Source organism: Psittacula echo (assembly GCF_963264785.1).
Source record: "Psittacula echo genome assembly, chromosome: 3".
In the NCBI taxonomy this organism is placed as follows: Eukaryota; Metazoa; Chordata; class Aves; order Psittaciformes; family Psittacidae; genus Psittacula; species Psittacula echo.
In genome coordinates, this window is record NC_137736.1 from 109,618,887 (window position 1) to 109,762,539 (window position 143,653).

At 40.8% G+C, this 143,653-nt stretch overlaps 3 protein-coding genes across 4 annotated transcripts; 2 read left to right on the forward strand and 1 right to left on the reverse strand.

Annotated features, from left to right (window-relative positions):
• Positions 1 to 21,149: 21,149 nt before the first annotated feature.
• Positions 21,150 to 93,131, forward strand: XPO4 (exportin 4; the record flags this gene model as incomplete). Of its 2 annotated transcripts, XM_080614337.1 has the most annotated exons (23): positions 21,150 to 21,285; positions 41,499 to 41,604; positions 45,052 to 45,193; positions 45,463 to 45,601; positions 58,390 to 58,506; positions 59,291 to 59,457; positions 68,311 to 68,416; positions 70,823 to 70,980; positions 71,253 to 71,427; positions 75,981 to 76,157; positions 77,980 to 78,122; positions 78,234 to 78,379; positions 79,698 to 79,875; positions 81,548 to 81,707; positions 83,382 to 83,551; positions 84,499 to 84,673; positions 86,240 to 86,533; positions 87,410 to 87,590; positions 89,065 to 89,183; positions 90,183 to 90,313; positions 91,094 to 91,211; positions 92,406 to 92,498; positions 92,934 to 93,131. In XM_080614337.1, exons 1-23 carry the CDS (start codon positions 21,208 to 21,210, stop codon positions 93,129 to 93,131), a joined length of 3,471 nt encoding a protein of 1,156 aa, XP_080470463.1. In that variant the 5' UTR covers positions 21,150 to 21,207. The 2 variants fall into 2 exon arrangements, with proteins under 2 accessions (XP_080470463.1, XP_080470464.1); XM_080614338.1 differs by lacking the exons at positions 90,183 to 90,313; positions 91,094 to 91,211; positions 92,406 to 92,498.
• An 11,249-nt stretch (positions 93,132 to 104,380) lies between these two features.
• On the forward strand, positions 104,381 to 111,680 carry EEF1AKMT1 (EEF1A lysine methyltransferase 1; the record flags this gene model as incomplete). Its single annotated transcript, XM_080612647.1, has 5 exons — positions 104,381 to 104,434; positions 108,028 to 108,192; positions 109,092 to 109,174; positions 109,817 to 110,097; positions 111,553 to 111,680. The coding sequence occupies exons 2-5, from the start codon at positions 108,031 to 108,033 to the stop codon at positions 111,678 to 111,680; spliced, it is 654 nt and encodes a 217-aa protein (XP_080468773.1). The 5' UTR covers positions 104,381 to 104,434; positions 108,028 to 108,030.
• A 7,615-nt stretch (positions 111,681 to 119,295) lies between these two features.
• Positions 119,296 to 129,003, reverse strand: IL17D (interleukin 17D; the record flags this gene model as incomplete). The annotated part of the gene is made up of 3 exons (XM_080613563.1): positions 119,296 to 119,611; positions 128,571 to 128,860; positions 128,950 to 129,003. The coding sequence occupies 3 exons, from the start codon at positions 129,001 to 129,003 to the stop codon at positions 119,296 to 119,298; spliced, it is 660 nt and encodes a 219-aa protein (XP_080469689.1).
• Between the last annotated feature and the right edge of the window lie 14,650 nt (positions 129,004 to 143,653).

Sequence of the window (143,653 nt, forward strand, 5' to 3'; positions counted from 1 at the left end):
AGAGGCTGTCTGCTGTGTGACGGTGATTGCAGTGCCTCTGTGTCTACAGTGCTTTACTCCTGTGTTTGCTCTCTATTAATTTGAGCTGCAAAATTGTAATTGCTCAGTGTGGAGATTGCTTGGAGGGATTTTTAACAGCTGGGTCGGGAATCAGCTGATTTAGTAAGTGGTTTTGCCAAAGCAAATTGCTTCCAGCACATTCCTACTTTGGTTCCTGAGCTACCTCTGCTATAAAACACCTTGAAGTGACCTTATGCTGCCCGGTCTGAGTTCAGCACAGGAGGTTGGACCTGTGGGGCCCCTTCCAACCCAGAGGAGTCTGTGGCTCTGGACCTGCTGGAGGCTCCCCTGGCCAGAGGGTGGAAGTCCCAGCAGCATTAAAAAGGACTAATAAATAAGATGGAAAACGGTTTATCTGGAAGACAAAATCCCCTCTTCCAGCAGCTGAGAACCAGCAGGGAAAATGAAGCACAGCTGTACCCAGTGAGAAGAAGAGAACAGTGATGATTAGTGAGCTTAGGAGCAACTTTGTGGTTCCCTGCTAAGGAATAGCCATGGTGTAGGACAGACCAGCCAACCCCAGTGACAGCAGCTGGAACTCCAGGGACAGGGAAGAAACTTTCCACAACAGACTGCACATACCTGGTTTTGTCTGCTCTTTTCTAATACATTTAAATTCACTTTGCAGCTAAATGACTGATTTAAATTAAATTATTAACATCCTCATTCTTACATAAAAGCTTCCGCATCCCTTTATTATCAATTTAAATGTTACTTTGCATTTTCTGAGTATCAATACTCATAATCAAGCTTGACTTCCTTTTGAGAAGTATCAATAAAATAACAGCTCCTACTGTCAGGCTGTGGCACTGTTCCCAGTTATTGAGCTACTTGAAACACCATTTGTCATTGCTAAAAGCCATTTTTTAGTATAACATGAAATAAGCCATAGGAATTTAACTGCTGCCCTCTTTTGGGTAGGATAATTACTGCTCATTTCTACCACCAACAGGTATCGAATTCTCTCGGCATTGGGAGCACTATGGTGGAATGCTTTAGTACACAACATAATATCCTTGAATACCCCAAATTCCACTTGCTGTTTGTACCCTCCTTTACAATTAACAGTGGCTGGCCTATGAAGGGCTTCTGCAGTCAGTGAAGGTTTCTGTGTCTCCCCTTTCTTCTTCTACATTTCCTGTGGGCACCGAACAACTCCATGATGCAGGACACTATGGATCACAAATTCATACTGTCGGCATGAGTTTTAATTGCTTGCAGAATACCAGGGAGAATAGTGTAGGTTTCCTCAGTCTCAGATGGCTTTCCCTTGCACTGGGAAGCCCAGAGTTAATATTAACGTGAACATACTGTGCTTCTATTAAGACTCTTTCCCCTAGTGTCTGTATTTCTTTTTAAAGCAGCTAACAGCAGCTAAGTGGTCACAAGGGGGATACCAGAGTCTGTCAGAGAAGATATTGATTATGTCCCAAGACAAAAACAGTAGAAGTGTAGAGGCAGAGAAGGATGTTTAAAGCCCAGGGAAAAGATATTAAAGAACACCTATGCTTTTGCAAATCACCTTCTATGTTATTTTTAAATCCTGGCATATGAGTCAAACGTGAAACATTTCCCTTGGAGTCCCTGCACGTAGCAGCTATAGCTGATCAGCCCTGCGAGAAGAAGCAAGAGGTGGCCAGTATGGAATCAGTGGAGATTTTTTTGGGACAACACTTGTCTCTGTGTGGCACACGTTCCTTCCTCTTCCACCCTTGCTGTGGTTGGACAAGAAGTGAAATGAGGGGAGATGCAGGTTCGGAAAATGTGTTGTTATGTGATCCCTCCAGTCTGCCTTTGCACTCTTATCACTCTGATTAAGCAGAGGAGATGCAAAGGCTTACCACCAGGATTACTTTCCCTTCCCCATCAAGGCTCTCCCTAACAGACTCTCGAGCAGAGGATAAAGATGGATGTCTCAGTCATATCTTTGAACAAAGCTGAAACACAGTTCCTAAAAGGTGCTCGCATGTATCTGATTTCTCAGTTGCCTCTTGCCTCATTTAGCTCTGGCAGCTCTCAGGTTGCTGCACAGCTGCCACAAAAGCTGCCTTTAAGTCTAAATCCTCTGGGATCCCCAAATTCATGGGACAAAGATGCTCAAACACCAGACCTTGCCCCACTCCTTACAAGCTGCTGAGGGTTCTTCTTCAAGCTGATGCCAGTCTGCCACAAAATGAGATTCTCAGCCTAATCAAGGGAGTGTTTCTCCGACCACCAGAGCCCATTTTGTTAGACACATTCTGGGGCTCTCTAAGGCAAAGGGTGGCTAATTGGGTGTTCCTCATTAGGGTACTGGAGTGGGATGCAGAGTGAAGTTTCTGCTTCAGAATATGATTTTTCATTTTCTTACTTCCATATCTGAAGGCAGATGCTACTGTAAATAAACTGTAATAAACTGTACAAATTTGTGTGGGGTATTTTTTTGCAGGAGGTTGCTTGTTTTGAATTTCTTTGGGGGGGAGGGTTGGATAGGTGTATATATTTATCTTTTAAAGGAGTATCTTATTAACTGGAAATAGACTTGGTCCCTCTCTAGCTTAATATTGCTATGGTATGACAGCCAGTGATCTGATGAGATGGCCTGTCACAAGAGGGGTAAGAGAAACTTCTGGTTCCAGGAGAGGCTAAGGTCCAACATGAGCCCCCTCCCAGCCACGAGGGCCACTGACTACACTCAAGGAAGAGCAGTTTCTATTTGTTCTCAAGAAAGCTGGGCTTTTGGGTGCTTCTGTTCATGGGCAGTAGATACCCATGGGCAGTAGCAATCCATTTGTTCATATGGCCAGAGGTACCAAACAGTGGATGTAAATGTTGGGTATTTTCCTCTATATCTGACTTGGCTGCCTCAGGTGGCTCCTTAAACAACAGACTGTATTTATTTAAGCTTCTAATAAGATACGCAGCTCAGCCTAAGAAATATTTATGGGACCTGGTGATGTAATTTAAGTCTATAGAAAATAAATGACACCACAAGTGCAGGCACTGATGCTCCTTTTATTGATCTACTCCCAGCAATTTTTAAGGCTTAGGTCTGGATATCCTCAGCAACCGCTGACACTAATGAGAGCTGAGAGCACCCTACGATCTTCCCACATTAAGTACTAACCTTAAAAACTGCTAAACATTCCCACTCAAGCAGCCAAGGAGAGGAAAAATGCTCTGGAAATCCAACTTAATCTCTCAGGACAAGCATCCTGTGTGGGCATCATCCCTGACGCTGGACCATCTCCTCAAAGTGCCTCAGCCACTGCCTTTGAAGGACCTGCTGATACAGTACTATAATCTCATCCTAAATCTGATCACTTTAGACATTGTCCAGTCTTCACATAACTACAACCAAGTTAACTGTGTAAAGAATTATCACCTCATAAATTGAGCAGAGAGGACTCTGCATTTAGTCACTTTGGTTCCCAAGGGTAATTACTTCTCACAAGCTTGATGTGTTGGAAAAGCATTTTGTAGAGTAAAACTTATTTATAATAATCCTGGACACTGTAAGAAGCAGAAGGCAGCCGTCAGCGCTTCCACACACCACCATGATGCACTGGAGCCGTGGTTGATAAGGGCCATCTTGTGGTAAGATGCTCATATAGCCACTTTAAAGCAGTCCGTAAGAAGATGCTTTTAAGTTAAAAAGAATAATTTAAGCCTTCCCCGACCTTTCTGTGTTATTGATCATACTTTAGGAACCCCAAAATGAAGATGACTGTGTGGTAAGTGTTTCTGGTAAACACAGACTTGGCAAAGGCCTGCAAATATGGCTGAGTAACAGCCAGGCCCAGCAACAGGCTGAGCTAAACTGCAAAGAAACATGGATTTTATCTTTTTCATGTAGATTTTAAAAACTTCTCAGACTTTAAATCTAATTGCCTGGCAGCTTTAAAAATGGCATCCGAGAATACTTTAAACAATAAGTACCCTAGTTATGACAACTCCACAGAAATGATAAACCAAGATTATAATGAACCGCTAAATACCTGCTACCGCAGCTGGGGTCATCATCTTCACGCTGGAGCAGTGTATTGCAGGCTGTTGTATGGTCAGTCAAGGAAGTGAAAACAGTGGTGTCAGACCTGAATAACCTCTGAAGCTGTGATGGAGATGCTCTGTTGCTCTGCATGTTGGCCAAAGCGGAAGGACACAGGCGGTTTGGCTTCCTTCAAAGCAGAGCCAAGATAACTGCCACCTCAATAGGTGCTTCAAACAAAGTCACACCGTGTTGTAAACATCAGTAAACTCATTGTCTTCTGGAATATTTCAAATATTAAAGAACAGCAAGAAGATTATTTTTGCTTTTATTTCTTGATTTTTGCTAATAAAGCCTTGAAACTGAACTAAGTTTTGTATTACTCATTTCTTGTTCTCACTGTAGCCTGGATCATTACTTACAGCTTAATTTATTTTTATGTCTAAGAAGTGGCACTTACCTGTTTTTTTAATACTTGGTTTTCAGAAAATCATGAATTCAGAGTTGACTATAAGGTGATCCTCTGCCTCAAGTAACTGGCAAAACAACAGCAACATATTTGAAGAATAGTTCCACTACAAAAAAAGAAGGAAAAAGACACCAGGAAAGGGCATCCAATCTTCATGCCAGATAAACCGGATGCACTACTCTGTGGACTACTATTGCTTGGGTCAGCCCTACCCTGCTATTTCCCAGTTTGGACCCCAGTTTAAGTGTGATTATCTGCCTCCAGCAATGACAGCTGCTGAAGGGGTCCCTCTGGTGCTCTTCGTGCTCCATCCTGCTTCTCCCTGCTTGCTCTTGCCATTTCACAGCATCATGCAGTGCAGCTGCCATCTCTCTGAACGCTCTCTGCAACAGTGGTGGCCAGTCCTGTTTCATGAGCAGTATCATCACTATCGTCACTTCTCTACTGGGATTAGAGAAACTAGTACTAGTACATTCCCTCTAAATAAAGATGGATTTAGTTGCAGAAGTGGCTGAAAAAATGAAATTGCCTGTTCTCAAGCAAAAGTTAATGCAATTGCAATCATTATTCCAAGATGTGAACCACACTGAAAAAAGATGACTGATACATATAGCTATGTTGGAGCTGGTAGGTTGGCCTCCAGAGCATTTCCTGCCAATTTGGTAATAACCATTTCCTGGCTAATAAACACAGTTTCAGAGTTTATTTGCCTTAATCACCTTGGCCTTCCGCTTCAGAGTTCATCCAGGCCAAAACAATGCTATTGCATCACTTTTCAGACTCATCCTGATGTCAGAACTACAGCCACCAAAGGAACAGGACTGAGGACACAGCACTACTAGACCTCAGCAAAGGGAGCTACTGCCAGTGGCATTGTTTGAACTGTTGAAATGTTCCTGTGTTGGATCCTACAGATCTGCTATTGCCTGTTGTGTTTCTTCCCAATTTTCAGCATATTAGCACATTTTACTTGGATTAGTCTTGATGGGTTTTTCCTAAAAGCAGCTGCTGGCAAGAACTTATACCTATGGTAGCAAATAAAACAAGTTCTGTACTAACAGCTTTGAAGAATGGCAAGAATCGAACCAGCAGCAATGGCATGAAGCAAACATGGTCATAAATTGACTTGTGTCACACAGTCCCAGCATCTCAACAGAAAACCTCCTTCAGTATTTTGTTCAGTGCATAAGCCCTTTGAATGCCAATAGAAACAAAAGAATTCAAACAAATCAAACCAAACAACCTCAGTATAATACTTTCTTGTTACACACGTGGCATTTCTCCCTCCTTCATCCATACCTAAAGCCACGTTTGGATGATATCATTTTCTCTCTCTAACACAAGGTAAAAGACAACTTTCAGTCAATATCACTGCACAGAAAATGGTGCTCCCAAGCCTTAGAAATGCCTGGCTTCACTGCATTTTACTATGCTGCCCAGAAAACTTGACCCCATCTGGCCTCTTGAGCAATTGGAGTCTGATGGAAACTATCGTCTGATTAAATCATCAATAATACTACCTAACAGAAGTGTTTCTCTCAGTTGTTCTAGTCATTTAGGAAAGACTGCTCACTCTGATGCTCACTTTTAGATGACACATTGTGTAGAGTAACTGAAAAATGTACTGGCAGATGCTACAGCTAAGAATAATGTGAAGCAGTCAAGTGGTTTGCACAGGGAAAACTGCTTATGAAGACAAGTAAACCAACAAACACTCTGGTTAAGTTAAATTCCTAATTAGGAATATTTTCCTGATGGCAAATTATCAATAAATTATAAATTTGGTTTTTAAATTAAAGATTTCAAAACAAATGTCAGAGCACTTACAAATGATGCGTAGAGACTGATTATAAATTAGGATTGCTGCCTCCATGTCTCCAAAGCGAGACCCTGACCTGCTATTTTTGATTGTATAGGACAATTAGTCTCAATATTTAAATTTGACAAATTTGACATTGGTTGTTTGCTCACCATTTTGTTTAATTTGCTTTAAACTTCTATTTTTTTCATATATTAAATTCATACAGTCAATTCAAAACCAAGCATGCTTCCAAGGCTAATGCCCCCCAAATCCCCAAACCAAACCATATCCAGACTCTGAAGAGTGATTCCACCAATCCCATGGTATTTGGGAAGCAAATTTTTTAAACATGTAACATACAAAAGATACAAAATCCGTGGTAAGATTGTTATTTTTCTTTTCTCAACTGGTATAATCTGGGGGAGGCAGACTAGGCTACTAATTAGGCTGCTGGGCTACCAAAACTGTAATGTGACATTCAGCAACAGTGATACCTGAACACAGGCAAGGTTCTTGCTCATGCCTCAGCACATTGACTTTTCAGTCCCATGTCAACCTCTTCCCAGGACAGATGCTAGTGTCATCACAAGACTTTCTGGATCAGGGAATTATTCTCACTGAAAAATAAACCAGGAGAAATGCTAAATTATGTTTTTCCAGTTAGGAAAGCTGCCCAGCATGGGTCACTGCTCAGCTTGTGCCCCAACAGCACAGGAAGCAGCGGAGAGGAATCAACAACAGGATCAGAACGCTGCTTGTTGGATTTGTGTAGATGAGGATTACACAGCTAATGGCAAGCCTGCTAAAGCTGAGCTTGGCAGTGCTGCTGCTCCTGCCTCCCCTGTGATGCCCCTCTGTTGTGATAGTGCAATTGGTTAGCGAACAGAGCAGAGAGTTTAAGCCAAAAAATAACCCCGCAAACCAGTGGCTGCTAATTTTAGCTGGATTGATTTTCTGAACCATTTCAGTGCATGGTGCCATGGACAGTCATGCTGGCATGGTGAAGCAGCATAAGGAAATGGGGGGGCTGGAAGGATAGGGTCGGGATGGATGGGGTGGGGACTGCCTGCAGTGTCCCTATTGCTGGAAAGCATCAGTGTAGCTGTAATGAGACTGTCACTGCGGGAAAATAAATGAGTACAGTCTGGCCTGCACGGGTCATCATTCTCCATGTTACTGCTTTTCTTTTGGAACGGATTGATTTCAGTTCATCAGGTTTCACCTCTGATGCTACCCTGTCCACAGGCTTCCATGGGAATTACACCTGGAAAAGGTCCTGAGGTTTCACACAGGAGACCAGCAGCTCACCACAAAAAAATATCATTTCACAAATTCAACATTACAGTTTTCTTTATTTGCAAAATGTTTGCAAGCAAACCATGATTTTAACAGGTATCATTTTGGAAGCTGTGTTCATAGCAAATTTCAGCCGTTTACTACAAATATTCCTTTGAGAAGATAATACTCAAGGCTGCTTATCTAAGAGATGTGATCTCTTAAATCATAATTTAGTATTTCAATTTATGTCTAACCAAATTATTGTGTATTTCCTTTTCTGGTCAATAAAAATGTAATCACAAAATAAAACTGCTCTGTGATTAAATAAATCAAAGCCTTTATCTCAAGAAATGAATGCAACTTACTTTATCTGAGTTTATCTGAATAATCACATGGATGTAACTTCACTGACAACATTATACATAACAAAATCATTGTTGAAATACTTTTTAACATGCATTCTATTAATACTCTGCTAACTGGGAAAGAAGATGGGGAAGTCACAACATGAGAAAGTTGTGATGGCCTCAAGGAGGTAAAGCACATTTTTACAGTGCACTGGCTCATAAACTCTTCATATCCGTACTGCTCGAAGTACTCATCTTTAACCCCAGCCATTATGGGAACATATCTCCTAAATCAGCTGTAGCACTAAAGGCTTGAGGGGCTGTCCATGATTTTGCCTGCTTTGTAAAATAACCCAAGGTTCGATCCTGAAAAGCACAGCTCTATAAACCTTCTAAATGTATCTGACAAATGTATTGAGATGATATTGAAAGAAAGAAGGCAAAAATGCCTAGAAATTCATGGGATGCTATGCTAATGTCTAACTAGCATGCTTTCTGCACAAGACAATCACATTCCAGCAATCTCACAGCATTACTTTAAAACTGTCATAAAACGATGGAAAAGGGAGAGGTATTTTCCATTTTTTTTAGTCTTTCAGGGCACTGTTTAAGAAATCAAGTGGCCCTGTGTTGTGGTTTAAGCCCAGGCCATAAATCAGAACCACGCAGTCCACTACCCCCCCCACCTTTCTTCCCTCCGCTTCTGGAGGGACAGGGAGGAGAATCAAAAGAATGCAACTCCCACGGGTTGAGATAAGAACAGTTTAATAACTAAGGTATAACACAAATCACTACTGCTACCACTAATAGTAATAATGATAAAGGAAATAACAAGGAAGAGAATACAACCGCTCACCAACCGGTACCTCGCCCCCACCCCACAGTGATCCAGCCCTTCCGGGCCCTCTCCATTCTACATCCTGGGCATGACGTGCTATGGTATGGAATACCTCTTTGGCTAGTTTGGGTCAGGTGTCCTGTCCCTGCTTCCTCCCGGCTTCTCCTCCTCCCTGGCAGAGCATGAGACTCACAAAGTCCTTGGTCAGTCTAAACATCAGTGTTATCAGCTTTGTTCCCAGGCCAAAAGTCAAAAACACAGTGCTGCAACAGCTACTAAGCAGGAGAAAAACTGACTGCTACTGCTGAACCCAGGACACCCTGAAATAAGAATCAAATAATATAAAGGAACCGGCTAAAAATAAAAATTAAAAAAAAAAAAAAGAGAGATTTATGCTGTAACTGATAAAAATTAGGAACAGGTGCTTCAAGGTTGTGTATTAACTCCATTATCATTTAAGATATTACCATCTGGAAGAGGAAATACTAGATAAAAAATCTGCAGATTATACATGTAAGTTAATTATAAAAGAACTCCCCACAGGCACAGGCGATGGTACTTAAGAGAGATTTAGTAAGAACGTATAAATGGACAACATGATAGCAAATGAAAATTTAATAGTGACAAATACAATATAACAAACACTGGGGATGAAAATGTAAACCACCTGTACACCTTCAAAGGCTCTAAATTAATTTGATCAACTCAAGAAAAGTACCTGCGCATGAATCTAGTCAACTTCTACCTGGACTTGTGCAAAGCGTTCGACACTGTCCCACATGACATCCTTGTCTCTAAATGGAGAGACATCAACTGGATAGGTGGACCACTCAGTGGATAAAGAACTGGCTGGATGGCCGCACACAAAGAGTTGTGGTCAATGGCTCAATGTCCGGCTGGAGACCAGTGACGAGTGGTGTTCCTCAGGGATCGGTGTTGGGACCGGTCTTGTTCAACATCTTTGTCAGTGACATGGACAGTGGGATTGAGTGTGCCCTCAGCAAGTTTGCCGATGACACCAAGCTGTGTGGTTCGGTTGATACGCTGGAGGGAAGGGATGCCATCCAGAGGGACCTCGACACGCTCGTGATGTGGGCTGATGCCAACCTTATGGAGTTTAACCATGCCAAGTGCAAGGTCCTACACATGGATCGGAGCAATCCCAGGCACAGCTACAGGTTGGGCAGTGAAAAGATTCAGAGCAGCCCTGCAGAGAAGGACTTGGGGGTGTTGGTTGATGAAAAAATGAACATGAGCCGGCTTCAGTGTGCGCTGCAGAAAGCCAACTGTATCCTGGGCTGCATCAAAAGGAGCGTGACCAGGTCGTCAAAGGAGGTGATCCTGCCCCTCTACTCTGCTCTCGTGAGACCTCACTTGGAGTATTGTGTGCAGTTCTGGTGTCCTCAACATAAAAAGGACATGGAACTGTTGGAACAAGTCCGGAGGAGGGCCACGAGGATGATCAGGGGACTGGAGCACCTCCTATATGAAGACAGGCTGAGAAGAGGCAGCTGTGTGGAGACCTCATAGCAGCCTTCCAGTATCTGAAGGGGGCCTACAAGGATACTGGAGAGGGACTCTTCATTAGGGACCGTAGTGACAGGACAAGGGGTAACGGGTTCAAACTTGAACAGGGGAAGTTTAGATTGGATCTAAGGAAGAAATTCTTTACTGAGAGGGTGGTGAGGCACTGGAATGGGTTGCCCAGGGAGGTTGTGAATGCTCCATCCCTGGCAGTGTTCAAGGCCAAGCTGGATGAGGCCTTGGGTGACATGGTTTAGCGTGAGGTGTAGCTGCCCAAGGCAGGGGAGCTGGAACTAGGTGATCTTAAGATCCTTTCCAACCCTAACTATTGTATGATTCTATGATTCTTGACTATCTCTGGTAAACATGCAGCATAGTCATGAAAGCATGTAAAATGACACTATGGTCAGGGTATATGTAATAACATTAAACAAATTTGTGGAGTATCTCTATGTGTCAATTTTTGCCCAGTTTCATGTCCTCTCTCAAATTTTTCATTTTTGATGGAGATGAAAGGAGTCAAGTGAGAGGTGGCACTTTTGAGGGAGTGCAAAGGGGTCTACATGTTACACTGATAATAGGGAACATATGTGCACACAGAGTGTGATGTAACACAACTCTAAGACAGTTTCTAAGGACAAAAATTTAAGAAACACAAAAATGATTAACTATCTGTTAGAATAGCAAAAGTTCACAATGCTGCTGCATATTTCTGTACCCGAAAGTTAACACAAAAATGTCTTCTCTCTTTGGAAAGGATAGTTTATTCCAGGTCTATCTTCAGCCATTAGAGATGTGGATGACAGGCACTGAGGACAAATGTATCTGTATCTGCCAGCTGTTCGTCTACTTCCACCTTCTACTTCATTCTTTTCACCTCTAAATATAAGGTATAATATTAGACCTATATAAGGTCTAATCCAGACTGGGGATGCTTATGTATCTATACTTTTATTTTGTAGAACCAAAAAGCTAGAGACAAACCATTATTTTATTCCAGATTAAATTTTCTGGTATTCAAAATCAGGTGTTCCATTGTCACATAGAAAATTATCTGTGTAGATATAACCTTAAATAGAGATACCTAAGGTTATTAGAATGGAAATTATTGAAGAGAAAACCAGAATGGATTGCACTGGAGAGAAAATGGGAGCAGAGGATCTTCACTGAAAGCTTCTAGAGCCATAAAGATCAATCCATTAATAACTTTCCTCCCATTTTCTTGTCAATGGCAACTGTGATCTTGCAATATTTGCCCCTGGAACACCACAGAGAAACTGAGAGATTTGTCCATCAGCCTCCCAGAACCAGAACACCAAATCTAGGGGGACCAAAGGAAAAAGGTTGGAAGATTTTTGCCCTAGTTCCCCCATGCTGACATACCAGAGATAAAGTGGCAGCAAAAGGATTTGTTGACCAGTTTCTTCAGCTAAAGTCACAGGGTTGGCCACCAACGTACCCACTTACTACCATGTCAGACCTTACACCGTAGAAAGCAAAGGAGGGTCAGGGATCTCAGCTGCTGACGGAGAGTCTGCCTCAGGGTCTTAGATAACTCCTGCTAGGAAGGCCCGGGTAAATAAACAGGAGTTAGGCACACACATGGGATGGGGACATAATCTAAAATTTGAATACGACTGCTTGAGACCTCTAAGGCCCTCCTGCAAGATGGAGAAAAATAACATTCCTGTTCTGAATTTATTAGAAAGGTTAGGAACTTCTTTGTAGTTGTTCGTATGAACTGCCCTGTGCAGAGCTGATTCTAGCACTATGACAATCTGCAGTGAAGTCCCCGAGGGCTGATGATGAAAAATAGAGATGGTATTTCTGCCACATAGACTGCGTTGCAAAGGGGCATGTCAAGTGGTAGAAAACCTATAAATAGACCCATTGTAATACTTTTACAAATGGCTTGAGAACAAAAAGTAGAGCATGCTAATGAAATCTGCAAATAGTATTCAGGCACATCCAGCAAAAGATTATTAACAATACTGTAAAAGGAAAAACTAAATTACTTTTATTCATGGAATAATAGAAATGGCATGAAGCTTTTTACTGTAAGACTTCTGGGATTAATACCCTAAAACTCCTGCTGTAATGTATGTATGTATACCAGGTGATTATGGGATGACTATGCCACTAAAATGATGCAAATGTGAAACTAGTGGAATCAATTTTACAACCTTGGTCTATGCATTTCCAACACAGCTACAGAAAAAACAAAGCCCTTGTAAAATGTAGTCTGGAATACCACCATTCTGGTGGTCATTTTTTGAGATAAGTAACTCATGTCAGAACAGGAAAAGCACTATTTACGGAAAGAACTTATTTATGGGAAGAAACCTCTTCTAATTCTATATGAACTCACAAAATGAAGAATAAGGGCAACAGAACTTTCTAAATATACCTAGAATAAACATGTAGAAGTAAGAAAATCTAATTGGGATAAAGAACAATATCTATCCCTGTGCCAGCAAACCAGCAGCAAATACAATGAAAAGTAAGTAAGATGGAAGTCAGAGATATTTACAACTTTCAGAAGTCAAACTGCAGAATAGCTGTGCAATGAGATGTGAGGACAAGAAACTTAACTCACCTCAGACAGTGTTAGCTTATGTCTGCACATGACTCTGCAATGTGAGCGGCTTAAACTTAGAACTGTAAGGCACTTCTGGTTTATCGTGTTGTTCTCATAGATGACATACAACCTTTTTTCCTGGTTGACTTCATTAGGCTGTCCTAGATCTGGTCACACCAACTATCCAGATGGATAATACTAATCTCTGACAAGGCTGAAAAGTGTTTGGACTATCTGGTATAATTGGAGCTGCTAAAGGATCTTTCTAATATGTCAACACACCAAGAAAATTAATACTTTTTTTTTTTTTTAATGAAACAGTTAAATTCCCCTCAGACTGGCAAGAGGAGGCCATTTCCAACAGTGCAGTGTCGCAGTGCAGGAGCCAGTAGGGAGGTGCAAAATCGAGGCAAGACTTTCCCTGGTTCAAAACCACAGTGACAGTGGTTATCTACCCTGGAAAAAAGGCAGGTCAGAGTGATGCCCACAGTTTGTACTAACCCATCACCCAGACATCTCCTAAGGCACATTGCTATGTTTCATCCATATAACTCAAGGAAGGGAAGAAATAAATCCTTTGAAACTTCTAGTTTATTCTGGAAATGCTGAAGATGAAAAATCTTGTCACCGTTAGTATAAGCTTGGATAAGCACTGTACTCTGTCATTTGGTTTTCAGGGAGCTTTTATAACCTATAGAATCATGCTGAAGCAGCAGTTTGGTTCTACGCAATGACCATACTGTCTGTGTATCCTCAGCTATCAGAGAATCAGCAACTCACAGAGCAGCTCCTTTCTACTACTTGCTGCTTCTGTGTATGGAACAGAAATACAAAGAAACTAAGCAATGAGTCCTGTCACATATTTCTGCTGTGACTTCAGAAGTTAACCATTTTTAGATAGCCAATGTCTTACTAAATACTGGACCTTTCTCGTTGCATTTAATTTTTTTACATGTAACACACCTATGGCAATTGTACAGAGGACAGGTCAGCTGAGTTATTAGCTTGCTTTCCCCTGCCTGCCTTCAAAATAGGAAATGGATAGATGATGAGCTAATTTGCAAGTACTCCATGGTATTTATGCAGCCAGGAGAAAAACTTTTGGCCAAAAGTTCTCAGCCTATGTCAGAGCTGCTTAAGTGAAAACCTCCAAGGCAGTATAGCAGCATTTCCAAATACTGCAAGTAGAACAATCTCATGCATGCGTGTGTTTTAAGCTGCAAAGGTTTCCTTGGCACCTTCTTCTGTGAGCTAGCACAAATGTTTCACCTGCTGGCTTCTCCAAAACCCCACTCTTTTATGCCTATGTAACACACAGGGAGAGTCAAGCCTCCAGATTAGGCTCATGCCTTCCTAGCACTAGGATGGTAAGTCTTACCTCATGGTCTTGCTGAGGACTTCCACTTAGGTCCTCAGTTTTTATGCAGGACTAGTGAGAACTTGGTTGTGACTTAAGTAACTGAGAGGAAGGAAAAGCTACCTCCTAATCAAATGGCCTTGGGAATAAACTATTAGAAGTAGGAAGCCCTTTGCAGGCATCTTTAGAGCAGGGTCAGAACAGAACTATCTCAGAGGAGAGACTAAAGCATCAGGACTGTAGCCTGCGCTCAGCAAAAGAATGGCTTAATCTTAAGTGAATGACACCTAGATGAAACACGTAAGTGACTAGAGACAGTAGCCTAAAATACACTGGTGCTGCATTGATCCCAGTTGGGTTGGTAAATTTGCCTTCACAGCAGTCTTGAGATGAAAGAGGCAGTAAGCTGGCAATCTGAGTTGGCCTTTTGTGTGCTTGAACATAGATATCTGCTGCATGAGGATTTTTAAGTGTTTGATACAGACAAGATGAAACAGGCTAGCTTAAGCTATCATCCTACCATGGAGTGTACCAGTAAAGTGTTCCCAAACACCCCAGAAGACCCTGGTAGAGGTAGCACAGAGGGTATGTGAAGGAAAGCATACATGTTTTCCTAATACTTAGTATAAGTTATTGCTGATAAACTTCCAAGTGTGAATCATAAGCAACATGTTCTGGTAAACCAGTCATAAATCCTAAAGATAACTCTGAAGGTCAAAATAGCTAAACTTAGTGACTGTTATATTCAGCCTCCCCTTTCTTGGGACATTGAAGTGCTAACCAACACGGTGGTTGCTAGACAAGCAGAGCCAGGAAGAAATGGAACATAAGCAGATACCAAAACAAGTACAGCAGGTTTCCTGTAAAACAATTCACTCGTTTTAAACAATGCTTAAGGTCTTACTATTACAGCTTCAAATACAAAGGAATAAGTGTCACAAGATGCCAAAAGTCTAGATCTAGTAACACAATTCACCAAGCCTACATTCTTTTTTCCTTCTACTGACATTTTGTCTCCCGGGGACAATCCCAATGCAATGTCTTGCTTGTGAAAAGCCAGGTTGAGAGCGAGAGGTGTGTGCCTCAATTCTTGGGCAGAATATTAGTTTAATAAATACTGAGTGTGACTCAGTCATCTGCCCGCCTGACATCCTCCTGAATTCCCCTTCTGCAGGCTGCTGCTGTGGCAACTCAACCGCTGCACTGGGTGTGCCGTGGCTGCTCCGGGCCACTGTCACTGTTCACTGCTCTGTGTCACAGGTACTGCATACACACAACTACACATGCACTGATTCTCTATAACCTCATTCTTAGCCCCTGTATCTCTGTGTAGCATTACTTCATATGGTTTGTACCTTCCTTTCAGTAACACTCAATCTTACAGTATGCAGATTGTTCACTTTAATACCTAACATTTTACCTCTTCCCAGTTAACCTCACTTACAACACAATTCCTAGCTGAACTCCATTCTTAATGAAACTGAGAACTTGAATTACTCCAATGACTAATCTAGATTTGCAGCATTGCATATTGTTGCTTTGCAAGAAATAAACTGAAGAGCCAATGTCTAATTAAGAGCATGAACAACCTGAAGGAACTCAAATTGTGCCAAATAAGTGTATTTTTTATTACACTACTCCAATGAAGCTCTTATTGTCTTTACTTGCAGCTGTAGTCCTTCAGTGCTGCTACATAGATGCCCCAGAAATCAAGTCAAGACCCATAAAATAGGACACACTTCAAAAATACGAAGCCCTGTTAAGCCCCTCACCAGAGCAATTCAAGAATGGCCAGGCAGACAGGTACTTTCCCAGAGTTCCTAGAATCTGCTTAACCATTTTCATACATCTTGTACTTCCTCAACAGGAAAGGTAAGGCTCCTACTTTCCTCCTACTGCTTCTCCCTCAGCTTCTCTGATTTAGAGTTAGATCTTAATTTATTTACTAAAAAGACTTTGAGAAATAACAGGAAGAGTACCATTCTCTGCATGCTGAAGGAAAGCAGGAGTAAGGGAGAAATGGATGGTGATCACAGAGACTTCAGCCAGAAGCAAAAGCTGTGAGGGGCCAGGCCATGCTCTGGAGGCTGAGACATGCAGTCCAGTCACACGTGAGAGCTGTGAGGGAAAGGACTGTTCTGAGATGCTCTGTGAACATTAAGATGAATTATCATTGAGAAGGGAAATTGCAGGCTACATTTGCTTTATCAAATCAAGTACGTACAAGCCTTCTTGGTTTATCAGTTTAAATGTGGCCAAACACAAACTGATTCTCAGGAATGGGAAGAGACACTTTCCAATCAAAATTTTGCTCTTTCTCAAACTTTAAGCCCATTTTAAAACAAAAAGTGGCTTTCTGCAAAAGCCTCAATTCAATCTTTCAACTTTATTTTTCTCTAGCTTTGTTCTCAGAAGCAACTACCATTTTAGCACAAGTATAAGTATTCTCTAAGCTTGTCACGGCTACCTTGCACAGAAAACTATATTCCCAAAATGTTAAACTTTGCCCAACTTGAGGCAAGGCAACGGGAAACTGGGTTTATAATAGGAAGTACTGACCAACAGTACTGAGCAGTGCTACCAGACTTGCTTACAATAATTTTGGTGGAAGGGTTTCCTCAAGAGGGAAACAATGACTTACGAGCCTATGTAAATTGACTGAGACCATTTGTATGGAAATCTAGCCAGGGTGTCTGAAGGAATTTAGCAGAATTGTTTTAAGTGACCCTGTCAAGTAGTTCATGCTGGTAGGAAATCTCCTGTGTCACTGGAGATGAGCATCACAAACTACCACAACTTGAGCAGCTAGTACTGGAGCCACTACTCTGAACAGACTTCTACGCACTGGTAAAAAGACAGTAATTAATCAGAAAGCATTGCAGGAATTTATTTCCAATTTATTTGCAGAATTTATTGCAGGCTTGTTGCAGAAATCCAGCCAGTGAAGATAGACGTTAGGAAAAAGGTGCTTGGAAAAGGAAGCAAACTGAGTGTCTTGGCCAGAGAAATGAGATTGACTGAAATAATAAGTGCAGGCTATGTGGGAAGAGATCTCTTGAAACCATTTGGGAAACAGTCTTAAGAGCACTAAGAAATTAAGAAAAAGAAATAAATCAAGCTTCATGTCCTGATGGGAGAGAATGGTTTCAAAAGATTCTATCTAACCAATGCTGAAATATAAATTCCTCTCAAGATCACCACTTGCAAGTTCCCGATTGTCATCATGCTTTCATACTATTGATCCAGTTGCCTACTGACTTTGATTTCCTTATCTTGTCTAACTTACTTAGTACTCAGTCACTTCTATTTACTTACCTTAGACTTTGTCAGATGCTCCTGACTACAACAGATATAGTGTAACTGTGTGTGTGCACAGGACCAATTAACACATATTTCAAACAAAATAAAAAAAAAAACACCAAAACCCTAATTCATGACTAATTTACCACCAGGTCATTTTCCTTAACATTTTAATTTTCAGCTATTTTCCTTAACATTTTAATCTTTAGCCAAAATTAGCACTAGCTGGCTGTTTTCAGCTGTGGAAGAAAGCAAGCTAGAGAAAGACTGCTAGAGCAGGAAGCATAGGCTCCACTACCTACAACACTCTTTCTGGCAGCAAAAGCTTTGAACTATTTTAAGAGTATTAACACCACAAAAGAGGGAAGCGCTAAGCAAGAATGTGATACATCTTTTTTAGCCAACAGCAAAAATAGCTTCAGCATTCACCCTGACAAGATAAATGAACAATCAGCTTTTCTAAGGCTAGCCAAAAGAACATTAAAATTGTATATATAGCTGAGAGGAAATGTGACTACTTGAACATGTTCATTTTTACTGCAGATTACTCAGTCCTTCCACTGGAAATGAGGGCAAGATGCACCTGATGATGATACGGTAAAATGCAAGATTTTGTCCACACATAGTGGACAAAAATTTTTTTTTTTGTGAAAAAAAAGTGGATTTAATGAACGTGTTACTTCAGCAGTATGCTCAGACAGACAACTTCAGGGGGAGAAGGGAAAGATACAGATTGATCAAACCACTATGCCTATTCAGAGAACTGAGGGATAGATCCTAAGGCATCATACCTTACCAGAGATGGAACAACCACCATGGCAGTACAGGCCGAGAACTGACTGAGAAGGAAAACTGGAGGTGTTGGTGGACTGTGTGATGGACAACAAAAGTAGGGCCATTCCATGAGGGCTGATAAGCTGGGAACAAAGCCTGACCACAGAACAGGCAGGGCAGTGCCCTCACCAGCCAGGGTGCAGTACCATAGGATTTGGGCAGGACTGGATTTGTGATAGGTCTTCTTGAGAGGCCAAGACAAGGTGAGACAATGAGTGAGGTCCAGGGTCCAGCCAGAAAGTCCAGCCAGGAACAGCAGAAGACAGAATCAAAGACAAGGTCCACATGGGAGAAAGGGCTGGAGACAAGGCTATATGTTACATAGATCCATCCAGGAAGGCCAACTGATAACCCAAGACAATAGGAGACTGCACTTGGCATAGGTAAACCTACAGTTCTGCACATACAAAGTCCCAGATCAGGGTGTCAGGGCAATTAAGGCCCAGTCATGCACTTTATTTGGCCTTGACAGATACCAAGCTAAACACAAGTGAGAAGAATGCCACAGCAGTGAGCAAGGCTACCTTTATAAAGACATACTAGGTTGTTTTTACAGGCATGAAGCCAGCAGATTGGAAGAATTATTAGTCACCTTTACTCGGTACTTGTTAGTTCACATCTGTAAAACCACATCACGCTTTGGGCTTCCCAGTGTGAGAAAGGCATTGACAAATTGCAGTGAGTGCAAACAAGATGGTGAGGGGGTGGAAAGGCTGAGGAAACTGCGTCCAGTCAGAAGGCTTGAAGGGAGAACCCAGGAGCTTCCTTCCAGTACCTGAAGGTACTTCTTCTCCAACAAGAAAATGGAGCAAAACTCTACTAATGTGCATGGCAGCAGGATGAGGGGCAATATTCACATGGGGAGGTTCTGATTTAGGGTCAAGAAACGTCACCATGACAACAATCAAGTACTGGCACAGGTTGTCCAGATAAGCTGTGCACTCTTCATTCTCGGAGGTTTTTGAGACCCTGCTGGACTAACCTTTAAACAACTTGGTCAGAAGATTGGTCTAGAGACATCTTGAGTCCCCCCAACCTGAGCACTATTTTATTTTTATTGCTCACATGGCTCACCTGAGAGTGCTGCTGAACACGAGTCCACAGAAGAATGAAGGACCTCTGAGAATATGGAAGAAGTTGTTGAAGAATTTCATTCTGAATGCAAGCTACACGTATAGAAATCTTCCACTGAAGTAGTCCTTTACAGAACACAGAATTCTTTAAATCAGCTTTTTTCATACTCTTCAGGTTTCTTTGACATTACCTCTTTGTACACAAATTTCTAAGTCTTTAGCTCTTGTCTTACTGTTCTTGAAAGCAAGACTCATTGTACTGTTTGCCCAATAAACACTTCAGAATTTGTGTGTTGTCACACTTTCACTACCTTTGAACCCCTCCATCTCTGACTGTTGGTTCAACTTTCTTCATACTCAGCTCTCCTTTCAACACAGCCCTGCTGATCTCCCCACATTCTTCAGCTGTGAATTGAATGTTACCCTGAACTACATTTAATGTTTTAGCATGAATTACATTACTTCCTAGGTAAGCCTTGCTGTTATTCCATTTCCTTGATCCTGTCCTCTGCCTTTGGCTATTACATTGTATCAGCTGCATTGAAACATTGCACATTTACACTCAACTTACCTGAACAGTCTGTGAATGTTGAAGGCTTGAATCAGACTGCTCAGTTAGCTGGTATGTCCCACACTTTGCATAAGGTCAGTACTAGAGATCAGTTAATATCACCTCAAGGTTGACATTGGCAGGATGAGAAACCTCATTGGAAAGACCTACTGCTAGCAGAGTGGTGTAGCGGATCTGATGCTGCTCAGTGGCCCGTGCTGTACGAGGCTAACTGTGGAGATCCAGCCTGATGTACACGCTGAACGCTCCTTGGCATTTGCAGATCTTCTGATTTAGTTTCATCTGAAGGTATCAAGGCTCCAAGCCTGCCCCAGTGCAAACTGAAGTGGAAACCATCAGATTTTATTAAAAGCCAAACTCCTAAACCAAACTGAAACACAGGCAAAAGCACAGAGCGCATTTGCTCCTACAGGTGTACAACAGTGTTTTCTCCAGCACATTTTTCAGAGGCGATGCTGTCTTGTAACTCACATCCACTAACGTGACGTGACCCCAAGATGGAGTTATGTGGAGAAAAATGCATTTCAGATCAGTTTTAAGCCTTGGCAATTCCATTTGTAAAGACACTGGCCAACTTCTCACTCCCCACCACTTTCTAAACTGTATTTAAAGACTAATCCCGCTCACCCTACAGAAAACTCCCCAACACCTCTAAGCGACTGGCTCGCGCGATCTCGCTAACACCCGAATTCACCGGCCCACCCCCAGAAACATGACCGAACCGGGCGGTATCCGAACAAGGTTCCCGCCCCCGTCCCGCCCTGCCCTCCGCCGCTGCCGCCTCAGCCCTGGCAGAGCCCGGCCGGGGGCAGCTCGCAGCGCCTCTGCTTACACGTGGGGCGCGCACAGCCGCGGGCCCCGGCAGGTGCGGTAGCCTCGAATCGGCGGTGGGCGGTGCCGGGCCCCGCCCCGGGGCTCCTCAGGTCTCGCCGCGTGCCCCGGGCCCGCCCCGGAGGCGGGGCTGGAGGGCGCGCGGTGGGGAGGAGGAGGAGGAGGAGGAGGAAGAAGAAGAAGAAGAAGGCGGCCGGTGGCGCGCAGGGTAGGGGTTGTCTTCGGCAGCGACGCGGCCCCCGGCTGGCGGCCGGCAGACACGCTGCGGCGCCGCTTCGCTTCCCCGCCCGGGCCGAGCCGGGCTGGGCCGCGCCTGGGATTGGCTGCGCTGCCGCCTCGTCCCAGAATGCAGCGCATGGCGCGTCATTGAAGAGAGACCATGATGGCGGCGGCCGCGGCGGCTGGGGGGGCCCCCGAGGTGATCGCCCAGCTGGAGAACGCGGCCAAAGTGCTCATGGTGAGGCGGGGCGCGCCGCGCCTGGACAGTCCGCGCCGCTCCCCGCTCCCTTTCCCGTCTCCGATCACGCCGGCCGTGGAGCCTCCCGCCGCCCTCGCCCCTCAGGCGCGGGGCTCAGGCGCGGACCGCCGGGGCGCGGTGCCTTCGCTGCCCCATCCGCGCCTTTTCCCGCTTCCCGGCCGGAATCCCCTCCGCTGTGCCTGCTTGTCCTTGTCGCTCCGCAGCTGGGGCCGGCCCCCGCCGCGCACGCCGTGCCGGTCCTCCATGTGCCGCCCGCGCTGCCCCTGTCTCGGGCAGGCTGCCGGCTTCCCGTCCCGGCGGGGTGTCTTGTCCCCTCACGCCCCGAACCCCCGCACCGCCATTGTCCGCCGCGGAGACCTTTACCGAAGTTGCCGGCGGGCAACTGTCTCCCGGCACGAGAGCTGGGCCTCGGGGCGCTTCCCGCGGCGGAGGCAGGGCGGAGGGGGGTGCTGCCCGCTGTGCGGTCCCGGCCCGGCGCGGGCAGTGAGGCAACAGCGGCAGCGCGGAGGCCACCTCTTCCGTGCCGCCCAGCGCGGGCCCAGCGCCGCTCCCTTCCAGAGTTTTCCTTTCAGCGGAGTAGCGCGGGGCGGCCAGAGCTCACGGTGCTGCCGCCTCGAAGCGGATAGTGGGACTGGGTGTCCTGGTCTGTTTATTAGCAGTTAACTGTCTGTGCCACTGTGAATGTGTTGTGTGCCGCTTGCCATGACTGCGTGGAAAAGAAAGCCCGTGCGGCAAAGAGCAGAAACGAGATGGAGCTGAATGCATGTAGTGACCATTGGTGTTAAAACATCCTAGTCACACATCCTTGTAAAAGTTGTTTGCATGAAAAGCTGTATATTGGGCTATGTCGTTTACAGGTTAGTCGTTTACAGATTTAGATCTTATAAAAATGTTCAGCTGAAAACCTTCCCCACAAAGTTTATCTTACCAAACTGTGATTCCAACAGAAATAAGGTTTGCAGGTTGTTGGCATCAAAAGAATTCAGAAGAACAGGGCAAACAGTAGGAAAGTTTGCCTGGTATCCGTAATTGATCAATGGCAAGATCCTGGATGATTGTGTTTGATGTCTGGCTGAAGCAGCCTCACTGAAGTGACAAGCGATTAGCTCTGCTCATGAGTGTTCTTGTCAAAATATGTGCTTGTTGCTCGTTGTGAAATCAAAGCCAGAAAACCACTGACTGTGTTTCCAAATGGGAAAGTAAAGTTGGATAGCTTAGCAACGAGCACTAACCCTTTTAGAAAAAAGCTTCTCAAAAGTATATGAACAGTGATACGTTTTAAGCTGTGAGCTGCCTTTGGGTCATGCATGCCTTGGCAAAACATAACTGTGCACATTATTGCACCTTCTTGTAATGTCTGTGTATCTCAGTTTTAAAAATAACGCAGTTGCTGAAATTACCAGCAGTGTTTGACTGTGTAGGGGAAATCTGTAATGAGTAGTATTATGAGGCACAACACGTGTGTGGAAGGAAGCTGGCGGTTAGGTAGTTTTTGCTATCAAACTGGTAGCACGTGAGGTGGCATCTCCAAAGTTTTGTAGCTGTGCTAGAAAAGTTAACATTACTTGTGTTGGCATCCTCTCCCTAGCATATCCTTGCTAGCATAGAGAGGGAAAAGCAACTTAATATGGAGTTAAATAAGAGTGCTAATACAATGAAAAGATGTGAGCCTCTTATGATAACATTTGTGCTTCTGTTGAAGAGTAGGTGCTAAACTTGCTGGTAAAAATACGTCTTGGTTCTGCAGGCATGTGGTTGTTGGGATCCTTGCTGAATTCCTAGCTTCCTCTCTCCCTCCAGTCTCTGACAGAATGAAAACTGACTTGCAGCAATCATTAGCTTTTTCTTGTTCTTTTCCGTTTTCCACAGATGCTCTTGGAAATTTCATAGGCAATACTGAACTGACAAGAATTAGTTAGATGGCTCTTCTGGAGAAAACAGATATTTAGTAAAGGTATCACTGAGGCTAAAGATCCATAATCAGGCTTTGAACTGGGCTGGCTGTAGAAGAGTTGTGAGAACTGTTTAAGGTTATTGCTCTGTGCTCCTTCTCAAAAATCATCAAGTCTTTGGAGTGGTGGAGGAGAGGAGGAGTGCAGCTAACCGGGTGCTTTACAAAGGCAGATGTGAGACCACAGAGACTGAAAGGATTGTGTGCACTGCTCCTGTTCTTCCTCGCTAGCAGCTGTGGAAGAACCTGAACAGTGATGATCTTAATTTACACTGTTTGGTAAAATCTGGTGAAAGGTCTGCTTTGGGCTGAGGGCAGGAAGTAGCTGTGTGAGGCAGTTTGGAGGTGTGAACTGATGAAGCGATCTGGTGGGATCACTTGGAAAGGTATTTATGTGAAAATCTGAGTACTTGGGAGAGGGTTGTGCAAGTAATGGAGATCCTGGGTAGAGCCTGGCACTTTGCAGTGGAGGCATACCTGAAGTGATGGCTGAGGGCAGAGCTGTGAGTGGTCTAACGATAGGTGGCAGCAGGTTTCAACTGGGCAAGGAGTTGTGCAGGGATTCAGGGAGGTTTTCTCGTGGCAGATCTGTGGCAGCTGAGACAATAGCAATTCTTGCAAAATACAGATGGCTGGGGAGGCATCAAAGGTGATGCAGTGTGTCTGAGGATGGAGCAGGGAGTGGTGGTGGTTTATGTGATACTTGTCTTGATTTCAAACTGAAATACTGAGCCTTGAGGAGACTAATGGACTAGAGGAATTCAGACATGCTAATAAAAAAACCTGAATGTGTTCTTTTAGGGTAAGTATAGGTTACTGTGAGCTCTCTGTATCTTTTGTAAGTGTTTTTTTGGTTTTGTTTTGTTTTTTTTCCTGTTGCTTTGGATTAGTTAAATTTTCCTTTGGAAAGCTGCTTTTTATATGTCAGATAAGAGATAAGCTAGCTCTGATCTCATAAATTGCTGATTTTTATGGACTCTACAAACTCTGGTGGTCAGTGTATGAAAACTAGAGTCGGTCTGTTGTCTCATCAAGTGCAGCTGTATACAAATGCTTTTCCTTTGTTACCAGTAACACCTTTTAACAAGTTTTTTGTTAAAAGGTTCAAAACATTCAAAAAGCTTAGATTGGGAAATCATTGAAATTTGCTGTAAGTTGAATTGTTATAAAAGGTGAAACTTGAGTTGTCATTAGCTGTCAAATACAACTTTGAATGCTGGTCCTGTGACAGTTTTCTCTGGTGTGTGTAAGAGCATTTCCTATATGAAAGAAGTATGTGCTTTTTGGGTGCTTAATTCCTCTCCAGCAAAGCTAAATGTGTTTACTTCAAGTAAGGTCCCCATGGTACATTGTAACTTAAGTCATAAAATGGTGTATGGCATTTCAGTGCCACAGGCTGATGTACACCTTTGATCTCTGTGGCTTTGGCTTGGTGAAGACCAAGCATCTGTATGAGTCAAATGAATTTACTGCTCCTCCATTTCCAACTGGCATGGCATCCCCCAATCAAATGTATAGGGTTTCTATGTATTATGTTCTCTGTAGCTGAGGTGCTAATTAATGCTGAATGTAATTAGTTAAGCACTGTCTTAATAGCTGTCTTCATGCATCACAGAAGACATAGGTTGCATTATTAAGGAAAGAAATGTAAATGACATCCCATAGGTGAGAAGATGAAGTAGGAAGCATGAGTAAGACTGTTCAGTTAATGATTAGAGTGTATTAGACCAGGTTGAAATTTTATAGCAGATGATATGCTGTAACACCTAAATGTAAATTCACAGGTTATAGCTTATTGTCCTCACCCCTCCAAAAAGGGGTACTCTGTTCCTACCTACAGCTTCACTTTCTCCCTTGTGCTGAACTTATTAATGTTGCTGAGATGACATAGGAATTAAAGAAGCGAATGGATTTCTATCAGGTTAGCAAGACAAATTGGCTATCTGTGGAGCCATTTAGGTTGCAGGGCTAGCCCAGGAGGGGGGACCTGAAATAAGATTGTTGGACATGTACAGGGCTGGTCTGCTACTGTTAGTAGTGGTGAGCTGTAAGGTTGGCTCAAGTGTATCATATACCTTCACTGTCCAATCTACTTGTACAGTTTTCTTAGACGTGTACAGTGAAAAAGCAAGAAGTTACAAGTTTCAGAAAGGGAAATTCCAGCTGGAGTGAAGGCAAAAAAGAAACAAACAACACCTCAGTAAGTGTGGTTGGTAAACGCAGTGGTGCAGGCTGCCTGGAGAGGCTGTGGGATCTCCCAGCTTTGGAGGTGTTTAACACTTGACTGAACAAGGCCCTGAAGAGCCTGATCTAACTTTGAAACAAGTTCTCTTTTGGGTGGTGGCAGGGTTGAACGAAGCAAGGTCCAGAGGGCTCTGTCATCCTAAACTATTCTATGTGGTATGGCTGGGTATATTAACAGGTTCAAGAATATTTGAGCCAATTTTTTTTTTTTTATTTTATTTTTTTATTTATTTTTTTATTTTTTTTTTTTTATTTTGTAAGCTGTGGTCTGTTTTGGGAGTGGTGGTGAGTTCTCTGGGTACTACTTAGTTTGTGACTTATTCTGCTCTTCTGGGGGAGGTTTCAGTGTAGTCTGACAATGGTCATACAAACCTCTCAGATGTTGAAATAAGCTTATAGAATAAGAGCATAAGGGAGCACGTTAGTATCCCTAACTTCCAAGACCAAATTGTTTATGTCATCTACCCCAACAATTTGTATGGTTGGCTTTTTTTTACCTGTCTTTCTTGGACTTCAGGGTCATGACAATCCTCCTTCCATGAGGAAGTTCAGTTTCTCATTGCCACCTGTCTTGTAGGACAGTTTTTTCAGCCTGTGAAGCATGACTAATAGTAAGGGTGAAAGGGAGAGATGGACTAGCTCTGGTTTGTTATGGCCGGTTACCTGTTGGAAGAAATCAGACAAATAAATCATTCCAAAGCTGAGATTTGTTGAAGTCCTCCACGTCATTACCCTGCAAAACAAGCTGTGTGCTATGTTACAGCTTTGGATTAGACCAGACATCTGCCCACCTGAGTTCTGTTTCCAGTGATGGTCTCTAACTGCTGATTTGGAGAAAGGGCATGAAAAATAATCCTTTCACTAGTGTGCACTTTGCCTTACTTGAATTAGCAATTTCAGGAGCTCAAGGTAGCGTCATTGTGTTTAATAATTGTTGATCCACTTTTCTTCCATGAATTTGTCCAGTTGTTTCTGGAATGCATTTATATTTTTTGTTTTCTTAGTATTTATATTATACTTGTCTGATAGTAATGAGTTTCACAGGTGATTTTGGAAAAAAACCCCACATTATTTTCTTTGAGAGAAGCCTGCTGTTTGATAATTTAATTCCTTCTTGAATTATAAGAAATGCCTGATCATTGTTCTAATTTTTCTTCTATGATACTGCATCATTCAGTCATCTGTTAGTTAAACTGAAGACTCTTGTCATTTTTTTGTGTGGGAGATTCCCCACATACCTAATCATTTCTGTACTCCTCTGTAGCTTTTCATGATACCATTTTTGAAATGGGCTGGCCAGAACTGCATTCTTTTGTGATGTGGGTACTTGAGGATTTTAGATGGTTGTAAAGTTTTGGTGTTCTGTATTTTTTTCCTAATAGCACTTAATACTGTGATTTTCTTTTATTCAGAGCAGCAAGGTGATATTTTCAGAGGACTATGCCCAAGTTATCCAGATCACTTTCTGGAGTGGTATCAAGTAATTTACAGTCCATCATGTGTATGTACAGTTTTTCCTCCTTTTCCTTAAGAACTGGTATGGTTGGTGCTTTTTACAAGCACACAGTTCAGATTACAGCTTGAGAGATAAGTATGTGCAGTGTGCAGTATGCTAATGAAACTTTTATTTGGGAGCTGAGAACAAGTGTGCATGGAGCATACCCAAACTAAGGGTGAGGAGCTGGAATAGGAATATGAGGATTGATAGAGATTCTGGTATCTTTGGAAAGTAAACATAGCATCTGATTAAATGGGATTCTTCATGCTTAGAGCTTGTTTCCTGTGGCTGTTTTGTAGAGGGAATATTCATCTTTTTGAATCAGGATGATGTTTCACATTCATCTGACATATCACTGTTTCATTGGCATATTTGTATATTTTGTTCTGAGTTGTCAATGGAAATACTGTGTGTCTTGCTGCTAGATTTGTCTGCTGGGGAGCTTCATTAGTCTGTAACTCCATCTGGATTATTCTTCTGGCAGTACCTACTGCTATCTTCCCTTTAACCTGCTTCCTAAGAGTCTTATAGTTGTTATGCTAATCTATGTTCATTAGTTAATGAACAGCTTTCCCTATGGAGAGGTAGAATAAATCCTCCTGATTATTAAGTTGAGCTGATGCTGTCACAAGCAGCTAAGTAAAATACTCCTTTTCATCATTTTCTGGCATTGTTTTGGTAATAAAAAGTATGTTTGGATTAGGTATATAAAAGATCTCCACTTCTGTGTCCTGGTTTGCTGTAGGGATGGAATTCTGGGTTTTGATGACCATGTTCAATTTTTCCAGAGGAAAATGGTATTTTTTGTACCTATCTTCTTTTCTGCTTTTCTCAGCTTCCCTAGAACAAACCAAAGCGGAACTGATGCCGGTGTTGGGGCAATGACCTGATAGATAGAATGGGGTAACATTTGGAGCAATTTTGATGCATAGTGGGGTGTATGGGTTGCATAAAAACACATACATGCTGGGAGAGGTGTCGTACAAAGGAGGGTGCCAGATCTGAGCTGTAGGAGATATTGACATGAATCTTCAGTTCTTCATCTAGTTAAAGTCTGCCAAAACATCTTGTTGAATAGGGACTAGTTGTTCAAATAGTGATTCTAAGAAATAGAGGAAAACTGGCAGGAGCATGCATTTTAAATGGTCCCTCTTCTTCTCCCTCCCTGCCTCCCAAAAAGAAAAACACCAAACTTTCCGACTTTTAAGATTTAATGATTAGTGGCAGCTGTATAGTGCTGCCTTTGGCTCTGCCAAGACATAGAGTAGTAGTACACCAACCTGAGTAGCTGCATAGTGAGCTGGATTTAGAAGTGGATGCAGGGAGAAAAAGTTTTTTAATTCAGGTGGTTTTCACTGTGTTACATTAGAAACAATTTTGCTACCTTGACTGAGATGAAAAGGCTTGACTATGCTCCTAAAAGAAACTTTGGTCAAATTATGCTGTTAAATACCTTAAGAAGTAGGAGATAGAAGACTTTGTCCTCAGATCGAAATTGTGCTTGGATTTTTTTTTTTTTTTTTCTTAAATACACTTGAAGTAATTTGGATTAATATGGAAGCAAGTGGATGAACATTTTATTGCTTTTGTTACTCTAGAAGTCAGGTAAGCTTGTTTAGTGATACCTACCAGATTGAAAATTTACAGAACTATAAAAGTGAATGTGAAGAAAGGCTAAAGATTTATCATGGTTTGTGCTGAAATTATGAATGTCAGTATTTACCATCATGTAGTAGAGCTGTGTTATGTGCAAGCTGTGGAAATGGTGGAGGCACAGCTGTTGTAGTGTTGAAAATACACCTTACGCCATTGTCTCCTAAACGCTTTCTTGAAGTAATTTGTGGCTGTGAAATGAAAGTGCTGAAAGGTATTTTGCTGTGGAATTTTGCTGTGTATGACAGGTGTTCCTGGGATTTCAAAAGGCTTGGCCAAAGTGAAGCATACCTGGATTCCCAGGCTTGCAAGTGTGACATGGCTATAGGCTAAGTTTTCACAGAAGCCTAAGCCAGCCTAATAGTGAGTGGCTGAGGAAAAACATTACTTGTCTTTTTACTGGATTGATTATTTGCTAGTTTAGTGAGCTGGACTAGCTAATGGAAGGACCTGCCAGCTGCCAAAGCTAGCATGAGGTAATAATGTGTGTCTAGGAGTGGAGAGGAATTAACATGGTTGGAAGGAGAGGAAGAAACTATCCGTCACTGCATTGCCTCTTGAAGAGCCACAGTCTTGTAGCTCTGGAGAGGCAGCCCCTGGTCACTAATATCAACTTAGTCATAGGATCTATGTCAACTTAGGCTTAGGGTCCTGTTGTAACAAAGGAAAAGAATATCAGCATCCTTCATAAATGAGTTTTGAAATCTATTAATGGGAAGAGCTGCAGAAAAGTTAACATGATAGTTGTCTATTTGTGTACTTAAGTGAAGTATTCTGTCTTCCTGGTAAGAGAGGATAGTAATGCTTAGAGTGCTGATGTTTTGAGGGTGTTGCTGTAGAATGATGTTAAGGCTGTATTGGAGTGAAGGAGGGCAGAGGCAGTTTGTAGAATTCAGAAACAAGGTTTACAGCTTCATTAATACTAGAGTCTGAAAATCCAGTAGCTGGGCATACTGCAGAGGCTGGTGCATTGACCTGTGCCACAGGGCATCCATGGCTCTGGATGTAGTCATGTTTGTAGAGAGATCAATGGTGCAGTTGGATGACAATCAGAGTTGAATTATACCATCCTTTATTATTATAAAACAATATTCCAACTATTGTTGTGGCATTAGTGATGATGTGCAAACAGTATCAAAGCTAACAAACAGCAGAAACAATTGTACAAACACAAACCACACTGGCTCAATTAAGCACTTGTTGATGGGTTACTGCACAACTGCCACTTTTCTGTCACATGGCAGCACAAAAGAAGTCATACCTTCATATCATAGCTTGGGCTTGTGTCAGTGGTCTTGGCATCACGTGAGCCCATAAGTCAGTTCCTCAGTTGTCTTGCCATGACTTTACTCAGACATTGTTGGCACTGGCAGACCCTGCCTGCTGTGGGTTTCACCTTACAACTCTGTTGAGTTTCCTCTTAAGTTACACCCCTCATCTTAAAGCTACATTTTGCACATTTGTGACTGGTAGATTTCATGGGGACTCCTCCACAGCATCTCTCTGTATAGATGTGTATAGGGACTGGAGATGCCCAAATGGGAGACTGGGTCTGTATCTCAGTTGCAACAGGACTGCAGCCCTGACAGGGAGATAGGGAGAGACGTATGTTCACCTTTGCAGCTGCAGATGCTGGTTTGATATGAGGTGCCTTAAAGCTGAATTTGTGTGTTGTTAAAGCAGTGGCTGAAAAGCATTACTTTAAACTTCACTGATCTTACGTGCAAGCAGAGCATTGGGTGTTTTCTGCACTGATCATAATTATGTTTTGTTGTTTTTTGTTTGGTTGGTTTTTTGGGTTTTTTTTAATTAAGGTCTTAACTGTTCATGTTTAGTTTAGCTTTATCATCTCTTCAGTCACTGACTTCTACTGTTTGCTCTGCTAATAATGCTGCTATTTGACTTTTTTTTCAACTATTATTTTTGGATAGCTTCCCGTATGGGTACACCTTGCATTGTTATTGAGGAAATGTGCAAATAGGTTTACAAAACACATACACTCCTCCCTAGTGAAGAAAACATTAATAGTGCTCTCCTTATCCGTCAACAACAACAGCAAAAGCCCAACCCAAAAACCAAATATGCTTTGCCCTGAGACAATTAGGGAGGTTTAGCTGCAAAGCCTTTACTTTGTGAGGTTGTTTAAAGTGGGATGAAGAACAGATGTTGGGTAGCTTCAGGATAATGAATTGTTTAGTGGGGAATATATAAATATTAAATTATAATATCACAAGAAATGGCAATATTGTTTCTGGAGCTGTTCTCCTGTTCATGTTACAATAACATTCCCTCTAACAATGCTGAGAATAAAATATATAATGGTGACCACATTTTGTCACAGTCATTTTTCAGTAAGTATGTGGAGCCCTGTGACTGTTCAGAACTTAAGACTTCATTAATTTACGCAGATTTCTCAGACTGAACTCAGGCACTTAACTTTAAGGGAGTCTCAAAATTATCACTTCTAAATGCAACCCCAAAATGTGTGTATGTGGAATAAAAAAATCTTCGTTAAAAAAAAAATGCTTCTTGGAAGAGGATTTCTCAAAATACGTATTGTGTGTCTGCTCCTCTGTGTATTGGAGGGTGAACGCAGAGATATGTGACTTCTTTGGTAACCTGGTTCAGGCTGTATCTGCAAGAACAGAACAAAGTAGTGAAACAAGGTGCAAGTAAATGACATCCTGCCTTCTCAAATATGTACAATTCTAGATACATTTTTTCCATGTTCCAGTAATGGGTAAAATGCATCCTGGTTTTCATTGTCTAAACTTACAGAAGTGTAAGACTATTTAACTTTACACTGAATTTTCTTGAAACCAATTCAAAACCTTTTCTCAACCCAGAAATTATGAAGAAAGCATTAAGTTTTAAAAAGAAAACCAGATTTTGATTGTAGTGTATGTAAGTTCTGAGATAATTGTGTGTGCTGGTTTTGCGATTACTTCATATGGGTCTTTGTGAGTTTGGTCCAGCACTGACAAGTTTGACTTGAGATACACAGAATTCCGTATTTTTTCCAAATTCTGTTGGAACAGTCCTTTGTAGGATGGATGGAGTCTGGGCAGATCCTGTTCACCTAATGCTTCCAGAAGAGCATTTTCAGTGGCATGAGTCAATGTCCTGTTAGTTTAGTTGAATTTGTGGATTTTCGTGTTGAGCAATAGGCACTGTAGTCACAAAAGAGAAAGTCCTAAATGAATTGTGTGAGGAGACTGACAACAGTCAGAGCTGATAGTGGGTGAAGAGCTTACATAGGTACGTAGACCAGCTATGGACATCTGTTTGTCAGTGTCATATTACAGCTACCTGAGGGCTATACCTTCATCATCCTCTATTCTTTTTTCTTGCTTCTCTATGATCCTGCTTTCTTTCCACTTTATCTTTCTCCCTTTTGCTTTTCAAGTTCTACCCGCTTTTCTTCAAGTAGCAGATCTTGGGTGCCTGTTTTGATGCGGAGAAGCAGACATGACCAGTGGAGGCAATTCCTTTGCAGGCTGGTTGCCATGAATCATGTATCTGTATGTGTACATACACATGTGTAGTGAACACAAAATGTATCGTACGTATAAATGAGTGGTACTGTCAGTGTGTCGTGGTTTAAACCCAGCCACACAGCTCGTTCACGTGCTCCCCCCTCTTTCTTCCCTCCCCCCCCCCCCCGCTCCTAGAGGGATGGGGAGGAGAATTGAAAGAATGTAACTTCCACGGGTTGAGATAAGAACAGTCCAGTAACTAAGGTATAACACAAGTCACTACTGCTGCCACCAATAATAATAATGATAAGAGAAACAACAAGGGAAGAGAATACAATACCACCTGCAGACTGATAATATCCAGCCCGACTGAGCAGCGAACTAGCCCTTCTGGGTAACTCCCAGTTACTTCCCGAGCATGACGTGCTATGGTATGGAATACCTCTTTGGCTAGTTTTGGTCAGGTGTCCTGTCTCTGCTTCCTCCTGGCTTCCCCTCCTCCCTGGCAGAGCATGGGACTCAGAAAGTCCTTGGTCAGACTAAACATTTGAGCAATAACTAAAAACATCAGTGTTATCAGCGCTGTTCCTTGGCCGAGAGTCAAAAACACAGCACTGCTGTAGTTACTAAGAAGAAAAATGACTGCTACTGCTGAACCCAGGACACAGTGGAGAAGCCATACCAGTCTATATTCAAGGGTTAAATTGTTAGTGGAGAAGTAAAATCTTGATAGTTTTTGTTGTTTATCTTGGAAGTCTTACCTCAGAAAATGTATTGATGGTAATGATTTACTCTGGCTCCCTAGTCAATTAATGTGTGTGTAGATATATATATATAGAGAGAGAGATATATATACACCCACATATATGTATAGTATCTTATATGAGACCATTTCAGAACTGAGAGTAGATCTTACCTCAGACCACAATTTATCTCCTGGTTTACTTGCAAAAGACTAAATAAAGTACTTCAGCTCCAAAATACAAAGCAAAATCTGATTAAAAAAAAAAAAGTCGTCTTTTTTTTTTTTTTCCCTCCGCTTAAGTCTCTGCGTGAAAGCAATATGTGAGTGAGTAGATGTGTAGGAGGCATTTGTTCCAAATATATACTGAAAAATACTGGGCACCTGGGGGTTTAAATAATTCAAATCGCAATTACTCTTGTGAAAGATATTTTTTTAAGAGAAGTTTTTGTTCAGGAAGACTTAAATCTTCACCATGTTGTCTCTACTGCAGGTCTGGTCAGATGCCATCTACTGCATCTTTCTTACGGATCTTTAGGCATGCTCTTTGAGTATCTTTTAAGTTGGAAAATGAGTTACTGTTCTAGCTTAAATGATTATTTGAAAAACAAGTACAATGGAAGTAATGGGCACATAGTTGAAGTTGTTTATTACACTAGCTAGGTTTTCTGTAGTAACTTAGCTATTACTCAAGCTGAGTAGGCTCTGGCAGTCATGTAATGACAGATCTGAATTGGATTGCAGAAGCTTCTATCGATACCAGTTGTCTAAACTGCCTTCTGGCCTGGTGCCCAAGGCAGGAACATCTGATCCACTCGTAAAGCAGTTGCTGAATGCTGCAGAGCTGAGCATCTTCATGTAGCCTGAATTGTCGGCTGGTGGCATCTGCTTCATGAGTGGATCCTTTCATAGTTAGGTATCAGCATCTGCTAGAGAAGTAGAGTGAATAGCTGAGAACAAAAGTGTGGCTAATCATTCAGTTGTCTGTGTCTGACCTCTGTATTTGATCTCTTTGATTAGCTATTTTAATAAGGCAAGTGACTGTGCTGTGATACACTGTAGGAAAAAAACTTACTTAAACACTTGAAAAGTGTTACTGCTAAAACTGCAGTGGAGGCCTGTGACTTCCACAGAAGTCAGGGAGATGTGGTCTTTGGGCATGCTGCTTGATGTGACTTTGGTAGAGTTAAAGTAGGGATCTCCTTATTCCGAGAATCTGATTCTTTTGTGTAACTTGCCTATATAGCAGAATTTGCTGCGGAGTAATTCTCTTAAGGTATTTTTTGTTATTTAAGATACAGAAATCTGTTTTTAGGGCTTCTGCATCTTAGAAGAGCACAGTAAGTTAAAATTTCTTAACTTTTGATTATTCAAGTATGTTGCAGCTGAAACAATTGCTTATGTGGGTAGAGTAATATATTTTGCTGTCCTAAATGTAGTATGTGCACTAGTTAAAAATTATTGCTTGTCCTTGTGTTTGATAACATTTTTTTTCCTCTTTCTCTGATTTTTTTTTTTTTTTTTTCCCCCATACTCCTCAGCTACCTTATCACCATCACATGGTGCTCCTCTGCACATGCTTCTCAAGTTCGCTCATGATCTTTCTTCTCTGCATATGCCTCACCGTTTCTTGGCTTCCCTGCCTGCTGGGACATGTTGGCAAACCATCTGGGCTTCCTTTATTCCTTGCTTCTCTGAGCATGTTTTGCCTGATGGTGGCTGTCAGCAAGGTCCAGGCCCAATGGTACCATTGCCATCTGTGGTGGCTTGTGTTCATCCTTATATATTGATAGAGATTCAGTTTCTTATTCTTGTCTCTGTTAGGCTTCCAGGCTCTCTGCAGTCTAGACACCATTCTGACGAACAACTGATGTGGGTTAATTGTTTTTTCATAAGCTGGTAACAGCCCACAGACCAGAGTTCTAGAATAGTTTTATTTTACCTCTTGATTGCAGGGAAGGCAAGACTCCCCTATGTATTTGATGAGGCTTGGTTTGGAGAGTTTGTGGTGGATTTTGAGTCACACTTCAGTAGAAATCTCTAGTTTTTGTTTCTACCCTTGTCAAGTTTGTAATGTACTTTACTTGTAGACATAAACATTGCCTTTGGCAAGAAAGTTCCTTCTTGGCTTTAGTAGTAGCAGGTACAAACAATTCGATCTTCTTTTTTTTTAAACCCAAGAAAATTCTCTTAGCAGGCATGTTTGTCTTTCCATAATCCTACTGGTGTTTGGACTGTAATGTTCATAGGGGACTTTTTTTGTAGGTGGGAATAGTGTGGGTGTCAGCTGAAAACACTCCGGTGCAGACTCCAGCAAAGTCTGGAGGAGTGCATAACTATTCTTTGTGACTTGCTAATAGGCAGATTTTCCCCAGTATAATTGTAGGAAGATGCTGAATTCAGTTTGTTCAGTGCTGTCTTGCCATAGCAAAAGTCTATGAAAAATCGGACTTTGCCTCTAGCAAACGTCTCTGCAAGCAAATGGGAACGCCATTAATCCCATCCTTCATTATGTTTATACACCATCATGGGGAGGATTTTTCTTAATAAAAGTAGATGCAGAGATAACAGTGTAAACTAGTTGACTAAATCTTACTTAAATAAAAAAACCTAATCCATCATTGATTTTAATAATAATGTCACTTGAATGTTAGAAGTTGTTAATTTTAAGATACTGTCACTGTCCACAAGTGACCAATAAGTAGTATTTTCTGGCATCTAAAACCATTAAGAAAATATTGTCACTTCTAGTATATAATAAAAGAATGTTGTATTTTATATGACTGTGATCATCAACATGAAACTGCCTGAACAGAATCACCTGGGGGAGGGATTTGATACTTCTGATTATTTTTTAAAGCAAAACCTGTTTTTAGAAGTCAGGGGAAGGAGCAAAAAAAGCAGACACCACTTCAAATATAGATGTGGTGGTAGTTCTTCGGCTTGTTATTGGCATATACATGGTGACTTCATCTCTAGTCTTATGAGGAGAGCATCTGATTATTTGCAACCCATTTGCTACCTTTCTTATGGCTCTGTTATCTTTATTGCTTGGCACTCTCCATCGTGACAACTCGTAATTACATATATATTTTTTAAAGGTATGTTACTGAGGTAAGAAATGCTTGTACTAAGCATGTTGTTCTGAATACGTATGTGTAACTTCAGATTTGCTAAATGCATCTAATTACTGCTTCTATTTAAGACAAAACCGAGCCCTCAAGCCCCTTATTTTTACCCCTTATTTTTTCATATGTACATTCACCAGGTGCCTCCTAGCTCTGTGTGTGTTTTTCGAATGACATTTGGTCCAACCCTTTCTCATATCTACTTCTTTTCTGAGTGTCACTATGAATTTATATTTAAAATTATTTGTAATATCTGTTTGTGTTAATCAGTTTCTGCCTGAGTAACATATGCCAAATTTTTAGCCTTTTTAATCATTTCCAGTTGTTTTGTCCTTTCTTGTAGCATCAGTGAATAATTGATGGTGTACCATCAAGGGAGGAGCAGAGAAAAAGACAATGAAAGTTAGAAATGAGGAAACTGTGTTATATCAGAAAGAAACAAAGATGGTTTATTTTGGAGAGGAAGTATCACCATTTATATAAGTGGCAGTATATAAACTTATGGAATTAAATGGTGCTGCTGTTTCAGGTGCTTTTCTTTATCTTCCCATAGTACAAAAGGATGGTTGCAGGCACAAAAAGATTCTGCATTTTTCAGATCAGTGGATTACCACTTATACTAAGATTGCCAGAGGTAAACAGTTGCTACAATGTTGGTGCACCTCCTGTTTTGTTAGTAGGGAGGGGGGAAGATGGAGCTTCATCTGTGATATGGTTACTTGTAACATCCTCATAATGGTGAGAAAGGGGAGAAGGAAGTTTTAAGAGCGTGTGCTGACCTCGAACTCATTGGGAGAGGCTTATTTCTGATGGAAAGCTGAGTCCACTTCTTTTTATCATGTTCCAAACTGGAAAGAAAAGGTATTTGTATGGAAGTTTTGTGGGTGTTTTTTTAGAAAGTATCTGATCAAATAGTCAGGGAAGGCAAAACCTGACTTAGGAACTGTTGTGTAAAACTAATTCTGTCCTTCCAAAATAATACACATTGCTGTTATGCCCATGTAAGCTGAGACAGGTTATCTCCTGACAGTGGACTGATTTATTTGTTGGTGGTTTTTTAGGTGCAAAAAGTGTATACAGAATATGTATATGCGTGGCAGGGGAACAAGATGATCTTTAAGGTCCCTTCCAACCCAAACCATTCTATGCTTCTATGCTGTGCTTTCCTTTAAAGCCTTATATTAGCAGTATTTTACTTCCAGTGTACCAGATAACCTCTGCTGGAATGCAGTGAAGGCAGTGGACTGTAAGCTATAAGCTCCCTCTGGTGGCTATATAGTTTAAAGCTTACCTGCTGCACTTGTCTGTCCTGGACAGTTTTGAGGGTCTAAGTGCATAATGTATTGTTGTGCACAATTAAAATAAAATAAGTAAAATAAAAATTATTGTAATTTTTAAAATTAATACAGGAATATGATGTGTCGTGTGTTTCCAGGGTGCCAGAGGTCTCCTGTAATCAAACTTCAGAGAAGTAGAAAAGTTAGAGGTCTCTTTTCTAGTTATTGTAAGCATAAGGGGATATTTCCTGTAAAATTTTACTTAGAATCATAGAATAGTTAGGGTTGGAAAGGACCTTGAGATCATCTAGTTCCAACCCCCCTGCCATGGGCAGGGACACCTCACACTAAACCATGTCACCCAAGGCCTCATCCAACCTGGCTTTGAACACTGCCAAGGATGGAGCACTCACAACCTCCCTGGGCAACCCATTCCAGTGCCTCACCACCCTCTCAGTAAAGAATTTCTTCCTTAGATCCAATCTAAACTTCCCCTGTTTAAGTTTGAACCCGTTACCCCTTGTCCTGTCACTACAGTCCCTGATGAATAGTCCCTCCCCAGCATCCTTGTAGGCCCCCTTCAGATACTGGAAGGCTGCTATGAGATCTCCACGCAGCCTTCTCTTCTCCAGGCTGAACAGCCCCAACTTTCTCAGCCTGTCTCCATACGGGAGGTGCTCCAGTCCCCTGATCATCCTCGTGGCCCTCCTCCGGACTTGTTCCAACAGTTCCATGTCCTTTTTATGTTGAGGACACCAGAACTGCACACAATACTCCAAGTGAGGTCTCACGAGAGCAGAGTAGAGGGGCAGGATCACCTCCTTTGACCTGCTGGTCACGCTGCTTTTGATGCAGCCCAGGATATGGTTGGCTTTCTGGGCTGCGGGCGCGCACTGCTGGCTCATGTTCAGTTTCTCATCAACCAACACCCCCAAGTCCTTCTCTGCAGGGCTGCTCTGAATCTCTTCTCTGCCCCACCTGTAGCCGTGCCTGGGATTGCTCCAACCCAGGTGTAGGACCTTGCACTTGGCATGGTTCTTCTTTTAATGGTGCCATGATTTGCTGTTGATGTCCCTGAAAGTACCCTTAAGTATTACAGAACACTGAAAATAGATACGATCTCTATATGACAAACTGAAATATTCTTTGTTAATGCAAAATTAGTTCAAGATGAGGTAGCCATGATTTGCTGCTCTTGCTCTAGGAGTGTGAATATAAATGACCCCAGACTTCCAAAATGTTTTGCTTTGTCACACCCAAAGGATTCCTTCTAATGTGGCTCTAATTAGTGAGGCTTTATGAGACTGCAGAGCTGTGAGCTGCAAGGTCAGTGCTGCTGAAAGAGCAGCATCACTCCACTCCTTTTCTCACTGTCGTTGCACTGGCTCTAGCACTTGTCTGACTTCTTGAAGATTAAAGTAACAAAAGAGTGTTCATTGTTCATTCCCCTTGTCATCTCTTTCCCCCACACCCCTCCATTTTTTTATTTTTTTTTTTTTGTGTGAGATGGTTGTTAGATGGGATAATGCAAGGAGGCGACAGGACCATGCAGGTGAGAGCAGGAAGAGAGTGGGATCTCTCCTTTTGATAACAGAGAGTTACTAAAATAACTCAAGAAATTTGCTTCTTAGTTCTCATGAAACTTCATTGACTAAAGCTGTGTGTGCCTAGAGACTTCAGAGTATTCTCCTGTTATTGCGCTGCAGGTCAGGCTGTAGATTAAATGCACTTTAAATGGTAATTGGCTCTGAGTAAAGCAGCATATCACCAGCTGCTATGTTCTATGTAATGCTAGCACAGCCTTCTGTGCTGGCATCTGGTGAGCCAGGCTGGCGAACTGATCCAGAAGAAAATAACCTGCCTTCGGTGGGATGCTTTTCAGTGATCACTTCCCCAGTCTTGTTCTCCGCATTTGCAACAATGCTTGCCCATACAATGGGGGAAAAGTGGGGACTGCTTTTTTGTTTGGTCTGGTTTATTTATGATAGCGCTGACTGAAGTGCATGTGAAGGTGTTGCTGTGTAGGTCATTCCTGCATTTTTGATAACCTGCTCATACTACTCTCCTGGCATTCAGTACAGCTGCTGGCTCTGTTGCAGTGAATGTAGCTAGAGTCCACACAGAAGTACTGTCCTTCAGACTGCAGAAAGCAAGGAGAGGTTGCGAACAGTTCCTGCTGATGGCTGGCTGCATGCAGAAGAACTGAGTTTTTATCTTGAAAGTGTCGCATGCCCAGATTTGGTGAGGCTGCTTCTTCACAAGTTTACATTTGCTTAAAAAGTTATTAAAGTTTGGATTTCTGCATTGGGTTGGAGTTCACTGAACCTCAGTGTCCTGGAAGGATTCAGGTGCTGCCATGCAACTTACTTCTGTCTCAGTTGTTCAGCAGTGCATAATACCCCAAATATCTAAAAGCTTTTCTGTGCATGCATCTGCCTGCAACCTGCTGACTTAGCCCTTGAGACACTGCTCCCAGCACGCAAAGACAGGCATGAGCTGAAAGCACGCTGCTGTCTGTGTGTGTGCACAACCTAACACAAACTGCTGCCTGCCCACAAGGGTGTCCGGGCAAACACTGTGATGTTGCACACAGAGCTGGTAAGAGCTGTCCTGGGGAGTTCTGCCCCCAAACTAAGTGTAGAGCAGAGCAGATTTGTGAAGGAACAGAGCATGTATTCTGGGTCTCTTTGCAGGCACTTTCCTGTGCTACTTATTTTGGTCCCCTCACAGGCATTCATCATATCTACACAGGAAAAGTTCAGAGTGTCAGAAGTTTGCTGTGCAAGGAGGAGCACAGCTGTTCAGTGGGACCTTCTTGATCCAGGAATCAGCAGCCTGCTTTCCCTTGCTTAATTTACTCAGATTATTGACTTTTAATCTGTGGTGTTATCTGCTTATATTTAAATCTTCTGTTGTCTTGTGTTTTGTCACGGATGAGAGAATTAAATCAGATTTGATATGTTTTATTTACAAAACTCTTGATCTTTTTGCTGAGGTCTTTGTGCTTTTATTCCCAAAGCAGTGGGTATAAATCAAACCAGGACTGGAATTTCGAGTTTGGAGTTCAGCTGAAGTTCAGTAACCTATGCTCTCACCTTGGTCTGGTTCTGCAGCTTGTATGCAACGAGTCTATGTTTGCATGTTTCTTTCTCAAAGGCACACCAGTTCGGCTTATGCTGCCTTGTGGTATCAATCCATTGTAAGAATATTTTGTGCTGTGTGCTTTCTCAGATAAATCCCAAATAGCAGGAATCAGAGGATATTAGCAGCAAAAGTGGAGAGCATTGTGGTGTTGTGAGCAGCTGATGTTTTCTGCAGGGTTTTTACCTAGGGCAGCAGAGGAAATGTTGGGGTTGCCCAATGAAACGAGGCTGTAGTGCAGGCAGTTAGCTCTCTTTGGGCTCTGTAGGCAGTATCGCACCTCACAGTGATCCACGTTGCTGCATAGTTTCATGCTTTACCTGTGATTCATTTTCAGGTAGAAACCACCATGGAGCTGGATTTCAGCAGTAGTGGAGCAGCAGGTGTTAACTGAGCAGCCAAGGTGCTCATAATGCAAGGGGATGGGTATATAAAAGGGTGGGCATAAGCACCTGGGGAGCCACCGTAGCCTGGGCTGACCTGCCTTCAGCCAGATTCCTCGCTGTCTTTAGGATGTCAACTTTAATCTTAAACACTAGAGGGCAGCATGTTACAGCCAATACTTTTATTTTAGAACATACTCATAGTCATTTACTGTCATTTACGTAGTCAAGACTTATATTTTTTTTAATCCCTTGAATTTACTCTACAGTTCAGTATTTTAAAACAGATGTAGAACAGCAGAAAAAATAGTGCTTTATTTCCACAACCGTGGGAGCGTGTAGCAGCATTTAGTGGTGTGCAAAGAGATTTTTGGTTTGAGTAGAAAAAGATTTGGATTGAATTTAGGTCTTCTATCTGTCTCCAGAAGTGTTATTAGGAGCACAATACTTAGAATTATTCACTTTCTGCCTTATGTCTCAGTATTGACACTTATGTGCATGATATAAGTACACAGTGGTAATAAGAGGCTATGACCGAGAGAGAGCAGGTGGTTTTACAAAGAGATACTAGGTTTTGATGTTCAACAAGGCAGATATTTTTAAGTTCATGACATTGCTCATACATTTACAATTGGGATCGGGTTTTAGTGCTTAAATAACTTTTTTTTTTTTTTTTTTTTTAACCTTTTTTTCTCGCAGGCACCACCTTCCATGGTCAATAATGAGCAACGCCAGCATGCTGAGCACATATTCTTATCATTTAGAAAATCAAAATCACCTTTTGCTGTTTGCAAACACATTTTGGGTAAGTTTTCATCATGAAGTTGAGCATGTGCCTGTTTTTGTAACTGGAATTTTGCTGCTATTCTGTGGCTGGAATATGAGCATCAGTTTTGATTTTGATAAGGGGTACTTTTGACAGAGAGTGAAGCCTGTTGCTGCCCTCTCTGGTTTTGTTTCTGGCAGCTTTAAAGCTATAAGGTGTGTAGCTAAGTTCCTAAACTGATTTCATAAATTCAGGTTTCCTCTGTGACTTGATTATTGTAATACTGTCTCAACTGTGAAACTTACCGGACTGCTTGTAGTGTGATTGCTTGGCTTGAAGCTTCCTGTTGAATCAACCAACAATGCAATTTTACACACCAGATTTTGCACTGGTGCTGAAATTTTCCATGGTGGCAATTTACTTGAGGTGAACGTTTTAGTAAGTTGCTGTTAACAGTCAGCTGCTGTGTTTAGAAACAAAAAAGAAAAGCTTAGGAAAGTTTGTCACCTGGTAGAAGCAATAGAGTGTTGGTTTGAAGTTCTGTGGAATTATACCTGTGGAGAAGGGAGAGAGATAGGTAGGTATCATCTTTTACCAGAAATTTCTTGGGGTTTAATGGAGATGCTGTAATTGTGGCTGTGTTACAAGACTTAAATAAATGTTTTTATAGGTACTATAGAGACTTACTAGAGTTCGGCAGCTAAATAATCTGGAAACTGCAGGAGAAGTAAGCATCCAAGATTCTTAATCAGTACCACTACATATGAGTGTTGGGGGGGAAAGCAAAGGAGAAGTTTCAGTAAAAGCTGGCAAGAAAAACCTGGAAGTTTGTGGAAAAGAAGACACACCAAAAAGACAAAATGCAACTTTTTTTTTTTCCCTAAAAAATTCACCAGAATGATCACAGAAATGTTAGAATTATGTTTAAAGTATAATTATTTTCATACTTAATTCACTCTACTTTTTTTTTTTTTTTAATGGTTATTTCTAAATTTACTGGATTAGAGACATACAGTTCATGAATATTAGGATGTCAGTATTTCAGGCCTACTACTGTGTTGTTAGATTACACTGTGATATATAGAGCAGCGTATGCTTCCTTTCATACACCCATTCCCCAACTAAATTTTTTTCTACAAATTAGTTTCTTCTGGTTTTAATATATTATAGCACTACTTCATCTGATGTTGAAGTCTGGAATCACACTTTTTGCTTTATGGGTCAGCAAAATCAATGCTTTTTATTTCCACATTAATTTTTGGCAATTTTTAGGTGGGCAAAAGAGCATTCTGAGTAACTTTGTTTGCAGACCATTTCCATCTGTCCTAAGTGACATGTCACTAATCAGAAATAATGAAAGTTCATTAAATCACCACATCATTGTCTCAAAAGAGGGAATTCGGTGTAGCATTAATAATGAATGCTACATTGTAGACAGTTTTATTTCTGAAATGTGGCTGGTTGGAGGAATCCTGTTTATAACACCTTTTGGATGTCTAGAAATATTACATCCTTAAACTGTTCGTATGCTACCACCATTGAGAAAACAGTATGCTTTTACATGGGACAAGATTTTCCTGGCAGTGCAGGCAGTTGTGACACTGAGGCCTGGAACTCAGAGACTGTTCCCTAAACTCTGTGCTTCTTGAGTGTCTATACAGTCTGGACAAAAAGAACAGCTAGTTAAGACTTGAGAGTTGAGAAGGGAGAGGCAGGGATTATGAAATTAGGAACCAGGGAAGGGAAACAAGCTGCTCATGCTGAAGAATGAAAGAGTTGAAGTGTGTTGATGGACTGTGTGCAGGTAAGGATGGGCAGGAGCCAGATGGCTTTATAAAGAAATAGAGAAAGGAGAAAAAAAAAAAAAAAAAAAAAGTCAAGACAAGACTTAGAATGTAGGTAGAGGGAGATAACAAGGATGTTGATGGTGTTTGTGGAGAGAAGAGTGTATGAGCAATACAGGGAGAGCAGTGGTGAGGATGAGCATAAGGAAAAGGGGAACAGCCACAACCATGCAGTTTCTTTAAAAACCTGGAGTTGAACCCAGGAAGCATGAGGCTCTACATTCTTTTGTTGTAAGTTTGTAGCTGTTAAATGTACTGGCAAAACTTGTTCTGACTTTCTTTAGTAACTTCATGTAGAGGATAATGGCACTCTGACTAATTATAAGCTTATACTGGGTACTGGAGGCCTGCACTGTTAATGGTTGCAGTTGGTAATGATTGGTTCTTGAAGGAGAAATTTCATCCTCTTCTTTTTTAATAGCATTCTCCTTTTGTGTCAGCTTTGTCTAGTCTGAAAAGCCAGAAGTTAACAAATGCCAGAATTAAAATTCCTATGCAGGAATAATTTGGCTCAGTTTGTATGCGTTGGACGTACGCATTAATCTTAATTAAGTGGTTACTTAGTTTTCCAGATTAAGCTGAGTAGATTTAAAAGTGGTTTATTTTGATTTAAGGATGTTTACCTGTGTTGGGTTTAGATTTGGAGCCTGATCAAGTTACTTAAAAACATTTTAGCAAATTTGCTGTTATTTTGGATATAGAACTTTTATATAAAGGAAATGTGTATTACAAACCTATGTGTATATAATTGGGGAAAGAAAGTTTGTTTTGTAGTCATTCAAAGCCCATCATCTCATGACTGTAGTTTTCTGAAACAAGCCCAGTTTTAGCCCTGGCACAATGCCCATAATAGCTCAAACTCCACTTCTTGTTCAGGAATTTTGTTTCACCATTTCATATTTTATGCTTTTGGCATCTGGTGGGTGCATCCTTTCTGAATATTCTTTTTAAGTTTTTCCTACAGAGTGTTACCTTCTTACATAACATCTTTTTCTATTTTCTGTAGTGCATCTATATACAAATTAATCAGATATTCAGATAAGAAGGGCTAATGATTCCTACAGTGTGGTTGGGAGTTATATTTTCATTGCCTTAAGATAAATATGGGAGCTTGAGCATGATGTAGTAAACCTTAAATGCACCAGTAGTCTGTAAAACTTTTGCTGTGATCATAAAACACAAATGTTTTCTTTGGGTGTAAGTATTTCTCATTATCATCAGTAAAATACATGTAATTTTAAGCACTGCTGGTTCCAAAGGCAAGCATGCAAATGATAGAGGTGTCTTCCATTCTGGCATGAATGTCAAATTAATCCTATTTTAATGTGTCAGGACTAAATCCATCATAATTTTTATTTTGTTCCACAGTTGGTTTAGCATTCTTATTCCTGATCTCCTTGACCTAGTCTCCTTGTGCAGCCAACTTTTCTTCCCGAGTCACTGATTCATAATGTTGGACCATTTGATAATTGGGTTGGTTATTTTCTCCCCTTTTGAGTTGTAAATTATTTGTTCGCTTAGCAACGGAAGTCTATTTAATAATAAAGAACAGTAAATGCCATTAATTTTTTGCTGGAAATACATACCAGATAAATACATGTATGTCTTCTGATACCCAAGTTGCCTTTGTTTTTCTCCACAGAAACTAGTAAAGTGGACTATGTCCTTTTTCAAGCAGCTACAGCAATAATGGAAGCAGTTGTAAGAGAATGGATTCTCTTAGAAAAAACTAGCATTGAGTCACTGCGAACATTCCTTCTAACGTACGTCTTACAAAGGCCTAAGTAAGTATAGAAAATATACCTCTGAACGTATAGGATTTGCATAAAGTCTGGGTTTTCCCAAGGTAGTCTTTGGTTTCCCAGGGAAGTGGTGGAAGACCATTTCAACAATAATTTATCTTCCATTCTTAACACTTGGTTGACTTCTGTAGGGATTTCAGCTTTCACTTACCAATTCAGACAAAATGTTTGAAAAAGAACTGTGTTAAAAATGTTATTGAGCACTTAAATTCAGAATTATTTGCAAATATATTTTTGTAATGTGTTTATAGCCTTCAAAAGTATGTTCGGGAGCAGATTCTATTAGCAGTGGCGGTGATAGTGAAACGGGGATCATTAGACAAATCAATCGACTGCAAAGGCATTTTCCATGAAGTCAGCCAATTAATCAGCAGTGGGAACCCCACTGTGGTAAGTATTTTGATGGTTTGTGGGGGGTTTTTTGTTGTTTTTGGGGTTGTGTTTTTTTTTGTTTGGGGTTTTTGTTTTGGTTTTTTTTTTTTTTTTTTCAAAATTTAAGCAGTCTGTATCAGCACCATAAGTTATATACTTAGTGATGGTAAAGTCTTGTATGCTTCTCTTACCTAAAAATTAAAATTAGTAATGAAGTTTATAGCTATTCAAGCAATCATTTACTAAGTTGGAGATTTTTGAATAAGAATGTTTTTGGACTAGGAGTAGCATGTGTAGCTTTTTGGTACACAATTACACCATTATTTTCTTAGGGAATAGGTTTCTTTGAGTAGCTGCTTTAAGTGCCACTGGATTTTTGTGGTTTCTCTGGGTTTCTTTAATGAATCAGACAGTGTGATCTAGAATGGATTTTCAATTAGCTAACAGCTTTTCACACACTGTTCCCTTTCCTTCTATGTAGTACTGCACCCTCCTGTAGCTCAGCTGTTGAAACAGGCGATGAGCAAGAGGCATGGGCCTCTGCTGTTCTCTGGGTGACGGGTAGGTGGAGGGAAAGGGGCGTGAGGAACTAAAATGCGGAATGGAAATACAAAACTTACTCTTGATTTAATGTCATACTTCTAGGGCTAAGTGTTAACTTCCATACTGAGCTCAAAGTGGAAACAAGGTGTCCAATATCTATCTATGCATTTAGTGAAATTCCGTTTGCTATGCCAGGAGATAAGTTTAGAATAGGTCATAATAGAGGCATGTAACTAGAGATTAAAGAGAGGTGATTTTTCTCCTACCAAACGAAAATTGAAGTGTGTGTAGATTCCATGCTGAAACTTTAACTGAAGCTTTTCTCAAACAAAAAAAATAGAGGGAACCAGCCCATCACACTGTTGAGCGTTCAGAGCAGCAGTTGTACAAGATGTGACTGGCAAATGTTTAACTCTGAAAATTCCATCAAAGTGTACCAGCAGTAATGCAGCTCATGTCATGGTCCTAAAAATAGTGTGTCACCTCTTGAGCACAAGTGATACCCCTCTGTGGTATGGAAATTGCAGTTACACTTGTAAACTTTAATTTCACAGTTATTTAGCTTAAGGTGAACATTTTAGCCTTTTGGTTGTGTGTAACTCAGATAGAAATGGGTATCTGTTTAGAACAATGCTGAGTTCATGCTTTTTTTTCCAGGAAATACAGCCTTGTTGTTAAAATGCAGTTTACAGCTAAGGTTTTCAATTTTTATGCATTCCAGTTTATATGATCTTTCCGTGAAGATACAAAAGTGAAGTAGATACAAACATGGATGTTGACAGAGAAGTCCTCTTTGAACTAACTCTTGCATAGCCCAACTTCAACAGTTGTATTCTGTCCATGCAGTAATACACAGACACACTACACTGAACAGCATACATCAAACTAAGACTGCCTGTTGTATCATCCCAGCCTTACTGCAGAACAAGGCACGTTGCAGAGGAGCTCTGGCTGGGCGAAGGGGTAGTATTTCACTCTCCAAGTTCCGCTCACTGCTACCATACAGAGACCAAGTTAGACGCAGTTTTTCATTTCCTTTTTTCCACCTCCTTTCTTCTCAAGTATTAATTTCTCCATAGTTTTTTCAAAGTATTTGTGCTCAGGCTTGAAGAATGGTATTGAAAATGTCTTGAGTATGTAAAGATGTTTTCTACTCTGGTACGCCAACATTTCTCAGTAGCAAAAAACGACGTGTTGCTGCTGAAACATCTTTTCTGTAAGGCACAGAATATGTTTGTTAGTCTTTGGCAGACAGATTATAAACACATACTCCCATGTATGTATGAGGTTTTAAATTAGAAAATAGTTATTATTAATAAAAATTTTCTTGTAATCTTCTCAGACTTTAATGTAAGAGAAACTGGTACTTGCACAGCTTCATGTGACACAGGTCTTGGTGTATGCAATAATAAGTAGTAATAAAATTGTGTGCTAGCAAGGTATCTGCCACAACTGAGCACTGAGGGGTTCAGGGCATGCCTTTTATATAAATATATAACAACTTTGAAAGGTTGTGTAAAATAAGTAGTACAATGAAATATCCACTTACCTTTTCAGATATGGGTGAGTGTGTTTTGTATTCGTGTCCCTGTAATGTACAGCCATGCCCATCAGGCTAGATGGAACCGTGGTGTTGTGACTGCTTTGCTGCTGTGTGAAGTCTCAGCTAAGGGTGCTTGAGGGTATGGTATGAAGCTAAGGGAGTGGTACTGCTTTCAAGATCCAAGATGCACCACCAGGACAGTGCCATGTACATGTCACAGGTGTTTCTGCACTTCACTGGAGACGTGTTTGCATTAGTTATTTATAGAAACAGGCCTCCATCCAAGTCAGGGAGGAGGCTAGGGTATGGGTGTTGGGAGAGATCAGCAGATGTTTTCTAGCCCTCTGTGCCTTTCTGACTCCTTCCAGTTTCTTAACATGTCTTCCCTGTGATGTGCGCTCTTCCCTCCAGCCTTGTACACCCAAATTTCAGAAGTCTGTCATACCTGTGACCCCTGATTCTCTGTCAAGTCTCTTGGTTGCTTTCTGTATCCTTCCCAGGCTTCTGCTTCATGTTCCCTCTGACCTACTGCCCTACCCATTTATGTCCTCCTACCTGAGGACTTAGCAGCTGCGAAGTAACATATGGAGTCAGCAGCAGATCACTTCATATTTAAAAATATTTAAAACTCTCAGACATGGCTCTTACGTGTTGATAATGACTTTCTACAGGAGTTTATAATTGAGAGAAAGTCATTTTTTAAAAAGCAAAGTAGTCTCTCACCTGCTTCCCACTTGCTTTCTGCTCTCTGCTGTCTCTGAAGCTTTCTGGCTCTTATAAGAATAAAATAGGTACTTAATCTTTTCCATTCCCTGCAACCCTCCACCCAGTTCCTGTCAGACATCTGTATTAGTTTTGTGTGTGTTAGCCACTCCTGCTCCATGAAATCTTCATGACTTTGTCATGGTCAAGTCAGGAAGGCTGGTGTAATGACACCAGAGAATGTAGGTGGTACTTTTGCATGTGTCCTTTTGCAGATTTGATGTGCTTAATACCTTAACTTCTCAAGTATTAGTTTAGAATACCTTTAGAAATGGATGTACTTTGAGGGTGGAACTTGAAGGTATGTTGAATAATGCTGTGGCAAACTGACATGGGAGCAAGACTGATGGATAAACTATTGAGAATGAAAAAAAAAAACAACACCACAAGATTGGGGGAGGAGGGGAAACAAACCCAAAAAAAAAAAAAGAACACAAAGGAGATTGGAAGGAAGAGGAGGAGAGGAACAGTGATGAAAAGAAAGGAGGATGATGAAAAAGATGGCTTCAGTATCAAACAGTCTCTTAATAGTGAAACACAGTGTACATATTAAGGAAATAACAGGGCGCTAAGGAGAGGTAATACTACAGGAATGAGAAGGGTGTTGACGTCATCTACCTGGATTTGTGCAAAGCCTTTGACACTGTCCCACATGACATCCTTGTCTCTAAATTGGAGAGACATCAGTTTGATGGGTGTGCCACTCGGTGGATAAAGAACTGGCTGGATGGCCGCATGTAAAGAGTTGTGGTCAATGGCTTGATGTCCAGCTGGAGACCAGTAACGAATGGTGTCCGTCAGGGATTGGTGTTGGGACCGGTCTTGTTCAACATCTTTGTCAGTGACATGTACAGTGGGATTGAGTGCGCCCTCAGCAAGTTTGCCGATGACACCAAGCTGTGTGGTTCAGTTGATACGCTGGAGGGAAGGGATGCCATCCAGAGGGACCTTGACACGCTTGTGAGGTGGGCTGATGCCAACCTTATGAAGTTTAACCATGCCAAGTGCAAGGTCCTACACCTGGGTTGGAGCAATCCCAGGCACGGCTACAGGTGGGGCAGTGAAAAGATTCAGAGCAGCCCTGCAGAGAAGGACTTGGGGGTGTTGGTTGATGAGAAACTGAACATGAGCCAGGAGTGTGTGCTCACAGCCCAAAAAGCCAACTGTATCCTGGACCGCATCAAGAGGAGCGTGACCAGCAGGTCAAAGGAGGTGATCCTGCCCCTCTACTCTGCTCTCGTGAGACCTCACTTGGAGTATTGTGTGCAGTTCTGGTGTCCTCAACATAAAAAGGACATGGAACTGTTGGAACAAGTCCGGAGGAGGGCCACGAGGATGATCAGGGGACTGGAGCACCTCCCGTATGAAGACAGGCTGAGAAAGTTGGGGCTGTTCAGCCTGGAGAAGAGAAGGCTGCGTGGAGACCTCAGAGCAGCCTTCCAGTATCTGAAGGGGGCCTACAAGGATGCTGGGGATGGACTCTTCATCAGGGACTGTAGTGACAGGACAAGGGGTAACGGGTTCAAACTTAAAACAGGGGAAGTTTAGATTGGATCTAAGGAAGAAATTCTTTACTGAGAGGGTGGTGAGGCACTGGAATGGGTTGCCCAGGGAGGTTGTGAATGCTCCATCCTTGGCGGTGTTCAAGGCCTGGTTGGATGAGGCCTTGGGTGACATGGTTTAGTGTGAGGTGTCCCTGCCCATGGCGGGGGGGTTGGAACTAGATGATCTTAAGGTCCTTTCTAACCCTAACTATTCTATGATTCTATTCTATGTGTGCTTAGAGCCAGGGTTTGAACCTGGAGTGTTGGATCTTGCTGCCACTTCTCTGCCATATGGAGCTTTATGGATATCATGGACCAAACCCTTGTCTGAGAAGGGAAAGCAAAGTCGACAGTCTGGCTGTCTGGTCATTTGTAAATGAGTTCAGGTGGTAATCCTCTGGGAGGACAAGGATTAGCTTTGTAGTTCCTGGTTTTGTTTTCCCTGGCTCCTACTGTAACAGCAGTACAAGCCATCCGGCTGCTCATGAAGGAGAGTCTGATCTCCTTCCAATAGCATTTTTAGGATCTCTTTAAATATCCTCATCTTTGGGGACAGAGCTTCTGGCAGTAGACACAGTATCATAGGCAAATCTTAAAATGCCAAATACATATTTTCTATCGCCAATTTGAAAATTTTGGAGAACTTTGTAGGCCAAGTTCTTCTCAACTATAAATGTCTTTAATTTCTCGGTATTTTCTTTTTCATTAGAATATTTTGCATTTGCACAGCTGATTTAATTTGTCCATCATCCTTGCCAGAAGAACAAGAATTCTGACCACTAAAGTGATTGATATCCATGAGGAGGAACTGGAACAACCATCAAATGTATTTTGTTTGAAACTGGGCTAGGATACGGGTCACACCTCTATTTCTTCTGGAATATGGGTAGGCAAATAAAGAGGGGTGCAGTTGTAGTCCTGACACAGGACTGGGAAGCAACAGAAGCTGTGTTTTCTAAGATCTACAATGCATATAGTAAAATGTAGTCTAGTATAAAGCTCCATAGCTGAAGCCTAAATTTTTCTGTAAATGCAGGACTTGTCAGGAATTACTGGAGTTGCTCTGAGATCCTAGAAGTTCTGTCTCTCTTTAAATCTGTAGATCTGTTGTTCTATTTCCCAGTGTTCATGATTGGGCTAGAGTGGAGATTCTTATGCATCAGGTTACCTGAAACTGCTGAGGAATGTGCTGTGGGTGGATTTTACTCTAACAGTAGGAAATGTTAATAAGCAGAACTCTAGGCATTGATCTTCATTTAAATGTCATTAATAATAGCTGCATAGATAACTACTTACAGTTATTTAGCATTTATTGTTATTTTTATTCTTTAAGAGGAATTTTACTTCTGTATCTCTGTTTAGCCCTTGCCATCTCATATGGTAGGGTAGGATTTGGAGAGGCTGTCATGACTTTCACATTTTGACAAAACCATGTATTATTTTTCTCCCTATACCCTCAGCTGTGTCTTCTGGTCTAATAAAAATATTACCTGGTCCTATGACCCTTACTGCCTTTGAGACATGTTGAGTATAAAATCCGTCTGGTAAACCAGGATACTTAAGCTGTTTCCTTCATGCTGACAAGTACTCTATAAAGGCCTAAGTTAGTGTGTTAAAGATTGGTTTGGGAATTTTTGGGATCTAGAAACTACTCCAAATATGAGGTAAAACTCGCTAATAGAAGTGTAAAAGGACTTTAAAACATAAGTAATTTTTAGTAGTTTTATTAACCAGGGTGCCTTTTAAAGTTTTCTGATCTCTCTTCTGAAAGACAGCCTACCTTACTGGAGATGTAGTACAATGAAATTACAACTTAATATTCGTAACTGATAGCTCCCAGTATTAGCCCTAACAGTAGAGCACAGTTTCAAAGACCAGCTTGGGAAGTGAGGAGACATGATCCAGAGGTGAGATGTGTGACCCCTGTTTTATGTGTGACATCCAGGACCCTTCATTTCCTCAGTTCTGCCATCTTGTGCACATGTGGATATGTTGAGGCCCTCACCTGTACACCGCAGAGACTCACAGGGAAGGAAGAAATAATGCCTTTTAGATGTGTTGCACCTTTCTTTTATTACTGTGGTGACACTGAAATAAACAGTCTTGAGGAAAAAGCCTCTTCAACAAGTTTATTGACCTTTGCTCCATCTTTAGCACTTTTTCATCTCAGGGGTACTGCCCTTCTGAATATATATGTTCAGTAATAAACTGGATATCTGTGGGATTCTACTTAAAAACAGCCTTCTCCCTTCTAATCTCCCTTTTTTCTTCTAATTTTTTTTTCCTTCTTTAAGCAAATCTGCTGTGCAGCACAGCCACATAACAACTCATTTGGCATATATGGCACGTACAGGTGGGCAAGAAGGATTAGGAATGAGTAGTGGGAAAAGTGGAGGGAGAGAGAACACCTGCTACCAAAGAGCATTTGTCAGAATGATGAATATTTAAAGATGGACAATACTGATGATGAGCTGCATGGCTAGTCTTACTATTACTTATTTTTAATTTAATTGGAAGTCTTGGATTGCAACTGTTGTAGGAGTGCAGATTCAGCTGGTACATATCAGATAAGAACCTGGAGGATGTTACCCCTAGGTAAATGGTTTTCAGACCTTCACTTCCCCCCCCCCCCCCCCCCCGATTTCTGGTTCACACCTCACCTGTCCCCAGAGAAACAAAGAAAAGCATGTTTTACACCCTATGCTCCAGCAAGCTCTACCTGGACCTCTTTCTGTTATTAGTAGAGGCTGCTACTTCCCTTCTGTCTTTGGCCAAAGCCTGCATGCTTCACATGGCACAAGATCATCTTCCTGTGGCCCCCAGGGAGTCACTGAGGAATTGATTAATTTTTTTATTTATTTTTTTATTTTTTTTCCTGTCTCAGCTCAACCTTGGGGGTTTCCCTGTCTTGGTTTGCCTGGTTCCTCCCAAGGAAGGGAAGCAGGGTCTCACCCGTTGTGCTGTTGTAGGCTTGATATGTTAACCTGGTGCCGATCATCTGTCTTTGCGCTGTGGCAGAGGGAGAATGGGAAGAAAGGGGTGCACTGTCTAGCCAGTCCCTTAACTGCTGACAGCACAAAAGTGCAGCTGTGGGTCCTATTCCTATCATCCTGTCCCTGCTCTATAGCTTTTTTTCCATCAGTTGGCTCTTTTGGGAAGGATCAAACAGATAAAATCCAGTGGGTTCTTCCTGGTCCTTGCTTATATTTCTTCAGAATATGTTCAGGTTTTCTTTGGTTGGAAACTACTGCTTCAGCTCCTGGGTTTCTCTTTGTACATAATGGTATTTCTTTTGGCCCTGTGGCCATCCTGTTAACCTTTCCATTTGGAGCTGCTGCTTACATTCTGGGGATTTAGATACTCTGAAAATGTTAGCAAATACAGCTGTGCTTATTCAAGGAAGTTAGGGAAGAAGTATATTACTGCCTTTATAAAGGAAGCCTTGCTTTAGACAATTTATTTTGTAAATTTGCTTTTGATACATTCTCATTACAGAGTTTCATCACTCAAGAGCAGCACAGCAAAGTCTGCCTCTGGTAGATTTACTGTTTGATTCTTCCTGCTCTTGTGCAACTTAAAATTAGCTTATTTAGGAATAGCATTAAATACTTCTTGTGGCTTCCCTTTTGTTTCAGTTATAGAGTTTACATTATATGAGTCGAGATTAAAAAGTCCTCTAAATGCATATTCTAATGTAACACAGTAGATGTTATGATTTGCTCTGTTCAGGTGAGACTTATTCTTTTAAATATACTTTCTCATTTTTCTGTAGATAGAAAAGACACTTGAAGAAGGTGGGAGTGTGTTGCATGATAATTTAGGCTTTGTAGTAAAATGAATGATTTAATCAAACCTAGCTGTATCTCTGCTCTGACTTCCAGAACAGAGGAAACATTTTCAGTGCCATAGTTCGTTCTGCTTTGTCTGTTGGCTTTTCTGCCTCAGAGCTGGTGTACCACATGTCCGTTTTTTCCTAAGCTGTATTTGAACTCTTCTTCCTTTCAGATGCTTGTAACCTAACTACCCACAAATGAAACTGTTCACTTATTCCATGGGCAGTCCAGGCACAAGTGTGAAATCCCTTCAAACATTATGGCTTTAACTTTTGTTATAGGGTACATTCCATTTGGAGGAATAAGCTACATTTAGTTGCATCTGAATTTTATTAATGATATATAAATGTTTTTTACTGTTAAAATGGTGCATGGTCTTTCTGTAGTGTCTCTGTTTTACTAAAGTAATTCAAAAAGAAAACCACTAAAACGATGTTACTACTGGGTGTCTGATTGCCAAGTTAATCTCTTATCACAAGTCCCATTGATCTTCTGTTTGAGCAGCTGAGAGTCTATTTTATGTATAGCGATCTTTCATAAAGTTTATTCCTGGTAATAAAGCTAACTGGGGTGAGTGCCAAGCTATTCTCAGAGGCAGCCTGCTCTCAACAAGAGAAGTATTTTATTTTGTTAGATGGGGTTATTGTTTGGGTATGTACTTGTGGCAGAACTAGCGAAATTGCTAGCGAGTGAGTCAAACTAGGTTCAGAGGTGTACTCTTACTGGTATGGAGTTAATGGCATTACTGGGCAATAGACATTCAGATCTGACTTTTAATATGATGCCCAGAGTCATGTGCATTTTCTACTTATTACTGTATGGTATTACTAAATTGGATTCTTAATCTCTTCTATGATGTGGCAAAAACCTTAAAAAAAAAAAAAAAAAAAAAAAAAAAACTCCAACAACTCAAAACCCCAAAAAACTCACACTCTAGAACTTTACATGTGTTAAGTGCATTTAATTTTTTATGTGTAAGGAAGTAGTTTTATTTCACGTACCACAACTGTATTGGTTTATCTGAAATTATGTTGTGTTTCAGATTTTGGAAGTCTTTCCAATAGCCATAGTGTTGAGGTACTTAGTGTCTTCATACCATACAAACATGTGCATTAAAAAAATGAATTTCAAAATATTAGTAGTTAAACTTCAATAAAGTTACTTTTCATAATGTAAAATTTTACTTTTAGCTAAGTTTACTTTAGCTTTATACCAGAGTTTCTGAAGTATTACTGTGTATTTGGAAGAGTTCAGTAGGTCTTATGACAGTTTGAAGAAGCAGTGGTGGTTTTGTATGCAGCTCTCTTCAGATGCTTGACATTGCAGTGGCAGGTTACAGGTCTTGATGTGTTCCTCTGCTCTTGTCTGTAAGCTCAACTCCTGGGGGTTGGCACCTACCTTCTAGGAAAAAAAATCTCAAGCAATCTCCTCTCAGCCTGTTGTTGCAGTAAATTTTAAGTTACTGGCCAGTATCTAATCTTTGATCTTCTCTTGCTCTGGTGACCTGGATATACAGGGGTACTTAAAATTCCATGTGGATTCAAGGGGTAAGCGCAGATGCAGCTAGTGTCAGAAGTGGATGTGCCTGCAATGAGCACAGCACCCTTGGGATGGTGAGGGAATGAGTCAGGATTTGCACCCCAGGTACTAAAATATCAAGGTGAAAGAGTTGGTGGGATGCTGGGAATCCAGTGGGAGAAAGAGAGCAGCGGGATGCAGTGTGCCCTGGTGTTCACTGTGAGCTAGGCTGCTGGAGGGAGTAATAAATTTAGTAATTTTATGTTTCTCCTTTCATGCTCAAAGAAGGTACTGATGTCAGAACTACATGAAATATCTCCTATTGAAATCAGGGGAACAGGTCACTGCTCAAGCTGCTTTATCAGGCTCTTGGATTCAATCAGCCTAGCTGTATCTATTGCTCTTTACATCTTTGAAGAGATTTCCTTACCATCAATCATAAAATTTAACCTTCTCTTTAAATTTCTCCTTGAAATCAGGAGAGAAGCACACAAACAAAACCTGGAATGCACTTCACTGTCCAAACAGAAAGGGATAAATTATTATATGCCACACAAACACACTGGAGAAATTGGAAAGAGAAAAGCATCTATTATTTCAGCTAATGTTAACTATTTGTAATCACAGTGGGAATAAACCTTTTTTTTCCCCTATTGCTCCTTACATGTCACTTGAACTTACGATTTATTTTCCAATGACTGGCAGCCAACTGCAAGTGATGGGTGGTCTGCATCAGTGCTCTGCTTGTTCTTCATGGTGGTTTGGTGCAAAGATCTCAGCATGTTAAATCAGAAGCAGCTTAGCTTTAGCCAGCCTGTTTTACTATTGTAGTCATTAATACCACATGGTAATTATGGTATGTCATAGAGCATCAAACTGTACAGATTTGTAATTGTAACTAATGATGTCTGTAAATCATGCCTTCTCTGAGCTGAAAAGTATCAGTGTGTCAGTAATTCAAGCATCAAATAAAAGCCTGCATTTAAAAGTATTTAGACAGTCTTGTGGGATTTCTGCATCTCCTGGCACATAATGAAACTGGGCAGTGTTCTCTGGCAACTTTGCATGATTCCTTCAAAAACATGTATTCTTATCTGAAGCACTGTTCTAGAGTCAAACATGGGGAGACTGGGGGAGAAGTGGAGGGAGAAGTTTTGGTTTGGAGTTTTTTTAATCCAGATTAATTCTTTTCATATGGAGCTTTTAATGTTGGATTAAAAACTCAGCATCAGACTACACTAATTTTTTATATTGTATCAAATGGATTTTCTCTAAATAAAAAGTATTTATTGTATAAATAGCTTACACAAAAATTTGGAAATAAAATACTGAAATATTTGAGCTAATGAGAAATCTTTCTAAGTCCAGTATAGAACTGACAAAATTGCACTATTTGCTTGAATAAAGTGTGATGCTGTTTTTCACTGGCAAAATGTTGCTTTTATCATGTGATATGTGACTGTAGATGAGAAATAGTCACTTGAAATAAACAGTTATTTCTTTACAATGAGAAAGCATGGATTTAGCAACTGAGGAGCAATATGCTAGTCCACTGCTCAGCTTTATTATACAGTAGAAGAGAAAACCATGTATTATCATGAAGCCACTATATTCAATCTGTCTGGGACTTATTTAGCAAGTAAGAATGTTAATTTAGTGTATACTGGCTAAGATAACTAGTTGTCTGGGGGGTCAAGGTACTGACTTCAGAGGCATTTCTGAACAAAGATGTTGCAGTTGGTGGGTGGATGGCACTGGTCTCAGCTGTTGTATGAGCTTGCATAAATAGTATCATCTCCACTTTAATCTTTCGGGTGTTCAGAGGTAGTGTGCATATTTCTGTTTAACCCCTGGACACTTGCTGGCATGCATGACCCTTTAACAATTCCTATCCCTCTGTCCATCCCTGGCACCTTGGCTCCAAACAGTCTGGGAAGATGGCCAGTAATTTTGAAGATTTTTGTTAAGAACATCTCTTTAACAAGGTATATTTTCATATCATCAGTATATACTTGCTGTAGTGCTTATTACAGTAGTGTATAGCACACTTCAAAAGTACTACTTGCATCTTCACTGTACAGTATTTACTCCCCTTTGTGTGTCATGATCAGTTAAAAAGAATATATTCAAACTGGTGATGATAGTTACTGGACTTTGGCGTAAGGAAAAAAAGCTTTTTTTAATTTCAAAAAGCGGCAACAAAGGCTGGAGCAGTGTGTTTCCTAAAGGAAAGTTAGCTTTTAAGTTGTATTTTAGGATAAGCATTTGATTTACCTTACCATAAATTTTGAGAATGAAAAAGATACTTAAATCTTCAGTATTCATGGATCTGTCTCTCTAAAATTAATGTGCCTTTTTCTCAGCAATTTTTATATTGCTTCAGAGATGTCATTTTAGCAAAGTAGCTTCACAAGCCTCAGAAATAACCTTTAAATGTTGTGCTTTGGAGGAAGGTATCCGTAAGCTTTCATGCATCAGAGCTTTCTGCATATTCCTCTCCTTTTTCTTTGTGGGGGAGAGGGAAAAGTTGTAGTCAATGGTGTATTGTAGGTGTTATTTTTGCCTAGCTTTTGTCACTTTTGGTGGTATACTTTTAATCATTATTAAAAACCAACATGGTAAGCAAATGCAAAGAAGGGCTAAACCAAACTTCAGAGTGGCCTGAAGTATTTGATAGAAATAAGTGGAAACTGAATCTTCCCTGAAACCTGTAAAGCCATGTGCACAGGGAAAGAAAGTGAACAGCAAGGCTGGGAAATGGATTGCAATAAGTTTGTTTCCATTTTTTTCAGTGATGATCTCACAGGTGCTAGCTTTTGTGTTGCTCAGGTACTGTAATTTCTTTTGTAAAGATGGAGCCTTGTCGATTCCAGAGGTGGTTCACCCAAGGATCTATACTTCTGAAAGTTCGACTTACTCTAGTTTGTGTTAAAAGAAACTGAAGTACTAGTTGTAGAAAAATGCTGAGTAAAAAATTCAAAGACAGTGTAGGTGGTATTACGTTATTGGACATACTTTAATTTTGTTACTCCCCCCTTTTTTTTTTTTTTTTTTTTCTTATAGCAAACTTTGGCCTGTTCCATTTTAACGGCGTTGTTGAGTGAATTCTCAAGTTCAAGTAAAACCAGCAACATTGGACTAAGCATGGAGTTCCATGGTAACTGTAAACGTATATTTCAGGTAAACTAGTTCTGTATAATATATGCTACCTGTCTTTCTAAAATTTAACAATTTGAAGCAGAAGTATTTTCTTGTGCCAGGTGCATTCAGGTACAGTACGTGCCTAACAGCATTTAATAGACAAATATATTATCAATGCAGGTGTTGGCTACTGCAGGAAAGTTGATAATGTATTTTTAAAAAAACTTGTATCAGAAAGGTGCAATCCCTTTTTTCCCATTTTATTAATAGTAGAGCTACAGATCTTTATGTGGTTAGACTCTTTAATTCCTTGGCTACCAATTGCAAACAAAACGAATACTCTCTGGAACAATGATAGTCTTAAATATAGCTTTGGTTTAAAGCCAAGGAGAGCTATGTATTTAAAAATATTATTGCAGATGGTGTAGTCTGGTTGTCTCAGATGTATTGTTTGGCCAGGCAGAAATGTTTTTGTGAAGGCATTGCTTTAAACTGACTGTGGAACAATTTACCAACTCTTTTTCATGCCAAAGACCAACCCTCTCCCCCACCAGCTGTTAAAGCATATTGTTAAGTTTTTGTTTTAATGACCAGCATTTATGAGAAGGTTTTTATTTCTTATTCTTTACAAACACTATCTGGTAATTTTGGCAAAAGTATGTGTATGGGGGGGGTCTGACTTACAACTTCAGAATTTTTTCTGTGTTTTAATGAATAGGGTGAAAACAGAAAATTCTTTTCTTTTTAGTAACGTATTTCTTTTTAATCAACATCTGAATTAATGACTGACTCTATTAATATATTGTGTTTGTCCTGACTATAGGAGGACGATCTGCGGCAGATCTTCATGCTCACAGTAGAGGTACTTCAGGAATTCAGCAGACGGGAAAACCTCAATGCTCAGATGTCTTCAGTGTTTCAGCGCTATCTTGCACTAGCCAATCAGGTCTTAAGCTGGAACTTCCTTCCTCCAAATTATATCCTTTTAATGTCAGGCCCTTTATTAGAGATGACTTAAGTCACTTCTACTGGCTGATAGGTAAAGTCTTTGTGATGAGAGAAAAATGTAAAACTTACAAGCCTTTTATTTAGTCCTTGATTTATGTTTTCTTTCATTAGTGCTCTTGGTAATCCCCATGCTTGCTAGTAAATGCTTATATACAGAAGCTGCTGTTGCTCTTCATTAAAGTTGTAAAGTATTTTATATAAAAGGCAAAACCAGTTTGGCAGAGCAGCCAGCAGTTATGGGTTGATGTCTTATCAACAGGGGAGAGGAAAAGTGTAATATGGTACTTCAGTGCATAGCCAAATGGTGAAGAAGTCCAAGGTCTGTCGAATTTTTATGTGGAGATCTGATCTGTCCTACTTCTCTCTCAGAAGAGGAAGGGGCAGGTAAATGCCTCATTATCTGGGAATGTGCATGCTCTACTGACTCCCCGTAGAAGAGTATGGTCATATAGTAAAACATGTAGTAGGTTCACTTCAAAATGAGGAAAAAGTATTTGCTAGCTAAGAGGAGAAAATGCATCTTATTTTTACGTAGGTGCAATTGCTTCCATTTTGACACCTTTGTGATGTGTGCTGATTGTGAAAGTAGAGAGAAAGGTGGAGATGGAAAGCAGGGGATGAAATGGGAATCAGAAAGAGTCTTAATGAGGAGGAGAATTAAAAAGATACAAAAACGTTCAGCCCCCAAAATGGGCTAGAAAAATATTGTAGAAATAGTCACATTCTGTAACAGAGGGTTAAGACAGCACTTGCAGTAAAACATTGCAGTGCCTCTTTTAATAACTAGGCCATCTTTAAGACACTCAGCAAAATTCCCAAGAGCTAAATTTTTCATCTGGTTTATAAACTTTTTTTCTTAAAACCTTTTGAAATTGCTAGTAACTTACACGTACTGCAGGAATCTTAATGTTGCTTTCAAATTTATGGGAAAGGATTTGTTTATTTTCCTGGTTGGATGGTTAGAAGATGATATCTGAGTGTTACTGTTGTCTTTGCCTCTGTTCATTATGCAGCAGGCAGGAAAAATGAAATTTATTTGAAACTGGATGTTCCTTGGCTCACATCTGTAAAGCCGGATATCATTTGTATTGCCTTTATGGAAAGTGTCATGGGTTAAAAGTAAATATCCCACTCCTATCAATCTTTGAAGTGCATGTGCCTACAAGACTGAGAATGGAGTCAAATTATTGGATCTTACAAAAGTTTTTGGAAGATTATTTGGGATTTGTAAGAATTCAGATAATACGTGAACACTTTCTTTGTTTCCCTAAGCTGTAATCTTAAATAGAAGGAAAATGCTCTTGTGTTGCACAGTGGTGGTTCTCTGTGAATTTGTCTTGCTCTGTGCAAACCTCTGATGTAGTCCTAAATACTGATCTTGTTACAGTTTGAAAGTGAAGGCTGTAGTTCTTCATGAGCGCTTTATCCTAGGCTAAGGGTAAGTGGTGGAGCTAGATGTATACAAGCAAGATGTGGAGCCTTGGGAGTTCCAGTTTTCATTTATACCTCTATATAACACAAAGTGGTTTAGTCTATGGGTGCTAGTAAATAAGTGTTAATTGAAATAGCTGAGCAAGCCATACTGCTGCTGAAGTTTAACAGTGTTTTCTGCTACTTAGTCTACTTTAGGTACTACAGCTGTTAGAGAAATTCTGGCAACTTCTAGAGATCAGATGGACCTTTAGTCTGAGCCACAGTTGCTCTTACATGGCTCCATTTCAGACCTTTTCATAACTTCTGCTCCACTTGATACCATCTTTATGTTTTCTACCACTAGACATTTAATTTTGCTGTAAGAATTACAGCACTAGCTTGGGTCTCCCTTCTCTGTATAGCAACCTGTTTTCAGAGAAGTTGGAATGGCTTTAATCAGCCTTGAAAAATGCGTGTCTTAGCTGATGAAGATTGAAGAACTGCTGGGGTTTACAGCACCATGTTGATTGCATTGTGGCATAAATCTCTCTTCCTTCAGAAGACTGATTTAAAAGTAAGTGATGACATGGTTTAGTGCGAGGTGTCCCTGCTCATGGCAGGGAGGTTAAAACTAGATGATCTTACAGTCCTTTCCAGTCCTGACTGTTCTATGATTCTTTGATAGCTTGTGGGTAGTGAAACTTAACTTTGATGCAGTTTCTAAGTAGATAACACATTTCATAAGAACATAAGAACTGCTGTGTTGATTGATCAGTTAGTATCCTCTTGGTATTCTTTCCAGACCTTTACAGTACATTTGCTGAAGCAGTGGGCATAAATTTAGTACCCCAAGCATGAATTAAAATGATCTATTGCATCCACAGATTATTTCTTTCTTCCTTTAGCTGGTATTTCCTCTGTCAAGATAATATTCATTCCCATATTCGCTGCAGCATATCAATAACCTGCAGTATTTGTATATAATTTTAGCAAGATTCTTGCATCTCCAAAAAAAAGAAGTAGCATAAATGTGCATTAACTCTACAGTGACCATCACCAAGAGGCACATTATTTAAATCACCAAGTTGTGAGATTTGCATCAAAACATACCACTTCTCAAGAGTTCTTGTGCTGTTACAATGTAACAGCATTGTTAAAGTCTTGGACAATGCTGCCACCAGTCATAATAGAAGAGTTGTAGTAAATGTGTATTGTCTATCGCTGGCATGAAAGATGCCTTCTGGAACAGTCACTTCAGTGGAGCAACAGAAGAGATGCTGGGACCTACCTGCTTTGAAGTTGGAATTCAGTATTTTTCAAGTGTCTTGGGTTATAGTGCCTGCAATGGGAAGGGCAGGGTGTGATGAGCTAGGAGACCTTTTTTCAGCCATGTGCAGTTTCTCCCATTTCATTTTTCTAACACACAGGGTTTTTTTATCTGATACCTCAAGCTGTTAGTTCACCTGGTGTTTGCAGATGCTTTGGAGGTTTTTGGCAGTACTGTTGGAAGTGACAATAACATAGGAGTCCTATACTGCACTACAAACACATGGTAGTTTGTTGTGGCATGTTGGCTTCTGTAGGGTTTCTTTTTTCAAGGCTGTTACAGCGCTGTGAAATGTTGTTTACTTGGGTTGAACTACTACTAACTCCATCTTTTCTTAAATCAATGTTTTGACTAAGCAAGGAAGTGCAAGTGATCACTACTGAGAGGTACAGCTCTCGGCTTCACAAGAGTGCTCTCAAGGATCCTGCTTCTCGTACACTGCAAATGTCTGAAGTCTCCAGTTAAGGAGCTGAATGTTGCTGGGCTTTAATGCATCTTGGCATGGATGTACATGTCATGTGGAGTCAGGATGTAATTATAATTTGTATTCTTTTACCTCCAGAGATGTTTCTCATTTCTCCTTGACTTGGGGATTTATCTGTTCTTGGCAGCCATATTCTAATGGACTTTGGATAAATGTCCTCAGATGCAAAAGTTCTTAAACAGAACATAAGGTTTTTGTCCGGCTGTCTTCCATCTACAGAAGGAGGTCTATTCCTGTCATTAGGAGCTGTCATAGAATTACTTATCCTTTATTCATTAACATATGGATTATAGTACATGAATGAAAAGGAACTTGAGCTTCTTCTTGTTTTGGATTTGATGCCTCTACTGGCTTGGCAACAAGCTGTCAAGTGTTCAAGCAAATGTAAGAATAGGGTATTAGACATAAAATACAGGTTACATAAAGCCAATGGGATGCACTCCACTAACATTCATCATTGCTGTTCCATTGAAATTAATGGTGAGATGGCAATTGCATAAACTGACTGAAACTTGTCTGATCTGAACACTTTTTTAAGTATGTGTGTTCTTTGGCCACACAGTTAAAGGAACAAAGCTCTTCATATCTCTCTTTTGAAAGTGTCTCAAGAATGAGACACCTTTCTGGGAGATTCTGTGAACCATATAGCTCTGCAGACTTTCAAGATTTGAACTTGGTCCAACCCAGATTGGTAGCGTCTGTTATGCATAATGGAAGTGCATAAAAACCACATAGAATGCCTCAATAAAACTCAAAGCTTGTTTTGAGGAATGATTCAAGTTGGCATTGCCTTTGAAAAAGCATCCTGCCTTGATACCTCCAGTGAGCATGATACTGAGCAGGGAACCACCTGGCTGAAAACTTGTTTTAGCAGATTGGGGGTCCCCAGTTTGATTTGTTGCATGGCTGCAGAAATGATTGAACCTGTACCAAGGAGTGACAACACAGATTTCCCTCAGCAGCAAGGCTGCTTTCCTTAGGTCTTGTGTTTGTTAGCAGCCTGGGATTATTCTGAATTTACTTTAGCAGTGTGTCCCTATCTGGAACATGAAAGGTTGGGGTAACATCCTGGCTGTTGTTTGGGATATAAAGAAAAATTCAGTGTAACTATATAGTTGTATTTAAGAAAGTGCGAAAGAGAGCTGCATTTATCAGACTTACCACTTAGGTAAGTAGTAGGTCCTACCAACTCTTAGGTAGGACCTGACTTTGAAATCCCTGAAGCTTAGAAATTATTTCTGGAGTACTCTGTGTATTCTTGACAATCATTTCTAGCAACTTTTTAAGGCAAAGTTGGGCAACACCAAGATAGACACATCCCCTGAATTTGATCATATTGGCACTAAACATATTTGTATTTATATTGGATTTTTAAACATCTGGGTTTACCTGAATGAATTCTGAAATAAGTTGGCAATGTGAGAGCATCTTTAAAGCATTAATATCAGAAGAGGAAAACAGGCCATTAATGACCCTCTTTACGAAGGGAAACTGTTTATATATACGTAAACATAGAATAGTTAGGGTTGGAATGGACCTTAAGATTATCTAGTTCCAACCCCCTGCCATGGACAGGAACACCACACACTAAACCATGTCACCCAATACTCCATCCACGCTGGCACTGGACACTGTCAGGGATGGAGCATTCACAACTTCCTTGGGCAACCCATTCCAGTGCCTCACCACCCTCACAGTAAAGAACTTCTTCCTTATATATAACCTGTGTTTTGCTCTTCTGTTCTCTTGCCCCAGTGGTTTTAAGTTTCCAGTTTTGCAGTGATTTGTCATCAGCTTCCTAAATGGCAGTGAGTATATAGTGGAAAGGTGACTCTTGAGCTGTGTCTGCATGGCAGTCACTTTGCATATGTGCTTTAAGTGTAAGTTGGGCTTAAAGTGATTATCCTGCACACTACCAGCTGTATAACCATAGCAGTAAAATGTAGCAGGAGTTGCAGAATCCACTTGGGTGGGCAACATGAGACTTGGTACTAGCATGGCTGTACTGCGTGTGGCTTCGGAATTGATCAGTTTTAAAATTAGGCTGGGTCTTCCAGCACTTCCTACACCTGTTGCTGCAATCTGAGTCCAGTGTCTCCAACACAAAGTAGCTGTTTCATTCTCATGACAGTTAAGAATAATTGTGTTTAATAATTACATATTTAAGCGTACGTTTCTTATCCTGAATCCTGAATATATTTGCTGGGAGCATTAAGCTATATGAAGATTCATTTCTCCATAGGGGGCAGCAAGCCTCTGCATCAGTTTAGGCAGTTGCTCCCAGACTTACCCCATGTGTTCAGCTGACTGGCTAGCAAGCCAGAGGAGGTCTTAAAAAGCCGAAGAAAATAAGTGTGTTAACATTATAACACTGGATGGCAGATTTCCAGGCAGTTACCTTTCTAATGCAGTTTTTGATTTGTAAAATGTAAGTCTGACTGACACAAAGCTCTCCAGAATATGTTCCAAACAGCAAAGGTGAAGTGATTAAATGAGTATTAAGAAAGATATTCAGGCCTTGCCTCTCCAGGAGTTTTCCCTCCATTTCTGAGTATTTCTTTGTAACTATACACACTTATGAATAAGGGTCTGGCAAAGGAAATCTCAGCTTTGCTTTTTTGAGTTCTTAATTTACAGCTTTGTGGAAGGACAAGCCTTGATGCTTCTAGGAATAAAGACTGGGATCTGTTCTCAGATACTGGAATTTGTGGGAAGTTCTGAAGTGAAATGTTATAATCCCTCGTGGCTGCCTTAGGATAAAAAATATTTTGATACTCATTTTCAGCTGGCAGCCCCTGTCTTTAACAGAGGCAAAGAGTGTGAGGAAAACTGTAATTTTGTTTATATTTGATTTTCTTTTTAAAATTTATTTTTCCAAGAAGCACATAAAACTTCCTTTTTTTTCCAAAATTACAAATTTAGAACTTTAAAGAGATTGCTCTTATTCCTCTAACTCAAGAAACAAAGCCAAGCATAGAACTAATGTCTATGTACATAAATTTAGGTAAGAAGAAAATAAAGTCCATCTTAAACATTATGGTTTTCTCCTGTTCTTCTCTAGGCACTAATTGGTGAGCATATCAGCCTTATACACACAGGCATCTAATTATATTTTTATGCTTTTCAGTAGAGCTTGATACATGTTATTCAATAATCTGTTCTGATTCAAGCAGAAGTTTCTTTGTAAGAATCAGTGTCCTCAGACTTGTAAACTGGGTGAAACATTGCTGTGCTTCCAGTAGTTGTTACCTACCTTGGGTTTTTATGTCACTCAAAGTGAACTGTTACTCATTTTTCAGTAGAACTGGGAACGTTACAAATGATATTTGTTACCACAAGTGGTTTACAGTTGTTTTTCGTTAAAAAAAGAATAATAAAAATAAAACCAACAAAAACCAAAAAACCCTTCAGGATGTCACGCTGATTTATGCTAAGTCTGTGTTATAGCTTGAGTGGTTATAAAAAAGTGTTGTGCTAGTTTTGTGCTTTTTGTCTTATTATATGTATTGAGGGGTAGATTAATTTTTGGAGACTGAATTTGGCCCGTGTACACCCATGTGCTACATAATTTAGTGCCATTTTTTTTTTCAGGTTTGGCGTAACTGGACTGCTGTTGATAAGGCTGAACTATAGCACAGAATAAGTTGATGTGTTTCACAGAAGCAAGCATCTCCACAGCTAACTTCGCTAACGTTTGCATACATCCAGTACAGAATGGAAAATGGGTGTAAGATCTTCATGATAGCTGCAGGCATAATTTGTATTATTCAGTGAACAGATATTTTGCCCACAAACCTGCTATTGTCAGATGTGTCATCAGTCCATTAGCATGAGAAATGGTACTAAAAATAACGGGATAGGGCTGCTAAATACTGAGGCTTGTTAAAATAGTGACAGCAAAGGAGCCCTTCTTTCATTCCACGTGAAAATTGTTATATAGCTGGTCTCTGCAGACTTAACCTAGTGAAGAGCAAATTGATTTCCAGAGATTGGTAATTTATCTAATATCATATTCTAATATTGATGTATTACTAAGCCAATCATTTATTGGAGAGTTACAGCAAAGGACACTCTTGTCAATAAAAAATTTAAAATACTGTATTTTCTAAAATGTTCCAAATGAAAAAGGATGTTTGCATGTGAGGATTTCATCCCTTCATTTTTTTAATCTGGGAGAACTGAGGCATTTCTATCACTTAAATTGCATTTGTATTTCAGGTGGAAGTAAAATAGGCAATTCTGTGATTGGTATAGTTCAATACACACTGATAACTTTGAAAATGGTGAAATGTTTTGCACTAATATGAAAATCCCTGATTGTTCTTACGTGTTAAAACATGCTGGCAACAGTTCTGGACATGTACCACCAGTGAAAGTCCACTTGGTACTGTGCCATGGAAAAAGTCACGCTTTTGGACTGTGATTCTGCACACTGTTGCTAGGAATTTTGGGTTTTGGCAGAACTCAGAAGGCAAGTGTAAATAAACTAAAATTGTGCATTTTGCCTTGTGCAACAATTCGTATTAAGCTAGATGTTTGCTTTATATAAAAAAAACATCAAAAGTTAAGAGGTCTGCTTTCTAGAATGATACCATTGCAAAATTTATTTTCTTCTAGACATATAAATAATTCTTGATACACAATTTTTTATAATTGCTTTTGACTTAGACTGCAAAAGTTAATGTGTTTCATTACCAATAAGTAAATTGCATGCAGCTGAGCATGCTGTTACTTATTCTGATGGTTGTGTTAGAAAGAGATCAGAGAGGATAACAAAGGGTTTAAAAAAGACAAATACAGGCATAAGTTGCTGAGTTAAAGCAGTTTTACTACTGCTCAGATCGGGGATGTTAAGGAATCACTTTCAAAAATTTTTGATAAACATGTTTTGCATGATCAGACTGAAAGAATGAATATAACTTGTTTGTTTAAATGTTTTTGCTGATTTGCATTTGCAGAATTTTGTAAATTAAGTTATGCCAGAACGCATGGTAAGAACTGAAACGAGTGCAGGAGAATTGTGGCTTCACGGTGTGCATGCTTTTTATGCATGTCTCTTACAAACGTGCTTAGTATGACAATCCTTGTGGTGTCTTAAGCTTTTGTTCTTCACAGTGTGATTAAAAAATGTAGAATACTGCAGGGCTAACCTATCTGCATTCTGTGATGCATATTTGGCTATTTAGAAAAATGGGATATAGATTTCAATGAGCTATAATTAGCTTTCATAAGGCCTTTTTAAAAGCTGCCAGGAAAATTTTTTAGAAAATTATTTCCTATTTTGCATAAATTTTAACACCTGTTAATTGCGGTTGCTTTTTTCCCTTCTCGCTGTGTCACATTAGACACCCTGGTTATCAAAGTGATCGTATCACCATGGTATGTCTCATAATTATGATCAAACTGTTATCTAACATTCCTGGAGCATTCTTTTTTTCAATACTTAATACCTTTTATTCCTTGGCCTCATGCATGAATTATGCTGTGTATGTGAAGAGGCTTAAAGTTTGTTTCCATTACATTCTTTCTGAATGGATCCTGTTGTATCTAGGATTTTTTTAAAGCCAAGTAGGAATGTTATTGTTGACCTTGACACCAGATAACTGGGCAGACATTATATAGCTATGTTTGAATCCTCACAAAATGTGATGCTAAAGCCAACAGAATCCTGGCGCGAGACCCTCCTGGACAGCAGAGTTATGGAGCTTTTCTTTACAGTAAGTTTCTTTCTTCAACTTTCATAGTCCAGACCACAGGGAAAGCAGCTCCTTCCTGTTCTAAAACGGTTTTGTTGGACTCTTCCTTTTGCAACAGGTAGGACTGATTCTGTTAACTTCAGCTTGCTTATGAAAGCAAACAGAAGTGTTGTATTTTTCTTAGGTTACAGAATATGTATTTTGCCTATAAATTGCCTTAAACTGATGATCATTAACAAAAGTAAAAGGTGTATAGTGATCTAAACTTTTACACATTTGATACTTCTTTACATGTACTCATCAAATAAGAAGCATGATGAGCAGTAATAGAGTATCTTTCCGATACAGTATAATGGCTCTCAAAAAGATCAAATGAATGTGTGTTTGCTGATCTTAAAGCACTTGCTCAGTGAAACAGCTGAAAATAAGTAATGTATTTGCAATTTTCTATCCAGTTTCAGCATAGAGTTCTGTGTCTCTTTCCTGAACACAAAGTAACTCAAAAAAAGTTAAGATAAATTAAGTTAGGAAGGATGGGGAAGAGTTGGGAAAGGGGAAATGTAATACTCAGTTTCTGTAATTTAAAAAAAAAAACACATATGAAACCGGATAAAATTAGTAGTGTGTTCTTTCTACAACTGTTGGAAGAAGTTAGTAGTCGCTGCTGAGCTACGGGTTACTGCAGAAGCAACATGTATATAATTTGCTTATAAATTTATTTTCTGTGATATTGTATCTTGTTACATTTCTTAGAATCTCAGAATTGAGCATTCTCAGGCTATTTTAATTTTTGCAAAGCAGAGAAATAATGTGCTCAAAACTTGGATAAAGTTGGTTTTAGGCAAGGTCAATGTAACTCTCCAGCGCTCCTTGAAAGTTATCTGATATGTGTTTGGATACTTGTCCTTGCTTTATGGGATTTTTTAATAAGTTATATAGTTTTGGGGTTTGATTGCAAGTTTATCTGTTCCAGCAGTTTTGAAAAGGTGAAAAAATCATTGGCAGAACTCTTAGCAGCTACACTCAATCTGAACAGCTGTCTAGACTATCCAGACAGTTGCTACTGTCAGCTGTGAACCTCCACATGCAAATAACTTTTTGGGTTACATATTAACCCTTCCTTGTTTAATAGTATGAATTTGTCAGAGTTGGGTATCTCTTTCTTGGATTGGTTTACAATTACTTACTCATGCTAAGAATAACGCTTTGAGCAACATGCAGAATTGTTTTAATACATTTCCATTTTATGTGATAGTAACCAAAACTCGCCTGTATTTGATTATTTTTGAACAAATGCTAGGCAGGGCAGTATGCCGTCAGTTTTGGTTTTAGATTCCTGATTTGCAATGGTTGAGGCTTGTAGTATTAGTTTGCTATTTGAAATAATGTAAGTGAATGGTAGTAATTTATACGCATGTATCTGATCTGAGAAATTTTAATAACCTTGCAAAAGTTGGCAGGACTGCCGTGTTAGAGAGAACCTTCACGTCTAATCTCAGCCTAGTGTGGGATGTATATTAGGAGGGGTATTTCTGTTGCGGGGTTTGTTTCTCCTGCACCTTGATCTTTCAGAGATTAATTATGCAGCTAATCCAGCTAGTTATGAGTTGGGTGAAGTTGCAACTGTAATTCCACAGAGAAATGGTTAGGTGTTTTAACTGTTCTTTTATGTATAATAGTGCTGAAATAATTTAACTAACTTTGCTTCTGGGAGGAAAAGCTACCGTATGTTTATTTAGTCAGTATATCTTATGTGAAAAAATGGGAGGCATGAGCTAAAGAAAATACTTTAAATCCGTAACTGACAATTAAAATAAGTACATGAGAATATGATTACTGAAAAGTTAAGATTTGAATCTAGAGTCACCAGCAGAAGTAATGACATAACAGTTTGCAGATACACAGGAAGATTATTGTTGGCCTTGTATAATGTAAGGGTGTTGCCAAGGAAGTGATGCATTCATTTTTGTCTGTCTTCAGTGTTTACCTCTGCTAAAGAAGCATCTATATAATCTTGATTGAACTTGTTGACTAACTTTAGCAAGACTCTGTAGCCTAGGCATAGTTAGCATAATAGAGATGACTGTCATTCTTGCTGTTTTTAGAAGGAGCAGTATGTCTGACTGGCTGGCATCTGTTTCTCTCTTTAAGACGTAACATTCAGTAGACAGTTCAATTTTCAACATGTAGGTGAGACTTAACTAAATGTTAGTTTCGGTGAGTTAATTCAAGGCTAGGATTTTGTGAGCCAAATCATGATTTTGATGTTTGCTATGGTTTAGAGAGCTGTAGAAACCCTTGCATTTCAGACTGAATGGAAGTTCTAGTAAGCTTTTTTTGGTGTGTGCTCTTTTGGATTGAGAGCCATGTGACTGTTGTAAGAACACCCTATTTTTGTGTATTATTAACTATCTCACTTCCTGAAAGGTACATCGAAAAATCAGAGAAGATACAGATATGGCCCAAGATTCATTACAGTGTCTGGCACAGCTGGCATCTTTGCATGGGCCAGTCTTTCCTGATGAAGGTTCACAAGTTGATTACCTGGCACACTTCATTGAGGGATTACTGAATACTATCAATGGGTATGTATGCCTCCTCTCTAAATTTAGATGGCATCTTTTAATCTTTAGTTTGGATTGTAGCAAATCTGCGTGGAGAACTGGTATGGCTTGCTTATTTCTGGATGTAATTTGTGCGTACTGTTGGATTACTGAAATAAAGAGAAGGCAGTTTAAAGCAGGTGGTGCTTAAGTACATGAAATAGATTTGTTGATTGAAAATATACCACCAAAATCAATTAACTTCTAGAATTTTTCTTAGTGGCAAAAAAACTAACTGCTATTTCTATCCTTAGAATTGAAATAGAAGACTCTGAAGCAGTGGGAATTTCCAGTATTATCAGCAACCTGATAACTGTATTTCCTCGCAATATTTTAACTGCCATTCCAAATGAGCTTTTCTCTTCGTTTGTTAACTGCCTTGCACACCTCACCTGTTCTTTTGGAAGAAGTGCTGCCTTGGAAGAAGTGGTAAGTATCTACTCTCAAATAGCAGGTAGTCTTTTTTTTTTTTTGTTGTTGTTCCTATTTGTGATAAGCATAAGTAACATGAGAATTTGGCTGTTTTATTAATAATTGTTGTGAATTCAGTGGTTTTGTTCTAGATATTTCTGAAATCACATCTGAGGATTTTCTTTTTGTTTTAAACAACATAATTACACACTCTGCATCATCCAGACTTTGATTTAAAGCACTTGTTTCATTTTTCATCTTAGAAAGAATGGATTCAGTTAAAAATATTGCCGACTTGCTCTTGTAGGACTTTTCTGAGAACTGTTGTAGATAATGAGTTAGTCTTGAAAGCTTAAAATGACTACGTGAACATATGGAGAGACTAAAACTTAACTGCTGTCAAGAGTTCTGAGTCAGGAACTTCTGTTTTGAGTTAATGTAGCTGTTAAGGTGTTGATAACCTTGTACTTTTAAGCTGTTCGAATCATCTCTTCATTGCTGACACAGTTCAAATAGGAATTCTGTGAACAAATCTAGCACAGAAATTCAGAGGACTTGTTCTGCTTACTTCTTTCAAACTTCAGTTGTAACATTTAAGAGCAGTTGGGATAGTCTGAGTCTTCTAAAAATTGAGCGTAAAGATAAAAACTTCTATAGAGACCTAGTTTAAGGGAAAAAACCCGTAAGAATTAAGGCAAACAGTCTTGCACTTGAACTATTTTTATGTTCAGTAGCTATCGATTTAAAGTGTGCTTATTAAGTTATTTGCCAATATGTCCCTCATTATCATTTAAAAAGTGAATTTTTCCATTTTTGCTGTATTGACTGGGCTTAATTACCTGCATTTGAAAAGAATTATGAAAGTACTTAGTTATAAAGTTGGTGGATGTGTTTCTTTACCAGAGATCACAGGTATGTTAATCAGCATTTCTTGCAGAGCATTAGATCGTTTCTTTGCTGCAAGGTTAAAATGTATTACATGTGACCCAGCACTCACTGAAACTTCCAAGTGTGTTCATGTCTTAGTCAAAAAATTGGTGATTAAATTTAGAATCTATAATACAGCTAATTTCCACACCTTATTGGTCAAAACTTGCTCTGCTTTTGAGACTTTCTAGCATAACACTGAATATATGATTTGGTGCTTACTAGCACATTTAAGAATGCTCCTGAAACCTTTATAGAAAAGATGCAGCAAAACCATAGACACTCATCATTTAAATGAATGTTTTTTCCTCTGATCTGTTATTTGAGAGCTAGAATATGCGACCATGTTTAATGAAAACAGTGCTTAACATAAGGCCATTCAAAACACTTCATCTCTTCGCAAAAGCTTATGGTAGCTTGTACCACTGTCTGGTACTAAGTTTGCTTTGGAAATGGCTGGCTATTTATCCGAATAAACTGTGGCTGCCTACACTTGCATAATCCTGTAATTTTTCTGAAGAAAGTCTTTTCAGTGTTAAAATGTTCTCAGATTCAGCAACATCAGAGCGAATGCAAGATTTTTTAAGAGAGAATTTTCTCAGTGTCCTAGATTTTTGAATCGTTCTTTGCGAATAGAAACATTTACACTTCAGCCCTTCCATTCTGTCATAGCTGTTACAGACATCTCAACTTCATGCTGTTTCTCTGATTTCTAGGAAGATACAGAATTCTGTTGGTCCTTAAAAAAAAAAATAACTCTTGTATCTTAGCAGTGTGTCAGCAATAAGACATGCTACAGAGGCATAATGATACTCCGTGCTGTGCCTGTAGATGTACTACTTTGCATCCCTGAAAACAACCTTTTGGCTTAGGAATGCCTCAACCATGGTTAATGTGTTCCTGAGCTTCTTGTTTAGACTGCCTGTAGTGAGAGACCTTCTGTGAGCTCATGTCCTGTCTGTTAATTAAGAACTTCTGGTAGATAAAATACCGTGTATGTTGGGCTCACTAGAGTCCTCATAATATTCCTGGAACTTTTCAGAAATCTGATGTGCAGCAGAATGCAGGCAGGTGTACTTCCTAAGCTTTGCTGGTTGGAAAAGCTGTTTTCTCCATATTTCTGCCACTTCATATACGAGCAGAATACCTCCTGTGAGCATTGCAGAAACCCAGTCAGGCACAAGGAGTCTACTTAGCTTAAGACCTGCTATGAAAATTTAAGAGGTCCTGAACTGTAATATGCAAACCAAAGCAGCTGATACTGATTTTCAACCAAGGGGGAAAACCCCACAATCCAAACAGAATATCAAATGCTGTTTTACATTAACCTGCCTGTTGCGGCTGGAGAGGTTGGTTGAATGAAGTTGAAACACTTGCCTGAAAAGCTATGCTGGTGGAGGGCATTAAGCTTCAGCAATGCTGGGAGTTTAAACACCTTGTTTAACAGTGCTTATGCAGATGTAGAAATCAAATAGTCTCCATTTGAATTAGTGAAGAGTATGAACAGGATGTTGGATTTAAAGTCAAATAGAAATAAAATTATATCAAAGGCCTTTTTTCCCCAAAATGAATCTTAATGCACTGCTCCTGTTTCGTGATATTTTTTTTTTTTTAGTATCGTGATGGGAGAGATCACTCTGAATTTAGTCCTCTCTGCTGTGCTTCCAACTCTTTTCAGCTTGTTGCTGCTTGGCAGATTTTAGAAGTTTCAAGGGTCATCAGACTGCAAAGGAAGAAGTAGCCATGTTTCCCATACCACAGAAATTAAACATTGTTGCTTTGACTTTACTGATTTTTTTTTTTTTTTTTTTTTTTTTTTATCTTGCCTCTCCTGAAGGTCTGAGTGCTGAACTGGGCTCTGCAATTGCTTCTGTTGGATCCATCAGAATGATTTAGCTCACCAGTCTACAGCATGTCATTTAATTTGCCTGTATGACATCTTTGGTAGCCTAGCTGTAGCTCATCTGAAATAAGGGTTGGGAATTTTCGGTAGTTTCTTTGTGATCAGATTTGTTCAATAAGGATAAACTCTTGTCTACTATTTTGGCATGTATTTATGGAGGCACTTTTTAATCCTAGCTTCCTTATGAGAATACCATAAAGTGTTAAAAACTTTTTTTTCCATGGTATTAACTTGTGTGTAAATTGGATAGATTTGAGTTCTTTTGTTGTGTATAAAAAGACATGTCTGTCTATTGATTTATGCTCTGGATTATTATACATTATTAAAACTTATATCTAAGTTATATATGTAAATATATTATACACATGTCAAAATACTTCAGGATTGAATGACAGTCTTTGAATTCGTGTGTCTTTTAGGCAAGTTTTAGAAAGATACAGTGTCCATCCTAAATTCGTGGCTTATGTTACTGTTGAATGTGATTTTTGGCTCCCTCCTTGTCATCTTCAGCTTTTGTTTTCATACCTGTATCAGTGTATCCCATATTTTCCTTCTGTAAATATGACCACTTTGCAGTTATAAAATGATGCTGTGAAACTTTCTTGAAATGCTTCCAACGTGATATCAGTTTTCCAGCCAGTGTTTTCCTTGCCTGTTCATCCAGCCATGTCTGTAAGTCTGAAATTTTCTGAAAGTCAGAAATTCTTCTGTTTGGAGCATGATTAAGGCTTTAATATTTTATTAAGCCATCATTTTACTGAGCTCTTCTATCTCAGAGTAACTTTTGTGAGTGATCCTGTTGTTTAAAACTTGAGAATACTTCTTAGAGGATAGGAATGTCCTGCTTTAGCAGCATGTTTATCTGTACAGTCACACAGGTTATTTGAAGTTGGATGTATAGTTCCAAGTTCAATTTTTGCATCAAATCAAAAAGTTAACAGGTACATTAAAAATACTTTTAAAAAAGAAATGGCCTTTTTGCTATTTGGGTTCTTTAGTTTGCCTGTAACCTGGGACTTTGTTTTTCAGATACATTATTTCTTTTTGCAGCTTGTGTACTACATAGAAACATATAGGAATAACTAAAAACATGACGCGGTAAGCAATTGGAGTAAATTGAGTAAGCAGTTGGAGGTGCAGGCTTACTCTGTGGAATTCTGCTTTCTTTTTTGTTTGTTCATAGAATGGAAAGTTGTGTATCATCATCAAAACTGGTTACCTGTAGTAAGGTTTCTTGAACACATGCAATGTTGCAACGATTTCCTCAGGAACAGAGAATTACCATCTTTTATCTTTATTTCAGAAATAGTGGAATACATACAAATCTATATGCTGCACATGATTCATATTTGTCTAGTTAAAAAGAAATGGCTCAATTCTTTGTTTCTAGTAAGAGCTGAGCTGCTTGGCATCTTTGGGGTAAAAGCTTGGTAGCTTCTGTGTTTAGGTAATCATGCATTAGTCGGTTAATTTAATACTGTTTTGATTTTGAACATCACATGAAGAGAAATGGCTAAACACTTTGTGTTTTTAAAGCCTAGCAAGCATGAAAGCTGCACTGACCTTTTTGATGTGTTGCTTCTGTTCATTCTGTTTTCTTGGCTATCTTTAGATGGATTTTGTGACTGCTTTTTTAAATTGTTTCAACATTAGAAGAACATTCCTTAAATAATAATGAATATAACTATATTCCTCTGGTGTTGTTCAGGACTAAGATTTTTGTTTCTTTTATCTCTTACAGCTTGACAAAGATGACATGGTGTATATGGAAGCATATGATAAGTTGCTGGAATCTTGGCTTACTTTGGTACAAGATGACAAACATTTCCATAAAGGTTTCTTTACCCAGCATGCTGTTCAGGTCTTTAATTCCTACATTCAGTGCCACCTAGCTGCTCCTGAGGGTACAAGGAATTTGGTAAGCTCCCATACTGGTAGGTTTTGATGATGATATATAGTAACTTGGCCATGTCTTTTGGTGTGTACTATATTATGTAGCTGAAGGGAGCTAGTGTAGAATTAGTATTTGTGACTTTGAAAATTAAAATTTGCTGAATTTGTACCTTAATGGCTGTTTTCCAGTCTGTTTCTCTCATTCTGAAGAGGATATAAAGGAATATAAAGTTGTAAATAATTATAAAAAATAAATAGAAAAAAGTAAACCTGTTACTCAAATGAACTTGCGTCTTACTGTTATTTCCACAGATAAAATGACTAAACTCTTAACTGTCCTTCTCTCGACTAGGATTCTAGAGAAGGACCTATAAAAAATCCTGTATGAAATTGTAAGCCTTTTATATGGTTGTTACCTTGCTTTATTATACTTTAAAATATAATTTTGAAGTGTAATTGACATGCATAAATATCTGAAAAAAATGTAGAAAGACCATGTTCAAACTAGAAGAAACTCACAATATTATGTGGTTCTTTTGGATAAAATTAATTCCTAAATTCTAGAGAAAGCACCATATAAAACTTAATTCTGCACTCCCAATATGTAACAGATGGTAATAACAGTGCCAAACCAAGGAGAAATATTTCACAACAGAACTTTGAACTCATATCAGGCGGTCTTGACATAACTTGTATACACAGGTTAATTCATGTCATTTTATGAGATAAGTCATTTATCCCATGGGTAACCTTTTAAAAGCCACAGCTGGCATTTTAGAATGCTTCTTGTTCAATATCAAAGCAGTAACAGGAACTTTCAGTCTCTGCTTTGAGACCAGAGGCTCACCCTTCAGTAAACAGCTGCAACTTTGAAGTTGCCAGAAGAGAATGATTTGCTGGGTTACATGAAGAAAAGATGGGTTTAAAGCACTTTGGATTTAAAATCCACTGTGTGTGGATTCAGTTTTCCAGAGCCTTCATGGAAACAAAACAGACTGATAGCTTTCACTGTCATGTATTTTATTTTGTTGTGTAAATTTTATAATTCTCTAAGAGCTGTTTTTAAAACTATTTTTAACATCAATACTTAGTTTCTACATATCATGGTTCATCTCTTCAAGGATTAAGGTCTGATTATTATTTAATTGGTTTTTATAATGTAGATGAGATAAGCTTTGAGAAATCAAACAGTGCAACTTCTGCATCAGCAACAAATTAGATGATGATGATGATTATTATTAGTCTTCTGCTTTCCTGAAGTTACAGCATTTACTTTATAAAGCTCCCCACCCCCGAACAATGGGTTATGGAAAAACTTTAATGAAAGCGATTATTTTCATTTCATCATGAAAAATACTGCCTATTATGTTACTGATGTAAGATCTCAGACAATTGAGAACATCTTTGACTTGTAACAGTGGATGGTCCACAGATCTGATTTATAAACAACTCTTGTGTAAAGAAGCTGGTTTTGTTAATGTTCACCTTGGGCTTTTCCTATTAATAACAAGTATCAGTTTTCATAACTCTTATTCTTGACTGTTTTCACAGATAATGTTTTTACTTGAGAGCACTATTGGGAATGGTAGCAAATATGCAATTAACTGAATAGGGTATTTTGCTAGTGAGTTTGTGAAATGTTGATTTTAAAACAATATGAAGCTGCGTTTAGTCCTTTGTTTAACTATTCTGTGTCTAATTTAGTATGAGTCTGTTCATCCATGCAAAACATGGATGCAAAAACATGGAAAGAAAATGCAAAAATAATGTATAATATTGTGGCAGTGATAAAATTTAACAAGTATAATGCTAACTGGTTGCTTCTGATTTTGTTGAAATAACCAAAGACAGCCAATGGCGTGGCCTCTCGGGAAGAAGAAGAAATAAGTGAGCTGCAGGAAGATGACAGAGACCAGTTCTGTGACCAGTTGGCCAGCGTAGGCATGCTTGGGAGAATTGCTGCAGAACACTGTATACCTCTTCTTACAAGGTACAAATAAAATAATAATGAATGCAAGTCAATAAAGCCATCACATCTGAAAAGGCTGACTTTGCCAAAATAGTTTAAAACCAGTGAAATTATGTTGTTATTTATCCACAGTTTATTAGAAGACCGAGTGACAAGGCTCCATGGTCAGTTGCAGAGGCATCAGCAGCAGTTACTTGCCTCACCAGCATCAGGCTCAGTTGATAATAAAGTGCTTGATGACCTGTATGAGGATATTCACTGGCTTATTTTAGTCACAGGTTAGTGAATAGCTTTAAATAGTACTTATTCTGATACTCTTATTGCAGCTGGAACACCTCAGGACAAAAGAATTCCCTGTATATCAACTACTAATTGACTATAAATTTTATCCCTAATAATGCCTTCATCTTACATATACTACTCACAAAGTCTTTGTTTTACTTTCATCTGTCTTGAGTAATCTGAACATTATCTTTAGAAGTTTGATGAAATCTTTACATGAGGTAATGTCCTTTGGAAGTTCCCACAACTAACTTTCTTATAGATTGTTTTTTTTGTTTCTTTTTTTAACGTGTCACCCTGTTTAAAAAATCAGTTCATGATATCAGTTGTATTGTCTGAGGGCACATGACTTTATAAGGGAATCAACATGAGATCAGGATAATGGTATTACTCAGTGGTGACGAAGAACTAAGTTCTGGAATCTCTCAGTGCTGATGATCCGTGTCCTGGTATTTTTTTCTTTCATGGAACTTGAATTTAGAACCTGTTTGGTTTTGATTTTTAAATGGAATTATCTTGCATCTGTTTGCAGAACATAGTAACAACTAAGATAGTGTCTGTACTTCGTTAGGAAAAATGTGTACTTGACGAAATTTTATGGGATCTTTTTGGACATCTGTGTTAGTCACTCTCAGATGTGTTGACATGTTGACATGAATGTGTTTTACAATTTTGTATAACTGTGGAACAGAGCTCACAGATGGTTATGAGATCAGACACTGAAAACTACAAATAAAGCTGGAATTAGTATTAATTGTATGGACACCAGAGTGTTGAAATCCCATGATTCACCTGGTCTGTAGTTGCTATGCTGAGATGACTTTGTTAAAGCACATGTGCTTGCTGTCTGATAGTCTCTGACAGGTTTGGAATGTTAATGGAACAGAAGTCCAAATGAGATGGACTCAGTAGGGAAAGCTCTAAATCAAGGCTTTTTTGTCACATAATAGAGGAAAAAAGTGACAACAAAATGGGATTTTTCTTTGTTTCCCCCCCTCAATAGTTGAATTAACTGAAGTTCTTTGATGTGAATCAAAGCCTTTTCTCTTTTAAGCTGCCTTTTTTTTTTTTGTAGGGTTTTGTTTGGTTTTTTTTTTGTTTAGTTGTCTTGGTTTCTTGTCACTTTAAGGTCCTCTCTACTGAATGGCTTTAAGGATTGTAAAGTTACACATACATAAACAGCGTTAGTCAGGGTTTGTACAAACATTTGATTCTGGTGTGATGTCTGCAGTTAAGCCAATAGATTCTCTAATAAAAAGCCATCAGTTAACCTAAGGTAGAAAGTTGTGATCACTCTTTCTTTTTTAATGTAAGGCTACCTCTTGGCTAATGATACTCAGGGAGAGACTCCGCTAATACCTCCAGAAGTAATGGAATATTCCATTAAACATTCAGCTGAGGTTGACATCAACACAACACTTCAGATTCTGGGATCTCCAGGAGAAAAAGCCTCTTCCATCCCAGGGTACAACAGAACTGATTCTGTAATTAGGTAAGGATACTTCTCATGCTATTAAAAGTATGTTAAATGCTTTTTCAGAGCAAAAAAAAAAATTAGAATGTGAATGGACTTTTGTAAATTTGAAAAGTAAAAAAGCAATATGTAAACACTGACCGTTGGAAAAGAAATGTCTCTTTAGTATTAAAGACAAGTATTAAAGACATTTATTAAGGCAATGCTGTAAAAGAGATTAAGAAGACAGAAAAGAAGTGTTTTTTTGGGGGGAAGGGGGTAAAAAAAAAGGCAAGGGTAAAGAGAGATGATATTCAAGTCAAGGTGAGCCAAGGGAGGATTGAGGAGAAAAATGAGAATAAGGCATCAAAACAGATAAAACTGAGTCAAGATGTGTGAAGGCTGAAATTGACTAGATTGACCTAATAGTCTTAACAGAGAACATGAGCCAAAGTCTTGGAAATAAACATAAATGTTTTTTCTATCTACTGAAACTCCATCTTTGATCTGTTCATTACAGAAAATCCTTGAAATTACTTCAATTACCATAAAGCTGGTAGATCAAAATCTTTAGATAATACACTCTGGAATTCATTCAGCACATATACAACTTAAGCAAATGCTTTACAGAGCACCAGTAAGCTTGTCTTCTTTGAAGATGAGTTACTGCCCAAGTTTGGCAGTAGCAGCAAAATTGGTACTCAGTGAGGGAGGAATTGTTGTCACATACACAGCCTATAAAAGGAACAGGACAGGGTATTTCTGGGGTTTTTTTGCCAGGAAGCTGATGCCCACAAAGGATTCCTCAATTTGAATCCTCACACTTCAGAAAATTACAAGATTACCCAAGATTATCAGTTATCTACTTAACATTCTTCTGGAAGAGGCTAGAAAAAAATGGATCTTCATTAGCAATGGTGTGCTAATGGTTAGAAGTTTGAATGCTGCTCATAGATACTATTGGAAGCTTCAGGAAGTGGCCATCAAATAGAATTTCTTGATGCAGAGTCTCAGCGGTGATGGGAATAAAATCAGATCTAAATATGGAGAGATTTGAGGCTTCTTGGCAATAGCTCTGAAACATCTTCAAGAAATAGACTACTATCAACTCCTAAATTCCTCGTGCACTATCACATTCTTACCAAATTTAATTTATATACTAAAAAAGTTACTATTTAATGTAGTTTTATGGACTGATTGTATTCTGATTGTGGCCTATTTTGGACTGTTTCTCTATGGCAATGAAAGAGAGAGAAACAACTGGATATTTCTGTATTTGTTCTTTAGTATACATCACACTGCAAAAACTGCACAATTAGGATCCACTTGTTCACTAAGCTTGATGGTGCAAGGGAATCAGTTCTTCAGAGAAGCTTTTCAAGCACTCTGAGTAGTAGTCCATTGGTCTTTGTTCCCTCAATGTCAGAATGCTTTTGAGGATTCTTTGTTGCAGTAATTTTGATGTCAAAGATAATCACTATATTTTTTTTAAATGTATATTCTGACTGTTTAGATGATGTTTGGCAGTCTATCCTATATCTCTCTCCTTGCATTTAAACAAACAATAAATTCAGGTGCTTTTTACTTCATTAGAGTTGAACTGCTTCGTGTTACCCTGTTCCTTCTGTCATATTTTATGAAAAATGAAAGTTTTCTCCTTGCTTCTCCGAAAACCACTCTTGGCATCCTCAATTGTATTTTAAATCTGCAGGTTGTTATCTGCTATTTTAAGGGTGTCAGAAGTAGAATCTAGAGCAATAAGGGCAAATCTCACGCACCTCCTGAGCCCTCAGATGGGCAAAGACATTGTATGGTTCCTCAAGCGTTGGGCAAAGACTTACCTCCTAGTAGATGAAAAGCTGTATGATCAGGTAAGAACATGACTTTTATGCATTAATTGGTGAGTATTAGCAATAATATCATCCTGTGAATGCAGATGTTAGTGTACCTATTTTAAATGTGCAACGATAAAGCATTTTTAATGTTAAACGGGTTGTGGTTTAGCTTGGAATTTGTTTGAAACTTGAGGTTTTCTTCAGTTTTTTAATTAGAAATAAAAGTTGTTAGGGTACCCTTCTTGCACATTGCAAATGTAATTTTTTTTTTTTTTCTTGCCCTGTTGTTAGGGGTTTTTTTGGTTTTTTGTAGCCACTGCCATAGCAGAAGAGCATAGTGTGTTCTTGGGCTGCATAGTGGGTCAAACTCACTGACTATAGCCATTTTGTAAACTATCTTTACTATCCATCAGATCTTGTAGTTTATTTCTAATACAGTGGTTGCCTTTGATGGATGATTTAGTGAGTAACCTAGTCATGATTCTGAATTAGATACTTAACACCATCACAAGGTAGTAAGGTCATATTACGTTAGCTAATGTCATGTTACTTTCCTCTCCCCATTCTCATATTCTCATTGTATATATCATTATTTCAGTGGTGCATTCTTGTAAAGAGCAACTTCTTATCATATTTGGACAACACTAATCATGATTAGACCTTGATCCTGATTTTGCTTATCAAACTAACTGTAATCCAGCTGGCTGAAGGAGGCCACTTATCCTGAGGAGGTCCTGTTGGCTCTAACTTTCAAGAAAGAAGCCACCTCCTCCTCTTCCTTTTATTTCCACTATTGAAGCAACTAAGAATACTAATGCTTCAGGAAGCCCCTCCTTAATAAAAATATGTATGCCATAGGCTTGTAAACATTTGGAATCATATTATTCAGCTTGTACTTACAGCAGAGCCAAGAATTTGTGGAAGTACCAGCAGGGGAAGAAGTGGAAAGCATGTGTGAAGGAGATCCATAAGAAACAATGTAAAGAAACAAAATAGACTAACTAGGAAATGCACACATTTAGTTTGTGTTGATGTGTGAAAGTAATTGAAACCTGTTTAAACGTTATGCTCAGTCATGTATATATATCATGAGTTTTAAAGTTAGAAATGTGTGCTGACAGGAAACTCCTGCACAATTGTTGCAAAAGCCTTGGATTTCACTCATGAGATTTTTTTTTTAAGGACATCAAGGAATCACATTTTAGTGTGCCAGGACCAGAATGTGACATCTTTCCTGAAAGTTGTATAAACTGAAGGAACAATCTGCAGAAAGCAGATGCAGAAAAATTGCAATGCAAATAAGCTTTTACAAGATGTAATATAGATCAACAGCTAAGGTTATTTCTAATAATTTTTATCACTGTAGAAATTTCATTGTAAATTCATGGAAACACTTTTGGGAGATGATTTTAGGATCTTCTAATTTTTAAAGCTTTTGAACGTTCATTGGCTTTCAAAGCTAGACATACTCTAAGCAGATTTGGTAATGAAGATAGAATTTTTCTTTAAGTTTCGTGCTTAAAATTGCAAGATAAATTTGGCAAAGATGTTTCTGTTATAGGTATTCTTTGCCTTTGTCTATGTAACATTTGTGTATATTAAAAGTAGGGAAGAAGTGACAGCCTGAAAAGAATTTGCTGACAATGATTACCGTACACTTTGGGGTTCTGGCTTCTGTAAAACTCACTGATTTTAATGCTTTTCTTATAGATAAGTCTGCCATTTAGTACAGCATTTGGTGCTGATACAGAGGGTTCCCAGTGGATTGTGGGTTACCTTTTAGAAAAAGTGATCAGTAACCTGGCAGTGTGGAGTTCAGAGCAGGACCTTGCAAATGATACTGTACAACTACTAGTAACATTAGTGGAAAGGAGAGAGCGGTAAGTTGCTATACTCTGGAAGTCAAAAAAATTTCTTTTGCTTCCTTTCAATTTTTTTGGCCAAAGTAATGCAGGATAGGGCATATTTATGTCTCTGTAAGTCAAATTACTTTAGTAACATAGTAGGAATAAAAAAAAATAAATAAAAATTGTCTGACAAAGTGAAGAGTGCGACCTGTATTTGACAAAACATCACCTAGTTTTTATTATTGTTTAGAAGTGCACTCTCCTTCCGTTACCTTTGTGCCTCACTCTTAAACAATGAGAAGGGAAAACTCTCCTGGTCTCCACTCTTATTGCAAGGATTTTTTGCGTTTGGTTTTGTTGAACAAGTTCCTCCAGGTCAAGAATTCAGGTACTGGCTAAGCCAGTATAAAATATTTTGTAAACATACTAGACTAAAAAAAAAAATAATGCAGGATTTGGTGGATTCAGACAAATTTCAAAGTTTTCTTTGGTATAACAAATTGTGAAGCAGGAAATTCTTGAATGTTTTACTTTTGTGAATTGACATGCAGGTGTACATACAGTCATGTATTCATAGTGTGCTGAAAGAGTGATCTGAAGTTTGAGTATTTAAATGCTTTAGGACTACTTTAAAAAAGTTAAAACCCACTGGAGCTAGTTCTGGAATAAACTCCTTATTTTATTATGACATAATGAGACTAAGCTTTTAATCCACACAGTATGTCCATTAACTTTGTGTATGTGTAAAGCGCTTCCTTGCTTTTCTGCCATGTGAATTGAGCTGTTTTCAGAGTATGTACTTCAGAAATCTTAGGGGTGAGGCATTAGTAAGATGAAAATTGAAAGGTGATCTAGCCTTAGAATAAAGGAATTTAAAACAACCCCTAAATATTCTGACAACTGCTAAGCAACCTGATGTGCTCTGTTCATATAATTTTGTGAAGTCTTTTTTTAAATTAAACTCTTTTTCCCTCTTTTAGGGCAAACTTAGTTATTCAGTGTGAAAACTGGTGGAATTTAGCTAAACAATTTGCAAGGCGAAGCCCTCCTCTTCACTATTTGTCCAGCTCTGTGCAGAGAACACTAATGAAAGCTTTAGTTTTAGGAGGTTTTGCTCATATGGATACGGAAACAAAGCAACAATACTGGACAGAGGTAAGCTATTTTGATGCTTCTGTTACCTCCATTTTAGCAAGTAGTACAAACAAGTTAGTTTAGTGAATTTTATGGTGACACAAAATCAACTTGTATAGAAGCTTTTCAGGAGCATTGCACCCCAACAAGAAGGAAATGGGGCAAGAAGGCCAGGAGACCTCCATGGATGGATAAGGAGCTGCTGAGAAAACTTATAGTGGGGAAAAAAAAGAAGCTGATAGAAGGTGGAAGCGAGGACAGGCGGCCTGGGAAGAACACAGGGACATTGTGCGGGAAGCTAGGGATCAGGTCAGGAAAGCTAAGGCCAGGTTAGAATTGAGTCTGGCCAGTGATGTCAGAGGTAACAGGAAAGGCTTCTATATGTGTAGGATAAGGCTGCGTGGAGACCTCATAGCAGCCTTCCAGTATCTGAAGGGGGGCTGCAAGGATGCTGGAGAGAGGCTCTTCATCAGGAACCATAGCAACAGGACATGGGATAATGGGTTTAAACTTAAACAGGGGAAGTTCAGCTTAGATATAAGGAAGAAGTTCTTTACTGTGAGAGTTGTGAGGCACTGGAGCAGTTTGCCCACAGAAGTGGTTAAATGCTCCACCCAGTGTTCAGGGCCAGGTTGGACAGGGCCTTGGGTGACCTGTTCTAGTGTGAGGCATCTGTGCCCATGGCAGGAACTAGATGATTTTAAGGTCCTTTCTGACCCAAACCAGTCTATGATTTGGTGATTCTAAACTTTAATTTTGAACATCTCATAATTAAAATTTTAAAAATTATTCTTTCTGAAGGCCAATAGTTATATGGCATCCATGAGCTGCCAAAAAATTTATCTAAAACATTACAACCTAAACAGAAACAGCTAATAATTACCTGGAGGTTTATGAAGCAGCCAGTATAGCAGTATGCTAGAAGGAAACTATTTTAGGTTATGAATTTCCATTGGATCTGTGTCATTTCTTGCTTATATTTTAATTTGGTGGTGTTATGAATTAGTCACTTAATGACAGTAAGAAGCTAATGCAGAACATAATGAAGAGCCTTGACCAGCTTTTTGTGCCCTCACTCCATTTATGACATTTTACTACTAGAAAGGTTGGTGTTAGAAAGTACCTGAAATGCGATCAGAAAGCACTACATGAGTTTGTAAAGCATTGACCTTCTGAGAGTAACTTGCTTTCATTAGGTAATTGTGAACATGAATCTTAATGCTTTAGTTGATAAACTGTAGCAGTGTTTTCCCCCAGTACTGAATTTAGAAGACAATCAAATACTGTGAGCCAGAGAAAGACCTTGTCATTTGTTTAAACAGTACAAAATAATATAAAATATTTATGGAGGTGTTCCATTTGAAACCAGCCTGCAGGTGATGATGGATAATGAGAATTACTAATCACTAGCACTTCAGCTTACATTAATGTGACAGATAGTAACATAATTGAGTCTTTGGAAACTGGAATTGATTGATTCTTGTACTGCCATGCTGAAAGCAACCCGTGAGTTTGCTAAATCACTTAATCCTCACATCTCACATAATAGTATGCTTATCTTAATGTGACTTTTCTAAAAAATTTCAGGTTCTTCAGCCGCTTCAGCAGAGATTCTTGAATGTAATAAACCAAGAAAACTTCCAACAGATATGTCAGGAGGAAGAAGTGAAACAGGAGATCACTGCTACATTGGAAGCACTCTGTGGCATTGCTGAGGCTACCCAGATTGATAATGTAGCAATTCTCTTCAATTTCCTAATGGACTTCCTTAATAACTGCATTGGATTAATGGAAGTATACAAAAACACACCAGAGACTGTTAATCTCATAATAGAAGTCTTTGTTGAAGTTGCACATAAACAAATTTGCTATCTTGGAGAGGTAAATACAACCAAGAGAGGCAGAGTGAGACTGTGTGTGCACGCGTGCACATGCATGCATGTGCACATGAATGTGTGTATACACTGCTGTCCCTTAAACAAAGTAGTGTAGGGATTTTTAGATTCTATAAAGAGATACTGTATGGCCACATGTTGGAGGCATTCCTTTGTTTTAAAATCATACACATGCAAAGATTAAAAGCAGGACATCTAGACTGTTCTTATACCAGTAAACTTTTAAGCATGCTTCTTCACCCCTAGTCCAGTTCTATGCATGGGTGGCAGAAGAGTGCAGACCATGTTGAGTACGTCTTTTAACCATATCAACTTTCCCTGAAGGCTAGTCTAGAGGAATTGCAGCGCTGTTTCATGTGACAGATGCATACCATAAAGGCACTGCCTTGGTCCTAAACTAGGCATTAAGAGATACCACAAAGTTAATAGGTAACATGAATCACTGCAGTGCGCTTGCATCTTTGCACATCACCTAATCTTGCTTTTGCATCTAGAAGAGTTCCTGCCTGTTCTGAAGTGGGTATGCACATTGCATTATGATTCCAAACTTCAGTAGCTGAAATGAATCCCCAAGGGATTTTGTTAGTAATGTAGTTTGTGAGTTTAGTAAGATGTCTCAGCCTGTCCCCAGCCACTCTTGTCTTTTTGTTAAGACTAAAGAATTGATAAAAGTGATGTTCTGCCGTTTCAAGCACCAGCACATCAATAAATGGCTGTAAGCATTCTTACTGTTTAAGATGGCTGTTTCTGCCATGATTTTGTGTGCAATTAAAACAGTGGTTGTATAACTGAAATGAAAACCTTGAGTATCATCAAGTGTTATGTGATGGAAGTTTTCTTATTATCTAACATTGGTTTTTAGGCCAAAGCCATGAACTTGTATGAGGCCTGCCTAACTCTGCTCCAGGTATATTCCAAGAATAATCTAGGTCGACAACGGATAGATGTTACAGCAGAAGAAGACCAGTACCAGGATCTCCTTCTTATTATGGAGCTTCTCACTAATCTTCTATCAAAAGAATTTATAGATTTCAGTGATACAGGTATGAAGGGATTGGTAACTGCTGAACCATAATGTGTTTTAAACTGTAGAACCATTGTGAAGCATGTATTCAATCCTGGTAAAGTGAAAGCTGAACTTTAGCTTTGGTTAGATCAGGATATGGAAATTACTATTTAATGTGCCAGTAGCAAAGGAAGGACTTTTCACAGTATTCTAGCATCTGAAATTATTACTGCTGTCATAAATAAGGCATGTATGAAACAGCTTGAAATCTGAATGTAGCAAGTCTGAACATGTAGTAGCAGCAGTTTTATAACAAAAAACCCCATAGAGAAGTCAGAAGGGGACTGCAGGAGAGCAGATAGATTGTTGTCTTAGTACAGGATCCAACTTTTGTGAGATGCTGAGCTCATTAAAATTCCATAACATTTGAGGGTTTTCTGTATTCCTCATTCACAAAACATGCTTTATGGTATGTGGGTGTAGTTAAGGATTGTTTTTTGAATCCTAGCCTGTTACTTTCTTCCATATATTTGCCACTTAAAATTGCAGTATTCCTGAATGCCATCTCCTAGTTCTAGCTTAGTTCTGCTGAAACCCTTTTGAATAAGCTTAAATACGTTTTCATTATTCAGATCTTGCCATGTCCTATACAGTTTGCTTCATAACAAACAGAATTTGCCTAGGTTCTTTTGATGTTATTCGGTGCTTTTTCTTGAAAGAAGAGTGTCTTATACTCCAAAACTTAGTGCATCTGTCTAGGTTTTTTTTCTCATACAGGCACAACACAAATACAGAACCAGATTTAGACTTTGTCCCTTGCATGGACAACTCAATGCCACGTAAAATATTCTCTTTGAGGTCAGACATTGGATGTTAATTGCATGATAAACACTTTAAAATACTTCCCATGAAACTAAGGAATGTGAATACTGCCTAAACGTAATGCCCAGAGATTAAATGTATTGAAAGTTGCCTGCATCCTGTTGCTGGCTCAGTGAAGGAATTATGAAAGTAAGGACACTGGTAGTTGATGGGAAATGTAGGTCTTGCCTGTAATGGCAGAAACTCAGCAACATATGAACTACAGAATTTTCTGCATTTTTTTTCCTTGTGTTTATAAAATATATACACATACACACATATGTAAATGAAAATGTAGTAGTATTTTGCTCACTATCTGTTTATGTGTGCAGGCATGAAGCAGCTATCACTAGAAACAAATGCAGTGTTCTGTAATGGAAGGAACCCTCAGAGTATCTGAAGCGTTCTGGTTTAGCATGCCATCTGGTACATGTGATAATGAAATGCTTAATCCTAATGAATATAAATATAGAGTGATGTGGCAGCCTCCACTCACTAAGTTTCTATTTTAATACAGTGCCTCATGGGTTTTTTTGGGGGAGAGGGGAATAGTCCTATTTTTAAAAATGTCTATATAATAAAGAAATGGGATTCTTCCTTCTATTGTTCAATTCTCTTTTTGTATAAAACATTTTTCATCTTTTCTACAGATGAAGTATTTAGAGGACATGAACCTGGGCAAGGTGCAAACAGATCTGTATCAGCAGCAGATGTTGTCTTATATGGGGTTAATCTAGTTCTGCCTCTAATGTCCCAGGATCTGCTGAAGGTAAGTATATTTTTCACACATAGCTGCTAGAATATAAAAGCTTTATAGTTACGAATTCCCAGAATTCCTTCCTGTATGCATTCCACCTCTGTAAGTTGAGTTTTCTGGGTATTTTAAAATGTAAATAACTGTTCCATAGTTCTAGGTACCATTTGAAAAGAAATATTGTAAGCTGAGAAAAAGTGTATTTAAAGGGCCTAAGCAAAACGTTATTCTTCTAAAAGTGAGTCCATGCAGGCCAGCAGTTAGCCAAACCTAAAATGTGGCTTGTGGAATCTGTTTTCTGATAGTGTCAGAATCATAAAATCATAGAATAGTTAGGGTTGGAAGCAGAAACAGTCATATTAGTTTCAAAAAAAAAATAATCTGGGAACAAGTAGTAACTTTTAATTGTTTTCACAGTGCAGGTGATTTCATATCATAGACAGCAGCAGCTTGTCAGTAAAACGTGAAACAATGGAATGGCAGTGTTTCACTGGGTTGCACTGTGTTCATGTTCTACTTAGAATCTGGGGAGCACTTCTGAATTGTATCTCAGTTGTCCCCTCTTAACATGCTTTCTCATCTGGTAGCATTTGCTGAGTGTGAGAGCTGCATCCATTTTACCTGAAACTGAGCCGAAGGATGTACCCAAGGAGCCCCTGTATTGTGCTCCAAATGCTCATGAGGTTTTTATCCCACAGGTCTTACACCTGCTTTTGACTGAAGTAAAACTGCATGAATTTGTTTAGAACATATACCAAATCTCCACCATCAACTGTTAAGTTACAGCAGTCTTTTTTTATTGTATTTGCTTTACTTTTTTTTTTTTACTTATTGTATTTGCTTTATTTATTTGTATTACAGTGTTTGCTAATAAAGTTGTAGCCTTTCTAATATTTCTGAAGATGTCTACTAAAATTGTCTTCTTCATATCAGTTCTGTCTCTGTACAGATGGAAATTATGTCAGAATATAGTTATGTGGTTGACTCTAAAATTGCCATGTTTTTTTGTAACAGTTTCCATCCCTGTGTAATCAATATTACAAATTAATCACTTTCATCTGTGAGATATTCCCTGAGAAAATTCCACAACTCCCAGAGGACCTCTTTAAGAGCCTAATGTACTCACTGGAGTTAGGGATGTCATCGTATCCTTTATAGAGCTTGGGAGTGTTTAAAAATCTGAGTTGCTTTTATAATAACCTGTTGAAATCAGGGGATGGGGGGGTGTGTGTTCCTTGCATTTTTCGCTTTTCTGTCAACATCTGTATCTACAATTACATATCAGTAATTGACTCTTAGTCTCCCGTGATTGAGAGTTTTGCTGAATGTCTGTTGAGATTCTAGTATTAGCTGAATTGCCTCACTTGTGATGCTTGAATGCAGCCTTTAAGTGGTTTAGCATGTAAGCTTTTTCTGGCAGCCATTCCTCCTCCATTACTTCATTTCAGAGTGTGTAACTTCCTAAGCCTTCAGCTGGTATCTCAAAGCCATTCCTGAATTAGTTTCTCAGCTGGTAATACAAAACATTGCTGCTGTTCTACTGGGCTGGCTCCAGAGCATTTCCTGTCAGGGTGCCAATGAGCTCTCCCTCTCATAATGGGAGTACCATTTTCACTAATCTGTGGCACGTGTCAGAAACAGATGAGCTTGACCATAAGGGACTCTTTCTGAAAATGTTATGTCAGAGGGGGTTATGTTACCTTAGTGCATGCAGCTAATGAAAGAAGGCAACAAAGCTGGAATTTTTTGCTGGTTTTCTTCTTTTTTTTTTTTTTTTTTTATTATTATTATTAACAGCTTTATAGTAAAATAAAATCTTGGAACATACAAGCAGTTAAAATATTTTCTAGTGACGCAACTGGGAGTTTTAACCACAGTTTAATTTCCCACAAATCTGACGTTGATTCTTTAACACTCACTATCAGAATGAGTTCAGAGGTTTGCCAGCTCTGCCTGGAGGCTGTAACACCGTTAGCAGAACAGTGTGCAAAAGCACAAGAAACAGATACAACCCTTTTTCTAGCAACAAGGCACTTTCTTAAGGTAAGGCATCCGTTTTGTGTTACTTTGGGGGATTTTTGCATATAGGTAGCGTCAAGAGGCCAAACCATGATCATATCTGACTGGGTTAATCAGGATCACACAGCAAGAAATGTGTTACCTAGAAAACTGGCAGTTTGAGAAGAAAGAGAGCATGAAGGAGTGGAGACATTGGATGGAAGTACAAAGAAGGATGGAGGGAGGAAATTACTTAACTGTCAATCAACAAAAGACCTGAGTGTCTCAGAATGCAATTCACATTCATCCATGCTCTGCGCATGAGCTATAGAATGAACCTGATTGACAATTTTAGCAGTTAGGTTTACTGTGAAAGCTGTGAAATAGAATGCTTCCAGAGCTGTGTGAACTGGAGGCTGGGTAGAATGCTAAAACAAAAGGCAGAAAAAAAGACGATAGTTGGGAACTAGAAAGAAAATGTTGTCATTTATTCAATGTAGGCAATGAATTAAGCATTTTCTTAATCCAGTCTCATATTTAGTATTTTCCTTTTAGGACATCCACTCTATCTCATCAAATTTTGGAGTGACCTGGTAACAACCAGGTTCCTGCTAACTGGGAAGAAAGTTACTGTGAAATTTGTGTGCTTGTCTTCTGATTTTGTAAAGACTTCAGTTTTCCTTAAGACATCTTTTCTTACCAAACAGACATTGATTGCTTGTTACTAGCATACATCAGACAAGCTGAGAGAATGAGGAACACCTTGCATCACCTTATTGGTCTTTCTATTAACATGGCTTTCTCCCTTTTCTCTAAATTTCCACTTCAAATTATCATACTGTTCTTATTAATCTGTTCTGTGTTTGGCTTTCTGTGAGCAGTAGGAGTCTCCAGAACTTGAGGAGGAAGTATGCTGGTTTATTCTGAAAGAGCAAAGGCTTTTTTCATTATTTCTCTGGCATATCTGCAGCTTTTGGAATAAAATACAAGAGATGCCATTTCTCTCTGAACAACACATAAATCAACAACAGGTTTCACTGCTTTGAGATATGAATTTGTGCTGTTAAGCCAAGACTCAACTTCTAAAGGAACTTGGCTTTCTAATTACAAAACAACCAACCTTAGGTGCTTGTAAATACATGTTCATTATTAAAGTGAAGATGATGTTCAGCAGCAAATGTTGGTAAAATAGAAAATAAAGTTTACACTTCTGTAACTACTTCGGTTTTGTGATTTCAGATGGTCTTCGATATGCTGGTACTTCAGAAGCACAATACAGAAATGACAACGGCAGCAGGTGAAGCATTCTACACATTAGTGTGTTTGCATCAGGTATGACATTTAGCCACTTACAACCTGAAAAGCAGTCATTTGTTAAAGGAGGGTAGTTAGTTACTGTGCATCTGTGAAATCATAGAATCCTTTGAGTTTTAAGGGTCTCTCAGGAGGTCTGTAATCCAACCTCTTGCTCAAAGTGGGCTCAATACTGAATTTGGATCTGGTTACTCAGAACTTTTTTCAACTGTGTTTTAAAAAGCTCTGAAGGCTTCCTTAGCTTTTAAAAATGCCTGGTCTGACTTAAGGACTTGATCTCATTTAGAGGTAGGTGAAAGCTGTGAGGCCACACTTGCTTCTGGCACACTAGTCAGTGAAAATAGGCAACAGGTATTGGTTGTCTTCTGTCACAGCCCTGGTTCTGGATTTCTGTCCTGTTATATATATTGTATCCTTTTTTTTAAGTTAATAAGATTATTGTTTATTTAACAGACTGAATATTCAGAGCTAGTTGAAACGTTGCTGTCAACTCAACAAGATCCAGTAATTTACCAGCGGTTAGCAGATGCCTTCAACAAGCTTACTGCAAGCAGCACTCCTCCTACACTGGACCGTAAGCAGAAGATGGCCTTCTTAAAGAGTTTAGAAGAATTTATGGCAAATGTTGGTGGACTTCTCTGTGTAAAATAAACAACAAAACTCTATGCCTAATGTAGACCCTTTCTGCAAAATGCACTGAGAAATGCTGAATGCTGACTAAATCTTGTACCTGTCTCTGGGTTCTTTGCAGCCATCTCAGATTCTAGAGAGCCTGGAAGTTTGAACATAACACAGTGGAACAGGAGAGGTCGACTTTTGAATCAGCTTCTGCTATTATGTGTTAGCTGCAATCTGTCATACTTGTGTGTGGGAGAGAATGAATAGAAAATTTGAATTTAATTTGTTTTCCATATATGTGCGAACAGATATGGGCACAATGAAAAATAAATACAGTGCCTTCCCCTCACCCCCACTGGTTTAATATATGAGTGGCTGGATAAACATACAGATTTCTACTCAAAATCATGTTAGAGTGTGATGCAGATACATACAAAGCTCTAAACAGTTTAGCTGATTTTAAGCTTTATTTTTCCTCTCTTTGAGTTTGTGTTCCAATGGGGAAGAAAAACCAAATGGTGTTTTAACATCTGTTTAGTTAATGTTTTTCTACATCACCCTGACATTGCATGTTTAATGCAATGCAGGTTTTTACATTATGTTCTGCTGCCTAAAGTTCAAAAAAAAGGTGTATATTTTTGTTCCCCTAAAATGAACTTTAGGAACTGTAGCCATTTCATTGCCTTAATTTAAAAGAAAAAACACTCATATACTTTAGATAAGAAATTTAAGGCAAGATTTGACTCTTCAGAGGTGGTTTAGGATGTTGGCACTAAGCTGCTGTGTACCTATTGCAGCCCTTCATGTTGATGTGTCATTTTGGAGTGAGTGTCTAATGCAAGGTTCATGTGCGGTTTTACTTTCAGTATCTGTTTCGATTCATACCCGGGTTGCACACAGCTGCAATGTATTTCTACACTGAACTGTTTGCTTAAGCAATAACAACTCAAAAGGTGTAAATTACTGGCAAACTTTTTGAAGTTGGGGCATTAGCTAAAGCAATTATGCTAGAAAGGGGCGAGTCAAACCCTTCTACTCAAGGGTCATATTTGTTTGACTTGAGTCAAGAAAGATTCGATTGGGATGTGTAGTGCTGTGGGGGATTTTGGGGTTTACTGAATCTAGCTTCACTTATGCAGAGCCTTCCCAGCTGCTTGGCTCTTTCTAAATTTTTTATATCAGCACTTTAGCTATTAAGACAACAGAATATAGTGCCCTGAGTATAGTGGACCAACAGGGGAGAGCAGCACACAAATACAAAAGCAAGGCCTGCTTTGTCTCCAGTCATGAGCCAGAGGAAACTGAAGCAAACACAAATTGTTTCCTTCGTGTCTAGTAAAATTGATTTTTGTGGGAGGACATGGCCCTTTTGTTTAGACCTTGGCTAGATTATGCTGTTGAGTATTTCCCATGTGTTTTTAAAATTTATATAAAATGTACAGTATACACCTTTATTTGGCTATGTATAGCATCATGTTTGCAATTCTGTGCCATTCTTCAGCTATTCATCTCAGAATTAGTCACGATAGACATAAATTTGTAATACTGTGCTGTAAGCAATCTAAGGCTTTTTTTTTTTTTTTTTCTTTTTTTTTAAGTCAAATCCATACCTGTCTCAAGCATGGATCCGCAAGGCCAAAAATGCCATCTCCTCATTCTACTTTTCTCTTTAGATTCATGTGAAAACTGGGCTAGGACAGGCCTACACATTGAAAAGTGACCATAAAACTTGGTAGATAACGTACTTTCCCTGCTAGTATTTTATTTCGAAGATGATTTGTGTAGTGTTTTAGAATAGGGGCATGGCTCTCAATTTTTATTTCAAGGTCTAATGCTTTTCTTTAAAAGATTTCTTGGCTGTGCACTTGCACAGAAGGTGATGATCCTGGCAGATCCTTCTGGTTTTAAACTGTTCTGGTGACTGATATTTTTTAAAATCTGGTTCTGCTATGTTTTGAAACTGCTTCTGGAGCTTCTCTGAGTTTGTACATTGTATAGGGCAGCAGTTCTGAAACCTTGTTTTTTTTCAAGTGAAGAGCATTAAAGCCTGGGAACGTAAGTGGCAGCAGTTGCTGCTAGTTTGTCATGATTTGCCCCATGTCAAATATCTAGACCAAAGTCTTCAAAGATATCAGAGTAAATACCTTCAGATTTTTTTTAATCTGACTGAATAACTGATAAACTCAACTATTATCTTATTCTTTTATATCTAGTTCTGTCATTATCAATTTTGTAATCCTAAAGCTGGCTCACTAGTTAAAAAATATTTATTAACTTTAAAAATTTTAAATCCTCTTGCATATTGTGATTGGTGAATGAGAGCATAAGTTGAGTTAGCACCCAGGACAAAGGAATGTGCATGCCCATTACTTTTCTTATTAGGCCCATTATCACAATGGGTGAGAGCAGAGCCGTGGGGCATCTTTTTGACTGTTGAGACTTGCTAAAGTACGTATACTGAATTTCAAAAACTAGTTTTGAAGGTTGCTTAAAACTTTCCTTTGCCCTTCATTTTAAATTACTATTACACGTTAAAGGGAAACTATCCTAGTAAGGGTTGTTTTTGTAATTTTCCTGCTTGATGTTATGTTCGGTAATATTCCTCCTTTCTTGTTTCTTAATATTTCTGTTCTCCTATATTCAACAAGGATCTTCCCATGCCATTTTGTTTCTTCTAGAGCAAATGCTAAGATGTCTCTGCTTAATGACATCCATGAAATTGTTGCAGAAGGCTCTGGGAATATATTTTATTAGTTAATATTTCTGCTGGAGAGGTGGCTGCTGGACTGTGGGATTTCTATATCCCTTACAATAAAAAAAGAAAAAAAAGATTACTTCTACATGCCCAGTTGTAGATGGAGATGCAAAAGCTCATATAGGAAATACTTATAGGCCGCTTTTAGTGAACACTGTGATGTGGCTCCATGGAAGTGTTCTGTAATTTTTACAGCATCACTGCATTGGTTTTTCCATTCACTGTACAAAGTGAACAATGGTTCCAAAAATTCACTAGGGTTTTGAAGGAGAAAGGGAAAAAGGCAGCTCAAAGTGAATTATAAATGCTGCACGACACAGCTGTAACACATTGTTACAAATTGTAACAATTGTAACATATTTGTTTAGGTTTGGTTTGGTTTGGTTGGGGTTTTTTTGCTAAAACACATTATTGCTCCAGTATTTCCATTCTGAGAAATCAAGTAGCTTCTTTCCCATTTTGCCAGCTCCTTCCCCATTGTAATAGCTAGATCTGATGCTGGTATAACACTTTTCTGTTGTTCAACCTAGTAATGTTTGCTGTTGGCAAGCATGAATCATTGGGTTGGGTCATGAAATTCAAGACCTTCTTGAAAGCACAGATACACATGGACAGGATGAAGTTGGCTACTACACAAAACTTCCACTTTCATGTGCATTTATGCCTTAAGTATCTTCACTGAATACCGCTGGAATCTGCTAACTATTGCCCAGAGGTTTGTGTTTCACTGTTTAGTGATAAAGGGCTCACCGTTTTCCTCAGGAATGAGAAACTTGTTTTCTCAGCATGTCCAAATCCAAGTAGTTGAAAGAGAGGGGATTGAATCAGAGTCATCTCTGTGATAGCGTGCAGCACTCACTGAAGCCCCAGTGTTTACTTGGGTAAATCCCTTTATATCTAAGCCATGTAGTTCTAGAAAATAAGCTTGCTCAAAGCAGTCGTCCATTTAAAATCTAATTCTTTAAAAGGTAAAGCAAATTCTAATTTGTGATCTGTAAAAAATACAACTAGCAGCATTTTTCTTGTAAAACACTTCAAGTAATTTCAGTTTTGGTTAAATATGTACGAAGGGGTGTTTTTTATGGAAGTAGCTTGATGAATATAAGCGCAGGAGTAGGAGCCAGGCTCCTCTAATTTTGTATCAGTTTTTCTACTGGATCCTCTGTGGCCATTTTGGCAAGTTGCTAGAACTGTCATTGTTACAATAGCGATAATACCTACCTACCTCACAGGGATGTTGTGAGGATTATCTTATGCCTATAAAATGCATTGAGGATCTGAGATACTATGTAAATATTAAATATTTTAATTTTAGTTTTGTGAGGTGTAAGATTTACTGTAATGAAACGAGAAGGTTTTCATACCAGTAGAGGCAGCAGTGGTGCAGTATTGCCCAGGACTGGTCTACTGCAGTACAGTAATGCTTGCTGTAAACTGTAGTTATTTCAATTACAGCTGATTGAAACAGTGGCTTCTTAAATAAGATTCCCCACCAGTGTGCCTCAGTTCTGGTCTACATAGTTAAGAGAACAGTTGTTAGTTGTTCAGGCTTTGGTGCCTCTACTTGTGACAAGTGCCACTTGTGGTGGTAGGTTTTTTGTTTAGTTTGGTTTGGGTTTTTACACTTTTCTGCAAGGAACCATTCATTTTTCCCATATTAGTTCCAGTCACTCAGTATAACCAAAGCCTAATGATAACAATTAAATTGTAAAGAGCCAGCTCTGTCTCCCCTGTCAGTTTGCTTTTAATATGAGTAGATAGTGCCCTCTTTGCAGTAAATGAGATTAATTCTTTCTAGCAGTAAACAGGAAGCAAATCATGAAGTGTGATTTGCTTTAGAGCCTTAAGCTCTTGGCTGTCTTACAAAATTCTTTTTTTCAAGTATGAGATTTCTTGGTGCCCTAGCAATGGAGAAATAAGATTTCCCTGGCTTTCCCTTTTCCTCAGTGAATTAAAGTAAACTTTGCTTTTCCATTTCTTCCCTTTCCTGCTTTTACTGTCCTTTTAAGCCATTCTTATAAAAGACTTGGAAGACTTCCAACCTCAAGGGAAAGATACTACTTGTTATTTTTCAATCTGCTACAGCTTGATACTTGAAATTGATAAAGTCCTTCCTAATAGCATTCCCAGGCACATGTCAGTCTCCCATTGAACCATTCTAGAGTTAATAATTGGGAAAAAAATATTATCCTCTTTTATTTGTTCCCATTGGGCAAAATAAGGAGCCTTTGTGCAGTGAACATGCAGTTTTAAGGCAATAAATGCTAGTACTGCTGTTGGTCATGTGTGTAAATATTTTAAATGTATAATTCAGTACTATGTTGAGTTTATGTATTAAAAATGCAGGGATTGAAGTGCTAGTTGATTTCAAGTATTGTTCTACCTGTACAGTTGGAGATACGAAGTTGCATAGAAATATTTCACTATTTGTTGCAATAAGACTTTGGCAATGGCTATGTGATCAAGCCTTAACACAACTGAATTTTCCATTTTGAAATGAACACTTTGTGTATTTTTAAGATCCATAAGCAGGAGGAGGATAAAACTGTTTTCCACTAAAGACTTCTTTTATTTTGTTTTGGCCGTGTGTGATTTGTGTGTACTTGTTTAATATTTTTCTAAAATCTCACCTGTCTTTTATCCCTGGAATAGCATTTGTTATACCTCCTTACAGGAGAAACAGAAGTAGGAATGTTATGAAACCTCAGGCACACTTTTTGGCTACTGCAAAAGCGCAGTAATTCAGTTAAAATTTATGGAGTAACTTTAATTTACATGGACACCCAAGGCATGAATTTGTCCATCAACAGAAAAAAAAAGGTGATTAGGTGTGTGAGAGGAATTGTCTCTCACTGGACAATTTACCAGAAGTGGCTTTGAATATATAATGAAATTAATCTTTTCACCCATCCTCCAAAAAAAGTTAATGGTGACTTTTCAGGTCACTGTTATTGGTAGTATTTGTCTACCCCAAAGCAATACTGATTTCTGAGTCTTGAATTTTTCTTTGTGTAGATTTAATTTGAACAGTTTCTGATGATATCTGGCACAGAAAAGTTCTTCAAGCTTGTAATGTGTTCTAATGTAACTGCCATCTGACAGTCTGTTACTTCATGTATAGCAGCAGTTCCTAATGTGCTATAATACAGCTACAGTTGGATAAAGAACACGTATTTTCTGTTGCTCCCCTCTTACTTTCATGCACTCACATTTTTCTTAAAAAAAAAAAAAAAAAAAGGAATGCTTCAAAAATCCTGAAAGTAAAACTACGCAACAGCGATGGTGGTGACAGCTTGCTCTACATCTTGGCTGTATGTATCACTAGAATTTTATTGGTTTCAAAAGTAAAATTGTTGCAGTTATGTATTTATATTGGCCTGCTTTAGTTCAGTGAACATTTTGGCAAAGGACAGAAATATTTAAGGTAATTTTGAAGAAAGCCCTGAAGCAGCTGGTAAGATTAACAGCAGCAGCGTATCCAAAAGCCTTTCGTGTAGAAAATGGAAATACTGCTTTACCTTAATTACGAGGTCTGGAATAAACTTGAATGATTTGGGTACAAAGCCTTTATTCACACTTGTTTGTGTAAGTGTGCTCAAGAACCATCCATTTTGCCTATATGAAACTCAAATTTGCTTCAGCCATGAGTGGTGGAGTTGGTGGTGGGTTTTTTCCTTCACTGATTTGCCATGTATTGTAAGCAGAAAGGTAGGAAAGCTCAACATTCCAAGTGGAATTTGTCTGGCAGGTCAACCAGAGAGGAAGTTGGAAGAGGAGGGAAGAAGAGAAAAAAGTTTGCAACCTTATATGGAGAAAAAAAAAAAAGAAATCAGACTAATCTGTAAGAAGAAAAGTCCATAATACAAGTGTTATCCCGTAACTTAGTAATCCGTATCGTCCTGACAAGGATTAGTAACAGCCCACCATTTTATCAAGGCATTTTTTGGGGAAAAGAGAAAGCACTATTTTGAAATTGTGTGAAATGCGATACTATCTGTGTGAGTTTTGTTAGTTAAATAAGAAAATCTTTATTTTGGGAAACATTGCAGACAAATCTATGTCTCCAAAGAGAACACTGAAGTTACCCACTCTAACTGCTATAGATAAAACTCATTACTAGTTTTTCTCCCACCTATATTTGAATCTTATGGAAACTCTTTTCACCTTAACATCAGATAGATGTTGATCAGATTTGATTTTTCTGACAAACTTCCCTCTGCAAGTTAGAGTAAGGCAAAGCTTTGGGTGTGATGTACTTCCTTCTTTCTTCCCCCCTCTATGTCTGGCCTGCTGTTTGTGGTGGCAAAGATGTGTATGCTTGATTTGCTTAAACTTACTGTTTTGGGTGATGCAGTTTAGGTTTGTGGCATATTCAGACTGCTTCCAATCTGTTTGGTGTTTACTGAATGAAAGTCGTTGCTAGACTCCAACAGAATTTTGATGTGAAATCTTTATCCAGAACTTGGTTTAATAGGTTGTCAGGACATTTGCTTTAATTTTAGACCTGCACCGACACTTCTAATGGAATTTTGTCCATTCAAATGATTGTTGTAACTCAGAAAAAACAACCCCAAAGCCAGAACCCCACCACCACACTGTGGAGTCTTTAGGAAGATCACTGATGTCTTCACACAAGATCAACACTGCTTGGGGGAAGGCTTACATTCTTCTGCCACTGTAAGGAAAGACTGTTCTTCTGAAGTACTTTTTGCCTGCCTTTAGGCTGTTAATGCACTTTCATGATTTCTTAACAAACTACTGTTAAAAATGTACTGTAACATGGATTTTGATAAACGCACATGTATTTAAACAATTCACTCAGCCTCAGGAAAGCTGGAAAAATCGGATACCTGTTTTGTATCTTGGTTAAAATGTTTGTTACCTACATCCCTTAAGATGGCCAGATGATGTCTAGATCCTGTGAGTGTAACTATTTAAGATACCAGTACAGTCTAAAAGAAGGACAGTGTAATTTTACTCTAGGGACTGAGAAAATGGTGTCCTTCTCTTATTTTTCTTAGAAGTATATATTGTCTGGAATTTCAAAAGAAAAAAAAAAAAAAATCAACCCCAAACAGTAATAAACCCCATTTACTGTTCAGGGGAAAAAAAAAAAAAAAGTGTTTTCTTTCTTAACACTAGCTTATTTCTATTTTCTTCTTTCTCCTTAAAAAGCGTATGTGAAATAAGTGCAGAGGTATGTGTAGGAACAACTGTAAAATCTGCTGCTGTACATAATGTTTGCTACTTGACTGCATTTTCTGTTCCACTTTAATTTTACTGGTTTTGCTAAATATATTTTATATATTTTCCTTCCTGTTTCTTGTGATGGCAGAGTGATTACCTCTTTGGGGGGGTGGGGGAGCAAAAACAACTATGAGTAGGCTCTGGCCAGAAAATTCCATAAACTTTAGATGTCAGCATGTATCTTGCAGCATTTTTTGATAGAACAGCATAAATCAGGGGCAATAGGGCATAGTAAAATCAGTGGGGATATTAAAATGTATGAAGGTGTAAGATACTGATGATTCTGTTTCAGGGTTGCTATTTTTTAATGTTTTTAAAACGTCACCACCACTAGGTGGTATTAAGTGACTAGTGGTCACTTAAGTAGAGTGTTTTTCAGTCTGAAGACTGCAGCCCTCTGTGATCCCTAAATTATTTCCAAGGGATCCACAAGACCTGGCAAAATAGAAGTCACTGTGATCATGTCTCACTGTCATGTTTCTAAGAAGATGCTCATCTGCAATAGAGAGAGTTGGAAGTCCATAATCCATTGGAGGATGCAAATGTACAACTGTATTTGAATTCAGAGACTGCAAGATGTAAGAAGCTGACTGATAGTCTGTTCTGCTGTGTGAGCCAATGTCTAAGGAAGCTGTGATGCACATGGCCCACAGAGCTACCCCACAGGGTTCTAATACACTTTTTATCCTGCATCTGTAGGACAACAGCTCGGTATTGAAAGAAGAAAGTGCAGTAAGCCTCTCCTACCAACATGAGGTAAGAACAACTTGCAAGTTGTTCTGCAAGTAGAATATTTCTACTAATATTATTTTCCATCTTCAGAAGTAGGGTTATGTTGACAATAATTAGTAGTAATCCTTGGATGGTTGTAGAGCATTGCATGCTTGGCTGTCTTCCCAATGAGCATGCCGTTGGTTTGCAGCCCTAAAAGTGTCAAGACTAAGAATTTTTTTTATACTTAATAGCAACAGAAGAGATTATTAAATTCCAATTGTAGAATCTATTTTCATATTAGCTAAAATGTATTGTACTTCATATGGCTATGGCTTGTGCAACAGCAGGAGAACTGAAAAGTATAGACTTTCGTTAGGAAAGAAAAAATACAATAGACTGTAAAATAAAAACCCCTAAAACATAAAGGCCTTATAAGTAACAAATTGCTCTTGCTTTCCAGGGTAGAACTGTGCTTTTTACAACTCTGTGTCCATGCTCTGTTCCTGATCTGGTTTGGTTGAACAGAGAGTACTAACAAATGTATTGGTAAAGTGCTAGGGGTCTGTGTCGTCAGGTTCATCTTGGAGACACTGGTGTCACTGCTGTGTGACATGGGTCTGTCAGTCAAAGGATAGAGGAGACAGCTTAACCAGAAATACCTTTCTGGGTTAAAAAAAAAAAAAAAAAAAAAAAAAAAGAGAAAAAAATAAAAAATGGAAACTAATTATTAATAATAAATTTCCTGCAGGGTGCACTTTGCACTTTGCAGGTCTTCCTGTACCTGTGGTTCGTTTCTCCTCACATTCCAAAGAAACTGCAGTGCAAGATATAACCTGTTTTCCTTCCTACAGGGTCACTTGAGCTCCTCTTGATCTTTCCTTCTAGAACCGTCTTGTGACATGGATTCAGGCGAGGTCTGGAACTGTCTGTATGCTGCCAAGTAGTATCCGGTGTCATAACCTCAGCAATGTTGGCCAAGCCCCCGTGCAGCCATGTGCCCTTACATGATCTCTGTAACCCTCTTGTGAGGAGGAATCGCGCATCACAGGACAGGCTGTTACTCTGGGAAGTTTGGACTTGGAGTATGTGTCTGCCCAGTCTCCTTCATCCTTGCATTGTCAGCCCTGTGCAGAACATTTTTCACGTAAAATGCTTTACAAAAGGCATGAAACAGACTGAAATGTCACTTCTTTGTAGAATCTAAACCAGATTTCTTACTGCACTCACTAAAATGCAGGAGTCAGATAACGGTTACTTTGCAGCCACACAGGGAAGAGGGGTTGGTTGGTTTAAATTGCAGCAGTGGTGGTAACATGAATGGATAGGGGTGTGCTCCACATAAGACAATCAACTTTTGGCAAGACGGTTTGAAGACAAAGGGGGCTGAATGCCTGATTCAGACTACTTGGAAGTCTTTTAAAACCAGAAGGAAATGCCCATAGTTCTCTACTGTCATGCAAACCCCTGTTCCTAAAGGGGAGAGAGGTAAAATGTATGGGGATCTGAAAGAAAAAGGGGCCTATCCCCACATCCTGCAGTAGCAAGAAAATTTGATTCTCTGCTGCCTACAGAAGCTGTGCTGCAAAAATGTGTTATCAGAATTTAGTGTTTCTGCCTTCCAAGGAAATAGTTCTGTTCTCTGACTGTAGACTCCTAGTGCTGAGCCTAGGACTTTGCAAGTGTTGCAACAGATAAAGATTGAACAGGTTGTAAGTAAAATAGCAGTTTCTTGTTCAACTTGCTGCTGAAGGAACTGGAAAACATGAGGGGAGTCTGGTGTTGGGTTAATTATAAATAACCCGATGGGCAGCCTTTGATGAGTTGGTTTATAAGAGAGTCACCAAACCATGAAAAGATGTTATGAAAATGCTTTTTACCAGGGTTTATAAAGGAGGAATGAAAAAAACAGTGAGGAAGTTCTTGAGGTTTTGGAGCAACAGATAATACAAAATGCCAGACAAGCATGTTGTGTCTGCACAGTACGAGAAACTCAGATCAGTTGTACACCCAAAGGGAAATATCAGTAAGAACAGGGTGGTACTGAAATCAGAGCTCATGGCTTTTGAACACTGGGCATCTAACAGGAGATATATCCGTGATTTCTAAGTCTAACATAGCTGGCGATCAATGGACGCCTGACTGGAGGTATACCCTACCCACGGTTTCTGTATCTGCTGAAGTACCAGCTCCACACCTCGGGGCTCGACCCGGCCGAAGGAGCGCGGCGGCTGCTCTCTGCGGAGACGGCCGGCTTTTACGAAGCTCGTATTTACGCTGGAAGCCCTTCTGCGGGTCGCTTTACGACACCCGAACAACCGCAGTGGCGAAAGGCACAGCGAAACGACGGGTTCCAGCCGGCAACACGCTCTGGCGGCTAAGCCCGGGCAGGCGGGCACCCGCCGCAGGCCGCAAGGTGCCGGTGAGGCTGAAGCGGTGGGGGCAGGCGGGCGCGGCTCCATCTCCGCCCAGGCTCCCTATTACTAGCGACCAGGCACGCCCCAGGTTAGGAACGCGCCTGCCCGGCCCCGCCTGCGGCAAAGGCGGGGCCACCGCCGGAACCCCCGGCCCCGCCCCATGCCACCAGCAGGAGGCGCGCGTGCGCGGAGGGGACTGGCGTCTGGTGAGTGGGGAGAGGCGGTATCGGTGTCAGGAGTGCTGCCGTTCCTCAGGGTCCCGTGTCAGTCCGCCCGGCTGTCCTCCCTGTCAGAGCGGGCGGGTGGTGTCTGTGCCCGGGCAACCCGGCTGCGGCGGGATTGCTGAGGCGGGGGGCGGGAGCGGACCCCCAGCAGCGTTGGGCCTCATGCCGACCGGCTGCGCTCCGCTCCTTTCCAGCCGCGCTGGGATGGGGGGCCGCCCGGGGGGCGTTGGGGACGCCTGGCCCGGAGCGGAGCCTGCATAGCAGGAGCGCGCGAGGGGTAGGTGCCGGCAGTGGGTGTTCAAAGCACTTAAACACAAGAGGGAGCAGGAAGAAGGGGCCTTTTTCATAAGCTGACAGCGTTCCCTCATTCATATGCCGGAGGGTAACAGCGGTGGAGTCCAGCTTACTCTCCTTCTCTGACCGTGCTTATTAAAAAGGAGAGTTGGGCTAGAACACATCGTGCTCCTCTTCTCCTTCAAGTAACCACTGGCCTCCAGACCTTGTTTTTTTTATTCCAATGCAATTCTATGCATTCATTAATCGTCGGAAAGTCTCTCATCTATAAAGGCTTCTGTGTCACTTTGAAGCACTATGAAATCTCATCACTGACAGGGATCGTTGTAGCTCAGCAACACCTTGACCTACAGGTGTCTGTGAAATGACACAGAGTGGTGTGGAGAGAGTGTCTACGATCTCAACCTTTTGTTTTCTGATACACAAAGTATTTGCATGAAGTTAGTAGCCATTTTCACAGCAACAAGAGGTAATTATTCATAAACCTGACATTCTAGGTTTAAAAACGTCATGTGAATTTAAGGGATACTGGACAAGTGTTTCTAAGAGAACTGCATTCACAGAATCACTTCAGGTGCAGAAACAGCTCCCATAGTGGAAAATGGTTAAAGTCTGGTAGAGGATAGAGGGGGGAGATATCACATATATTCGCCTTATTCCTTCTGGGACAGCAGCTTTTGGCTGCCTTCAGGGTAGGTATGGTATTAAAATAATTAAAATAATTCAGGGTAGGAAGCAGTATCGACACTTCAGGGTAGAAGAATGACCAACATCAGCCCTTTCTCTGAACTAGTACAGCTTTCTTCTTGAACCATTTGCCACAGAAAGTTCTCCATACTTAATCCTGAAATGAAGCTGTTCTCAGATCTGTGGTAGGTAAGCTGGTCCTGGTCCACCAATCCTGCCTCATCCCTCTTTCCCTACTCCACAAAATCATGAGTGCATAAGAAAACAGCTTCAGGTTAGTGTCCAGGTTTGTCACTTCTGCTTTTCTGACGTCCCCTGGCTTGGCTATCGTGCTCAGAGGCCATTCTGGTTTATGGCATCTGGGCCTCAGAACTTGAATTTGTTTAGCTTTTCCCAGTTGACTGCTGGGGAACAAGCTGCTGATGCTGCCTATACTTAAGGATGACCTCTTGGATGTTTGAGAAGTTTTGATGTGCGCTGGAAGACTCTACAAAAGAGATGTAGGTGTCTAAATTACTCTAGACTAATATATTTCATACACTTTGTCCTGTCAGTCATTCCTGTGAAAGTGCATTTGGCAATACTCCTAGTATCTTGTCAGACAATCAACTCTTCTTAGGATTTAAAGATCTGAAAAACTGTTTCCAGTAGGAAAGATCCTTTCTCTGTCTATGCTTTTACTATGGTTAGGACAGACTCCCCCAGCACCTCTGTGTGGGTTAGTTTGGTCACCCCTCCAATCGTCTGGAGATGAGGGATTTGGATCCCTCTAAGCATTCAGGAGCTGAAGCTTGAGCAGAGCACAGTACCTCCCTTGTTTTAAGGTTGACTAGCAAGTCATAGAATGGTTTGGTTTGGAAGAGACCTTAAAGCTCATCCAGTTCCAACCCCACTGCTATAGGCAGGGACACTTTCCACTTGACCAGGTTGCTCGAAACTCTATCCAACTTGGCCTTGAACACTGCTGGGGATGGGGCAGCCACAGCTTGTCTGGGCAACCTGTTCCAGTGTCTCACCACTGTGAAGAATTTCTTCCTTATATCCAATCTAAATCTACCCTCTTTCAGTTTAAAGGCATTACCTTTGTCCTATTTGTGCATGTCCTTGCAGAAGTCCTTCTGCAGCTTCGTGGTGGGCCCCTTTAGGTACTAAGGTCTCCCTGGAGCCTTCTCTGGTCTGAACAAGCCCAACTCCCTAAGCGTGTCTTCATGGAAGATAAATGATACTCTGGAAAAGCCAAGAGCTTTACTCTTAGCACATGTAGGTGTGTACTGTGTCAGTGGATCAGCACAGTAATTAGTGAATTCTGGTGGGTTATCTCACAGGTTAATGGTACCATTTTTCCAACAAGTAGGGAGCAGCAGTGTTTCAGGAAAAGTCTTGAAAGCTGTGCTAAGGTGAGCAGCATGGTGGGAAGGGAGGAGGTTGTGGATTCTGGGGTTCTTGTTATACAGGAGATGAGAGAAGAAAAACTGTGAGCAGCTGTACTTGAAATCATAGTTGGCTTCTGAAGTTGCACACAGTTCAGATGGCATGTGATTCTCCCGGTGACTTCTGCACAAAGGCAGGTGTCTGCCTGCTTCCAGGCTCTGTTAAAGTCATTGCTCATGGACTCACTAGTTCTTAGATCAGAAGCAGAGAAAATGGGTTTCTTGAGAGAAGCATTTTTTCCAGTTTTCTCCAGTAGTTTTCCTATGCAAATTTCCTGTTTTCATCACCTTCGCTCCACGAGGTCACACTGTCTCTTCTGGGAAGGACCCACAGCTTTCCCCCTGGATGCTGCTTAGCAGTCCGGGTGAGCAGGGTGAGGTGACCCTATGTGGTGTAACCCAGCGCAAGAGGTCTCTGTGCTGTACTTCTGTGTGTGCACTGTACTGGGGCTGTACTTTCGTGGTAGTAAATACTGTGTCTTTTTGATACAAGTTATCTCCATGTTCTCATACACAAAATACACAAGTTTGGTCAAATAGCATTGTCTAAGGAAAACATCTTGAGTTTCTTGCCTGCTTTTGCTTGTAAGAAGGTTTGTGGCATTCAGACAGATCTTTTTATGGCGTGGAAGTTAAAGCCAGTTTTGAGTCAGTTTTGAGTCAGAATTGTGTGACTTTTGAAAGTGGAAAGGAATGACCAGCATCTACCATTATTTATGGGAGGGAAGGGAACAGTTTCTATAGGATTTGCCAAATCCACTGAAGCTTTTTGCCCCTAATTCTTTTTTTTTTTTTTTTTTTTTTTTTAATTTTTATTTTTTTTTCCCCCTGATACAGAAAAGGGGTCCAGATTCAGGAAATTAAGAACTGTAATGACAATTTCCTTCCAAGAATACAAGCCAAATCTGTGTTGTATAGAAGGGGAACAATATTGCTGCTGTTCCTGAATTCTCTCTGGAGACGTGTTATTTCTAATCATCCTCTCACTTGTTTAAGATCTCATAAGTAGAGAGAATATGTTTTCTCTTGTCCGGAGGTTTTCTTAGGTAGCTGTTAGGCTGAGTCTGTATTGTCAGTGAAGGTGGTTGTAGCTGAGGAGACTGTGCCATTATTAAAAGCATTCACCATTGAAAAGGGTTGATTTAATTAAATATTTTTCTCTAGTTGATGCCTAGAAAAATGGATGATGATGGTGATGACATTCCCCAGCTTTCATCCCATACATTGGCCGCCCTCCAGGAGTTCTATTTGGAACAGCAGCAGAGAGAGGACATGAAGACCTCCCAAGGGTTTAATCAATATTCCATTGGCTCAATAGAAGAAGACTGGGTAAGAAACTATAAACTTCAGTGCATGAAGGAGTAGCCTTTACTGAGCTTTTTATGGCTGGATAATGAAATGAAATTTAAAAGGGAAACACTCAAAGATGTTTTTAGAGTAGCAAAATCAAACTGTTCATGGACAGCAACACTCTAGGGACATTTGCTAAAGCAAAATGTTAAATCTGGATATATTTGTCTGTCCTACATGGGGTGGGGGCAGGGAAAGGGGTACAGCATGGAGAGGGAATAAAGCCACTAACAGAAACATCTATTGCTTCTGGAAATTTTAACTCCAGCCTGGTATGTGAGGGTAGAAAAGATTCTTCTCAGAGTCTGAGACAAGCACCGAGTATCAAGATCGAGTGATCTTTCCTTTCACATTGTATTGCATTCTGTGGTTTATGGCTTTGCTTTTGTGGGTGGTTGCTTTGCTGCTTTTATTTTTTCTTCTGCCAGACTGATTTTTGATTTGCCTCTGTTTTCTTTTTTTTTTTTACTCTTTGTTTTTCTGATCTCTTCTGATTCAGTACTTTTACCCTTTATTTCCTTCTATACTGTCACTTTTCAAGTTCCTTTTTCCTCATCCACTAAAAATTTAAGAACACATAAATACTGCGCATCTGCAAAGTGGGTTTGAACTAACCCAGTGATCTTGCATTACTTGGTTTTCCTGATACCGCAGTAAATGCTTTGGAAACACACTGTGTAAGCTACCTGTTGCGTGTCCCTGGATTACAGAGGTAAAAAGACTGTCAGGAAAATACTCACTTTTCCAGCTTAACAATTGGTGAACTGAGAACTTGTTGTGGATTTTGTTTTTCTTCAAATACAACTCACCACACCTAACAGTACATAGCACAGTCCAAAGATTTGATGTTATTTGTAATTGTTTGTTCTCTTTCTCAGCAACTGAGCCAGTTTTGGTACAGTGATGAAACTGCATCACGCCTGGCTGATGAAGCAGTTGTGGCAGCTGGGAAAGGTGGCAGGTAGGTTTCAATAATTACATCAGAGATTCAACATGTCTTTTCTGTAAATACTTTGTTTCCACTCTGTAGGCAGAGCATGCAGTGTAATTCATTACTCATTGTACTTTATCTTTGTTCAGTTGAGATATTGTGCAAATGCTTTGCTATTATTTGTGTAAATAATAGTTCATCCTGATCTTACCTTTTAGCATTTCGTCGAATGTTGTAGGCTTTTCCTTGTACAAGTTTACTGTGAATCTTTTCTTTTTTGAGAGAGCTCCAGAGCATATCAATGATTAGTAATTCTTTCCCTGTTTTCATACAATGTTTCTGCAGAACAGATGGAGAAACTTGGTTTTTTTCGTATTTCTGTAAGGAGCTGGGTTTAAGTTTTCAAGTATATTTCCTTGCTGTTCTGAAACAAGATTTTCTCTGTAGTTAAACTTAAGTGGTGCAGTATGGAGGCTGAATAAATGGCTTTAACGCTTAAAACTACTATTAAAGTAATTATTTGTTAGAAAGGAGGATGAATAGCTTACATGCTGGGACTAATATTTAAAATGTTTTCCCAAAGCAGCCCTGAGGACTGCTGTAGGGTGTTTTGGTTTTTTTGCTGTTGTTTGCCTTTTAAATGAATATTCTCAGTTGTTGTCTCTTTTTCAGGATAGCATGTGTTAGTGCACCCAGTGTATACCAGAAACTGAAAGAACAGGATGGTAAAGATTTTTCAGTCTGTATACTGGAGTATGACAGAAGGTTTTCTGTATATGGAGAAGAATTTATCTTCTATGATTACAACCACCCTTTGAACTTACCTGAAAATCTCCTGCCTCACAGTTTTGACATTGTTATAGCAGATCCACCCTATCTGTCTGAGGAATGTCTTCAAAAAACTGCAGAGACCATCAAATATTTAACAAAAGGAAAGATTCTGCTTTGCACAGGTATAGTTAATAAAAATATTAGGTCACCATTAAGCATCTTTTCCTCTCTCTCAAAAGATGAAACTTTCTTAAGTGAGAAAAATACTAACTCAGTAATATTAATTTATCATTACTTCAAAGAGGAATATGTATCCTAAGCTTTTCATTGGAATACTTTAGTGCAACCTTTATTTTGAACTGCAGGTATGTGTTTTTTAAGAGTTGAAGTCAGTACTTTCTTCATACAGCATTTTGAGTTTTACTAAATCTTTGAAGAATTGTAAGATCATCTTCTAGATTTCCAGAAGTATTTTTTTCTTGTAAAAGGCCACTCTCTATAATCTGGGTATGACAAAGATAGGTGCAACTTACTGTTAATGTCTTACTGAATAACCTTAAGAATATGTGAGTTTTTAAACATGTCAGTAGCTACAGGACTTCAGCTGCCACAAAGTACTTAGCATCTAAGGTAAGCTGAGTAGAAAGAATGGCAAATAGGTTGGAATGGCCTTTGCTGAGTCAAGTGGGATGATTTTAGCAAAGTCTTGAAAAGAAAAGCAAAGTAAACTTGCCCCCACTCCACATTACCTGTCCATACTGGTAAACACAGGAGTTGTAATGTGAATGAATGTGTGAGGGAGATTCTGCCACTGTGATTCAAGCAAGGAGATTCTGGGCACTGAAATACAGCAGGAGGAATTAAAAACCAGTGATAAGAGCAGTGAAACTAGGTAATTTACCAGCTGTACTTGCAGGGCCTTCTTTATGGAGGTGCATTTGCTGTATCTGCTTTACTCATGGTGTTTAAGCTTAAACTGTTATCTTACTACAAGACATCTGAAGACATCCAGGAAACTTTTGCAAAAAAAAAAAAAAGAAGTACAAAACCCATCTATAAATATAATGTGAGGGAAGACAACCAAGCAGCTGAAATGAAGAAGCATGTGGCCATGGAAAACCTTCTTTGCTTAATTGCACATGGCAGTCACGCACAAGGACGGTTCTCATGATTTTTTCCCTAAAATGGGTAGGTGGTCCTTAAATTTACAGAGTTTGAGAAATGCTGCTCGAGGAAGTGATTTCTCAGTGTGTAGCTGTAAATACCGCACTGCGTTTATTTAAGTGGAAGAGTATATGTAATCTGTTTGCCTTTCCCATGGCTCCCTACCATGTAATTTGTTTGGCATGTAGCAAGAAGATGGAGTTCATTTCTGTTTTCTATACAGAGCTTACCCTCTACCTACTTTCATGAAACTTCATTTACATTCACTTCCTTGGGGCATCTTCCATTCTTTCAGATTTATTCTCATTTCCAGATAGATTCAGTTGTTAAAGAGGGCTGACAGTAGAGCTGCTTTAAGCTTTGCTTCCTTAAAAAAAGCAGGTTTGCTTTATATGCATTTGGGAGGAGCTATTAAAAAACCCAGACATTCTGTTACTGTTTTTCTCATCAAATGCTAATTATTTTTGCTGCAGGTGCCATCATGGAGGAACAGGCAGCAAAGAATCTTGGTGTGAAGATTTGCAAGTTTATTCCAAAACATGCACGAAATTTAGCCAATGAATTTCGGTGTTACGTGAACTATGCTTCTGGGCTGGATTGAGCCTCCTGAGAAGATCTACAGATTTTTCAGTCATGCTCCTTTCTATTTTTTAGCAGTGACTCCGTATTTCTCAATGCTGAAATACTCAGCTCCAAGTACTGTTTTCTGGGCCAGCTTTAATCATGATAGCCTCTCTCTTTTAAGTGTGTTTTGTATCTTACTTTTTTGGTAAATGGGGACCAAACAGCACAGGTGCTAGACAATGGAATCTTCTCTGTTAGAGATTCATTCAAACTGTCAGGTTTTACCATTCAAGGATTCTTCAGTGACCCCTGCAAAGTGATTTTAGCCGATTGGTGTATAACAACACACAGGTGCTTGCCTCACAGACACCAGAGTCATCACTGCATCAGAACTGATGACTTCCTAGCTAGTGGATGGTTGAAAGAGCATGATCAGTGGTCTCCTTTCAATCTTGAGAGATGCTCCCTGAGTAAAAGGTTCGAGAGATGTTTGTTCTGAATGTGTCATATGTTTTCAGATTCATTACCCAGCAGGCTGATGTTTTTATAAAGGATAACTGGAAGAGAAAATAGGTCTCCTTCTGGAGAGGCCTCTCCAGTTGCTTTTAATAATCATCAGAACTACCTAGCAGTTGCCAAGTAAGATAAGAATTACTCTCTCACTATCGTTGCCAGACTGGCTTTTTAAAATCTTGTGGTTATTATTTCACCTTGCTTTGTCACAAACCTAGACTTTCTTTCTGTGAAAAGATCTATTTTGTCATCACCACCACACAAACTCGTGTATGTATGCATGCTGTACTAAGTCGTTACACATCTCCTTGCAGAAGTACAGTGCATTTATTTTGTGGTGTTTATGTGTTAGTGCAACAGAAAGTCTTTTAAACTTTAAAAACCCACACACAACTGAGCTGTTCTATTGACTAGTTAAGCTTATCTCCTGAGGTGGTATAAACCGAATGTCTCCTTGAAAAAAGCACAGTAAGGATTTCCCCATTAGAGAGAGCTTTACTGGCATCAAGAATCCTATACATTAGTCAGGCCAAATCAACTGGAATATGAACTAATTGCTAAATAAAAATGCAACACATGAGCCAGTCCTTGCATTAGTACTTCTGGCTGTGTGTTCCTCGGTTCTTCCTTTGAGTTACTGTTGGTTATGAGATACTTCTGTGGTAATGTGACCCATATACACTAGTCCCTTAAATCTTGAATCATAATCTGATTAAATACAGTGCCTGCTTTTTAGTGGATTTCAATATCAAGCTAAGATAATTTACAAGTATGCCAAGTTTGTAGTTACAAGAACAGGCCTTTTTTTCCAATTGCTCAGTTTTATCTTTGCCTCCTGTTCCACAGACAGCTGCAGAGCAGTAGAACAGGAGCATCTTGGGAATTGCTGAATTGTATAAGGCCACTGAGGTATAACAGTGTATTGATAAACTCACACTCTTTCTAATAAAGAAATGTTAAATTTTATATTGCCCAAGGTTTGGGCTGTATTTCAGTCAATTTTGGTCAAAATAGATCTTACTTTGGGAAAACCCTGCTTTGGGATAGGAGAGATTTTTGGTAACTGGGAATTTTTAAAGCCAGTTTTGGCTATCCTATTGACTACACTTCTAATGTATTTTTGGGTGAAAGCTGGTTCATAAATTCCAAGGCTCTCAACAGTTTTATCAGCTATAAATATACTATATAAAACTTAAGTACTTGTATATCATAGGTATCTATTGGGATTATGTAAAAGACTACAAAAATGCCGCATCTACAAAATAAATCACCTAAAATGAAGTATTAAGAAATTTATTTTGTGGTGGGGATAAACCTAATTAAGCTTGTGAGACAAGACTTTTAAGAAAGCAGAAGTATATACTCATGTTTCTGTGCTTTTCTGCTGTTTGACTGTAGATTTTCCTGTCTGATGGAGTAAATAAATGAGCAGGAATAACATAGATGGGATATAATCCTCTGTTAGTGCTCAGAGAATCATGCTTTCTGAGCTGGAGACAACACTGTTTCATAAATACTAATCCAATCCACCACTGCTCTTCCCTGTTTTCTATGAGATGTTTACTTCCTAAGGCTTTTCCCCTCCTCACATTTTATACCTGATGCTTCCTGCCCTCTTTCCCCCATACAGTGTTCCTGAGTTTCATGATACCAGTTTTTCTCTTTCATGTGCCTTCATTTCTATCAGACTAGTGATAGGTATTGTTAAAATGGGAAAGGTGCTGTAGAGGAACAGCTCTCAGGGAGAATGGAGACCAGGCTGTCCTGACAGTCTCTGAGAGCCCATATCTGATAGAGTTTAGCTTTTCAAACCAGCAGCCATCCTTGCTGCTGAGCCAAATAAAGCCAGAACATCCCCCCAAATGACTGTCCACAGGTGATGTACAGCTGGGTTTAGGTGTTTTCCAGGAGGCTACACCATTACTTTTTACTTAGGCAGCTTCAAAATAAAGCAAACCAGAATGTTAAATGCATAGCTATTGGCACAAATCTGTCCTTCACAGTCATAAACTGTTTTATGTTTATTACCTGAATGTCTTACACACCAAGCAGATGGAGACAATGAACGAACTCCTGAAACTATATTTTTAACTATATGTAGGGACTTCAAGTGGGACAGGTATGACTGCCAGAAGGGATGATATTCTTCCTCTGCCACACACCTAAATTAGAATGTGCTGTTCAAATACAAGCTTCACCGATGTTGCTGCTTTAATTAATTCAATTGCTTCATTTTGGTAAATGTGCATTGGGCCCTGTATCAGAATTACAAGACAGCTTTGCTAACTGCATCAGAGACCCTTCTTAAACAAATGAAAGTACACCATTGAGTTAGACCAAGAATTTCAGTTCACCAAGCAAATAACTGCTTCTTCTCACATGTAGGTCAGACGGCTTTGAAAAGAGGCACTGTGAAGATGCATAGTTATGAAAATGAGGGTACATGTAAATCTGTAGATGCACTCAACAGAGCAGCCCGTTGTCCACTGGCTTCCTGCTTAAACAGCCTTGTGAGTGCCGGCAGCTGCCCAAGCACAGCTTGACTGGTGCCATTCACAGCCTTCATCAGTGATAGGAGGTAAAGTGGTTTTGCCATGCTTGTTTCCAAGGAAGTGGATGTGTTTCTGAGAAGGCTGCAAGTCACACAAATGCAGAGTGAGTTTGTACTTTATGCCACTGCAGTAACTTTGAAGAAATACGTGACAGCAAAATCTTCTCTTCTGTAATAGAAGTATGAAAACAAACCTTCAGTGTCAAGTAATGCTTGGCTTGCTTTATTGTGGGTGTCTTACAGATGTACCTTCTATTGGAACAGGCTGTGGGGAAGTGTTACCACCATGCTGCTTTTCCACTGGCATTTATGACTGCAGAGTTGCACGTGCTACAGCCTCCTGGCTGCAGTAATGGGCATCATGCAGCAGCAGGACATCTTGATGCCCTGCTGTTGCTATGATTGTGGCATTTGGTGGAGGAAACCTGGGGGCTGTGCACAGGATGAGGTCTGTAGGTGTAAGAGAATGTACTGCAGCTGCCTGCACGCCACCCCAGATGACAACTGAAACATTTCTAGAGCTGCTGTTGCATGAAGTCCAAGGTACTGCTTACACTGATGTCTGATCTGTGCTTCCTGATAGAAATAGTGTTGCTCTCAGCTCCATAGTGCACAGTTAGCCCATCTCTGTACCACACAACTGTCCTCACCGCTCTGTCCATACCCCTCTGTACCAGTGGGAGGTATTTCTGATGGTCAATCTTGTCACTCCACACTGGTTCCCTGCATGGCGCATACCCACTGCCATGCAGGCAGGTGGGAAACAGGTCCAGTGGGTTTGGGATTTAGGTTGCAGAAGCCTCTTCTCAGCAGCGTCAGAGCTCTGCTGCTGCTCTGGGTCTGCTTATGGTCTGCAGCCCCCTCAGACAGAAGCACAGCAAAACCAAGTGTTATATCATGCCACAACTCAGCAAAACACATAGGATTGACTAGATCTTCCTCTTGTGCCCTAGTCCAGGTAGTTGTGGCTGTTCCCTAATCCCAGTGAGATTAATGGGTGTTCATACTTTCTGAGCACACCACAGCCGTGGTCCCTTCTCCCCTTTCTGTTTTAATACTCTTCCACGTGATTTCGTGTTTACTTGCAGCTGTAGACCTCTCCCTGTTCAGGCAAACACCTTCACATAATGACTGTCTGGTAAACCAAAACTAACATCTCAGTCTTTTCTCAGCCTTCCTAAATAACAGGAATTTTCCAACCTATCTTAAGTAATACTACAGAGAAGAAAATAATCTCTTTAGCAAGCATATTGTTCTGTATTTTGTGTCTCCTAATGTATTCCAGCGACAACCTCATTGAAGGAAAATATTTTCCTGGCACAACAAAAAATTTCTGAAATCAGTTGCAGCTGCCAGATAGTTTCAGCTTTGAATTGTTTGCATTTATTGGGCCTGGAGTTGGTTCAATGAGGCATTTCATGTCTGCCTTCTGTCAACAGTTTGTGAAGCCTTGAAGCAACTCCAGTGAACCCTCCCTCCCCCCATCCAAATTAAAGGCAAGGCTGCAGCAGCTGTAACCAGAGGGCTAGAAGCTGGGAAATGTCACACCACAGTTGAAGTGAAACTGATATAAATCCATGATGTGATGATCCCTTTAAAAAAAAAAAAAATCCAAACAAAAGCAAACCACATTTGATACTCAACCTTTTCGACATGAGTAATGTGGAGAGGGTTTATATATGGAGGAGTATTTTGAAGGTTAACAAATGTTTGTGTAGCTAATAGTTCTTGATGTTAAGTATTAACAAACAGTTGTTCACCAACAAATTATTATCAAACACTTGCTCAGGCTAGAACACAAACACAGGCTTCAACAGACACCTAACTGGAAAGCTGGAAGCAAATTAGCTCAGCTAAAGAGTCTGCAACAGACAAGGACGAGGATCAAAAAAGGAAATGGGCTTCTGAGTGAGATAACATGAGATTGCTTGTAACCACAGGAAGCTTTCTGCACTTGTTGCAGTATAACAAGAAGGAGGTCGCCAACATAATCTATTGATCCACTGAGGTTTTGTAGTTCTCTAGTACTTTCCTTTCAGTCATCCAATTCCTGAAGTTATGTGTAAACTAAAGCATCTGTTTTTCTGGATTGGCAAGACCAATTATGTTCCATTTACCTGATCTTAGCCTGTGACTCCCAGGAATTCCCAGAACATGCTCTAGTTACTTGGAAAACCTCAAAATGACTCCATAATTTATGCCTGAAGGACAGGAGTTGCCATAGAAAGTGAGATTCTTTTTCTCCACATCATGCAAACGAATCCATGTGCTCTGGTAACTTGTATATTGCAGACAAATTTGTATAAGGGAAGTGTGTGGGCAGCGTTTTGCTGGAGGACAGTGTCTATCCAGAGCTGTAGCTGGTAGCCCTTCTGCATATTCACTACATGTTAAGGGCTGTGTGCCCTGACTTTTTTTGTTGTTGTTTGGGGTTTTTTACTGTGAAGACTTTGCTTTGTATGCTGTGGAGTCTGAAAGTCCAACTTTACCCTGTCTGAAGTGTGTGTGTGTAGAAAAAACCCACAATAGTGAGGCCCTAAAGTCAGATTGCCCAAGCAAGCATCATCTCTTGCAGTGTTTCTCCATGTTTGTGGGTCTGTTTCCCTTCTCAGCCCCTCTGTCTTTGATTACCATTTCCCTCTCTTCAGAGGGTGAGAAGCTCTTCCACATTAGGAGGAAAGAAAAGTGCATGTAATTGCTGCAAGTATTTACATTCTCCAGAGACCAGGTAACTACCTACCACTGTTGGCAGCAGCTAGGCCATTAGCTGTTCTCTGAGAAGTATAAACATTTTATGACCTTCTTTGAACTCTCCTTTGAGGAGACCCTTGAGATAGAAGCATCACAATTTGAGGAAACACAGATCTAAAGACAAGGAGAATTGTGGAAGAGCATTTGCAGAAGGAACACAGTTATAAACTTCAATCTGACATTGTGATGAGAATCTTTTATTGGATTCTAGAGTTCTTAAAGTTGTTTTAGGCTTTGTAAGAAGCTATACAGATTGCACTATAAAAATACTGTTGTACTAGACTGAGTCGTTAAAAGCAGAGTCAATAATAAGGCACCAAGACAAGGAGTTACCATATGATTTTCATTCTCTATATAACTTGTTAATTCTGGTTAGCTCATAGTCTTTCCATTCTTCATCCAGTGACATTCCAAAGGAGCTTGTGTTTGTGTAGGAACTTTAGCTGCTATGCATTAAGCCCAATTTTGAGATTCTTGATGTAGTAGATACATTGCTGCATATGCTGTTTGTTGGGTTTTGTAATGGTATTGCAGTCATGATCCTTCAGCTGTAAAAGACATTCTCTGCTGTGTATTCTGAGATTTATCAACTTTGACAAATATGGCCCTCTGAGGAGTTCTGTTCGTGCAAGGTATGATCCTCAAGCACTAGACTGGGCCAACCTTCAGTCTCTTGATCTGGAAATGCAAGTTTTTGTGTATTTAGGGATTCTGTTTAGGGCTTGCCATCAAGTTCCTACAAGCTGCAAGGATAGAAGACTGCTCTTCTGCAGGACCAGCATCGTTTGCAGGCGATTGTCTATTATGTGTAGCACAAAGAAAACTGAGCAACACTCACTGTATCAATCACTTGGATATGGGTTTGGATTGGCTGGGAGTCACCTCAATGACTTCTGTAGCACTTGAAGTCAAGACCTAGGCTGTTCACTCATCTGCAGTGGACCTGTGATGAAGCCTGATCCTTCTAACTTGTTTTTTTTAATAGGGAATCTCCTAACATGAAACAGGTTTTGGCTTTTCAACTGTTGTCCTGGGTTCAGAATACAGTTCTGTCACAAGAAACAGGCAGTTAACGATGAATAAAGTCTAATACAGAGTCTTTGGGACCCAAACTGTGTTTTCTCCAATTAATGTTTTCTGTGTAATGAGACTTAGTCCACATCTGAAAAGTCCACTGCAGTTTTAAGAGATTCTAGCATGCTTTTTCTCAACGCTTTAGTACCCTTAGCAATTTGGCAAGTTTAAAAATAGCAAACTGATAGCATATTGTTTCATGAATGGCTCAAAATCAGCAAAGGTTTCCTTGCTGTAGTGTATAAACAGCCAAGGATATAACAGCCAAGAACACTGCTTGGAGTTGAGAGATGCAACATAAAGGAAGGCTCTCCCAGCATGAGAAATGATCACTTTCACTGCCTGAACTGGCATGTGTATGGCAGCTGTATGATCTTCATATAAGAGTATTCAGAAGTAGAGTATAAGAGATTCCTTAAAAATATGTACAACCAGTAGTCCACTAAAGTAATAGCAAATGTGTCTTACTGCTGCATCATATTCTAAAACATACTGTGAATAAGCAAGGATAAAGTGAAAGGTTCTGCTCGAAGAAAAACAAACCAAAAAACTTTGGAAATTGCAACAAATACTTACATGAACTAAAGAAGTTCCTAACATGTATTGTCATCTTTAATGATGTGAGTGACTGGACAAAACTTTCCATCTTATAACTGTAAGTAGAAAAAGAAGGTAAGTCAGTGTGTTTGCTGCTGTGGTGCAGTTTCCTGACGTGATGAAATGATATGAAGCCAATACTGCAATGTGACACTTTCTATATTCTTCATTCTGATGACGGCTTGTTCTGGCTTACCAGCAACTTCATTTCTTGCTTGTCTATGCTGGAATTTACGCTTTCAGCCTCTTTCTCTTGCTCAGGTACACAGGTGCAGCCCACTGGGATAGTGACATAATCCTCTGTGTAGACATAGCGGCCCCCCGCGCAGGAGGAGGTGCGACGGAGGATCACTGTTGGCATGTACACAGGGGTGCTGCGGAAGTGGAAATTCTCCTCCCCGAAGATCCCCATGAGGCAACCCTTACACAGACAGTATGCTTCAGGAATGTATTTAGGGTATCTCGTGGGATCATAAGAAATTCTATAGGGAAGCAAATAATAAAGATTCATTAGTGTCCCTAAATATAGAAATATTCATCTGGAAAACATTATTATTATGTGACTTGATCATAAACATTTATATAACGTTTGTTTTCTCTGCCAGGAAAAATAGCTGTTGCTGTTGCTGTCTGCCTTCTTATTTGTAAATAAAAATAAAAACCACAGACAGCTTGTAGAACTGATCAGGTCCTGCAGTGCACACTGAAATACGAAGTGACTGGCTTTCTAACACTGGGATTCAGAGGCTGCAGCAGAGTAAGTTTTGCATTTTGGACTGAATGGGTAAACAGGGCATCAAGAAGGACACTTGGGCATTTCCAAACTTTCGATCTGCCTTTACTTCTTAAAAAATCGGTGCAAATTCTTGTTAACATTATTATTGTTGAAGCTCTGACATCATGTTTTAAAAATTACATTGTACTGTTATTTCTGCAATAGCTTTTGCTCCCTAGTATACTTGGGGTTATAAAGGTGCCTTCCTCCTGAAAGCAGAACCAGTATTTTCTTCTCTAATTCACTGTCTGTCTCTCTAACCAGAGAATAGTAACATTTCCATGCCCACAATGAGGTAAATGTTCTGCCTTCCCCTGCTACATTTTGAAGTAAAGCATTGCCCCAAAGCCTCAGCGGTATTGCCTCTCTTTGTTGTTGTCTTACAGTTTGCTTTACCCTTTCTCTTTACTCACGAATGGCCTGTCTTGTTACATAAGTACAGCTTGGACCAACAAAGTCCAAGTTCCATCATTCCTCTCTGGATGTTGCTGGATGCAGAATGAAGATGTGATACACAGTCTTAAGTCATACAGATCCTGGCTGACCTACAGCCATTGTTTTCAGCAAAGAGAGTAAAAGCTCATAAAGTCTGCTTTTTTATCTTTTTGGCAATAAAAGTGTAAGCACACAAGGAGTGCATGTACCGCAGCACGGAGCCACACTGCTTATTGTGGTGGGGATGTATCTGTTGGTTTGTTCTTTACCCACTTTCCCTGCTTATATACTGGAAGCAATTGCTGGGCATGGCTGTAGCTTGTACATTATTACAGCTGTGTGTCAATTTTCTAGAAATGATGTTTGCACCTCCAGAAAAAGAGGATTTTGAGTCTATGCCAGCTGTCCTCCTTGTACCTCTGAGCTTCATCCAGATGATCTTCTGCTCTCAGACTGTTATAAACCTAGCCCTGCTTCACTGTCCATCCAGAGCAGGATGACAGCTCTCTGGCTGGAGAAGCAGACCAGAAGCACCTCTGGCTGCCTCTTGGTGCTTCCCCTCCTTGGGAGGATGCTGACGTCCCCCTATATGTTATCAGAAGCACTTACCCACCTGGCAGGTAACACGAAAGCCTTATCTGTCCTTTCCCCCTGCTCCTACTTCTACACAGCAGATGGTCAGAACTACACACGGTGCACAGCAGAAGTATCCTACAGGCTGTTACTGGCAGGTAGAGAGCATGAAGGTACCTTGTGAGGTCACCCAGTCCAAATGCCTCCATGAGGCAAGCTCAGATGTTCTTGCCCACGTTTGCCCAGCCTGTTCTGCAGAGCCTCCAGAGGAGATGGCCAACCTACTAAAGATTCTGTGGCAGCATTTCTCCTCCTCTTTACTTGGTTAAGTTTTCCTAACAGTGAAGCGGAACATTCTTTTTCTTGCACACTAAATCAATCATTTCCCGTGTTTGGATGGGAAATCACAGCAGCTGAGGCTAAAAACCCGAGTAACAGAAATGCAATGCCAGAGAATGTTGAAGCCTGTAATATTTACTGTGATGTGAAGTGCTGCGAAAACAATAAAAACTCTTGCACTGGGATCAGGATAGGACCACCACACAGTAGATCAAGTGGGGCAACTACAGAAGAAAAATTAATAAATTGAATACCTGTCATCAGTATAATTATTTACGGGATGATACAAACTACAGAGTACACAATGCCCCCTTCCCACAGCAGTTTCAAAATAACTGTATTTGAAAACCACAATAGATTAAAAGTGATCCCTACATTGTGTTTCCCAGGGCTTGTACCTCTCCCTTTGGTACCTAAGTAGTAGTTAGCCTTTTATCTCTTCAGCTGGTCCCTGAGATGAGAAGAGGTTTCGGCTAAGGAAGAGACAGCAAAAGTCTGCCTGGAGCTGTGACTGCAGTCACTTAGAGTCAGTAACATGTGCGCTTGCCAAATGAGGCAGCCTGGCTCTCCCTCCTGCCTGGGTTGATGCTGATGTTCTGCTCACATGATTGACCAGGGAATTCATTCAGCTGAATAGTAACTTCATCAAAAGCTGCATTTTGGTCCTTCAGCTGTCTTGCCACGTATACACAGAGCCTCAGACAAACAAGCCAGTGTGAACAAGCAGCTGTAGATGGGGGAAGAAAGGAGCTGCCCTTTTCAGAAGTATCACCAGTTCATCAGGTTAAAACGAACCTGGAAAGCACAGCTTTGCCCAAACACAAACTTGATCATCCTGTCATCAAAGAAAAGAGACTTTTTCTTCCCCCAATGACCATACAACCTGTACTGTCTTTCTAAGAAATTTGCTTTCCTCTCATAAAAATCCAACCAGTTCTCTTACAGCCAGACATCTGTGATGTCGCAGGTATTTCTTTGCAAAGCTTCTCTGTCCCATTTATACTCACTTACTTTCCCCAGGAAATACCTTCATGTTACAGGATCTCACACCAATGTGAAATAAAATGTCTGGTAGCCAGCAGAAGGGAAGAATGTGAAATACAGGCTTCTCTACTGTGATACATTCCCATTTCAAAGTCAAGTGTGAATAATTTCAGTGGTGGATTGTTAAACACACCATATGTCAAGTCACTGGTATTTCCTCTACTGTATTATCTCTAGCACCTGGTTTATGATGTTACTGGAAAGCATGAACATGCTTCTGGATGCAAACATGAGAGTTTTCACTAATAACAAGAGCACACTGTCACTGGAATCATGGTCCACAACAAACTTTCCCCTCCAAATTCCCACATGGCAAAAGTCAGGTATAAATGAGGGGGTTTTGGAAGGATGGTGTGTGGTGTGGTTTTCTACTTTCCATAGAAAAACACTTTATATTGCTAAGTTTGATGTAGATACCTCTACTCTATCATGTAAGGACTGGAAGGAATTGGAGAGGATCCAAACCCAAAGATAGGTCAAAAATACAGGCATGGTTTTGCATTCATACCAGAATTTAAAGCTAAAGGCTCTAAGTAATGCCTCTTGAAATTAAATGGTTAACTCGAAAGTCACTGAAATTTGGAGCTGTATCCAAGGTTCTTCAGTTCACACCTGTTATGAAAGGCCATATAACTGAAGTCTCATGTTTAACTTTCTGGGCAACCCACAGTGATTTGGGTCTGAACCACTAACAAACATCAGCCATGTAAATGCAGCTGTGTGACACGTTTCCTCTATTTGCATATATTGCACATAATCACTCTGTGCCTATAATGACCACAGCCTCAGCTTCTGTAGGTTGGTGCATCTCCATTACACCAAAGCACTACATGTCATGTTCTTATGTCTTCTCCTAGAACAGGGCAAACATGTTTGATCAGGTTAATGAACCAGATAAAATGCATGCTCCAAGTTTTCACTGACTCTCTCCTATGTGTAGTGAAAGATACTTCTGCAGAAGCAGCTGGGAAGAGTGGTGAAGGACCAGAGAAGTGCAACTTTCCACTGGAACCCAAGCGTCCCCTGCATCCTGGTGTCATTTGCTGTAGCCACTGCTGCAAACTACACAGCTCAGCCACTTTGATGAGGGTTACCCTTGTCCTGAGAACTCAGGTCACTAGTGTGGAGGGCTAACTCTGCCTTGCACTGGCAAGGCATTGATTTACAAATGACAGGAGCAGTGAGCTGTGCCGGGCTGCTGGAACAAGCAACGGGTTTGTACTGAACTGGAACTGCTAATGAAGTGTGACTACTTCTAGGCTGCTTTTTCTTATGACCCTATGAGTGCTTTGAGAGCTCCCAGTTAAAAACAAACTTCCTGCCTTTTACTTACCAAGCCCGGAAAGTCAAGAGAAAAGTTTCTGTCAGAAGTAAAACTCTTGGAAAGACTTAAATCTGTCTTGCCCTGTACTGCTACCTTCATATGTAGAATTTTTAATAATATTATCATCCATAGTTTCCAAGCTTCTAAATCCTGTGAGTTAGATGCTGAGCTAGGGCAGGCAGATACAGCCAACCCTTCAGAAAATGACTGTGAGCACTAGGCTAACAGCTGGATGTTATCAGAAGTCTGACAAGCTGATCATTAGCCCTTTACTTCACACTGAAATACTTACAGGATTAAGGGCTAACAACTTTCTTTTCCCTCTCGGCAAGACATTTATTTCTCTATAGCAGGTGTTCTTTTGTTCATATTCTGCTTACTTTGTTTAATACACAGGTAGTAAGTACAATGCTTGCATAAAATAACCTAGTGCTAACAGTCATTTTCTGAAGAGCTGTACTAATAGGTACTCAAATGAAAAGTACTCAAATGATGGCAGTTCTGTATCCCCTTGCTCTTTCTGCATGAATCTTTCTGGTATGAATGCTGCATATTTGGGATATGCATACTGTGCCACAGGATAATGTTAAATCCTGGAAAATGTGTTGGGTAAGGTTCTTGAAAATCACTGGAGTGTCATTTAAAGGAAAGCCCTCCTCTGGCATAACTTTTTTCAAAAGCACTGCAGACAAGCTTGGCTTTTATCAGTCATAAAAGACTTGCCTGTATTACTGTTGTGAAGATTTTATGTAGATGAGCACTAAACCAAAGATGCTTATAAACTGAAACTGGGTTTTGAAAAGTAGAAAAAACAAGCCGGGCAGTGTTTGAGAGAAGGACTGGCTAACATGGGATTTCATTATCAGATCAACACTGACACTAAAAGTTAAATCTCTTTAAATTAAGCCTTAGTAAATGCAGGATTAGGCCCCAGAGACAAACACAGAAGCCATGAGATTTGGAAATTCAAAACCAGAATGACTTCTTGAATACACATGAAGATTTTTTGCTAAATTTGTGCAAAGTGTGTTTGCAGAAGTCTGAATATTCCTACAAACTAGCTACAAATGTTCTTATAACCTTAAAACAACAGAGAATAAAAATAAAGCTAATGTAAACAGCTGGTTAATGAATGGCACCTATGTTCTGCAGCACCACAAGTGGAATCACTAATCACAGAATCACAGAATGGTTTGGGTTGGAATGGACCTTAAAGCTCATCCAGTTCCAACCCCCCTGCCATGGGAAGGGACACCTCCCATGAGGTGGGGTTGCTCAAAGCCCTGTCCAACCTGGCCTTTAACACTTAACCAAATCACACAACCTGTAAATGTGCTGTTGACTTCGGTGGGATCAGATTTTTCAGGCATTACTCTGAGCTTTATGATCAGACCCTGCAAACACTTAGGCACACATTTAAAAATAATCCTTTTTATCATGGCTTCTGTCCACGAGCAGCTTGTGTGTGCACCTCTGGAGCTGAGCTTGCACTGTTAAACATTCACCATGATTATGGCTTCTCTAAGTTTTACCACGCAGCACCCACCCTGTGCTGTTGGCAGGGGTCTGTAGATGACAGGACAACCCGTATCACTAACTTGTGAAGCAACTGTGAACCACAGCAGCATCCAAGGACCACGGCCCTTGCCAGTAACTCCATGTACACGGCCTCCATGCATTCTGGGTTTGGCTGTTCACGTAATAATGCTAGAAAGGACAAGCAGCTCCTGGATGGATGTCAGACACTGGCACACATTCAGCCTGATGATTTCACAGCAGAGCTTCTGCTGCTGGCCCTGTTTTTAAAAAAACTGGGTAATTCTTGGACCAACTTCCTGCAGTGCTGAGCAAATCCAGTATGCTGGAGATTCTACTCTACTCAACTGACTTCAGGGAACTCTGTTGTCTCTTTATAGCTCTGCAGAGTAAAGAGCGATTCATGCAATTGAACTTTGTACCCTGAGTTTATATACTGATCTCCTGTGGCCATCAGGATGGAATTTCAGGATCAGACAGATGAACTAATATTTTTCCCTTAACTTTTGCCTCAAATACCACCTGTCGGTTGCTGCCAGCAACATCATAATGATCATGGACCAGATGGATCTGTGGTGCAGTACATGTGCAACTGCTATATCTCCGGGTTGTAGCAAGCCAAAAATGATGTAAGTCTTGATTTTTGTATAACCAAATTAAAGACCAAGTAATAGAAAATAAATAGTAAGCACAGAACAAAGACAAGGAAAGTAGCCACACAAGGTCTAGCTGAACTTTGAATCAATCCATTCTTCCATGAATAAACAGAACAACAAACTTGGATATATGTGATGTGTGAATGTTATACACAGATCTCTAAGTAATATATTTGATTCTTTCTCACAAATGCTGATGTGAAAAAATTTCAGTTAACTTGAACTGAACGGTCATATAAGCAGAAGAATTACAAGAAGCAGTGTTAAGCAGCTGGGAGCAGGTGCCTAGGGAGATACACAGAGTAAGGTAAGGAGAGCCAGACTTAATATCTTTATTATTAATGACCTGGAATAGGGAGTATAAATAGTATGTTAATGAAATCTGCAGATGGTAACAATGGGAACTGCTGCAACACCAATGAAGACAAAGAAACAACACAAGGTATCACAGACGTTAAAATGCAAGTCAAGAAGAAAAAAGACCCTTTATGCACAGAGCAGAAATCAATTGCACTGTAACTCCTTAGGGGCAGAAAACAAGTTGGAGAGCAGGATGTCTGTGAGATGCCAAAACAGGGCAGGCAAGATCTTGGCACAGGTTTCACATAGTCAAGTTCATGATTTGAGGATGCTAACCCAATGGTTAACCATTGGCAAGACGTAACGTGCCACTACTTGCAACCTCTAATGGAGAGTTGTGTATCCTTTTTATAGACAGGCAGTAGCTCTCATGGGGTTTGGGAGCTTGCTTCTGGGGTAAAGGGGTGAACACCACAGGTCAGACGAGATGTTTGTATTGCTTTTACCTGGCTTCAAAATCTATGAAACAGCAAGTTGTAACAGCAAATGCACATTAGCCTTCATAATGAGCATTTTTATGAAAGTTTTACACTGTTTTTATACATCTTGCCATGTCTGTTGCTGTCCCATTGCACACTACTGATACAGTAAAAATGCAATCAAGAAAAAGCTGTAAATGAGATCTGTTCACTAGACAGTATACTCAGGCCTCTTCATGCTACAGAAACAATTTTTCCCCTAAATATAATTTTAGATTTTGCCTCTAACGATGTAGTGACTTTTTGCACTACCTTTTAAAATTTCTGCTTGGAGAGGTCACCAATATACTTGTATGTGAATGGTTTGTGCTCCGTTTGAAAACATTCTGATGAAAAGAACAGTGATTCAAAGTTTTTTAATTAACTTTCTGTGAGCCAGGCTTCAAATAGCACGTGGTTCTCTGTTAAGAAGCAAGCCTCCACAGAGCTCCCACTGAAAATAAGTACCTGCCCAACAAGATGTGAGCATGGCAGGCACTGGTTTAGACCAGGAGAACAATTATCTGATAGCACTAGTATTTGGCAAGACAAACATAACAAATAACTGAGCCTAACAGTAGGTGTTCCATTCATCAAACTTGCTTGTTGCACACTTAGGTAGCTTAGAAACCCTCAGTCTGCTTACAAAAAATGTATTACTAAAAATACTATTTCTAAAAATACTTAGTTTATGAAAGGCTTATTGAGCAAATAAACGATTTTTCTCTCAGCAGGATTACTCCTTAAACTAAAAGTGGGCAAAACCCATGCCACAAAATAAACGTTTACTGGAGATCACTAACAAGGAGATATTTAAGTTTGATGAATACACAGTAACTGCATCAAGGTATATACAAAGTATAATATACATAAAGCAAGAAAGTCAGTTCCTTTTAAGTTTGTACATTTTTTAGCTTCCTGTTGTCTGCAGTCTTTACAGAAAGCTGAAAACAGAAAACCCAATTCTGCAAGTGGTGCTCAGACAGAACTACCAGCAGACTTGATAGTGAGAATGTGATCACACCTTGCATTTAGTGTGCTAGATCAGTGGTTTCCAAGCTTTTCAAGAGTTCCCTATGTAAGTGCAGACCCTTGTGTTGTGTATTAACCAGCCTAATAACAGATAATGTGTTCTGTTGTGTATTAACCAGCCTAGTAACAGATAATGTGTTGTGTTATTAACCAGCCTAATAACAGATCTGTCTTATTTAGTTGTTTTTATGCCACCTTAAAAACAGCCTGTCAGCCCCTGGGGAGGGGAGGCGGGTTTCCAAAGCGTAGGCTGAAAGCGCAGATGTAGAGAATTGCAGTGCTTATTCCTGCCTATGCTCCTACAGCAAAGCGAACAGCAAGCCCTTAGGTGTCTGTGGCGGGTAAGTGAAGACACGGTTCGGCTGGTATGTAACAAGTCACACACTGTACTCGGATATACTTTAGAAACCAGAACCGTGTCTAGAATCACATCTCGGTAAAAGCACATGAGCCCTCTGGGGTGCTATGGAGCCAGGACGGCTTGCTTGGTGATGGTCCTTTGCTGAGGGTCCTCTGAGTGCACTTCACATATGACAGTTTACCATAAGTGACTTTCTGAGGGGCGGTCTGCTCTCCCGGGTGTGTGCGCGCCCCGTCTCACGCCTTGCTCCACTTCGGCCGTTTCTCTTTCAGCCCCTTAGCTGTATTCCCCACACAAGTTGTTTTTACCCATTTACGTTAGATCTGCCTGTCAGGACGCCCGCTGTAACGCCTTTCCCCCCGGCCGCTGCCCGCTGCGGCAGTCTTCCCCAGGACCGGCGCCTCCCGGGCACCGGCGGGGACGGGCGGCACGGGGCGTCCCGCACAGCGCACCCGGCTCTCCTCAGCCCGCGGGGGCCCGGCACTGCTTCGGCCCCTGACGTGGCTGGACCCCCTTCCTCCCTCTGTTCCCCGGTGCCCCGCACTCACCTGTAAGCCCAGGGCGAGGCGCTGCGCAGGTTGACGGGGAGCCGGAACCTCTTGTCGCCGGCGGGCCGGCCCCCGGCGGGGCAGCTGGTGTTGTGCGGGCGGCCCGGGGGCTCGGGCTGCAGGGTGTGGTGAAAGGCGCTGAGCATGCCGGCCGCCAGCCGCCCATACAGCTGCTCCAGCAGCTCTTCGGGCCGCTCGCCGCAGGTCCGGGTTCGCGCCGGCCGCTTGTGCGCCTTGACGGCCTCCGAGCGGAGCGGGAGCAGAGCCGCGCACAGCAGCGCCGCCAGCACCTGCAACGATGCCACCGTCAGCGGGGACAGGACCGGGCGCCCTCCCCCAAAGCACCCCGCCGTCCCCGGCCCGCGGCCAGGGCTCTTACCCCGGGCCGCCCTGCCCGGCCCCAGCCGCAGCCCCTTACTCTGCCTCGCTGCATGGCGGTCAGGTTGCCTGAGGAAGCCGAGGAGAGCGGCTGGCTGCGGAGCCGAGCCGTGCCACTGGTTCTCTCGGCGGAGAAGCTGTTGGAAAAGTGCCCCGCTCCTCACTGCATCTCCCCTGGCCTCGCATGCCAGGAACATTTTAGGCGCTCACGCAGGAGGAGAGCGCTCAGCGCTGGGAGCTGGCCGGTCCCGCACTCGCACGGCCCCGCCACCCTGCCCCGCTGCCCCCCGCCGCTAGGACGGACCGCGGGCTCCGGAGGGCTCGGTCCCACACCAGGCGCTCTCCTGCCTCTCGGAGCCACCCGCCCGGCCCTCCCTGCGGGGCTGGGGCTGCCGGGGCTTTGTCAGGAAGCGGGCGCTCCCTTTCACGGCATCCGTGGGTCGGAGATGAGCCGGGTGGAGTGGGACCCACCGGGCTGGGGCAAGAGATTGAGCCAGAGCCTCCCGTCGGAGCTAAAGTGTCAAGGATGATGAGAAAAAATGAGGTGATTTACAGCTGAAAACAGCATAACTGTGGCTGTGTAACTGCAGCTGAGGAGGGGACTGCTGCAGTTTGGGCTCTTTCGGTCACTGTGGAGAAACTGGCACTGTCCCTTTTAGTGGGTTGGGATCACAGACCAGGTAGCACCTCTGGTCTGGTTCTCCAGAAACAGCCCTGCTGTGTTGTTTCTCCAGTAGACACAGAGGTGGTTGAAGTCCCATAGGAAGACACAGGCTGGTGAACATGAGGCAGCTTCCAGCTGTCTGTAGAAGGCCCCATGCACTCATTATTCCTGCTGAGGTGGCCTACAGCAGGCACCCACTGCAGTGTCTCTCTGCCACCTAAAAATGAAGCCTACTTTAGAGCAAGAGAAACTTGTACATATCTAAATGAGACTGAGGTCTCAGTTCTGATGACTGCTCCGTCCATTCTGTGCTGATTTACTGGCACTTTAAACAGACACGTATTCAGGGTCTATGACACAACCCACAAAAATAATCATCTGTAGTACTCTGTGCTGTAGAAGATGTGCCTCACTGAAATTGTTTGCACTAAAACCAGCCTTTATCACTTGAATCAAATCTTTTACAGAAGCACAGAATAATTTTGGTTGGAAGGGACCTTAAAGCTCATCCAGTTCCAACCCCTTGCCATGGGCAGGGGCACCTTCCACTAGAGCAGGTTGCTCAAAGCCCCATCCAGCTTGGCCTTGAACACTGCCAGGGATGGGGCAGCCACAGCTTCTCTGTGCAACCTGTGCCAGTGCCTCACCACCCTACCAGGAAGAACTTCCTTATATCTAAACTAAATGCCTCAATAGACAAGCCCTGCACGTCCACTGAGGCATTTAGTATAAGGATAGTTAAATATGAAAATACTAATCAGGAATAAGGGAAAATAGCTTCATAAGTCATACAAGGACTGTGAAACCCCAGCTTGGTACCACAGAAATAGAGGACATCAGTTTCACAGATCAGGCTGGAATTAAAACAGAATGACCTGGCATTCACCATGTGATGAACTGACTTGATTTCATGATTTCTGAAAAGTGATTAAGTTGAATCTAACTGTAATTTTTAGTGGTTTTGGTACCTTATGCATCACAGGTCAGTATCACTCATGAGCATACTTGAATTGTATGGGATTTGAATCAGTTTTCAAATCTGAGGAAGGATTTTGTTTAAAATTGAATTCGGAACTCTCCTTTGCAGTTGTATCCTCAGGCTGGGGCAAGGTGGCTGTCCATTTAGCTCAGTCCAGGCTCACCCCTGAGCTCTGTGCTACGTCTAGCCTTGTATTACTTCAACACCTTAAAGTGATATGTGTGGCACCATGACTGCTATTTATCACGACAGATCTTTTTATATTACTCTTCCTATGATATCTTTCCTCAGTGCTTTCAGAGTACTGTGAGGATGTCACACTTGGCTTTGCAAAACATGACTATTACAAACTTCCTTCATATGCATGGACATTTCTGGGAGTGGTCCACCTCAAAAAATCACAGCAGAAGGAAACAATGGCACAGACATCAAATCGCCAGTGAGTTTAAGGCTTTGAGTCTCATCTAGACAACATCTTAATTCTGTACATTAGTTGCATCATATTGTCTGATTAGCAATCTCATGGATTCAAATGACAGTAAGAATCACAGAAGGGCAGCAAATGAGATTCCATTACATGGGAATTGAAAGACAGCTATGCCAGTTCTCATGGCAAAGACATCTGAATCATAAAAAAATACAGTTTTACACTTCGGCAAAACATAGGTTCTTCCATGGCTTGAGAAGTTACTATGATATTACTAAAGTACCAGTATCATTGACTTTGATTTATAAATTTCTCAGAATTAGAGGTGGTTTAAAATAACTGTATAATGAAATACTGGGGAAAAATCTTTCGTAATAAAAAGTCTGTACTGGATTTGATGTAATACAGTATTTCAATCAATAAATTCAGAATAGCAGCCATATGCACCTTTATGTGAATCTATGGGGAATTTCTCTTTCTAAGAGAAAACAGACAAGCCAGTGAGATGTTTTCCTTTGATGGCCTCATGTGAAAATTCCCAGTGAGAGAGCACAGAACATCCCTCCTGTGCCCTTGACAACAGCTGACCTGGTGGTGAGGCCCGTATGGAGCCCACAGACTGTGTCCTGCCTCGTCCTGCTGACCAAAGGACGTAACTCTCTGCTATTTTGTAATGGCATTGAGTGCCGTTTTGTAAAACGTGACCCACTCATTGTCATGTGCTCTGTGATTGGCTCATGGCCATTTCTTCACACCAGCCATCCCTTCTTGCCAACCCTACAGGGGCCTCAGAGCAGGAAGCCCCTCCCACAACAGGGGCCACCATGTTGTTTCAGATGTGAGTTTATGGCAGGTAGTTGCCATTTCTGACAGCAGGAATGTAGTCCTTCCCAGACACCAATGAGCAACCTTGTCAGGACTTTCTCTTGGTTGGGGTTGTCTTCTACAGCTGCCCTGGCATGACAGCCAGTTCCAGATACTATGGTTCACACATAAATAAAGCACCTTGTCATGACAAGCAGCATGGATGATGCCACAGTAATGTGCTTGTCACAGCAGTGATACTATTGCCCTAAACTGACATACTCCAAATGTTCATCCCCATCCTGCTACAGCAGCATGTACATTAATGAGAACCCATATCTATTCGAAATGATGATGTGAAAAACATTTAAAAATCATCGCATAGATCTTCAGGATGAACAAACATTCAGTTGGCATAGAAACATAGAATCATAGAATAGGTCGGGTTGGAAAGGACCTTAAGATCATCTAGTTCCAACCCCCCTGCCATAGGCAGGGACAACTCACACTAAACCATGTCACCCAAGGCCTCATCCAACCTAGCCTTGAACACCGCCAAGGATGGAGCATTCACAACCTCCCTGGGCAACCCATTCCAGTGCCTCACCACCCTCTCAGTAAAGAATTTCTTCCTTAGATCCAATCTAAACTTCCCCTGTTTAAGTTTGAACCCGTTACCCCTTGTCCTGTCACTACAGTCCCTGATGCAGTCCCCAGCATCTTTGTAGGCCCCCTTCAGATACTGGAAGGCTGCTATGAGGTCTCCATGCAGCCTTCTCTTCTCCAGGCTGAACAGCCCCAACTTTCTCAGCCTGTCTTCATATAGGAGGCGCTCCAGTCCCCTGATCATCCTCGTGGCCCTCCTCTGGACTTGTTCCAACAGTTCCATGTCCTTTTTATGTTGAGGACACCAGAACTGCGCACAATACTCCAAGTGAGGTCTCATGAGAGCAGAGTAGAGGGGCAGGATCACCTCCTTCGACCTGCTGGTCACGCTCCTTTTGATGCAGCCCAGGATACAGTTGGCTTTCTGGGCTGCGAGCGCACACTGAAGCCGGCTCATGTTCATTTTTTCATCAACCAACACCAACAAGTCCTTCTCCGCAGGGCTGCTCTGAATCTCTTCTCTGCCCAACCTGTAGCTGTGCCTGGGATTGCTCTGACCCAGGCACAGAACCTTGCACTTGTCATGGTTAAACTTCATAAGGTTGGCATCAGCCCACCTCACAAGCGTGTCGAGGTCCCTCTGGATGGCATCCCTTCCCTCCGGCGTATCAACCGAACCACACAGCTTGGTGTCATTGGCAAACTTGCTGAGGGCGCACTCAATCCCACTGTCCATGTCACCGACAAAGATGTTGAACAAGACCGGTCCCAACACTGATCCCTGAGGGACACCACTCATTACTGGTCTCCAGCCAGACATCGAGCCATTGACCACAACTCTTTGCATGCAGCCATCCAGCCAGTTCTTTATCCACCAAGTGGTCCACCCATCAAATTGATGTCTCTCCAATTTAGAGACAAGGATGTCATGTGGGACAGTGTTGAATGCTTTGCACAAGTCCAGGTAGATGACGTCAACTGCTCTGCCCTGTCCATCAGTTTCATAGCCCCATCATAGAAGGCCACCAAATTGGTCAGGCAGGATTTCCCCTTAGTGAAGCCATGCTGGCTGTCACCAGCCACCTCCTTGTTTTTCATGTGCCTTAGCATGCCTTCCAGGAGAATCTGCTCCAAGATTTTGCCAGGCACAGAGGTGAGACTGACTGGTCTGTAATGCCCCGCGTCATCCATTTTCCCCTTCTTGAAAATGGGGGTTATATTTCCCTTTTTCCAGTCGTCAGGAACTTCACCTGACTGCCATGATTTTTCAAATATGATGGCCAGTGGCTTAGCAACTTCATTCGCCAGCTCCTTCAGGACCCGCGGATGGATTTCGTCAGGTCCCATGGACTTGTGTACGTTTAGGTTTTTAAGATGGTCTCGAACCAGATCCTCTCCTACAGTGGGCCTAGGGTCTTCATTCTCACAGTCCCTGCGTCCGCCTTCCAAGACTTGGGTGGTGCAGTCAGAGCATTTGCCAGTGAAGGCTGAGGCAAAGAAGTCATTAAGAACCTCAGCCTTCTCCAAATCCTGGGTAGCCAGTTCTCCCGATATCTTCCAGAGGGGCCTACATTGTCCCTAGTCTGTCTTTTACTCGATACGTACCTATAGAATCCCTTCCTGTTATCCTTAACATCCCTAGCCAAGTTCAATTCTAACTGGGCCTTAGCCTTCCTCACCTGGTCCCTAGCTTCCTGGACAACATCCCTGTATACTTCCCAGGCCGCGTGTTCCTGCTTCCACCTTCTATAAGCCTCTTTTTTCCCCTCGAAATTTCCTCACCAGCTCCTTATCTATCCAAGGAGGTCTCCTGGCCCTCCTGCTGCACTTCCTTCTAGTTGAGATGCAACACTCCTGGTGCTTGTAGTAGGTGATACTTGAATATCAACCAAGAGTCTTGGGCCCCCCTGCCCTCTAGGGCCGTATCCCATGGAACCTTACCAAGCAGGTTCCTGAAGAGGCCAAAGTCTGCTCTCTTGAAGTCCAGAGCAGTGAGCTTGCTGCATGCTCTTCTCACTGTCCCGAGGATCTCAAATTCGACCATTTCGTGCTCACTGCAACCAAGGCTGCCCTGGAGCGTCACATTTCCAACCAGCCCTTCCCTGTTGGTGAGCACGAGGTCAAGCATGCCACCTCTCCTTGTCGGCTCCTCTATTACTTGCAGAAGGAAGTTGTCTTCCACACAATCGAGGAACCTCCTGGATTGCTTGTGCCGGGCCGTACCTTCACTCCAACAGATGTCAGGGTGGTTGAAGTCCCCCATGAGAACAAGGGCCTGTGAGCATGAGGCTGTTCCTATCTGCCTATAGAGCACTTCATCCACAGATTCCTCTTGATCAGGCAGTCTGTAACAGATCCCCACAGTAATGTCCCCCATAGCTGTTCTCCCTTTAACCCTGACCCACAAACTCTCTGTTGACTGCTCACCCGTCCCTAGACACAGTTCCATACTCTCCAGCCTATCCCTAACATAAATAGCAACTCCCCCTCCCCGCCTGCCAGGCCTGTCTTTTTTATAGAGCCTGTAACCTTCCATTCCAACACTCCAGTCGTAGGAGCCATCCCACCATGTTTCAATGATGCCTACTATATCATACTCCTGCAGTCGTGCACACATCTCTAATTCCTCTTGTTTGTTTCCCATGCTACGGGCGTTTGTATAGAGGCATCTGAGCCAAGCTCCAAATGAAGCCGATTCATTTGCTGGAGTGGCTGGAATATCTCTACATTGCTCTGAGCATTTATTGTAAGTGCTGGCAACTGACTGGGTGTGTTGGGATGGAACGACACCCCCCTCCCTCAACACATCTAGTTTAAAGAAACCTTGACCAGCCTGGCAAGCCTCCTACCAAAACCACTCTTCCTCTTATCAGACCAGCTCCACCATCCCTCAGTAGACCTGGCCTACTAACTTGGGTCCCATGTTGAAGACACCCAAACCCCTGACTATGACACCACCCTTTTAACCATTTATTAACCTGGCCAATCCTCCTAGCTTTTTTAAGGTCCTTCCCTTTATCCTGGAGAATAGATGAAAATCTATCTGAGCTCCAGAGCCCCTAACCACCTCCCCCAGGGCTCTGTAGTCCTTCTTTATTTTCTCCAGGCTACTTCTGTCAACATCACTAGCACCCACATGGATCACCAGAAGTGGGTAATAGTCCGTGGGACTCACTAGAGCAGGCAGCCTCTCTGCAACATCCCTGATCCGTGCCCCAGGTAGGCAACACACCTCCCTCGAGATCAGGTCAGGCTGACAGATGAGTGCCTCTGTCCCTTTCAAAGTAGAGTCCCCTACCACTATGACCCGTCTCTTTTTCCTGGCAGCACCAGTAGTGATCTTCTTTACCGGCGCACCAGCTGGTTGTTTCTGGTGCAAGTGCCCTTCCTTCTTAGCCCCCTGGAGGACAGCAAAGCGGTTCTGGGTGGGGACATCAGATTTAGGAGGAAGCCCCTTGCTTTTAATTGTCCTCTTCCTCCTTTTTTTTGTTGTTTTTTGTTGTTACTATTTCCCAGCTTCCTGGGTTGACAGCCTCCTCCTCTCCTCCATGAGCTAGTTGCAGGGAATGCTTGAGGCCCCTGCACAGTTAGGGCCTGGAGCAAGCAGTGCTGCTTCCTCTCAGCTTCCCCGACATCTTTCAGTCTATTGACAGCGTCCCGCAGCTCAACCCCTGCTGCAGGAGGACCTTCACCAGGGCGCACCGAGTGCAGCCCTGCCCATTGTGCACCCTCCCCTCACAAGAGCAGTGCGGGCACTCTCTACACTCCGAGCTCTGCACTGCAGCCTCCCCTCTCATCGGCTCTGTCTGGTGCCTACGCTGCCACCGCCGGGGCAACCAGAGCAGAGCTCCCAGACCGGGCCCTGGTCATACGACGGGTGCTCACCATCCCACTCAGCTGACCGTACGAACTGGCTCCACCCGCCCTGTTCGCCGCGCTCCCAGGGGCAGGTTTTTAACCAGCCAGAGCTGGTGCCGCTCCTCCTGGCTCCGCCCCCTGTGAGTCAGCTGCTCGCATCAGCTGACCTGCCGGCGCCTGGGCAAGCCCTGTCGAGGACCTGAGGGTCTGAGTTGGGGCTCCTGGACGCTGATCTGCGCCCCGCTCTGGTGTTGAAGGCGTCCTCTCTCGAGCTACTCACCTCACCATACCATCACCATCACCAGCAGGTATAAATCTTCAGGCAGAGAATTAAATTACTCCCCGAAGATGTCCTTCTCCTCATGTTCTGTTTGCAGATAACCTGTCACCCAAACTGCTGATTCTGTTCCCATTCCCTCTCCCTGCATTTGTGAGCATTGTAATGTTTTTCTGCAGTGTAAGCACAAAGCAGCTTCCACAGCATAGCATCTTCTACAGCACAACCTCAGCATAGTTTACAACTTTTAGGCCATTTAGCTTTGCAAAATTGAATTCTTGCGAAGTGGAGAGTCCTTAATGACCTTCATTTTGCAAAGGAGAAAACTGAGGAGCAAACAGGTTAAAAACAGCCTTCCTACTGAAAAGCTAAGCATCTGAGCCTTGGAAATCAAGACCAATCAAAGCTTAGGAAAGTAGATAAATTTCTTATGGCCTCATACTACACTTTCAAAGGAACCAAGAAAAGAAACAGTCTGTCATAAGACTCTCAGAACTATTTACCCTTTCTTTGTACAGCTTTCAATTTCCATGTTACTCTACAATAGCTTTGGTTTGGAAGTAATGAGTTATGCAGCGTGTAGTGAAGGATGTCCAGTGTGAAGTATGCAATGTGTGAATAAGAATGCTTTGATACTAGGGAGTTAGGCTTGTTTAGAAATAAACAAACTACTACCCAGGTAATCAGTTATATTTGGCTACTTATGCTGCCAAGTTGCTCATCACTGGAGTAACCAACTAGCCTCCAAAGCTTCTGCTCTAAGAGGTTATTCTCAAAGGAATTTTTCCCCCATCCACTTTTGAAGCAGTAATAGGAGTAGAAAACTCGAGAATCAAGACAAATATCTGTGTCAAGGGATAGAATTGCTGGGATTACTTTCCACCTTTATCCAAGGAAACTGAATTTCTCTCTGTTTTGTAAAATGACAGTGACTCATAGGGTCATTACTGTACAAAGAGATATTTTTCATACATGTGAAGAGAAAAGATCCCTTTGCATCTAACTGAATCCAGCGCACCCTGAAGAAGACTTACAGAATATCCCAGGTCTGAGAGGTCAACTGAGAACTGTTTAATATTGTGACTGATACATTTTTCATGATAATACAATCTAAAATAGCTCATGAGTCAGTTCCTCAAGAGCATTAGCATTTTCCTAGGTTTAATACTGCTGCTCTCTAAGATAAAAATATAAATAAACTAATATAATAGTAGTCCTGTTGCATTTGCCAACACTTTATTCAGGAATTTTAATTCCAGAATGATAAACACAAAATCAGGGCTTAAATGGTGCTGGAAACACATACCTGCAGTGTGGCTTCTGGAGACGGAGTCTGTTTTGCACAACCAAACCTAACTAATTACAATTTTCCTTGAATATCTGGGATGAAGGTAGAATTACTTAGCTCACACAGTGTTTCCATTCCTGTGGTTTCTGAGATCCATCGCAGGACTGCAGGTATCCTACATGGCAGGAGGGAACACAAGGCATGTAACAGAGCTAAATGCCAAGCAAACTACCCCCAGGATGGGGGCGGAGCCATCTCATCAACATAGTGCAATCATCATGTGTAATTATTTTGGACACAGCACCCCACTGGCATGGCCACACTTCCTCTGAGGCCTGAGCTGCCAGAATCACGCAGATGTATTCACTTACTAAAAAACCTTGAAGCCCTCCAACAATGTGTTGATGTGGCACTTTGGACATGCACACAGCTGCTTTCTCCTTAAGAGGTTTCAGTTGTATTAGTCCTCATCAGAGATCACTATCCAGCCTTGAGTACAGGTGGGATGTCACATCCCATGTTCCTTCACACAGAAGGTCTCACACAGCAGAAGGAGGAGGCGGCACTGAAACTGCTTATGAAGAATGGTTCCTGGCCCAGATGAATCTGGAGAATCGGGAGAGGTGCCTGAGGACTGGGGGAAAGCAAATGTCACTCCAGTCTTCAAAAAGGGCAAGAAGGAGGACCCGGGTGAGTATAGACAGGTCAGCCTCACCTCCATCCCTGGGAAAGTGATGGAACACCTTATCCTTCGTGCCATCTTAAGGCATGTCAAGGATAAGAGGGTTATGAGGGGCAGTCAACATGGCTTTACCAAGGGGAAGTCGTGCTTGACCAACCTCATAGCCTTTTATGAGGAAATAACACGGTGGATGGATGATGGCAGAGCGGTGGATGTGGTCTACCTTGACTTCAGCAAAGCATTTGACACAGTCTCCCACAGCATCCTCATAGCTAAATTGAGGAAGTGTGGCCTGGATGATCAGGTAGTGAGATGGACTGCAAACTGGCTGAAGGACAGAAGCCAGAGAGTTGTAGTCTATGGGGCAGAGTCTAGTTGGAGGCCTATATCTAGTGGAGTGCCTCAAGGGTCAGTACTGGGACCAGTATTATTTAATATATTCATCAGTGATTTAGATGAGGGAATTGAGTGTACTGTCAGCAAGTTTGCTGATGACACTAAGCTGGGAGGAGTGGCTGACACACCAGAAGGCTGTGCTGCCATCCAGCAGGACCTGGACAGGCTGGAGAGTTGGGCAGGGAGAAACTTGATGAAATATAACAAGGGAAAGTGCAGAGTCCTGCATCTGGGCAGGAACAACCCAAGGTTCCAATATAGGTTGGGGAACGACCTGTTAGAGAGTAGTGTAGGGGAGAGGGACCGGGGGGTCCTAGTGGACGGCAGGATGACCATGAGCCAACACTGTGCCCTTGTGGCCAAGAAGGCCAATGGCATCCTGGGGTGTATTAGAAGGGGGGTGGTCAGTAGGTCGAGAGAGGTCCTCCTTCCCCTCTACTCTGCCCTGGTGAGACCGCATCTGGAATATTGTGTCCAGTTCTGGGCCCCTCAGTTCAAGAAGGACAGGGACCTGCTGGAGAGAGTCCAGCGCAGGGCAACTAAGATGATTAAGGGAGTGGAGCATCTCCCTTATGAGGAAAGGCTGAGGGAGCTGGGTCTCTATAGTTTGGAGAAGAGGAGACTGAGGGGTGACCTTATTAGTGTATATAAATATATAAAGGGGGAGTGTCACGAGGATGGAGCCAGGCTCTTCTCAGTGGCAAACAATGATAGGACAAGGGGTAATGGGTACAAACTGGAACACAAGAGGTTCCACTTAAACTTGAGAAGAAACTTCTTCTCAGTGAGGGTGACGGAACACTGGAACAGGCTGCCCAGGGGGGTTGTGGAGTCTCCTTCTCTGGAGACATTCAAAACCCGCCTGGACACATTCCTGTGTAACCTTATCTAGGTATTCCTGCTCCGGCAGGGGGATTGGACTAGATGATCTTTTGAGGTCCCTTTCAATCTCTAACATACTGTGATACTGTGAATCTTTGGGTCATGCAAGGGAGTTGTCTGAGAGATTGCTAATAGTCACAGGCCAAAATTGTACTGGGGAGTGTGCTACAGGTCTTACAGTATGGATGGTTACCCATTGGCTCCTCTGCTCTGGGCCTGCCCTGGCAGTCTTGGAACTCTAGTAGAGATGCAGCCATAGTAAACATGGTTTTGAAGGAGATGAACTTGGGCTAAATCATTTTGACTGTCAGCAGGTCTTATTATGCCAGTGTTGGAGCTGGATCACATGGCTTTCTGTCAGTTTAGAACAAGCTCAACTGTGTCTACAAAATAACGTGCAAGTAAATTGTAACCCAGAGCATGATATAATCAGATCCTCATGCTATGGGAAATGGCATGTTTCAGAAGTTCCTAAGAGTCTGTGCAATAGTGGAATAAAAGTGCAATTCTGTTTGTAAAACACGGAATTTCATATAATATACAGTTAGGCTTCTGGGCAAACCCAACCAAAAAACTGCTGCTGATCAATATCTCCATGATAGTCTGTACAAACACTCCTATAGACAAGTCATGAACCAAATAGAATCATAGAATAGTTAGGGTTGGAAAGGACTTTAAGATCATCTAGTTCCAACCTCCCTGCCATGGGCAGGGACACTTCACACTAAACCATGTCACCCAAGGCCTCATCCAACCTGGCCTTGAACACCGCCAAAGATGGAGCATTCACAACTTCCTTGGGCAACCCATTCAAGTGCCTCACCACCCTCACAATAAAGAACTTCTTCCTTATATCCAATCTAAACTTCCCCTGTTTAAGTTTTAACCTGTTACCCCTTGTCCTATCACTACATTACCTAACAAAGAGTACCTTCCCAGCATCCTTATAGGCCCCCTTCAGATACTGGAAGGCTGCTATGAGGTCTCCACGCAGCCTTCTCTTCTCCAGGCTGAACAGCCCCAGCTTTCTCAGCCTGTCATTCACATGGGAGGTGCTCCAGCCCCTTGATCATCTTCGTGGCCCTCCTCTGGACTTGTTCCAACCTTTTTATGTTGAAGACACCAGAACTGTACACAATACTTCAAGTGATGTCTCACGAGAGCAGAGTAGAGGGGCAGGATCACCTCCTTCCACCTGCTGGTCACGTTCCTTTTGATGCAGCCCAGGATACGGTTGGCTTTCTGGGCTGCGAGCGCACACTGAAGCCGGCTCATGTTCATTTTCTCATTGACCAACACCCCCAAGTCCTTCCCCACAGGGCTGCTCTGAATCTCTTCTCTGCCCAACCTGTAGCTGTGCCTGGGATTGCCCCAACCCAAATTCGTAATTCATACCACTGAATGGATGTGTCTGTACACCTGCCATGTTTGATTACATGCTCTACTCAATGGCTTATGTGTCAGAAGACCATGACAGTATCATGCCTCTTCTCCTTTGTGCTATTTCACAGGTTTATCTGTGCTCCCTGCAATGCTCCCAGATACTTCCTCCCACTGTGATTAGTCAGATAGCTTGCTCCACTGCAGTCAGTAGCTGAAAAGTGCTCCCTCCTGCTTGGCACATTGCATCCTGGATGTCCAGGTCTTCCAAGACTGTAAGCCTGACAGAACTACTGTGATATCCAGAAACATGTCATGCCATGACCAGAGCAGCACACAGGGCAGCACTGAAGAACAGGCAAGAGAAAGCTGGGTTTGAAGTGTGACCATAAGGTTGTCTGCCTGAGTCCTTGAAGAATTGTGCAGCTTGATTGCCTTTCCATCTCCCCTCCTTTGCCTTTCTGGCTGATATTTCACTGAAAATATTCAAAACACACACTGTTGTACTTGGTGTCAGTGCCGAGGTTTTGGCAGCGGTGGGGCTGCAGCTGTAGCCTCAGTGAGGAGAGGTCATGGCTGCCCTGTGCCAAAGACAGCAAGTTCTTGTCAGTTCTGCAGTGGATCCAGAATATACTCAGCTGACAACAGTACCTGGAGTCTGTGTTGAGAGGTGTGCACTGGGCTTGGGCTGCTGTCAAGGGTAGGAAAAAAGTAAAATGGTAAAATGTGCAGTGAAACTGGGGACTCACCGGAGACAAGAAAGGCAATGCGTTTCTGTATTTCTCATTCTAAAAAGACACAGCAGGTCTCCTCAGCTGAGTTGAACAGAGTCATAAAGCTAGAGACGGCTCTGGCCAGGCACATCAGTGATGCAGGGTGGTATTCAAGATATTCAGCCACATGCTGAATGTGCTCTGCTTACACCACCAAGCAGAAGCTGGTGCAGTCCTAGACCGAGTGCTGCACCAGTATTATGTGAAACACATTACATATAAAGCAGTTTATTAACTATACTATGTCGTGGTTTAAGCCCAGGCCGTAAATCAGAACCACGAAGTCCACTTCCCCCCCGCCACCTTTCTTCCCTCCGCTTCTGGAGGGACGGGGAGGAGAATCAAAAGAATGCAGCTCCCACGGGTTGAGATAAGAACAGTTTAATAACTGAGGTATAACACAAATCACCACTGCTACCACCAATAATAATAATGATAAAGGAAATAACAAGCAAGAGAATACAACCGCTCACCAACTGGTACCTCACCCCCACCCTGCCATGATCCAGCCCTTCCGGGCCCCCAGTTCTACATCCTGGGCATGACGTGCTGTGGTATGGAATACCTCTTTGGCTAGTTTGGGTCAGGTGTTCTGTCTCTGCTTCCTCCCGGCTTCTCCTCCTCCCTGGCAGAGCATGAGACTCACAAAGTCCTTGGTCAGTCTAAACATCAGTGTTATCAGCTCCATTCCCAGGCCGAAAGTCAAAAACACAGTGCTGCAAAAGCTACTAAGAAGGAGAAAAACTGACTGCTACTGCTGAACCCAGGACAACCAAAAACCCCACAGAACTACATTCCTTCAATGTGCCATTACAGAAGTAGTTCTGACCACCTGCAGAGACATCTTAGGAGACCAGGCAGATGCTTTTAAAACCTGAAAAGAACATTTCATGAAAGTACAGAGAACTTTCCAGTGTCACTAGCTGGGAAACAGTCTAAGCAGCAGCACTGAGAACGAGCATTGGATATCTCAGACGACTGAATCCTTAACATTTCAAAGCACAGAATCATAGAATCATAGAATAGTTAGGGTTGGAAAGGACCTTAAGATCATCTAGTTCCAACCCCCCTGCCATGGGCAGGGACACCTCACACTAAACCATGTCACCCAAGGCTCTGTCCAACCTGGCCTTGAACACCACCAGGGATGGAGCATTCACAACTTCCCTGGGCAACCCATTCCAGTGCCTCACCACCCTCTCAGTAAAGAATTTCTTCCTTATATCCAATCTAAACTTCCCCTATTTAAGTTTTAACCCGTTACCCCTTGTCCTATCACTACAGTCCCTAATAAAGAGTCCCTTCCCAGCATCCTTATAGGCCCCCTTCAGATACTGGAAGGCTGCTATGAGGTCTCCATGCAGCCTTCTCTTCTCCAGGCTGAACAGCCCCAACTTTCTCAGCCTGTCTTCATACGGGAGGTGCTCCAGCCCCTTGATCATCCTCGTGGCCCTCCTCTGGACTTGTTCCAACAGTTCCATGTCCTTTTTATGTTGAGGACACCAGAACTGTACACAATACTCCAAGTGAGGTCAAACAAAGTCTTAACTATTGCACCAAACTCCCACCAGTGTTTTAAACACAAGTCCCTGCCAACCCAGCATACCTGTTTGGCAAATAATTATTAAGAAATTCTGAACACCTGAGTAATACTTGTATTTCTGAAAACTGATATAGATCAGGTATCCC